Source organism: Fukomys damarensis, unplaced genomic scaffold (assembly GCF_012274545.1).
Source record: "Fukomys damarensis isolate Sample0158 unplaced genomic scaffold, DMR_v1.0_HiC HiC_scaffold_27, whole genome shotgun sequence".
Lineage (NCBI taxonomy): Eukaryota > Metazoa > Chordata > Mammalia > Rodentia > Bathyergidae > Fukomys > Fukomys damarensis.
In genome coordinates, this window is record NW_022900939.1 from 43,836,605 (window position 1) to 43,980,783 (window position 144,179).

Consider the following 144,179-nt stretch of genomic DNA (forward strand, 5'->3'; position numbering starts at 1 on the left):
AGTTAGGGCAGGAGCCAAAATAAAAAGGGAGATGAGGGACAATATGGTGAAGCAAGAGACTGAGTTGGAGAGAGAGGACAGAAAAAAGAAAGAAATTTTAGGGTGGAATGAGGAAAAGAAAAAAGAGAGAGAGAGAAAAAAAAGAATTGGAAGGGCCTCTTTCAGACTGTCTCTGTTCTCATATTATACCACATGTACAGCCATATGCAGAACTGAATCCCCTGGTCTCAGCTAGCCAATGGCAGTTACCCACGACTGAGACTGAACACAGTCTACAAGGCCTAACTTGCATTTCCCTACCCTCAGGGTTGAACTCCACTCAGTTCTATTACCAGTTTCCCCTGCCCTTTCTTTAAAGATGTTCAAAGTTGGGAGCTCAGAAAACTACCCTTCATGAGAATCTATGCCTCTGCAGAGTTGGTCTAAGGACTGGCCCAATCAGGAGGTTTGAGAATGGGGTGGGGGAGGTCGTGGGGGTGTTTCAAGGGCACCTGCGTGGCTACCTTCCTTACTGGGTATGTTGTCGCACAGTCTGGGAGGTCGCGCACCCGCCGGGTGACCTCAGGCAGGCAGGCAGCTGAAGAGCAGATCAAATTTCTTAACTGAAAGTAAGGAAGGACGGTTATGGTGGCATGCGCCTATAATCCCAGCTCTCTGGGTGGCTGAAGAAAGGAGATCGAGGGTTTGACCCCAGAGAAACAATGTAACAGCTTAACAAGATCTTTCTCTAATTTTATCATTTGTTTCCAAAGTGAGAAAGACAATAGTATCCATCTCTTGGAATTAATTGAGAAATATGAGTATCTGAAGAACACTGTCTAAAGCTTCATTTTAGGCTTAAAGAAAATATTTTGTTATTTTCTCATAATGAATGCAATGTGAGATTAAATCAACAACTTATGGTGAAGAGCATGTTGAGAATTTCTACATTCTTAAAAGTTAAGTATATAATATATGTAATTATACATATAATGTATAGGCATATAATGTAAAATAACATAATACACATATATAATTATATTAATATAATACATAATTATAGGCTACACATATCCTCATTCTCTATCACACCATTAGGTGTACTATTCATGATTATTTGTGATTCTGTTTTATAAACATATTTCACGGATGCACTCCCAGTGACTCTGAATAGGTGTAAAATAGTGTTCACTATTATCACTTGCCTCATTTGTTATAATGTCACCTCTTTTTCTTAAGTAAACATTGCATCTCTGGAGGTCAAAGGCTGTATCCACATTTTAGTATATTTTCCCTGATGTCTGAAATAGCACTTGCTATAGAACACACATGCAAAGGAACTTTTGCTTTAAATATTACAGTAGCGAGCTACAGACAGAAACTACTAAGGCTGAGGAACACAGAAGACCAAGTTCACACACAAAAATGTCAGCATGATAACAAACCTGGACACCTCACTCCATCAGAAACAAGTGTTGAGAAGAAAAGTGAAATTTCCAAGTTCCCTTATCATTCTGTAGTCGGTAAAGGCCTAACACCCAAGTGACCCTAATTTAACTGAATTATACAAAAGCAATGTGATACAGTAATAAATATCAGCTAAAGTAAAATTCAGAATATTCTGTTAGAATTCTGAAATGTACATATTTTCTATCATTTACCAGAAGCTATTTCACATTTGTTGTAATTTTTAAAGAATAAGGTAAAGGGGAAAAATAGAGAAAAAGCAAAAGTTGTAATGTAAAAACATTTAAATTTCTTAGTCTGAAATCTTACCAATGAATACAGTATTAAAATTCTTATAATTTTCATGAAACTATGCATTATACATCCATAGGAGTGAGTTCCCCAGTCTTCCTCTTTTAATTTGCAAGTGTTGTGCCTTTCCTTTCAAAGTATTCATTATACAGTAAAAAGTTTTTAATAGATAAGCTTTTTGACAAATTGATAATGACGTTTGTAAAATAATAAATTATTCGATGCAGTCACTCCAGTTCTAACAGAAAGATGGCACATGGTATACCCTAAATAAATACTTTCTAAGTGAATAAATGGACTTTATAATCAAGATCGTAATCAAGATCTTTACTTTTTAGTTTGTTTTTCCTTTTAAAGTGTGGTCACAAAGCTCACATGCAATGGATTCCCTTTAATCAAAATGAATTTCAGAATAATCTTAGAATTGTGTGGCTTTGTTAATATTCAGGGATTGAACTTAGGTTTAGAAATAAGTTTAAACTACTGTATTCTCTAAACATTTGGTATGTTTACAAAGACATAAGGAAACCTTTTAGGAAAACTGTATTAGAAGATGAGAGGTATGGGGATTCCTCTTTGCTCACAACAATTTTAACCACATTTTCTCGGCATGAGACAGAATGCATGTCTAGCCATGGCATTGCTTTAGAGCCAGTTGGAAACATAGGCAACTTGGCAAAATTTGAGGGGAAAATGACTCAGCCCACTGTGGAAAGTAGGAAAAAATCCTACAAAAAACTGTTGAGTGGCCAAAGGATTCTGTGTAAGGAAGAGGCAAAGCCTTCATTTTTCTGTAGGAAGGATGTAGGAGTTCCTACTGCTAGTTGCAAGTCTAATGCTGAATTGAGAATAACTGATTCATATGTTCATTATGATAGTTTTCAGATTCAATGGACAAATTTGAAAAAAATAGAAAAAGCAAAAATTATTGCACTCCTTGTGTACACAAAAAAAACCCGAAATCAATAAAAACATTAATGCCAGTTGTGGTAGCACTCACCTGTAATCCCAGCACTCGCGAGGCTGGGGCAGGAGAATTGCTGTGAGTTCAAGACCAGCCTGGGCTAAATTGTGAATTCCAGGTCAGTCTCAACTACATAGCGAGACCTTGTCTCAAAAAACCAAAAAATAAAAATAAATAAAAATAAATAAATAAATATAAACTAACGGAATTGGATATCATTTACAACACTGCAATTTTCTTGAGAAACAATAAATATAATACAAAACATAATAAAATTATACCTGGTCCTGTGGAGATAAAAAGAAAGAAAATAATCAGCCCTATCGCTGCACATGTTCCTGAGAAAATTGGTTCGATGCACTTTTTTTCTCTCATACCCAAGGTTTGGGCAGGATCAGTCAGCAACTAACAGTAGCAGCGGTGGAGGTCAGGCCTGTAATCCCAGCACTGAGGAAGTTGAGGCAGCAGGATCACCAAGAGTTCAAGGCCAGCCTGTGATACTGATGTAGTGATTCCCAAAAATGTTACTGTCAGAGTGTTGGTGTGAACCATAGAGGTTATCATTTAACCCTTGGGTATAGATGCCTGCAACGGAATTAATAACAAGACAAGAATCTCTTGTCTCAGTCTTGTTTAGCAGTGGTACAACTGAATTGACCACAGAGTCCCATTTATTTTATCTCGCTTGTTTATGGGAAAAGAGTTTCAGCTAGGAGGGACTCCTGCAAATGGCCTTGAACAGAATGAAAATTTGGGAGAAGAAAATCATTTTGTATTAGCAATTCTAAATTATTCTTTGTCAGCACATTCAAAAGAGAGACAGACCAATGACTAATCACCACACCTAAATATGTAGGACCCTTCATTGATGTTGACACACAGTCTTAAAGGCATCGCTTACATTGTCATCATGGATAAGAACCTGCACGGATTTTTTTTTTTCTTAAATCAGTTCAAGTTCTGTGACATCAAATATGGATTGGTTTAAAACAGATTATGCAATTGCATGTATATTATGCAGGTTTCATCTTTTATTGTACATTTGCTATGTTTGAATTATTATTTATAGTTATTTTAATTGATGATAATGAAATTAACATATTATCTTCATAATGGTTATGTTGAATATCAAGAATAGCTGATTATTTTAACTTTTTCCTCTTCCACATCATGACCAGGAAATGGATCATCTTATTAACTACAAAACAACTATGTGGTTTTGGTCATATCACATCTTCGAGGATATGCCATCCTGTGTTTATATGCATTTAGACTCAGGCCATGGAGTCCCATGTCTATAACACATGCCACATAAAAAGCCAAAGCAAACCCTCAGAAGGATGAGAATTACTAAAGTCTTGAAATTGCTTCCTGAGATTTACAGTCCTTCATACAGAATGCATCAGGAAATATAAACAATATTTATTTCTGGCTTGTTCAATTCAATAATATTTAGCTGTATTGTAAAGCGACAGTTTAAAAAGTGTCCTTTTCTTCTTGAAACTCTCTGTTCTTTGACTAGAGGGCCATCACTAATAGAAACATAATATAAGACAGTCCAGTGTGAATCTCATAATCTGCACAGCAGGCATCCCGGGTACTGGAATGTCTCTTTTGATTTTTACCCAAATCACCACAGTTAAAATATTTCTAAATTTCAGACTAAGTATCCCTTGAAGTATCTTTCAAACTTTGTTCATCTGTGCATTTTCTATTTTGTATCCTGTATACCTTCTAGAAAAACCTCATATTAAGATTAGAAGTTATGGTTTATTTATGCTTCTGATATCATGTGGCTAGTGTAATGACTAACATGTAACCCAGAATGGATTTGTGTTGGTGAAAAATAAATGAATTCATGTGGTTTGTTGTAAAAAGATTGATCTATCAATATCACCCAACAGTTTTGTTTCTTATCCCTCATCTTGTAATTTTCTTTGATTTTGCACAATGTCTATTCCCACTTCTCAAATATCCAATTAACCTAACCTTTGCTGTCTCAACACTTTTAATATATCTTATCCCTGGAAGATAAAAAAATCAATAAAGTTAATATTTTGGCTTTCTCCAACCTTACAGAAAATTCTGTTTAAACACAGTTAAAACAATATTTCTTTCTGTCCAACAATTTTCTTGCTTTATGTCTTTTCAGCCCTATGCACCACTGCTCTTAAGAAACTTTATCTCTAAGAAGCCTTTCTCTTGATCTCTTCTGTTGACCTCGGCACAGATTTCTATCTATAATTCTTACGGTAGCATTAGCATTTTATCTTAAAAGGTGCAATGGTATCCAAAAATAAGAAAAGGAAAGAAAAAGAATGATAAAATGTTTCTCAAAATGGATACTGTTGGCGAAGGTACTCACTCCATTGTGCACCTAGGCTTAAGCAAGCTCCTGGTAATGACTTTCATGCTATACACTTGTTACAGCAATAAAAACAGACCTATATAATTACTTTTTAAAATCTGATTATAACACACATGCTTTAGGAATATATGCCACTAAACAAGTTCACCGATCATGAATACCAATAAGAGTCCACACACATGACTGATTTGCAAGGATGGAATCATATATGTGCTTTTAAAGGCAGGAACCTGAACATAGCAAGACTTTCTTGTGATAGTGTGGTTAGTATCTGCTCAATCACTTAAAAAAGCAGGGTAGTGATCCAAAACTGTTTAAAAGAGAACACAATAGTGAGAAATATTGCAAATCACGACAGGGAGAAAGACATGAAGGATTTGAAGACACTTACTCGGCTGCAGCACTGCTGCGATGAGCGGTCCTTCCACACTGAGTGCTGGAGGGTGAGGGAATGATTAAACCGGACGAAGGAATCCGGTAGGCTGAAAGTAAAATTAACAGGTCAAGCTATAAGAAGCCAAATTTCAAGTGTCAGAAACTGAGACAAGTTGCCTTAAGAAGCAGTGAATTTCCAATCACTAAAGAAAAGGCAAGAAAGATATTAAGCAAAGTGTGTTAAAATCAGAATAATGCAGAGCTTAGAAAGTAGGGCTGGACATTCTCTAACATGTTTATATCTGGAGATTCAATAATTCTGTGAAATTGCAGCATTTGATAATTAAATCCCTTTCTTCTGAAATAAATCCAGAATAGAAGTTACTGCAAAAATCATTTTAAAATGTTATCTATAATAGAAGAAAACAAATAGCTCATGCAAAATCTCTTAATGAACTTGGAAAACATAGTCATGGTGAAGGCTATAAAATTAAAAAGAGTATTTTCTTTTACACAGCAACACTCATTTATACATGATGATGTTTAACATGCGCAGAAAGATAGACAAAGTAGTTGGTCGTAACAGTGTGGCCAGTCATGTATGAATTAAACTCCTTTTGATGTGGTGTTTTATTTTATATACATTAAGACAAAGTGGGAGAAAAAAACAAATCTCCTTTCATTCTTATCAAAGAAATAATATATAATTTTTTCCTAATAAGGAAAAGATTTGGGGTTTTATTTCCAGTCATAGAAGATTAGGTAAAGTGGAAGTCTAAGCAATATCCCACCGCGGCCAAGTAAGGAGCAAGGCACGCAAGCCTCTCTTCCCTTCACAACTTCTCTTAGTCATTAAGTAAAATATTAGGTGAATCATTCTTGGAACTGTAAAGACACCAAAATTATATACATTACAGTGAAGAAGAAATATCCTAAATGAATCTAATAACAAATATTAAGCTGCTTTATTTATACAATGCTTAATTTAGGGAATTCAAAACATACATTTTTTCCAAATTATAGTCATATTGAAAATGACATCTACATGTTTATATCCCTCTAATATTTCACATTTACCTCCACATAAAATTCTTCCTGTGGCTTCAAATAACTAAATCACTTTTTCTGAGCTGAAGTTAATCTCATCAATCATTTTATACCAATGCCTAATTATATTTTTGTATATTCAAAGTACGGTTGGACATTTTCTGCATGTAAGGCAATTATGAAAACATGGTCTAAATTTGTCATTTTTTCACAGTTTAAACCTAGCCTAGAAAGGATAAATTGGAACGTGTTATCAGTGCACCTACTTTGATCTCACATCAAAGGTTAGAATAAAAGCTTGTATCACAAAAGGTAACACACCTATTACAGAACTGAGCTTTGTACTATCTGTGTGGCTGGCAATTAACTTCTCCATGACTATGAAAATAATGCAGGACAGTACATCAAGATGAGAAAATAGTTTTGGTCCTTATGAAGTCTCTTTCATCAATTATAAGAAAATAAATTCACACTTTTCCAAACCACAGCGATAAAGGAGCACTCTGGTGACATAGCCTGTTTCCTTATCATATCTCAGCTTTATCAAAGTAAGTAAATTTTAGGTCTCTGAGATGCAACACACAACACCCACCACTTAGAGGAGGCGAGGTTTATTTAGCTCACACTTTGGAGAAGTTTCAGTTCACCAAGGCAGGGCAGCATGACACAATGGGAGGGCAGAGGAGGGTGCTTATGGCATGGTAGACAGGAAGTGGAGAAAGATCCAGGGAAGAGGAACAACAGACCCTTCCGGTTTCGCCCTCTGTCACCCACCACCTTCAAGCAGGCTTCACCTTCCTTCTCACATTTAGTCATCAACGCAGCAGTGGACTCCTTCATGGGTGAATATCACACACCCATGATCCATTCCCCTCCCCAAAGCCCCAGCTATGCATAGGTAAGGCTCGGTGGGTATCTATACAGTATATGTAAACCATAGCAATGACCCAGTGAAATTAGTGTATGACAGCCAAAGAAGGATGAAATAACACCTGTGGGTCTAAACTAAGCACAAAATTGTGTAGAAGATAACAAAAGTTGTGTTGTAATTTAAACTCATATTTCAGCCCAATTCATTATCCAGTTGATTTCCCAAAACATAAGCATTTGAAAAAGGCTTTTGCAATCAAATATTAAATTGGGTGTAATAGTGGTCATCATTAACTCGGGCACATTTCAAGATTAAAGTGTTAGCAGATTGAACTTTCGAGGACGGACATGTTAAACTCTATATAAGAATCACCAAGCTCTTGCCTATGGGACAATTCCCTTTATTGTTAATGCATATGTGCCAGAACAAAAGCATTTCCTGTGTTTATACATTGGGAAAGGCTTTTTTTTTTTTTCTTTTGTCTTTTTTCTCCCCCTTGAGCATTTTTGGTCCGAATTAGTGTCTATGTCCTCTAAACTGTGCATACACACATCACACAAAGGAAGGATATTTGATCAAGATACATTGTCATTTATTGAACAAGAAGTTCAGTTTTGTAGTTTTTTCAGGTAATAATATAACTTGAAAACATAGATTTAAATAAATCCTGCTAAAAGTGTACAATATAGGAGGTCTCTAATCATAAATACCATAGGGTTTTACAGTTTGTTTACCAGTAGGTTTTTCATTGAGACTTTAGAGATTTGACATGATTCTGTGACTTGTTCCCTTTTGTGCCCATCCTCCCATAAAGGAGACAATAACTTCTCTTCTACTGATAACTCTGTTTACAATAATGTCAGCTATATTTATATAAATTAAAGTACAAACATTGCCTACACAAGTCCAAACTGGGAATTCAGACTTAGCCTAAAAAAAAACCCCAAAAACGAAGCATACTGCAATGACTTCTCGAAAGATGATTAAAATGCAAGTACGGGCTGGGGATTTAGCTCAGTGGTTCCACTGCCTGCCTCGCAAGTGAAAGGATCAGATATCAATAAACAAACAAACTAACAAACAAATAAAAATACAAGTACATGAAAAATAAACATATATTTATAAACTTTTTCTGTCAAATATTAACAGGTGTGTGTTTATTTAAAACACAATTTTCCAGTTATCTGGAACATTTTAACATAAACTAGATATAAAGTTTTAAGAAGGTATTGAATAAAGACCAAAGAATCTAAAAAATCCTTCAACAAAAAATGTGAGAAATATTGCTCATTTGTGCGTGTGTGGTGTCCCATTTAAAATGAAGGATTGTCTAGGATCTTCTAGATACAGATTCAATTGTGAAAATAACTGTTTTGATCAACTGCCCTGGGAAAACAAAGAAACCCTTGGTAAAATAAAACATTAGGCAAGAATGCTAGGAGCAAATTCTTAATAATTGCAGTGGGAATGGATTGGCTCATAAATGCTTTACTTTATCATATTAATTACTTGCTATCTTCTAAGGAAAGTACAGATCTCATAATACTTTCTATTTAGTTACTTGAGTTAGTAAAGAACAAAACCTGTAAAACAAACCATGTTTTGGGAAAAATGAATGTGTCTGTACACTCGCTAAGAAAAATAACCAAAAAGAGGAAGAGGGAGGAAGGGATATATTCAGCACTACCACGCCTGCTAAATGATGAGATAGAGAGAAGAAAAAACATTGAGTTTTTAGAAATTTATTATAAAATCTTGAAAATGGATAAAGTTATAAAGGTCTCACCATTTTTTCTATGATAATACGAAATTACAAAAAGAAGCCATTTCAGAATATCCACCAGGTTCCTCCTTGTTAGGCTTGGAGTCTTTAAGTGTAAGCTGTCATTATAAGGAGCTCAGAAGCCAGGCTCACAGCATCCACACACATCTCCTGTTAACGATCTCATCCATTAGATATCCAGGAGTTCATTCCTGAACCAAATCAAAAGTCAGTTTTTTCAACTACACAGAGAGAAAGCAACCATCCTTGTGTCATAGTTTATTTTTACTAAGTGAAATACTTTTAAAGGCCATTGATGTATCAAAAAGAGGTCACAAAAACGTTCCTTCCTCTTAACATTTGTGGGCATCAATCATTTAAGGCACCATAAATTCTTAGGTGGATTCCCATTTTGGAAATACAAAAATACTAAATTGCAAATAATGTACTTCTTGGTGAACATAGAAAGGAGAAAGTGTCACAAAATGATTCAGAAAAAAACTCATGGTTCTAGTCAAGTAAATTAGTTTAGGATTTCATAAAACTTATTGCTATTAGAAAGCAGAGAATGAAGATATAATTCTTTTCTTGTTAAAATATTTTAATATATTTTCCATTTTATTTTTATTTTCCAAATTTTTGTATTAAAGTGTATAGAATATATGCCACATTGCCTGAAAATCTTTAATAATGAAATTAATATTTATATTTCTTAGATAGAAGAAAAAAGATCAAATTTACTCTCTCACGTATACATTGCCTAAACTCCCAGGCATTACCAGGAAATCTGAGTATGAAATCCATAACCTAGCAATCCTTGTGTTCTGCATACCTGTAAAATAAAAACACGATGGATTTTACCAACATGTGCCATCTGTTTGTGAGAAGTAGCTAGGGACTCTTTACGATGCGCAAAATAACCTCTGAGTTCCTGGATAAGTGAACTGGGGGAAACACTTCTCTGGGCAGCTGTGAGTGAGCAGAATACACTGGATCTCTCTTCTCAATGCAAACCTTTCAAAGAAATTTACTCTTTAACATCCTTAAGCACATGATAACAGGGGTATTGCCAATTTTTGAAATGCCTTCAAAACATTTCTCCTACTGTCCTAGCACAAAGTACCTGATATATTTTTTTATGGCACTGTTCTTTGTTATCAAGTATACTCTCCTTGACCTCAACTTTATGTTCTCCATTTCTGGAAAAACTGCAAAATGTTCACATCACTCAACTCCTGTTTTTTGCTCCTGATTTTCACTGTAGATATGGCTAAAAGCAGTAAGCAGTACTCTTGCCATAACCTGAACATTGGGCTCCACTGATTTTTTTCTTTGCTGAATTAGTCTTCCATCTTTAAATTCAATTTCATACAAAGTCTTATGCCATGGGCAGAATGAAGATAAGTTATTTGCTATAATGTAGCATTTGTAAGATCTAGTTACCTTTCCAAATGAGTCCTTCCTCTCAAATCTCAAAAGCTTGGCCTTTTAGGTCATTCCTGTGAGCATTCTGGTCTTCTGAGCTCCACACAGAAATGCCTATCAAGCTATGTCTACCCATTCTAAGGTTTTCTTTGGCACACATCTTCAAAGTTTTCCAAAGTATTCCCTCACATCAGTACAAAAGGCTTATGAACCACTTGGTTGGTTATGGTAACCATATAATCCCAATTCTTGATAGTAGTCACTTTCCCTTCACCTGCCATCCACAAAGTAGAGGAAGAGAAGTTCACTTTGGCTCATGCTTTGAGAAGATTCTGTCTAATGCTGGCTTGCTCACAGACAGAAAATCATGGCAAGGGGCCAGAGCTGAGGAAAAATGTTCATCTTGTGGTAGCCAGAAGCTGAAAGTAAGAGGCTGGGAGCTGTGTAAAAGAATGTACAGTGCCAGTCATGCCAGCAGTGAAACCCTCTGCTACCCAGGCCCCACGTTCCAAGAGCACATCCAGTTACAAATTGATACAGGCATCACTGATGGATATCTCACTCCTATGAGCCAGTTGCCTTCGCAAATCCCCATCTCTGAACATGTGAGACTTTTGAGGGTTACCGTAGAGGTAAACCATAACATTCCCTGGAAACTGGAGCAAGAAAAATTTCAATAAATTATTTTTATTTTTGGATTTAAAGTACCTACCAAAGGTCACCTGCTAGAGTTTTAGCTGGGTGCTGTTGAGCTTCTGGAAGCTGATTGACTTACAAAGGCTTTTGGGTTGAAATCTATTTGATCTGCAAAGAGGATAGCAACTCCTGCACTTTTTCAGGTTCCTGTCACATGACATTGTCCATGCTTTAACCTTCGGTCTATCAACTTCATCTATAGATTAATCCATCTATGGATTCGTAATTTGATAGCGCTACTGGTAGGTGATGGAATTGAGGAGATGGAGTCTAGTTGAAGGGAATGGGATTCAGGGCATGACCTTGGTTATATCTCTTGTCCCCGGCCCCTTCCTCTCTGTCTGTTTCTCTCTTCTCTTTCTCTCTTCTTTCTGTGTACCATGATATGAGGATCTTTGTTCTCCCACGCCCTTCTACCACAATGTCTGTCTTGCCACAGGCTAAGTAGCCATGGAGCTAGCCCACCAAGAAGGGAAACCTCACCAGCCCCAAAGTAAACTTTTCAAGTTGTTATTCTCAGGTGTTTGTCAAAGCAACAGCAAGTCAACAGAAGAGATTGGTTTCTCAGCCACGTCATATTACAATACGTACATAAATAAATAAATATCAAGATTAAGTCATCCCACATTTTTTCTCATTAAGTTTATTGGTACTTTTGAGGTATACAGTACAGTTACATTCATCATTGGGATCCTTCAACATTTTGATGAAGGTGCTTTCAAGTGTGATGAGAATCACTATAGAAACTGTGTCATAGTCATCTGTAGAAACCTGGAAGTCCTGTGGCTCAGTATTTTGTGTAATTACTGCTTCTGTATTTCTTTTCTTTTCTTTTGGGCAAAAGGAAAACTTTATTTTTTTAAAATATACACAGCTGAGTTTCTTCAGAACCAAACAGTGCATAACGCTCTATGTGGGTGCTTTAATGACTATTTCCCCAAGGTCATACATCTAAACCTATTTCCTTCTGGTCTCCCAGTGTGGACATGTTGAGTTCAGAGCATGTAAACATCATAGCATGCTTAATCCAGGATCAAGGCAGCCTTGATTATTCTTATGTAACCAAAGTTCTCACAACAACACAAGCATAGTGATAGCTCAGTGCACCCTGATAGCTCAGGGAGGGTAATTTTTTTTGGTTATGCTGCACCCCTTGTCATCCTCTTTAACTTATTTCAAAGGAGGCCAACTCAGGTAACAAGGAGTTTCTGCATCTTTAGTGTCCTCATCAAATCCAAGGCTCCAGTCTTACATGTTAACATGCCTAGGAGTTTTATCTTTAAATAATATTATCCTGGGGAGAACACTGCCATGGCACGATCACCCAACTTGAGAAAATATGCCTTGTGATAACAAGGCCAGCCTATCTTCCCCTCAGCTTTCGAAACTATAATTCTTTGTGTTTGGGAGCAATCAATGGTGTAAGCCAATTTTAGGCATACAAAATGTTTCAAGAAATTTAAGAAGCAGTCTGCCTCTTTCTGGAGTATCTTATATGTTTTTCCTCAATCTCCAAGACATAGACTGCTTAGCTACAGAGTCATTGTTTTTTAATTGATCCTCATTTTATGTTTTTTGTTGTGTTTTTGTTTTTGTTTTTTTGTTTTGTTTTGTTTTGTTTTTTTTGAGACAGGGTCTCACTATGTAGTTGAGACTGACCTGGAACTCACTATGTAGGCCAGGCTGGTCTCGAACTCACAGAAATCCTCCTGCCTCAGCCTCCAGAGTGCTGGGATTACAGGTGTGTGCCACCATGCCTGGCAATCCTCATTTTAATGTCATCTGTATCCAAATAATTTTGCTCATTCAGTCTAAATTGTAGAAACTAATATGTTGTCTATGTCCTTCTGTGATAATATTAAATGAATACTAGAAACTAGCTTATGAAAAACAAAAATTTATTTCTCACTTTTCTGGCACTTGGAAAATCTTAGGTCCAGATATAGCCAAATTCACTGTCTGGTGAGGACTTTCTATTTCAGATACAGATATTTTCTCTGTATCCACACATCCCGGGAGGTGCCAGGAGCTTCCCTTGGACTTTTTTTTTTTTCTTTTTAACAATAGCACTAATCCTTTCAGAGAGAGGTCCACATTTATGAACTGTTCACTATCCATTGGCCTCACTTCCTAATACCATTATTTTGTGGTTGGAACTTCAAGAAAGGACTTTGAGAGGAAGACAAATATTTAGACTTTCTTACATGTTTTCTGTCTTTTGATGAGTGATGATGCAAAAGGCCTAATGCCCAGGAAGACAGTAGACACTGCAACCTGGGTTAGACTTGGGTGAGTCATTTCACATTGGCTTTCAATGTCTGTGTGTATCAGAAGGGAGAGGTGACTCTGGGAGAGAATTATGTAAAAGTCTGCTCTGATTTAAGTGCACTTGTGCTATGAAACAAATAGCTGAAAGTTGATCTTAATCTGATGACTTTGTTAACATGCAGTTTCACCCATATCGGTTTCCCCAAACTGGTGTTCAGCGGTCTCTATAATGATGTCTGTCTTTCACAAAGCTTTGTATTGTGTATGGGTGCTGCTATAAATCTCATAGAAACATGTATTTAATAAATTACCGGAATATTTGCAGATCTTTGATGAAACTGCTACAGCACCAGTGAACATTGCCTTGTTGCTTCCAGATGATCACAAGAGACACAATCTTGTCCTTCATCTGTATTTTGCTACCTTCCGGATTTATCAATCTCCTCTTGTTCCTATGAACCTCATAGCACCCAGGACTTTCATCCTTGTAAATTGAATCCCCAGATGACATGGGTATAACATTTTTCATCTTGTTTTTCTGTTTTATTATACGTCTCAATGTCTCCAGTGGACACGGTTAGTAGTACATAATTTGTGAGCATAATTTAGCTGTAGAGTATTATTCCTCTAAAACTGACTTCAGCCATTTTTAATTGACTCTTTTCCATGCTCTTCTGTTTCCTACAGTTTCCCTTTTTACCAAAAGGGTTAAATTCAGATGAATTAAGTGTCAATACTTATTTTTGTCAATTTAAGTATTTTATATGTACATTTTATATGTGATATTTGGATTTATTGGTGTTTTTTGTTTAGACCATTGGTTGCTTCAATATTACATTTTAATTATGAAAGATCTTGGTGATTTTAGTTTGTATATTTTAAATTTTGAAGCTGGCTCCATTTTGGGAATCTAAATTTCCTAAAAGACTAGTCACTGAATTAGAGGTGCTTCACAAAAGTTTCAAGTATTAAAAAAAGTTTTGAGTACAATATAATCCATATTCCTTTTCTGATTTGAGTGTTCTTGTTTCTTTGGTTAAATTGACATCGGCAGTAAATTTAATCACTAGTCATTACGTTACATTCATCACCTAGTATTTTACTGAATTTCTTGAAAAGTGTCATAATTAGAACTATTTCATGTTTTTGGCTCATACTTCAGTGAATGAGATCTATTATTGCTCAAAAGAATATGGAACAGCAGTGTTACTCCATGAATAGAGGAGTAAGCTACAATTTTGTTCATCACAATTCATGTCTGAATACTTAAAAGTATGAAAGAAAGATAAGTGTAGTAAAGGAATTACTGTGACAGTGAAATATAAGATTTAAATATGAAAATATAAATTAGAAACAACTTGGAGACATGTTAAATATATCTAGACAGATGTGATTGGGTGATTTATTTCTTGTCCAGCATTTGAGTACTAATGTAATGCATAAAAGGGAGAGACATCATTTAAATAAATAAAGCAAGGACTCTAAGTTAATGAGGAACAAACTACTGTATGTATTTGCAAACTATAGATCCATAAGAATAAAAATCATTCATTTTAAGTAAATGGATTAAGTATTCAAAATTAACAATAAAATATCGTTTAAATATATATAATTCAGTGAGAACGTGGAGTCTGTGAGTGTGATGATTATTTGTGCCGTCAAAGAAAATGATACAGAAAGTTTCATGTGTGATAAGAAGCTTCCCTCCAATGTTAAAAGATTTAGTTATCTCATTTTTATTTGTTCTTCCCCAATAGGTTAAAATAATGCTGATCTATTGTTCTAATTATGGAGCAAAAACATCTAGAGAGGCATAGAAGAAATAGCAGGAACAGAGAAGTCCACCAATTCCAAAGGCAGTTTCCACTGCCAGAGACTACTGAAGAGAAAAATTGCTAGAAAAAGAAATAAACATTTAATAGCAATCTTAGTAGTTGTTAAATATATTACGCTCACTCACACAATTGGAGGTTCTCATTTTGTTTTTAATAAAAAGCACATTAGAGAGAGTCAATACAGTTTTCACCTTTTACCGGGAAATGTCAGTTTCCTGGTTCACTTGTGCAGAAATGTATTTTGTGTAGGAGAATTCAGCTGCAGCCTTATACAAAATCAAATGGACGAAAAATACACCTGACACTGTAAGTCGCAGTTATGTTTACTAAGCCAGAAATATTAGAAAATGGAGGCTTTTGAAGAAGAACATCCTACATGCTTTCTTATTTAAACCATCAGTAGGGGGAGAATGCAATTAAAAAATATATCACTCTGGTGGTGAACAGAAGATTCTATTTAGTCCAGGAGCTAGAATGGACAGCAAACAGTAAACAAATAAGGAAAAATGTGCATCATTCTACAGCAATGTGTGCTGTCTAGGGTCATAGCTATAGGACTTGTTATACAAGAAACAAATTTACTTTAACTTAATGAGATGAAAAGGTGAACAGTTAAACTGTACATACAAATGTAACAATATTTAAAGACTATTTGGTGTAATCAGTTATAGGCTGGGCAGTTGGCCACACATAAAAGTATTGAAGAAGAGAACAGGCTGGCTTGCCCTAAGGATGAAATCTGTCTAGCACTTCCAGGGTTGCGTCCAAATGCAGGGTGTGCTAAAGAGAAAGAGACGGCATTGCATGGAGGGTTTCAAGCTTGATTGCATCATTATTCTGAATATATTAATACCTAATTGGAGTTGATAGCCAGAGGAGACAGCATAAATGCAGGCCGTGTGGTGGGGATAACAGATAGCACGGTGAATTTCAGCAGAAATGGCAGCGTGTACTGTGCAATTTCTAGCAAAGAAACAGTCCGATTCCCTGCGTCTCGGGGAAAACTGAACACCACGTAGCGTGTATCTTGCAAAGCACTTGTGGGTGTGTGGCACAGAATTGAAGTCACTCATTAGGCTTTTATTAGGGCAATCTCGCTTTCTTGCCATGGGGTAGACAAGGGAATGTGGAAGTTTAAAAGGCACTATTTTTCTCGTACTAATAGACAAACACTTAATAGATTATGCACTTAACATACTATGATTTACACAAATTACCCCCGATTTGGTTCCCAGCAGACAAATCCTGGCATCTCAGAGAAACAGAGATTGGAACATCTGTGCTTTTGCTGAACAAATTCCTTCCTAGAAATTGTTCTGGAGCAATACCATATGGAGGAAATGTTTTCACATTTCTTTCATTCATTAGATATTACATGAATAGATTTGTATAATTACTAAGAAAAACAAAGGATGAGATGAAGCCACTTGTAAGGTATTTATTTATTTTCTTAACAAAAATATGAGTATTATGTTTTCATCATTTCTGCACTCATTATTTGCAAAAGAAAACTTAAACTTTGTATTAGGAAATATTTGCAGAATATAGAGTAAAAAGCTACAATGCCACAAATGATTCCTAGCACTTACACGTCTTACACCACGGACCAGGATTTCCTCCAACCACGCTGCAACTCATTTAACTAACACCCGTGCAGGTGCCACACGCTGACTACTGCAAAGCTGTGAAGTAGAGGCTGGAAGAAGCCAAGTAGCACAATCAGTGGCAGAAACAAACAGAGCCTATGTTCTTGAAACCACAATGCATTTATTTCAGCAAACAAAAGAAAGCCTCTAGGCAATAGAATGGAGTCAGTAGTTTGATTGAAATGAAATTGTCTTGCATTTAATACTGTGTTTATAGAATAAACATTAACATAGATTGCTGTATCACTGGATGCCCACCAGTCAGTCAAATCCAGATTTGTTTTAAGATAGATGCACAAACACATTTCCTAATATTATCAGACAATATAAACATTTCTTGGAGGAATGTATTAAGAAATTGCTTGTTAGTCCAACAGCAGATTCATAAAGTAGCTACATGTAGTACACATTTTCTGCTCACTTTGTCTCATTTTAAAATTATGCTCTCAAAATTCTTATACATAACTTAATGTGTTAGAAACATCAAAAAAGTCAGAAAATATAATGCTTGAAACATGTCTTCTTGTCGGTCTGTGAATTATATTTTCTGTTACTCCACCTCCATAATTGAAAAGATAATTTCAGTGTCAACTCTCGCACTCGATTTTTATGCATAGAAATACTTTGCCATAATCTGTTTCTAAACATGGTCCTAAGAAAGGCACAGGCTACCACAGTCTCTATTGATCAGCATTTCTATCCCGAGATTTTCCCAATTAAGAGATGATTTCTCAAGACTCTAAAGAATACAATTCTTAGATATCAGAAGGGTATGAACTAAACAGTGAAAACTAAAACTGTGCACTGTTTCTCATAATTCAGTAAAATCAAGAAACCATGATAATTATCTTTAAAAATGCACGTTAGCAGCCTTTAAGACACACCTTTGAACATGTAGAACCAGAGTATTCTAACATAACCACAGCATTGACTCTGATGCTTTCCACGTGTCAAGAACATGCCCCCCACGTGGTGTTCCTCGGTGTGTGTAATTATTCAGTTCCTGGTGTTAACGATGCTTATAAACAAAGTGAAGGCCATGGTAAGTGCCATATATTTTTCGTTAAAGTTAAGTCTGTAATGGAGTTTGTCACTCCTTCTTGATAGAATTTAGTGGGGTAGCACAGCCTGTGCTTCACCTCAGAATATACAAGTGTGAAAGAGCCTTGGACTCTCACAAAAACAATGACCCAAGCAAACAAATCTATTGTAACAACCATGCTAAGGGGCAAAGTCTTTATGTCTGACTTCTGAATTACTTTGAGTGTTGTAATCTGACAGCCAGGCATGGCAGCAGTGTGGAAAACCCGCAACCTTTGCCACTTTGGACCCCAAAGAACTCATAGGACAAATAAAATTCCTACTATAGTTAATATTTATTTTAAAGGCTCTGCTAGGTGACATTTTTGGATCATTGTCATTGTTGCTCCTGTTGTTACTATTTTATGTTCATAGGCTTCAGAATAAGAAAACTGACCATTTATTCTATAAAGAAGGATATAAATGAAATTCTAATTTATAGAAAGAGCCTGCAATTGATAAATCTCGATGTTGAGGCTTCTAAGGATCATCAACCAGTAGCCATCACACTGCCCATTAATGGGATATACAGGTTAGACATGTTGGAAATTAACTAAAGCAATTGAAAGACTGAAAGAAAAACACATATAGTGAGTTTTAATATATTCAGAATTTACATTCAGTAAGAGACCTTTTTTTAACTCAGAATTGCTCCAGATGTGTTGGAATTTTGAGAAGGAAACTATCAGATCCACATAGATTTAAAAAAAAACATAAAATTACAAATATTAAAATGCAGCAAAAGAACCTCTCTTATCTTTCTACTCATCATGAAAAGTTAAGCAGGTCAACAAAAGTTCAAAAGTTCTAACATAATTTCAGGATCTATCTCTTCAACTATCTATTCATCCATCTCTCCATGTTTGCTTTCTTGATCTATTATGGTTATTTTTTTCTCAGTTATGATCATCAAACGAGGCTTCATTTTGCTCCCGGATGTCATAAGAGATTTTCCCATTTGGGCAGGAGTTGTTCCGGTCTCTGTCCTTTCTCATACCAACCTTGTTTGGGTGAGTGACCCTTCCCCAGCCATGACCCCATGTCCCTTTGGATCTGGAGGAGTAGAGTGGAATAGAGTGTATCAGTTTAGTACACTTACACAATGGCCATGGCCTTCTGACTTCCTCTTCACCACTGCACCCTACACGTGACCAGAATAATAGTCTCTGCCTCCTTCTCTCTCTCTCTGCTCCAAATGTGTCACTGTCTCTGTCTTTGCTTTACAAGTAAATTATTAAAAGCGTTCTCTTATATAAATATATTGTGTATTTTGTCTAGCAAGATATTTATGGAATCAGATAGTTAAGTTTTCACTCACTGTACGTCCTGTCCCATTGTCACCCCCACCCTTACATTCAAGATTTTTAAGAAAATGGGCAGAAGATAAATTCTAGCTATCAGGCAGCCTTCTCACCCTGTGGCTACAGATTGTCTTGGGATAAAGCTATCTGTCACCACGTTGGTACCCTTTAGACGAGTGTTAGCCTGGTTTGTTCTAGCACATAGATTTCTTTCAATTAGATGAAACATTGAAGTTGAAACCCATCTGTCAGAGACCCACTTTAGAAAACGTGCATCCTCTGGAGAATACTTTATTTATGATGCCTTCCCTACAATCAGCACCTAGTGCCAACTTTGCTAGAATCGTACATTAATTTTTGTAGATGTGGAGAGAAATATCTTATACTCATTCTCACTGGAAATACCACAGACTCATTCACACGGAATTACAATTTTATGCCATTTTCAGGGAATCGGGGTTCAATTGTGAGTTCCACTTGACACTTAAACATATCACCATATATAGGACCAAATGGATTCTCATTCTGTCCCCAATCCAAAGACACATCAGACCCCTGTGTCTCCATCTATTATATTTAGAGAGTCCTAAACATTAAAAAGCCTGGATCATACTCTGAAAGTTTTTGTTTTCAACGATAGAACTGTGATCCTATTTTTCACTATGATTTGATTAATAGTTTTTAAAATAATCTTTCTAAGAATCTATTCAAGTTTGAAAGGCATGGCCCTGAAGTCACACAGCCACTTTGGGTCGGATTTGACATCTTTTCTCCTGATTAAGAGAACAGGTCTGTGGCCTCACACTTACCTCTTCTAACAGGCTGTCTGTATAAATGTTCCAACACTGGGAACATGATGATGCTTCAAGGCTCTGAAATTTGTCATTAACCTGCATCGTCTAAAAGGTAAAGAGAAATTCTCAGGTAGTTTACAAATCCTTTCTCACACATCCTTGCTTGCTTTCAGCCCCACCTTTCAGGTGTTTCCATGAACATTTTGTTCTAAGAAGAATCAGTTATTCGCTCTTTTCTAAGCACATTCTCACACCTGTTCCTTTGCTCTTTATCTGTTCTTGTGTCTGCTCCAAAAACCTCTCTCCACCTTTTATTTTTAGCTGCCTTACAAGCTCTGCAAGCACCAGCCTCTCCTGGGTTTCTGGAGGGTAATGAATCTTTCTCAGCATTGCTTTTCTCTTTCTTGCATCCCCTACAAGGAGATATGTGTGTGTGTGTGTGTATGTGTGTGTGTGTGTTCTCTCACTAGTGAAGGACACAAGTTCCCTGTTGTCAGCAGCCATTGAACGTAAATCTTCATGTACTCAAAACGAGCTCACTCTGTAGAGAAAAGTAATATATAGAAAAAAGTTATTAAGTCTTATTGAAAATATTTGATATAGTATATTTAAAGAAGGAAAAGGATACACTGTATATACTCTTTTGTGTCTGGAAACGTGCAACGTTCATGTTTTTTAAAATGAGATCTCATTTAAGCTATAAAATTCTGTTTTCAAAATAAATGCTTACAGTATGAAGCAAGGTGGAGGAAAACCCAAACTCAATTCATATTAATGTATTTTATGAACTCTATTCAAAATTCTAACACAATTTCAGTTCCCCAAATTTCTCCTTTTTTTTCTCATGTGTATCTATCTCTACTCTAGTGATCCATCCATATTTAGGGTTAATATATGATTGAACAAATGAGCAAATAATAAATTGCTGCTACCTCTGGGTTTAAATGGAAAAAAATTATTTTAAAAACTAAGCCCTTTAGCTCAAATGAAGGCTGTACATCGAAGAGTAAATATATTATAGACCACTGGAATAATTATTTGTCTTTGAATTCTCTTTCATTTTTCTTTTAAACTAATTTTGAGTTGTTTTTAATCACAGGTTTGTGGAAGCTTTAGGCCAGTGTTTTTCTTTTCTTTTTTCGTTACTTGCAGCTTTTACAATGTAAAATATATTTAACTTTCACTTTTTCTGCCCTCAAATGCTGCACTGACATTTGGAGGTACTTGTCACAACGTCACCAAGGACTGAGAGTTTTACGGTGAAAGTGCAGCAGTGCGGGAACCAGACAGTGGAGTCTCCGCCCCTTCCTTTAAATCAGACCGCCTCCCAGCCAGCCCTTACAGGGGCTCAGCCCCTCTAGCATGAGTCTCCCGCCTACTACTGCTCTTTGTTCCCTGGCGCCTCCTCCAGACTCTCCTTGCTGACCTTAGATCGGTGACTGCTCACTTTCTCCTGACTTTCTGCCTCCCTATGCCTACCTTGCTTTCCTACTACAGAGTTTGGATCTGCTCAAGCTTTATTTGCATTTTCCCTTTCTTCTGATGTTTTATCTATTTTGGGTTCACTTCTTCATCGCCGTTGTCAGTATCTGTACTCTTCCAAAGTCTAACTGCTGTCAATTCCTTAAGCTCATTCTTATTTCTAATACTGAGATCTGGTTATTTCTTAGCCCTGATATTGAACATATTTATTTCTATTAAGCCAAAAAAACCCATGGACAGTACTAGGACAACAATTACTAAACATTTATTTCAAAATCTGCCTTATGTTAAAATTAAAAAGAAATTCATGCAGCTTCATGGAAGAAACCAGCTGAATTTTTGACATTGAATGCAGGGTAGCACTTTGAGTTTGAAAAAACCCAGACTGGCAAATTCATAAATTGGATGGACCTAGATTAAATGCATTTAAGGGAAATGACTCATCAACCAGACATACAGCAGATAATGTAACTACCAGACTGTTGAATCAATTTATAATAAGAAATGTAACTAACAGTCAAACTACAAAGTTTTTGTCTTTGATCACCTCATTATTATTTTTTCCTCTTTCAGTTTATTGGTCCATTTCTGGTACACAGTTCAGTTACATTCATCATTGGGATCTGGTACCTTTACATGATGTATCTTGGTTCTTTTTTTCCCCCATTCCCCTGCTCTCCCTTCACCCACTTCACCCCTCCCTATCTACAAGGACTTTATTTCCATTTTCAAATATTTTTCCTTTTCCTTCCTTCCATTCCCCTACTCCTTCCCCTTCCTCTATCCCTTTAGCGCTTTTCTTCCTATTTCACATTGTTAATTATGCCTTTTGATTCTTATTTACACCAGAGAAACTATTCAGTATTTACACATGTGCATCCTATTTATTTCACTTGAGAGTATGGCCTTAATATGCATCCACTTAGCTATAAATGTCTCTAGCTTCTTACTCTTTATGGCTGAGTAGTACTCCATTTCACTAATAAAACCTCATTTTCTTTATTAATAAAACCTCCCATTGATAAACAACTAGAATTTCATCTTCTGCACTGCAAGAGAAACCACCAACAGAGCTAAGAGACAACCCACAATGTGGGAAAAATTTTGCCAGCTGCTCCTCAGACAAAGGACTATTATCAAGAATATACAACGAATTTTTAAAACTCAGAACCCTCAAATTTAAAGACCCAAATGAGAATCAAGACTTGTCATGTAGAGGTACAAGATCCCAACAATGAATGTAACCGTACTGTATCCCCAAAATGTACCAATAAACTCAACTAAGCTGGAAAAAAAAGGGCATTAAATGCCAAGACATTTCTCAGACAAAGAGCTAAAAGCAGCACACAAACATATGAAAAAAATGTTCAACATCACTGGTCATTTGAGAGATGCAGATGAAAACAACACTGAGATTCCGCCTAACCCCAGAAAGAATGGCTGCTATCAAGAAATCAACCAACAACAAGGAAATAGTGAAAAGAAAAAAGATATGAAAAAATGGAAACAAAGTCTTGTAAATAGGGAGGTGGAGTGGGTGAAGGGAGGGCAGGGGAATGGGGAAAAACAAGAACCAAGCTATATCAAGTAAAGGTACAAGATCCCATTGCTGAACGTAACTGTATTGTTTGCTTTAAATGTATCAATAAACAATGAAAAAAAAAGAAATCAACCAGTAACAAATGCTGGTGGGGTTGTGGGGAGAAAGGAACCCTTCTCCACTGTTGGTGGGAGTGCAGACTGGTGCAACCACTGTGGAAATCAATATGGAGATGCCTAAAAACATCTAGAACTAGAACCTGTCACGTGCCATTTGACCCAGCTATTCCTCCACTGGGGATCTTCCCAAAAGAATTAAAAGCATCGTACCATAGCATTATATGTGCACCCATGTTTATAGTGGCACAGTTTGTAATAGCTGAAGTTTGTTTATCTCATTACATCTTGATGGAAATGTCAAAAAATTTCAAGATCTTAATGTAGATTAAAAGCAAAGGAAACAAATTGGATAATCATTAGTTTGGCATTTTTAAGGTACAAAATGCTATATAGGAAATGTACAATTTAATGCACTTATCCTGACGAGTGTGAATATATGTAAATACCTTTGGTACCATTACCACACTGGGGTGCTAACCTCTTCATAGAAACTGCTCAAATCAATGCCATCCAGTGTGTCTATCTGTCGAATAGGAGTAAACGCACAAAATTTCCCATTAACTAAGAAGTTAAATCTCTGTCCTCCAAACAAATAACAAAGATTGATTGAGATACTCTAGATTGTACAAATAACCTATCTATAAACAAACTTTCCTCAGCTCATTGTAATAACATTGATGACATTTTACTATTTACATAAATGGTTTTATTTTTTTCCCTCAGAGACCACATATATCACCACGATTACATCTTTCTCGCCTCTACTGTTCTCAGACCAGTTCATAGAAATCAAATTACTGCTCTTTTCGAATCATCTGAATCGTTGAAATAGAAGGTGTTTAGTTTAGTAATGGAGGACATGAGTAAAAAGACCTGGAGCCTCTTTGATGAGAAATCATCGTGCTTTGGTTCTCAAACATATTTTCCTTAGTCATAATCTAATGCTTTTCCAACCTGCCTTTTAATTTTTATTGTTATAAAACTTCCACCAATATATTTGTATCATAAGAAAAAAAATTCCTAAACCATGTCACTACTGGTCTTTTTTCTCAATGGATACCTATTTACTACAAATTTTAATAATTGTTTTAATCCTCACAACTCTTATTCAAAAATATTTCACGTACTTTAGGTAATCCCTCTTTTCTTCCTTCTAGTCAGTCCTCCTATGAGACAACTGCATACTGATTTGTCTGATCTAGGTTAATTGTATAAATATATTAATGCCTCATATAAAATAAGTCATATTCTGTCCCTTGTTCTGTGTCTGAGTCGTTTTACTCAAAATAGCTAAAATATTTGTCCTTACCGTTGCATGCGTCAAAATTCGAAATTTTTTATCAGTAAGTGATATTGCATTGTACAAACATATCACAATATGTTTTTCCACAGATGCACTATTTGAATTGTTTTTAGCCCTTATCTGTTATAAATGAGGCATTCTGGAACAGTGCTGTGCAGAGACGGTGGAAACTGCTTCTATTTTCCCCAGGTAAACGCCTAACTTTGGAATTGTGGTGTGTAGAGCAAGTCTGCATCTAGATGCCAACACTTCCTGAAAGTGCTGGAACTACCATACCGTGCACTCCCACAGCACACTCTGAGAACCAATCCCATTCCAATCTCAGCTTCTCCGGCATGTGCTTCACCAATCGGTTGTGTTTCTGTTTTGGATAACTAAATAGAATTACAGCGCCAACCCAATCAGGGACAGAATGACACTTTGCTGAAGATTTTATTTGCATTTCCCTGAGGACTGATTATCTTGAGAATGTCTCTTTGATTTACTGGCTATTTTTCATGATGTAATTCCCGATTTGATATATGTACTTCGGATATTTGTTCAGTCTATTCATGCCTATTCATTTACACCATGATGTTTTAAAAGAAGGGAATGTTACATAATTATGCTGAGTTTAACTGACATTTTATCATTGGTTAATGACTGGTGTGTTTATTACAAAGGGATTTTTCTCTTAGGTAGAATTTATATGACTCTTATTCATTCTTAAGATCATTGATCTTTCCCTGTGATCTCTTTACTTTGCTCTTAAATCCATTTACTGTGTTCTTTGTCTCTGAAATTTAATTTTAAGAATTTTAACTTGGTTTCTTTTTCTAATAAACATCTCTCCACTGGACTTAATTTTCTTTTTCATGGACATTTCACACTTTTTTCACTTGTTCCTTTTATTCATTTTTCATAGTTTAAGATTCTTGGTTTTTTAGCTCTATTATATATTTTCTTGCTCTTTGAGTTTTTTTTTAATTATTAACTTGCTGTTGTTGAATGAATGGTGTAATGCTTCAGCCTTAACTGATGCTGAAGATCTGAACTGCCCAAGTCCACCCCTCAGGTTATGCACGACTGTAATCGTTTGTTAAAATTTGGTTGGTTTCCCTTAAATTCTTCTGTTGCCTTTTTCTTTTCTAGTCTCCACTCTGCCAGGGATGGAGAAGTCACAGGGCTCTTCTGTGCAAGGAAAGGCTTGTCATTTCCTGTATTCAGTTCATTTATATTTCCTTATAAACTTAGCTACCTGGTAATAAACAAATCAGGAAAGAATAAGTTTAACGTTGTTCTATCTTTTAGTGGGGGGGTGATGCTTTGTTAAAACTTCTAAATCCATATTACAAGCAAAAGGATATTTCCTTTTCGTACCTGAGCATTACATTCCAATGACTATAACAGATTTTTCAGGAATCTTTCAACATAATTAGAAAATACATGCATTTATATAGTTTACTCAGAAGAAACCTGTTGCTCTGACTCTGATAATAATGAAATGGATGCTTATAAACATGCTATTATTTATTAGAAGTTTTTCAAATTTTCAAAGCGAATTCATATGTATTATTGTAGCCAAAGAAGCCCTTAAGTCTAGGAACATTTTTAATTCTGCTCATGACATCATTTGTTTGTTTTACAGAAGAAAAAGGAAAGAGGCAAAAACATATTAGAGGCCCGTTTAGTGCAACATTTAGTTTTCCTAGAAATTTTACAAATAATATTTTATGAAATACAGATTCCTGAGTTAACCCAGGAGGTGTTAGAACAGGGACTCAAATGATCCAAACTAACTTCCCTGAGACAACCAAATGAGGAATGGATGAAAGCGAGCTACAGTGTTTAATAGCTTTAAACATAGCTTGTTAGTTCATGAAAATAAGCGAAGTCTTCCTGCTTGTGACTTGCATTTGGCAATCAATCAGTGAACTTGTTTGTTGGATTTAATACAAGAGAAGTAAGTCATTATCTAATATGTCAGGAAAAGAAAAGTGCCACATAGTACTTGATTTCTTTTTTTTTCAACATATGTTTTTGACTTTCACAATTAGAGCTACTTAATGTCTGCCTACAAATGAAAGCCCAGCTCCTCATAACAGAGAAAAAAATGAGCAAAACAGAATATCTCTCCAGGCTGTGCCTCTATTGTGAGAGTTTTGAGACATTTAAGTGTTTGGAGATTATGCCTAGAACAAAATGTTCTATTTTGAGCAAAAAAAAAAAAAAATTCTTACTTTAATTTATGTTCCTGGTGTTTTTATTTCTGTTATGTTAGAGACAGTGTATAGAACATTATTTTGTTCATGACTTCGTTTTTCAGAAAACAGTTTTCTCATTCCTGTCATTAACTGAAATATCCTAAAGACCAGGGATTGAAAGAAGTTGAAAAAGGCTCATCTCCTAGTAATATATTCAAATTACAAACAAGTGAATGTCACTTATTGATTATGTATTGTTTTCAGATAATATTTTCGGATGTATGTTCTTTAGGTGTACACCAGATTACCATGTAAGAGAGCTTATTTTATTTTTATCCCATCTTTATAGTTCACAGCTCTTAAAATAATAACTGATTTATTAAACCAATAAATAGAAAATTCAAAAGTTTTGTCTCATTTTTCTGATCTCAAAACTATATATTCTTGTTTCCCCAAATTTTACAATGAATAGTACTTTTTTTGTTGATTGCAATATTTATATGATCTAATTTATGTCCTTCACCTGGCTAAATAAACTGATACAGTGAAGGCGCTACCTGAAGGGCTATTGCAACACAGACCACGCTACACTAATAGCTTCTTTTTAAATATTTACATGTTTGGTCCATTTCGATTTTAGTTTAATGCATGGTGAGAGGTATGGGTGTAGAAACACTGTAGCTGCTGGAAGAGAGAATAGGAAGAATGCTTACAGAAATAGGGAAGGCAAAGACTTCACGAAGAAAACCCAGACGGCATGGGAGATAGGACAAAAAAATTCAACAACTGGGACCTCATCTTATTAAAAAGGCTTTACACAGCAAAAGAAATCATGAACAGAGTGAAAATATGAAAAAACAGAGTGGGAAAAAATTGTATCCAGTGGTCCCTGAGACAAAGGACTAATGCATAGAATATACAAAGAATTGAAAAAAATCAGACCCCTCCCAAATTTAAAGACCCAACCCAAAAAGGGCACCTGAAATGAACAGGTGCTTTTCAGATGAAGAAGTACAAACAGTAAATAAGCACATGAAAAATTGTTCAACATCACTGGTCATTAAGAGATGCAAATTAAAACAATGTTGACATTCCACTTCACCCCAGAAAGCTTATTTTATTTTTTTCATGAAATGAAGCTTATTTTATCATGAAATCAACCAATAACAAGTTCTGGTGGGGCTGTGGGGAGAAAGGAACCCTTCTCCACTGTTGGTGGGAGTGCAGACTAGTGCAACCACCGTGGAAATCAGTGGTTTAGAAGAAACTAGGATTAGAAGTCCCATTTCACCCAGCTATCCTCCTGCTCGATATCTTCCCAAAAGAATTAAAAGCACCATACTACAGTGATAAATGCTCACCCATGTTTATAGAGGCACAGTTTGTAAGAGCTAAAACTTGGAAGCAGCCCAAAGGCCATCAACTGGAGACTGCAAAAAGATGCATGTGTGTATTTTTAATAAAATGGAGTATTATTCAGCCATAAAGAATGATAAACTAGAGGCATGTATAGCTAAATGGATGCATATTGAGGCCGTACTCTCAAGTGAAATAAAGAGGAAAAAGGTGTAAATACCAAATTATCTCTCTGTTGTGAGAAACTACAACTATAAATGAGGACCAAAATGTGTAGTAGTGTGAAACAAGAAGAAAAGATTCCTAAGGGGAAGTAAGGAAGTGGGGAAAAGGAAGGAAGGGACATAAAAAACATGAGAAGAGAAGAAAGAAACAGAAACAAAACTTTTGTAAATAGGGAGGGGTGGAGGGGCAGTAGGGAGGGAAGGTCAATGGGGAAACAGATGTATTATGTACAGGTAAAAATTTCCAATGATAAATGTGATCATGATGTATGACTAAAAAGTATCAATGAAGTTAGTTAAAAACAGTATAGCTTTAAGGTGCATCCGTTTACATATAAATATGTCTAGTTTAGCCTTCTTTATAGCAGAATAGTACTCCATTGTATAGGAAAACCACATCTTCTTTATCCATTCAACGGTTGATACACATTAGGATTGTCTCCAAGATTTAGTTTTTACAAATTTTGCTGCTAAAAACATGCATGCACATATATCATGGTGGTATGATGGTTTGTTTTTAATTCTTTTGGCAAGATATCAAGAAGAATATCTTGGTCAAATGGGACTTCTAATCCTAGTTCTTTGAGGAAACCCCGATTCACACAGTGGTTGCACCAGTCTGCTCTCCTACCAACAATGGAGAAGGACTCCTTTCTCCCCACAGCCCCACCAGCACTTGTTATTGGTTGAGTTCATGGTAGCAGCCATTCTGTCTGGGTGAGGTGGAATCTCAGTGTTGTTTTCATCTGCATCTCTGGAATGACCAGTGATGTGGAACAGTTTGTCATGTGTTTATTTATTTAAATCTATACTTTTAAGAGAAATAAATCAGACACATACAAATATCGCATTGCCTCTCTGGTTGGAGAAACTGAAAGCGAAAATAGGGAACAACACGTATAATAGACAATATGAAATTTTTAAAATGTTCCAAAGGAAGGGGGACTAGCTCAAGGGGAGGGGAAGAGAAGAGAGGAAAGGAAACAAATGAACAAAAAGAGGAAAAATGAAAATCTGGCTTTTTTCAGTAGGGAGGAGAAGAGGGGTAAAGGGGAAGGAGGGGAACGTGAAAGAAAGAAGACTCCAGTTACAACACGTACAAGTGCAAGCTTCTTGGGATGGATGTGTTTATTATGTGTGTCGAAATTATACCAATAAAATTAAATTTTTACAAAGATAAATAAATAAGGAATTGCAAAAATAGCTTCTTATCCCGGATGTGGAAATTATTGGAGAATACGAATTTTACATCTATGATCTTTTACGCTGAGCTCCGTTTCGATTGTTGCCATCTCTACGCTCTGCAGACCTTCACACTGCTTAGCAGAGAGGGAAACTAAAATTTGGGATCAAAGCATCAAACTCATTTTTTTATTTGTTGCTTCTCTTCATTCTATACATAGTAGACTTCCTTCTTTCATGACTGATCCTGCCTGGAAAAGCATTTTCCTTCCAGGTGAGGCCAAATGGTAATTTTAATATTTTCTCACACAGAGACAGTATTTTCTAAAATGGAACGCACATATTGTTTCTCATTCTTTTGGAAGGACTTGACAATCATTTCACACTTTAGCTCTAAAAATATTTTCTTCTTTATGTCGTTATTTTTCTCCTGTGCTTTAAATATTTTGGACTGAGGTGTTACAGCTTAAGGCATAAAGAGAAAAAAAATGAAAATAAAGCACCTTTCCTCGGGAACTCTGCCGGTATGGACGAAGTCAGGTGATATTGGCACACGCAGTTCAGAAAGAAGGCCCGCTTTGGACAAACTCTTCCTTTGCAGGAAGGAGTTTGCGGCTGCCCTTCCCGAGAAGGATTTGGGGCTACCTGTCTCCAAGCAAGGGCTCCCCGGCCTGTCTGGGACGCTGCACTCACTGTGGTCCCCAGTCCTTCCCGGACCAATTGGGAAAGCGCAACATATTTTCTCATTAAATATGGCTCCATTTCTGAAATGTGGGTATTTTATGTCTATTTTTCAGGGAACAACCTGATTTGTGTTTACAAAAAGTTGTGCCTGCTTAAACCAACAAAGCTAAGCGCCCTCTGCAAAGTCCCTGAGGCCGAAGCCCACTGCCTTTCAGGCCCAAGGCCGCCCTTCTTCTGCAGCCCGGGCTGAAGACCGCAGTCCCGGCTACAAACCCGCTCCGTCCCTGCACGGCCGCGGGGCTCCCAGGCCTCCCAGCTCTGCGGCTCGGAACTACACGGTAGCTGCCTTCCCCGACTTCGTTCGCACGTCGGTTTCCCAACGTATTCGGTGCAGAATATTCAGCCAAGGTGGGAGAGCGCGCTGCGGAGAATGCTGGATCCCTCAGCCCGGGCAGCAGCCTCTGTGCAGGATGCTCGGTCCGTCCACCTCGCTCCCGGGGCGCACGCTGGCTTTCCCTGACCGGGAGAGGACTCAGGCCCTCCCTTACCACTCTCCCAGGCGCTTGAGAAACATTTGCAAGGGAAACATTGAATCAGCTTGTAACCCTCTGAGTAATCCCTGCTCTGCACAAAGGATGGAGGGGGAGGGGGAGGAACACATCCCTGGGGAGGCCCACGGATGCGGAGAACCAAGGGCTCCTTCAGAGTCACTCAGTCTGGAAAGGATCCCACCAGGCTGCCCCGGGAAGGGACCCCGACCAGGCTCAGACCCAACCCCAGAGGGCCTGGGAACCTGGCCGGGGACTGGGGGTAGGAGACGGGGACTTTACTGACGTTTACATAAATGCAATTTAGCGATATATCTCATACAGATATCCAGACCGAGCTAAGAGCGTCCACTGCCCACGTCAGGAGTGGGCCCTGAGACCTGTATCGATTCTGTATCGGTGGCTTTGCTCCGGGAACAGTACCTGTCTTTCTCTTAGAAGACAGTCTTTTGTGTCAATCTACCAGGGCGGTGAAAGGTAGAATTTCACTCTTGCTCCCCAAGGTCAAAGAGCCCAAGCAATCCTCTTCTCTGTTATTAGATCAACAACTTTTCCTATTGTTTTACGGATTTCAGAACTATCAAAGAACTCTCTCCGAGCTCACTCTAAGCACGATCCGACCCTAGAGAAAAGTCCGAGGATGATACCCGGGTTGCTCCAGAAACTCCCGGTTTTTCCTAACTCTAAAGAAAAGAAGCAATATTTTTTCAAGTTATAATTACTTCCCCTCAGAATCACAGACATCAGGTTATCAACTTTGCCTGTCTTATTCAATAGGTAATTCATAAATTTTTAAATACTAGATTTTTAATTAAAAGTCTTCCCTCCAAAAATGTTAGAAATTGACAAAAGTTTAAAAGTCTGATGTTTCTGCACTCAATAGAATGAATATTAAAAACAATGTCTGAAAGAAAATCAGTGGAACACTTAGAATGAAACCATATCTTGGGCCCCAATGTCCCTCCTCAGTCCCTTCCCAATGAGGCTTCCTTGATCCTCTGAGAACCAGGCAATGTCACTGTGCCTACCCACTCCGCAATGGATTTTATTAAAATATCTAATAGAGGATTTCACAAGTGTTCGATTTTAGCTGTGTATTAGATCAGCTTCTTGACTTTTTGCATCTCTTTTCTAAATTTTTTGACAAAAGAAACAGAAGGATTTAGCTGTTATAAACTTTGACACTATAAACACGGCTATATACGACCACGTAAATGTGTTCAACTCTTTGGGAAAGCTATGGAGAAGGAGAAAATCTTGATCAAACGGAACTTGTGGGTTTAGTTTTTTGAGTCGTCTCTACACCGACGTCCACAGTGGCTGGACCAATTTGAATGCCCAACAATAGTGTAAAAGGGCTCCTTTGTAGCTGCCGCCTTCAGTGTTCGCTATTATTTGATGTCTTGATATGACCATTTGGAGAAACTCAGTGTAAAAATGAAGAGAAAAATAGAAGCTAGATAATAGGAAGTAGGGAGATAGCTCATTCTCAAAGGGGAAGGGTTCAAGAGAGAGGGGACGTGTGGGGGGAGAGAAGAAAGAAAGGAATTAGGATGTGTTATATATGTGTTTCTTCCTGCAGGGAATGTAAACATCATGTAATGGAGATATGTACAAATAAGCTCTAATAATAATAATAATAATAATAATAATAATAAACCATATAATTGAAAAATTGCAGAAAGATTTGAACCTACTCTTTCTATAATAATGATTATATTTCCACCAAAGAAAAGATCAAGAAAGAAGGTAGACGGATTTTTCCCCTTTGCCAGGAGTTGCAATGCTTCATTCCATACGGTAAGGGATTAAGAATAATGTCCTGCTCAGGGTTTAAAGCTCCACTGAAAGAAAAGAGTAACTGTGATTGTACGTGTGTGGGATTAGATACCACATCATCATGAAGAAAGGCAATAAACTGAGGATAAAAACAGCGTGTTTTTTTTTTCCAAATCCATAGTGTTTAGTTTAATACTTAGGCCATGTGGATTTTTCTTACCATATATTTATCAAACGACGTGTATAAATTTTAGACCTCAACCTTATTACACATTATTATTAACCATGATATTTGACTCCTATAAAATTGGTGCTTCAAATTTTGGTTTCGTCCAATTGTGCAGTTATAGCCTTAAAACTCAGAGGTCAGTTACCTTGGAATTCAACTTCTACTTTACAATATTGTGAGACAGTGTAGAATAATTATATTTAAAAATTTTTAAAAAAAGATCTTAAGGCACCAAGAAGCATGAAAGTCTAGCAATGAGTTGGGTACCAAACTTTTTTTAAAGTGGCAAAGAATCGCAAATTGTCCATTTAAATAACTTTCATAAACCACGATTCAAAACCATTTTTATTAGCACAGGTTGCAGACCATGAATATGATTCATCTTAGGGAGTGGTTGTGTGTGCACAGCTTGATGCTTTATTCCCTTTCCTTCCCCACCTCCTTCCTCTGTCTCTAGGTCCTTTTTGCCCGTTTTCATTATTATTGTCATTATTACAATTTTTAGTTTATGTTTACAACAAATAATATTTACATGCATATTGTGTATGTGATATACACTTAGACATACATGACATTCTGTAGATCTTTTGGCTTTTCTTTCTCCTCCTATTTCTAAAATGAAATGAAAAGAATTAAGTATAAGACCTAAGAAAAGCTTAATTGGGAAAGATTTTTTTTAAAGTACCCTCAATCTAAAAAATTATTAATATTTTGCATTGCAAATTCATATATTAAATATTAATTCGGAACTATAATTTTGTAGATGAGTCAAGTAGACAATTATGACTAATTCCATATTGACTTTGCTTTCACAAAAATTATTTCTGTGTTCTATGACATTCTTCAAATTACTCATGAAGTAAATGAGAGAAAAATGACATTGGCTCTGTCAATTTCAGAGAATTATTATTATTCAAAATGCTGTAGGCTTAATTTATAGCTTTCAAATTACACCCTACAGTAAAAGATCACATTCATGTTTTCATTCTTAGTTATACTTGAGTTCTACATTCACGGCCTTGAAAATCAATCAAAATCCTCACTTTATTATTGGTGCCTTTTGTCAAGGAACATCTTATCAAGGTAAAACTATCACAGTTGCACATCTGAGTGTACACCTGTCACAGCTGAATGAGGCTCCATCACAGCTATTCACAGCCAACCCAATCACAGCTACAGACAAGTATGGGAGGCTGACACGGGGCCTACCTAGGAGCAGGTCAGTCAGGAGGGAAGCTATCTCTTTTCATAGGGAAGGAATCATTATTTGTAGGCAGTGGATCAGAAGGACTTCGTTTCATGGAATGTCACTAGCCGTCAGAGTAAAAAGGGGTAACAGCTCTCTGTTGGAGAGTATGACTGTTCAGAAACTAAGAAGGACAGGAGAAATAATGGGCTTGAAGGAGTTCATATGACTTTTTTTTTTTTTTTTTTTTTTTTTTTTTTTTACCAGCGATTGAACTCTGAACCCTGCACTTGTGAAGCAAGAGACAGAACCACTGAGCTAAATCCATGGCCCTGCTCATATGATTTCTGATACTTTCCTTAGACATAGAAATATTGGCTTAGGTCAGTGATTTTTAACATGTAATTCTTAGGATTAATTTACACTCTTAAAAATGGCTGAGGTTAACAAAGAGTTCGGTTTTTGTCATTACATTTGGCAGAATTTGTTAAAGGAAAAGTTAATGCTAAGAAAATTTCTTATGTTTATATGCTGCTTAAATTAAAATATAAACAGTGAGTCAAATAGGTGTTTTTACATAAATGTTATATTTTTACATACATCACAAATGTTTCAACCCTGAAAATCAAAGAGCAGAGTAACCCTGTATCATTTTTGCAAAATTTTAATGTCTGTCTTTAAAAACTGCTGAGTTCTTTTACCTGCTTCTGTATTCATTTTCCTGTGCTATAGTGAATGCTGAACTGTACTTGTGGAAGAATGGGAATAAAAATGAGAGATAAAATTTCAGTGTTAGCATTACATTATTTGTACACGTATGCCAATGCGAGCCTCCACAGCCACTCCACGGCCCCACTGTGAGAGCTCAGACGAGACCTGCACCCCTCCATTCCCCTGGGGAGCCCACGAGGTCTGTGGAAAACCCAGCCGGAAGGAGCTGCCGTGGGCTCAGGGCGTCGTCCTCGGAGGTAGTGTTACCAGATCTGCGGCCTGTAGTCTTCCAGAGGCCTCTCCAAGATCCTGTCCTGAGCAAAGAATGGCCAGGGAATAGAATGTGACGTGTTTCACGAGTATTAATGTGGTAAGAGTAGGATTAAAAGTAGGAAAAGAGGTCAAAGAAGAAGGGTGCCCACAGTGGAGGGCGGGCTGGAGAAAGACTCCCAGGGCCACAACTCAGCCACCAGGCTTCTACTCTCTTTCTGATGTCAGAGCCCCGCTGTCCTGTGCCTCTGCTGCTGGTCTGCCACTTGGCCTGACTGTGAATGACAGGTCTCTCTGATTGACAGGCCATGCCCAATTATCCAGTCTGTCTGCCATGCCTTAATCTCCTGCTTCATTCCTGGTGGAGTTGTTTTTATTTCTGTTTTGTTTTGCCTTGCTTTGATTTTTTGCAGAGAATTAGTAGTTCTGAGAGCTACAGAATGAGGCATTTCTTCACCTTAATGTTTTGTATCTTTGTGAATTTCAGTCACCTTCCATGTCCTTTTCAGGATTTCATTTGATGAGATTGTACAGATCTAAAATAACAAGTTAATTATTAAAAATTCACTGGTAAAAGATTTTCCAAGGACACCATTTTCTCCTTGAATAATTTTTTTAAAAAACTATAACTGAGACTTAAAAAAAAAGGATAGAGAAATGTAATTTGACAGTCAAATGAAGCCTAAATTTGCAGCATGCCCAGAAAAAAAGTCAGACCAAATTATCGTTCTTCCTTGTGATTTAAATTATAAAGTTACTTCTATGACAGAAAAAATGATGTATAGCTGATAAAGAAAATCAATTGGTTACTTACTCACAGCACAGGGAGAGGGGAAATAATATTAAGTCCATGAGTCTTTGCTGTCCATTAGAGCACATATTTCCAAAGCTGTATTCCAGTATAAGAGATAGCATGTCATTGGAATAATCAGATATAAACAAGGTACATCATAGACATGATTCTCAGTTTTGTAAATATACAATGATTAATTAAATTTCAAGATTTAAAAACATATTCATAAAAACAAAGCTATAGCTCTCTTGATTTCTGAATGTGAATTTTTTGTTATTTTTAAAACATACCATTCCTGATAATTATTTTCTACTTTGTATTCATATCCTCTCCCCTTTCAAAGCACTTTCATTGCCTCAGAACTCTTATCCTTCTCCAGGGCACTGGCTCAGAAAGTCTCCCCTGGAGATGACTTTTGCTTCAGGAGAAACTTGTTAGAGGAGGAGGTCAAGTCTGTAGCCCCTACAGCTGAGAAAGAGCTAATAAGCCATGTATGAAGGGGAGGATAAGGATGTTGGTAAAAAACCCTACCACGTACAGGAGAGCACTAGATAATTCTATAATTTTGGGACCCAAAATTCAATAATGCCCAGGTTGAGAAGCTTGAATGAGATCATATGCTGATTCTTGTCTCTTTAGATGTTCATTATGATATTTACAGACACTAAGTAATTGGATTCAATAATATATCTGTATACAATACAGCTCACTTCATTTGTAAATGAGTAGAATGAATAAGATGATTATTATCAATTCCTCATAGATTAAGAAAATACCAATGAGTTTTAAGGAAGACTGCCTATCTACAAGAACTGTTTACACAAGTACATGTCTTGTCAGATGATTTGAACTTTTGAGTTCTGTTTAACAGCACGTTTCTCCCTGTTTTATACTGCAACTGGGCACATTTATATTATGTACTGCTTTTATAATAGAGTTTCCATATCGTATCACTCATAATAGAATGCTGGAGATGTTTAATTTGCATACTCATAGGATACCCTCCTGCTCAAATCCTCCAGAAAGAAAACCTAAACAGTACCTCAGGTGTGATAAACAGCCAGTCACTGGTGGCAGGACACCTACAAGAGAATATTTTCCTCTGAAATCCTGTGCAAAGGTTCTGATTCCACTGTTTTCATCAAGTTTCTAAAAGACCAAACATCCAAAATTACCGTCTAGCCAGGCAAGTACTCCTGAGAGAGGAAGATGAACCCTATGTCCTTTTAAGGCTGTGGAGATAGTCATGGCCAAAATCCTGTGGCCGAGGAGATGCAGAGCTCCACTAAATAAGTTCACAGGGCTGTGAGACACAGTACACAGACACGTAGGAGGAGCCCTTCATCTAAGTCTACTCCTTTTTTTTCAAAAGCGAATTTTTCCCTTGAGAAAATAAATAACCACATTTCTTCAAAGGATTCAAAACAGTATGTGGAAACAGCTTGGTGGCACATGAGGATGCTTAGGAGGCTGAGGTAGGAAGGTTAAAGGTTAGAGGCCGGCCTGGGTTACTTCAGGAGACCCTACCTCAAAGTTATGTTTCCAAAAGGGCTGGGGATGTAGCTCTGTGATTACCTGGAATGCTTGGGGCCCTGGGTTCAATCTCCACTCTCTGCAGAGGACAGAAATAATAAAAATAGTTTATAAAGCATGGCTATTTGCTGTAGAGGGAAAAATCATAAAAATGAAAGCAGTTTAAATTATTTTTTTTGTTTTATTGAGACAAGGTTTCACTATGTAGTTGAGACTGACCTAGAACTCACTATGTAGCCCAGGCTGGTCTGGAACTCACAGCAATCCACCTGCCTCAGCCTCCTGAGTGCTGGGATTACAGGCGTGGACCACTATGCCCGGCTTAAATTAATTTTCCTAAATTATTTCAAATAAATGATAATTCACTGGGAGCTCTCATAATATATGTGGGGGTCTGATTTGCTGATTAGAAAAGTCAAAGTAAAAATTTGTTGATACTTGACAGATATTTAAATCCCTCCAAAGAAGTCATAAAAGTAGGGAAACATCAAAGATTGCAATATTTTTAAAACATTTTATTTTCTGTTCAAACACCCAGAAATGTTTTTTTCATGTAGGATCAAATCTTTCTTCTTTAATATGATTGAAGTTTTTACTTTCTGTTTTTATATGAATCATACTCAAAATTTTTTCACATGCTATTGTTAACTGAACCATCATAAAAGTAGGAATAAAAACTTTAAGACAGATAAGAAGCAAGTTATGTATGAAAGTTTTCTAGAGTTCCTTCTTTTTTGTGCTTGTTTTGTTTTGTTTTTAAAAGAATATCTCCATGTAGACTAGACTGGCCTTGAACAGAGTATGTAGTCCAAGCTGGCCTTCAAGTGATGCAATCCTCCTGCTTCAGCCTCCCAAGTGCTGGGATTATGCTGGGATTACAGGTGGGTTCTGCCATGGCTGACTCTCAGTGATTTTTCTGACCTGTTCTCTAATCCACACTTTGATTAGCCAATCATATGATTTATGTTAATGGACTTTTTATAGCATTCAATTCAGTTTTCATAGAAATATAGCTTTCTGATTTACAGCTTATGTTCTCACCAAATGATTATTTTTCATTATAGTAAAAAAACCCACAGATATCCTTGTATATATGCATAACCAATATTTGCAAAGAAAAAGTTCAACTGCTCATTTCACAGTTAATGTGTCTCATAGCATTCACCATCTCGGCCCCGGAGTCCCTGTGGAGATCACTTGTAACGAGTGCTCTTGAAGAGAGGAATCGCTCCCTCCAGAAGACAGGCTAAAGTGGTGTGTGTGCCACGCGTGAGACGGAGGGGCCCTCAGAGTGTCAGAGTGTCTGGTCCCTCAGTGTTCATGTCACAGCCTATAAAGGAAGAGGACAGAAGGGGAGGAGAGGGGAGGGAAGTAAAGGAAAGGGGAGGGAAGGGAAGAAATAATGAAAAGAAAAAGTAAAGGAGAAAAGGGAAACAAAAGAAAAGAAAGCAGGAAAAAAAGACTAGCATTCTAGAAAGCTACAAATAGATCCAGGAAAGGATACCAGGAGTACACTTCTTTCCGTAAAACTTAGTAAGATTTACGGAGACCTCGCTCTCCTCTTCCCCTTTACACTGCCGATTCCAGAGAAGCACCAAAAGGAGATGATTCCAACTGAAAGAATCCAACACAGGACTAGAGTTTGGTGATACTGAGCTGATCTAGATCGTTCATTACTGAAGTGTTTGAGAAGCTGTGTGAATTGTCTGTCTTGTTATATGGAGATTAGGGAAGGCGCTTTGATAGACAAAAGTTAAAGGCAATAATTGCTGGAAACAAAAAATCATTGAACAATTATTTTTCCATCTGAGTCGAGAGCACTTAGTAAATCGATTACTGATTCTAGAATTAAAAGAAGAGCTGTGTTTGAGTGGGGACACTTTCAGTCTTGCAGTTTAATGGTGAATACTTTTGCAATATGGTGACTTTAGTTCCTTAGCTCAACTCAGAACTATGTTGATTATGAACTCTCGGAAAATACAAATCATGTTAGAGCTGCTGTACTCTTTATGTTTCCCTTATTGAACCGAATTATAATTAAGATGACTATTTACATTTCCATTGCATAATTAGATTCATTTAAATCTTGTGAAAAAAAGAGCTGTTAAAATGAAGATATTTAGAGCATCTCAGTTGGTTCAAGTGGTGTTGAACTGATTATGGGAAATTAGGAAATGTGCTTGTGAGACTGAGTCAGTGGTCAGGGCAAACATGATTTCTCATGTCTTCTAATCATGGCCCAGTCTGGATGGACCCATGCTCACAGGTTTTTACGTGACACACTACACAAATGTGTTGGTAATATTTCCTTGGAAAACATTTGATCATTTTAAGCAGAATTTATATATAATAATTATCAACTGATTATTGAGAATGCACTATGCATGGCCCTATTTTAAAGAGAGGTTTCTTACAATAAATGTGTTCATTGTTGTGAATGCCAGCAAAACAATTATAAGGCAGAGTTTACCTAGTGGGTGCTATGAGAAAGATGCTTAGTGAGGAATGAGCCCAGGAAAATCTCAAACCCAGTTTTAAATGCCAGCCTTTGAGCAAGAAATGATGAATTAACTCAGTGACAAGAAAGGAAGGAGGTTAGCAGATAAACGATGTTCAGTACAGACCATCCTGAAGCATGCATGATGCTGATGTGGAAAGACTGGCGGGTCTGGGCCCTGATACGCTGGTTTGGATGCGTGGAGGAATCCTGCTGCTGGGGAAATTTGATGTGAGAAAGAAGCCAGCTCATAGGTATAGTCTGATATGAAAAGAGAATGCCCCATGGCCGAGGGCGAGGGCTAGGGTCATGGCTTCCTGCGCCTCTCCTCCTCCCACAGTGGAAGAAGCCACTGCTGGCCAAAGTAGGGCCCAGATTTTCCTTAGCACTTCATGGAAGGGCTTTCAGCATACGGACTGTTATGATCAGGGAGTCTTCTATTTCAGGCTTAACAGGTTGCACAGATCTTTCCTTTTGAAGAATTAAATGGCATAGAAAGGTAATAATCACCACGGCTACTTCCATAGCTCATGTTTTATCTCAGAATTTGGAAGGATTTGCTGTGGGTGAGATTCATCATGGCAAAGTATTTGGACGGCAGCCTGGCTCCCCAACTGTTTCTTGTGTAATGCTGCAATAAAAGAAATGTTCTTGTGAAAGCAGGTGTTCTATTGGTGTTGTTACTAACTTCGAGGGTTTTTGAAGAGCCTGTGACTTTTGTCATGTGTTAACTTTAAAATTCCCCCACTAGAAAGTGATGTTAGGTACATAACAGGTCTTTATGCATAAATGTAAAAAGGAAAAACAGTTCCATAAACTGTCATGAAAAATATACAGCTGCTTCACTTTTCCTTATGATACTGTAAGCCAAAGCAAAGAAACAAGAGTAACAAAAAATAAAAACTTCCAGTACTTAGAATTGTCAAATGTAAAAAAATTCAATAATGATAAACGTCATTATAAATTAGAGTTCAGTATATTAGGTTCAGTAAATTCAACCTCTGTTCACATGAAAATGGCAACCTTTTCCCATTGAAACATAGAAAAGAAATATTAACAAACCAAGACCTGTCACTTAAAGTAACAAGATCCCAATGATGAATGTAACTGGACTCACTTTTCCTTATGATACTGTAAGCCAAAGCAAAGAAACAAGAGCAACAAAAAATAAAAACTTCCAGTACTTAGAATTGTCAAATGTAAAAAAATTCAATAATGATAAACGTCATTATAAATTAGAGTTCAGTATATTAGGTTCAGTAAATTCAACCTCTGTTCACATGAAAATGGCAACCTTTTCCCATTGAAACATAGAAAAGAAATATTAACAAACCAAGACCTGTCACTTAAAGTAACAAGATCCCAATGATGAATGTAACTGGACTGTATACCTAAGATGTACCAATAAACTCAGAAGAAAAAAAAAAAAAAAGAAGTCTGTGGAGCTAACCAACATGGCTTTGCAGTATATCATGTCATTAGTAATTGTGAAATACAAATTGATTTTAAAAATGAATAGCATTGAAAATTTTCACAAAAATTTCAAATCTGACAATGAAGTTGAAAACTAAGAAGAGAGATAAGAACTCTGATATGAAGTTATATAATTAATATCTAATTTAATTTTTATAATTTTATCTAATTTATATGAATTTTGAGTAAAGGTTTACTGTTCATTTTTGAAGAGATGATCCTGTTGTTGATTAAGCACAGTAGACTCCAAACCATCTGTAAATATTCATTTATCTCTCCTTTGAATACCTGGGCCCAAACTGAATCTGGATGGCAAAATTTTCTTAAATGACTGACACTTATTGGAAGATGGCACTCACTCGTGCTACAAAACGGGCAGGATATACAAAGCAACACTCCAAGACCTCAGGCTGGCTCTATGCACATTGAAGAATAGTTTTAGCAAAGTTTAACTTACCTTAATATTAACTCTGATCCACATCCTAAGGTTTAAAATCATTACAAAGAATAAACAAACTTTGCTTATGAAATAAAACAGGAAAGTAATCTAATATTATATAACATGGAGTTTTTTTATTAGTCAAAGTTATTTAGAATCCATTTCTGTCCTTTAATATCATACACAAATATTCTTAATTGCCAACATTATTAATTCATTATGAATTCTGCAATTCTTTGTATTTTCCTTGAAAGAAATTTATTGCTTTGTATCAAATTTCCCTTAAAATTACAATCATAAAAATATTTAAACTATTGAAACATGAATGTGAATTTATAATGTTATGATGTTAAATAAATCAATCTGATACTTCCAGTATAATTATAGTATTATTTTCCTGATTTCTTTCATTTTACTGTTAAATTATGAGCCCTCTGTCTCAAGTGTCATGACAGCAGGTATATTGTTATTGCCTGTATAATTAGATATGTTCATGGCATATGAAACATTGGCTCTATTCTTACTACAGCTTTAATCATTTCTAAGGGAACTATTTTGATGTGAGTCTTTAACAGCTAGTCTCTCTTCAGATTAAGAATTTATGTGAAAATGGACAACACTGAAAATTATTTTATCACAAGAGTTGTAAATGGTTAAAATCATCTTTTAATTTGAACAATTAATCAATTCTTGCATATTAAATTTAGCATATTATGTAACTTATAGGATTGTTCATTTAATTAACAACAAATGAGCTTTAAACAAATATATAAGTAAATGGCATGCTATTTTTTGCAGTGAAATATATAAGGAAAAATTAAAGAACTCCCTATACAGTCTAAGAATATTTTTGTTTTTAGTCAAGTTTTTAGAAACAATATTTGACTTTTTCATCACTATGCAACTCAACTTGGAAAAGTATTGCAAAACTAGGTTAAAAAAGCAAAAACATAACATTTTAAAATAATTATTTCTATATGAATTATGCATACTGAATTTCTCTGTGCACTTTGAACGAGAAGAATGTGTGTTGTAAAACTGGCTGGAGGTATTCTGAGTACTGAGATGGAGCCTACTGCCCTCATCTGGCGGGCTTCTGGGTCTGATACACGTGGAGATGCAGGCACTTTTCCTGCGGTACAGAAAATGTCTCACCCAGAATAAAAATGTCTTATCTGTCCAGCGGTGAGAATAACACGAATGAAATACAGCAGTTGAGGTGAAGCTGAGCACTTTCATCACCTGCTGAATTAAAAAGAGAACACAGATACAACCAGTCAGGCTGTGGGGCTGAGGTTAGTGTGAAGCTCCGGACCGAGAAAGCCCCGTGATGGCTGAGGTGGCCTTCAGAAAGTGAGACTGGGAGGGGAGGTCTCTATCTTGTAACAGGTGTGTGTCCGCATGTCTGTGTGCACGCATCCTTGCCTCACGTATGCATGTGCATGAGTGTGTGAGTAGGTATACGTGTACACAGGACGCATGCATCTCACTGGCTTAGCTCAGCACGTCTGCTTCCAGCAGCCTGTCCACTCTTGTTAGACAGGCACCAGGCCCGCGGCTTTCAAGTGAATATTTATATCTAGAATGTTGTATGGGGGTGGGCTTTGGGATTGAATTTATAGAAATTGTGTGATCTAGAAGCAATAAAGTGAAAATCAAACAATTATAATATTTCCCTATCAATTCTTCTCCAGCCTCAAAAGAAAAGAAAAAAAGGATCAGATAGTTACCATAGCAACTGATGATCAGAAGATTACAAATATCAGGACCTGGGATTTAGCTAAGTGGTTCCGTTGCCTGCTTCACAAACATAAGGTCCAGAGTTCAATCCCGGTTACAAAAAAAAAAAAAAAAAAAAAATAAAAAAAAAAAAGTATTTACAAATATCACGTATATGAGAGATCTATATGTAAAATACATATGAGTATCAAAGTTATATATATATCATGATGAAAACGCATATGTACAGAAATATATAATATGTGAATTGAGTGTCATACAGTTAGTATAGTAATCCATTGTCAACTGTATATTTTGCAAATATTTCTTCTATTCTATAACTTGTCTCGTTATTCTGCTATTTACTCTACTGTTGAGAAGGTTTCAGTATGATGTAATAGCATTTGTCTATTTTGCCCATGTTTTCTATACTTTTGAGATCTTACCAAATATTCTTGTTCAGGCCAATGTCATGAAGCATATGCTGTAAGTTTTCTTCTAGTAGTTTCATGGTTGCAAGTTTTATAATAGATCTTTTATTCCTTTTGACTTGGTTTGTACATATGAGTCTAGATTCATTTTTCTGCATTAGGACATGCAGTTTTCCAATACCATTTATTTAAGTGATTGTCCTATTAATGTTGTGCATTCTTGGCATCTTTTACAGAAATCACTTCACTATAGATGGTCCATCACAAACAGTTCAGTAAATGTGATGCACCACATTAAAAGACTCAGGGTAAAAATATACCTAGGAATAGTTTAATAACTTCTCAACAAATTATGTACTGAGAATTATAACTAAAAACAGTAAAAAAAACAAACAAGAAAAACAACAACAGCAACAACAAAAACCACTTATGAACCCAATGCTAACATCATAATGAACAGGAAAAAGTTAAAACTTTTTTTTCTTTAAGATCTGGAAACAGCAAAGATTTTCAATTTCACCACATCTGTTCAACATAGTTCTTGAAATACTAGCCAGAGTGATTACACAAGAGAAAGAAATATAAGGAATAAAATATAAAAGAAGGACAAATTGTCCCTTTTTTGCAGACAATATGATCATCGTTGTAGAAAATTCCAGCAGTGCCGTATACAAAAAAAATCTGTTAGAATAAATGAGTTCAATAAGGTTGTAGGATATGAAGTCGACACACATCAGTCTCATTCTTATATCCCAAGAATAAACTATATGAATGAAAAATCAAAAAATGTCATCTCATTTATTGTAGATATAATAAAATTGGTTATGATTAAATCTTAAAAAGTGAAATGTGCTATAATTAATGATAAAGTAAATTAAAGATTATATACATAAATAGGAAAATACTACATGTTCATAAATTTTAAGATATACTCTTAAAATTTTTATATGATGTCAAGGGATTTACAGATTCATTTAAATCTTTTTTAATTATTTTTTTCTTTTATTGAATTTATTGGTACATTTTTGGGTATACAGCACAGTTACATTCATTATTGGGATCTTGTACCTTTATATGATAGGTGGTCTTGGGTCTCATTTTTCCTCCTTGTCCCTGCCCTCCCTTCACCCCCTCCTCCCCTCCCCATTTACAAACACTTTATTTCCATTTTTTCATTTTCTCATATTTTTCCCTTATTACCATTCTCCTACCCTTTCCACTTTCCCTACACCTTTAGCCCTTTCTTCCCATTTCTCACTGAAATCTTTAACAAAATACCAGTGACAGTTTTCACAGATATAGAAAAACTAGTATTAAAATATTTATGGTACCTCAAAGAATCTCAAGTAGCTAATAAATTATGAAGAAAAATAAAGTTTGGAAACATTACACTGCTTGTTAACTACAAAGTTATAGTCACAAAATCAACCATATGAACATAATTCAGTATGGCTTTTTCTATAATTTCATTTGAGTATTTAAAACCTTGAAAAAATATTCTAGGGGAACATGTAACTTTTACCTATTACAGTACAATTACAAAAAGATACATTGTTTATTTTACAGACCATCAATATGGATATCAGTTTTTATATTGCCATCCATAACATTCTATCAATTTTGTACTAAATTATATTTAATGAGATATTATTATATTATAACATATTATTATATTATAACATAATACTTATGTTTAATGAGATATTGAAAGATATTTATTTATATTTTTTTAGATAAGAGATTATAAATATTTAAAATTTAACCTCCTGTTTTCATTTAACCTTTCAATTCCAACCATACAGGTTTAAACTTTGCCTTCTCTTGCTATGAATAACAGAATTATTGTGAACTATTCCATCAGTTTGTATTTGTAGATATATAGCTTGATAATTTCTATACTTTTGAAAAAAAATCAGTGAATGTATCTTATCAATTATTTATCTTTCTGAAATAGTGAATGACTATTAGTCTTAATAATCTTATGGCTAGAACTGTTATGGACTATTGATAAAATTTTCTATAGAAATTATTAAACCAAAATTTTAAAAATCTTTAAAACATAATGATATTGTTTTATGCTACTAATTTATTCAAAGAAAAGAAGATATTTTACAAATTTTCTTTGAGTATTAATTTTGCTAAAATAATGAAAACATCCATTTGGACCTTGAATATATAATTTGTTACTCATCAAAATTAACAATTGTTGGGCAAGGTCCTGAATTGAATCCCCATTACCACAAAACGAAACAAAACAAACAATTGTTGATTTAATCACTCAGACTGATAACAGACTATCAAATAATTATAATTTGTATGGAATTCTTTTTACTTTTAACTAAATTTGAATGTTTACTATTGAATGATTTGCAAAAATTACATGCTACAATAACTTTTTGTTTAACATTGGTATAAATTTTACTAGTCCTTTTTCTATCTTTTTTGTGTCATTTAAACATTATATAACTTTTCAAGTGGATTTTACCCTTCTATCTCTGCACTTTTCTGTTGTGTAAAAATCAAGGCTTATTTATTGTTAAAAAAAGAAAAATATAAAGAAAACCTTTTTTTAAAATGTAGCTCAAGTCTTACAAAAGATTAGAAATTACAATGTAAATATTGGATTTTCTCAGAAACTAAATGTAAATATTGGTTTACATCACATGGTGAGTAAAAGGCAACTTTTGCACATCCTGGTTAGTAAAGGTCCCACAACTCTGAGTCTGTAGGTTTAAGAAAAAAATATTTCCAAAGACACAAACTTTTAAGAAAGGATGTGCATTTTCACAGATTGTAGTCCTGTGTCAAAGAGCTAACTATGTAGGATAGGCAACCAGTCACTTCAGGCTCTGCTATATTTTCCCAGCTAATCAAATTTAAAATGCATTTATAATTTTGTACTTGTAATCCTTTTTTCTTATAAATCTTGTGATAGTACCTGCATAGGAAGTTATATCAAGTATTTTAATTAAAAAGGAAATTGTACAGTGCTATTATCATTGTGAAGGTTAGTTTTAAATAAGCTTGAAATTCAAACATTCAAAGTTCATTTCAAAAGTTAATCTTTTAATATTATTTTTGAATTAAAAAGGTATTACAGCCCAAGAGAGTTGGGTCAACTCTTTGAGATCAGCTTGGATCTGGTTTACTATAATAATAACATCATATAAAGTTAGTATAATTTCTGAAATTATGTCCCAGGCTCATGGTTTTAGAAACTGAATCTTGTTCAACTTCAATGCACTTCTTATGTTTCCCACCTCCCCTCATCATGCACACATGACAGGAAGTAATTACTTTCCTAGAATTTAGCCCGAACCTGTGAGGCCCTACACCCAAACTTTATTTGTACTTACCAGAAAGAATATATGCAGCGTACACACTCTTGCAAATAATACAGTTGACCAAACTCCAGTGAATCAAAATTATGTTGTCATAGAAAATGCGGGAGCTTTGGAAAAAAAAAAAATGGGACTGTGATTTCTTTTCCAAATTTTAGAAGGAGCTACTTCATTAAAAGCAGATCTGTCACCTTGACCTCCTGGTTCATCTTTATCAGCAATAATGATGCACAATATTCCTGCCTTAAGGCTGACTCTTTTTTACAAGATTATTCTTAAAAACTTTCCTTACACATCTTAGCTTCTTGATATTTAGTGTCTTGTACAAGAACACTGTCTTGAATTTTAATTTCCATAGGGCTCTCTGGGCCACCTATGAAGCTCTCTATGATGCACTCTAGAAAATAATCTTTCTGGGACCCTTATGTAGTAGAACTTGCTCTAGTACTAAGCACTTGCCTGAGAGCCCCAAACAAATCATCTGTTCTCATGGACCTTATTAATGAGAAAAGTGGACCTGAAAATAACCAAAAAATAAATGCACAACATGATATTGTATAAGGAAAAGTTCTATGGAGTAAAAGAGTATGAGAAGAAGAAATACCAGATTTGGACATTAAAGATCCAAGACATCCCTCTACATTTAAATTTCAGGAAAAAAACATGACTGGCTTTGTAGTACAAGTAGATTTGATGTGAAACAAACCCAGTATAAAATATTTAGTGCCAACTTACACTAAAATGTTTATCATTTACTTGAACTTTGAAGTAAACTAAGTATCCTTTGGTTTATCTGTCAACCCTTGCAAAAATAAAAGAACAGCAGAAATCAATATTAGTATTAACAAGAAGAAGAGTCAGCAATTTCTAACATCTATTTACACATCTATCTCCCTTCTGAATTGTGAGTGCCAGAAGGGAAGGAGCACAGACTTTTTTTTTTTTAATCTAGTGTTTCCATTAGGTAACAAAAGCCCTAGAATTTTACATCAATTTGAGCAATGACAAATCCTATTTATATATCTCAAAAAAAAGAAAGAATACCAAGTCATTGTTGGTGGTTAACCTATTATGTGAATATATTTACTCCATAAATAACTCATACAACTGGAAGAGTTGGAAAGCAGTCAAATTGCAAATCCACTTTATAATAATTTCCTTACAAATAATTCATTTCATTTATATAAATTTATTGTAAAATATAATTAAATTAACACTTCTCATAAGAGATGAGTAAGGGGTATATTTATGGTGGAAATATTTATGTAATATATTTTCACTTATAAATGGAAATAGCTAAGTTTATTCCTATCCTTTACGATGTTTCTCTGCTAGAATGATTTATTCTCAGAAGGTTACCATAAGTAGATCTGGTCTAATATAAATGCAAGAAATATTTCTGTAGAAACTTATGGTTTTATTCAAAACATAAATGTCAAAATTTCTAAAGTTGAGATATATGTGCATCTCAAGAAGTTTACTTCATATATACCAACTTCGATTAATGTTCATCTAATTTTCCTCTATTTCAGAATTTAATATCTTCCAATTGCATTAATCTCCAAACATCATTACTTAACTTCCCTGAACATTCAATACGGTATGTGATTTTTCACATTTATGACCTCTAACAGCTGAAATATTAACTACATGTAGCTCTCCCCCAAGCCTTTGACATTTGATGACAGCTAAGACCATGAAGAGACACACAGCATGCAGGCCATCTCACTATTACAAATCTTTTTTTTTCTCTGTCTCTCTCTTTGAGTTTATTGGTACATTCTAGGTATACAGTACAGTTACATTCATCATTGGGATCTTGTACCTTTACATGACAGGTCTTGGTTCTCATTTTTTTCCCTTGTTCCTGCCCCCCCTTCCCTATATACAAATACTTTATTTCCATTTTTTCATTTTCTTATATTTTTCCCTTATTACCTTTCCCTTAGCCTACCCACTTCCCCTACACCTTTAGCCCTTTTCTTCCTATTTCACATTGTCAATTAGATCATTAGGATCTTATGTACCATTATAGTTTTCACACCAAGGAAACTATTCAGTATTTATACGTGTGTGACTTATTTATTTCACTTTGGAGAATATCCTCAATATGTATCCATTTTCCTATAAACTATTACAACTTTTGATGATAATTTTTCGTATGAAGTTTTTCCTCAATATAACATATGTGTCATTCATTGTTGATTTTGCCCACATACCTTCAGATCTTAAGACCTCTGGATATCAGATGCTGGAAATAGACAGATTAAACTCTTGGTTTTTGACTAATATTTTATATCTTCTATATGTATAAAAATTGAAATTAAGTAGTCCTAACTTCATATAATATTATAAAACTAGATATTTGATATGCTATATTCTCTATTTTTAGTAAATTCTTATTTTGAGATAATTAGGAAAACAAGACACACATTATTTTTGGTTTGTTAAAATAATGCCATAATTTTCACTTACAGAGTCCAATTTTAAAACTCTATCGAAAGGATGAACTCAAGTAAATTTTAGGTCTTCCTAATGATGATATTGATTAAAAATTAGAATTTCCCCTCCCCCACCTACTCCCCCCGCCACCAGCAGACCCTGTGAGGGCAAGAGCTGCATGAAGGCATGAAAGCAGTCCCTCACCAACACACACCTCTGGCCACCAGAGGACTGGTGAGGACAGCAGCTGCATGGGTGCTTGCAGCAACCCAAATACCCCCACCACCTCTACCTTCCTGGCTAACCCTGTTCTTCATCTACAATGCAGAGGTACAGGGGGTCTTAAAGGTCACTGTTCTGAACTAGAGCAGAATTGAATAATACTAAGAGAACCTTACTCCTGCTAAGTCCCCATCCTGAAGGGTAAAGTTACTATATTAATCAGTTTATTCATTATAAACATATTTTGGGCTAGTCTTTGATTTCATTTTATTTCATTTGGTTAAAGGTGATACACTAATAACTACCACAAACTGTCATTTTCTAACCTGTGTTTGACTATTGTTGTTGCTGATTTTATCACTTGGGCTGGTGTTTCGATTGACCTAATCTGCTATCTTTCCTGGTATAATGAAAATCAGATTGCCCCAGAGTTAATAGAGATTCAAATCCTAAGGACCAGTTATATCTGGAAGACACATCTGAGAAGCAATCATTCATTAAGGTTTTTAAATACAAGCAACAAATATACTTACAATAAGTAATATCTAAGTATCAAACCAGGAATAAAACCAAGGACTGTACCCTCAATAATAATAGAAATGAAAAGACATTTAAACAAGACCCAGTCTTTTCCAGCTTATCAAAGGCAAATTCTGGGGAAAACAAGATGGAAAAGTCTGATAATCCACCACCTGGACAATCTGAACTGATAGCACAGGAAGTTAAAAACACAGGTGAATGAGGCTCTAGAAATATTCAAAACAGAAATAATTTCCTAGATAAAAGACATGATTAGAGACTCCAGAAAAGAAACAGATAACAAAAATGAATGTGTTCAGGACCATGATAGAAACCATAAATGCTCAGCCTATAAAATAAATGGAAACAATGAAGGCACAAAATAAGAAAGAAATGGGATCCATGAAACATTCAAACTGATATCCAGGAAATTACAACCTCTATGAAAAGTATACATAGAAGAATAACCCAATCTGAAGAAAGAAAATCAGATATAGAAGATAGAATAGTGGCCAGTGGCCATGAGAAGAGAGATCTCTTAAAAATAGTAAGGGACCATGAGAAGTCAATCCAATAGCTCCTAGATGACGCAAAGAATAATATTAGATTAATAGTAGTCCTCAAAATAGCAGGAGAAAGCATAAATGACATAAAAACCTATTCACAGAATTAATGATAGAAAACTTCCCAAACTTAGCAAAAGAATTTGACATACAGATAAGTGAGGCACATAGTATTCCAACTAGCTATGAAAAAATAACATCAACATCTAGACATATAATTATCAAGATCCTGGAAACCCAACAGAAGTACAAAATACTACAAGCAATTAGAGAAAAGAAATAAATTACATGCAAAGGAAATCCCATGTGAGAATCACAATAGACTATAATACAAACACTCAAGTCAAGGAAAGCCTGAAGTAAGGTATTTCAAGATTTAAAAGAAAACAACCTCCAACCTAGGATGATGTAACCTGCAAAACTATCTTTCAAAATTGATGGAGAAATAAGATATTTTCATGACAAAGAATATCTAAGAAATTTCATGACTACAAAACCATCACTCCAAACAATTTTTTAAAATATCCTAGAAAAAGAAAATGAAGATCATAACTCCATGAGGCTCAATGAGCAAATCCAATAGACAAGAATTTGAAGGGAGAGGGAGAAAAGTAAAAAATAACCAATAACAGAAAAATAACAGGACAATGATATGTCAATACATATCAGTTATAGCCATCAATATCAATGGCCTCAATTCACCAATCCAAAGAAATAGACTGACAGAATTGATTAAAAAGCAAAATCCAGCAATATAGTGTATACAAGAAACACACCTACTTGAAAATGAAACTCATAGACTGAAAGTAAAAGGATGGAAAACAGTTCTCCCTGGGACAGGAACTGGGAAAAAAGCAGGGGTAGCTATTTCATATGCAGACCAAGTAAATTTCAAGCCAAAACTAACTAAGAAACACAAAGAAAGTCACTACATCCTTGTAGAGGGAACAATCCAACAGGAAAAGATAATAATCATAAATATATATGCCCCAAACACTAATGCCCCCCAAATATACAAAGCAAATATTAAGGGACATGAAACACCAAATAAGCACTAATACAATTGTAGGATAACCTGAATACCCCATTGTCACACATAGACAGATCATCTAGGCTAAAAATCAATAATGAAATACTGGAATTAAGCCAACCTTTTGAACAAATGAACTTAATAAATGTCTACAAAGTGTTCCACCCACAAAACCAGAATATACATTCTCTTTGGCTGCCCATGGGTCATTTTCCAAAACAGACCACTTGCTAGCTCATAGAACATGTTTAAGTAAATGGAAAAAAGAAATTGAAGTTTTTCCATGTGTATTATCAGACCATAGTGCAATTAAACTGGAGATCAATAGCAAATAAAACAATAAGAACTTCACAAACACACGGGAATTGAATAACACTCTCCTGAACAACCAGTGGGTTACAGAAGAAATTAGACATTTTTTACAATTTAATGACAATGTCAGTACAACATACAGGAATCTATGGGATACAATGAAAGCAGTTTTACATGGGAAATTCATAGCAGTGAATGCCTACACTAGGAAAACAGAGTGAGCTCAAATAAACCACCTGATGGTGAATTTTAAGCTCCTAGAAATAGAAGAGCAAGAGAAACCCAAAGCTCATACAAGAGATTAAATTATAAAAATTAGAACAGAAATCAATGCAATGGGGACTAAGAGAATGATACAAAAAAAATCAACAAATCAAAGAGTTGTTTTATTTTTTTTAAGAATAAATAAAATAGATAAACCCTTAGCCAACCTTTTCAAACTGAGGAAAGAAAAGGCTCAAATTCATGCAATTAGGAATGAAAATGGTGAAGTCACAACAGATTCAGCAGAAATCCAGAGGATCACTAACACTTATTTTGAGAACCTGTAATCTAATAAAATGGAGAACACAGAAGAAATGGACAGGTTTCTAGATACATGTGAATTACCAACGTTGAATGAAGAAGATATGACAATTCTAAATATTCTAATTACAATTATTGAAATTGAAAATGTAACTAAAAATTTACCAACAAATAAAAGCTAAGGTCCTCATGGCTTCACTGCTGAATTCTACAAAACATTTAGAGAAGATCTATAGCCATGGCTCTAAAGTTTTAAGTGAAATTGAAAGGGAAGCAATACTTCCAAATTCATTCCTGTAAGAAAGGCTTACTTTGATTCCAAAACCAGGGAAAGATTCAACCAAAAAACAGAACTACAGGCCAATCTCCCTAATGAACATAGATACAGAAATCCTCAATAAGATACTGGCAAAAAGAATAGAGAGTCCTCAAGAAGATCATACACTCTGACCAATTCAGATTTATCCCAGGGATGCAAGGATGGTTCAACATACAAAAATCAATAAATGTAATACATTATATTAACAGAGTCAAGGACAAAAACCATATGATCATCTCAATAGATATATAAAGAGCATTCAACAAAATTCTACAACCATTTATGATGAAAACCCTGCAGAAAATTAGAATACATAGTCTTTATCTCAACTTCATAAAGGCTATCTTTGAAAAGCCAACAGCCAACATCATACTAAATGGTCAAAACCTGAAAATTTTTACACTAAAATCAGGAACAAGACAAGGATGTCCACTATCACCACTCCTGTTCATAAGATAAATTATTATGTAGAACTATTGAAGATATCTGCATAGGAAAATACTTTGTGAACAAATCCTCAGTAAAATGGGAACTAGCACAAAGAATCAACAATCAAGATTTCATCTTTTTAAAGAGTATCTGCACTGCCAGAGAAATAACAAGCAGAACTAAGAGACAACCCGCAGTATGGGAAAAAAATTTACCAGCTGTTCCTCAGGCAAATGTCTACTATCTAGAATATACAAATAAATAAAAAAATCAGACCCTCAAAATGTAAAGAAGCAATTCAAAAATGGGCATCTGAAATGAATAGACACTTCTCAGAAAAGCAAGTACAAGCAGAAAAAAAATATATGAAAAAATGTTCAACATCACTGATCATTTGAGAGATGAAGATGAAAACAACACTGACATTACGTCTCACCCCACTAAGAATGGCTGCTATTAAGAAATCAACCAATCAAAAATGCTGGCGGATTTGTGGGGCGATAAGAGCCCTTCTTCATTGTTGGTGGGAGTGCAGACTGGTGCATCACTGTGGAAATCAGTATGGAAATACCTCAAAAAACTAGGAGTAGAGGTTCCATTTGACACGGTTATTCCTCTGCTGGGTATCTTCCCAAAAGAATTAGAAGAATAACACCACAGTGATATATTCTCACCCATGTTTATAGTGGCACAGTTTGTAATAGCTAAAACTTGGAAACAGCCCAATTGCCCACCAACTGGAGACTGGATAAAGAAGACATGTGTGTGTGTGTGTGTGTGTGTGTGTGTGTTTTAAAATGGAGTACTAGTCAGCCATAAATAATGAGAAACTAGAGACATTTATAGCTAAATGGATGCACACTGAGGTCATGTTCTTAAGTGAAATTAATAAGTCATACATGTATAAATACCTAATAGCTCATCTAGTATGAAAAACTAGAAGTGTAAATAAGTATCAAAATGTATAATTGATATCATATAATAGGAGCAAAAGGTATAAAGGAGTAGAAGAAGTGGGAATGGAGGGGAAAGGTAAAAAGGGAAAAGAAAAAACAGGTGAAAAGGAAAAAACATGGAAATAATATCTTTGTAAACAGGGAAGGGTGGAGGGGATGAAAGGAGGGCTGGGGAATGGGGAAAAATGAGAACCAAGATAAGTCATGTAAAGTTACAAGATCCCATTGATGAATGTAACTGTATACCTAAAATGTACAAATAAAGTTAATAGAGATAAAAAATTATGATTCATTTAAAATTTAAACTATGAAACTATTTCATGTAATGAACACTGTAAGTGTAGTTGCTCAAATTGACAGAATACATAATTTCTCTAATCTTTGCCGTATTGTTTCCATGTTTCAAAAGTTTTGTTCGCATGGCATTCGGTAAAAATCTCTCCTGACATTGCATCTCTGTTTCTAGCATTTTCTCCTAACCCAGATAACCGCTCACACTTCAACTTCTCTGGCCTGTGCCTGCATCTAGGTGTGCATGCAAAGCGGTAGGACAGAAATCATCTTCATGGAAGGATATTTTCCTGTGTCAGCATTCATTGAATCAAGCACCCTGGGTTTCCGTCCTCATATGGGGGTTGAACCCAGGACCTTCACACTGAGCTACACCCTAAGCCCTTTAGTATTTTTGTTTTGTTTTGTTTTGAATCAGAGTTTCACTAATTTTTAAGTTGCCCAGACAAGGTTGGAACTTGATAACTTTCTGCCTCAGCCTCCCAGAATTCTGAAATTATAGGCAGACATGACCATGTTTCCCTGAAAATGAAATCTAACCACAAAATGTGTAAGTTCTACACCAAAAAGAAGCCCCAGTTAAGATCCTAGGCCAGACAGGCCATTTAATAGGTCTGTTGCAACTCAGGGTGGGTGAATTGAATTTTAAAATCATATCTATATATAATTAAATACAAATAAATATTATTGACATTAATACTTTATATAAATGATAGCATAAATTATAATTATTTGTCAGTACCCAAGCAGGTGCAGCTGGACTACAGGAAAAGGTCTAGGGAAACAAAACTCAGACGTCCTGCAGCACAGACTCGACCCACGAATAAATGCAGATAAAAAAAGTGCACACTTGGTGCTTGTTTCTACTGTAAATCTCCACAATGCAGTGCGTGTGTCCTGTAAAGGACGGACTTGATGCATTTGTGTGAAATAGAGAAACGTTCCCTGACGTCTGGCGCCTGCAATTTGTCATGCTTTCATTTTTGTGGCCGCCCCTGTCTCCTAGGTCTTCAACGAACACCTGATTTAATGGAAACTTCGTGCAGCCCGCCTGCAAGAGGTCGTGACTCGAGTGAAGAAGGCGTGGGATAAAATCACGCGTGGCTGCGCTGGGAAGCACTAGGAGCAGGCTGAGGCACAGCAGCGCTCCTGGAAGGGAGCGCTACTGCTGGACCCTGGAGAACCGGGCAATGGTTCTACCGGAAATTCAGGGTGGATTTGGGGTTTGGAGACTTCTCGGTACTCAGAAAGGTAACACGACTTTACTGGAATAAATACAGATTGTTTTACAGGAAAAAAAAAAAAAAAAACATGGATCTCTAAAGCTATGTCCTATTGCGTTTCTGGAACAAAACTTAATATGAATTTGTCCGACTTTTGGAGCACTGGAGCACTATGTGAGCCTTGCCTAATGGGGTAAGGGGCCTTCAGGGAGAGGTCACAGAACAGATTGAAGCAGCTCTTTCTCTGTTCCAACTTGGTGACAAAAAAACTGGGAAATCGAAATTGGCCATCATGAGGAACTTTTCACCACAGAAATAAGATCATGGTGCAGAACCAGGCTTTCGGCTTCTCCCTGACGAACGCTCCTCATGCGCGTACCAGTGACAGAGGTTCTTATACCTCCGCACCTCATGGAAAAGTGCGCTCTCTTCCCCTCTTTCTTTTAAAATTCATTTTACCGGTGCTCTTTAGGTACACAATATGGTGACATTCGTCATCAGGAATTTGAGCCTTGACCATTCCCCAGTCCACCCTTCAAAGCCTCCCTTCCTCCTTATCTAAAAAGACTTTGTTCCCTTCCCCCCCCCTTTTTTTTTCATTTTCGCACATTAATTCCATTCTCACTCTTTCCAAGATGAAGACAATGTAAAATCTTGGTTCCTATCATGCTCCCCCCATGGCTTGGAAACATATATACTATGCAACCTACTTTTAATTCTATTATTTTATTATATCATTTTTCTGACTTTAGTCCTACAAATCATAGCTTATTCTATCCCAATGTTGAATTACACTTTCTCCAGTTCAAAACATTAGTATTTAAACTCATACTTATCTACGTGTATTTTTTTACTCATTTTTATATATGCTTGCTAAAAAGTTATAATTTCAAGATGATTTATTTCTCTTTCTTCTGCCCTTTCAAATGTGTTATTTGGATGAGTATTTTATGATAAACATTAAACAAATTATGTTCAATATTTTAATCAAGTTTAAATCTATAATGCAAAATGAAAATAAAATAAAAATAACATAAGAGACTGTGTATACATACACATAATAGAAGAAGCTGAGATTTAGTTATTTAAACAAATTGAATTTAAGTCAGTAATGTATCACATACTAATAGCAAGTGTTGCATATACTCGCTTCTAGTTTCTCTTTTGTGTCTAGGTCAAGAGTACTTCTACATGCCAGATAGGACAGCTGTAAAGAACAAATGGAGAAATATATCCAAATTTCCCACACTCCTAAAGACTACCTTGCAAGTAATCAGTTTAAAATTATTATTGTTGATTTCCCTTTCCCTGTAACAATCACCAGCACAGTACAACAACCTTTGAAATAATATGAAAGGTGCAATTTTTTAAATTCAGCATTTTGAGGACTTCTTTTGAGAAATTTATGCAAACATTTTCCAACCTACAACATTTTAAGTCTTTCACCATTGTGTAGTTGGTTATTTTACATGATGTCTTCTTGTTTTCAATCTTCACTATATTCATATTGCACAGACCTAAAATATATTACTTCTAGTAAACTAACTCAAAAGAGGGAGAAAGAGGAAGCAGCTTGTCATTATTATGAACCGAAACCTAGAAGTGATAATGAATAAATATCATAGCCCTTATGTACATGTATATCTCTAAAGACAAGTGCTAACAAGAACTCTCTTATAGACTGAATTGAATTCAACCTAATGTTCTGATCACTGAATAAACTTAGATTAGCATTGACAGCAACTCTTACTAATTTAGAGTATGCAATAAAACATCAGTTATTTTTACCAGCTTTTTGTGAAAAATCCAGCCATACTTCTTTTAAAGCATAATAATTTTGGAGATCAGATCTCCATGGTTGAAACTGGATGAGAATTGATACATCATTCTTCTCATTGTTATGCCTCAATATATACTTACGAATTCGGGTTCCAAGGATGAAATTAGTCTCTATTTTTTTTCCATGCAACCGGTTTTGATTTGTAAAAAGCATCCATTCACATCCTACCCAAACATACTGACATCAGTGGCTAATGAATATCCTCTGCATACCCTTGGCACAATGACAGTGTAATTTTAACAGGGACAAGTGAATACCCAAGCTTGCCATACAAACATCCAGGCTTCTCATTGTCTAGTTCTTTGGGGTTGGGAGACATTAGAGAAACAGCATTTTATCTTGCATACCAGATTCTGTCTCCCAGAGATACATGACAGCAGCGTTTCTGAAACTTAAAGGCAGACCGAAGTCCCCAGACACCATCCGGGCTCCTTACCACCTTCAGCAATGTTTCTCTTGAACTGTAGAATGTCACACTTTGAATCCAGATTCAGGTGGTTACACTGGAACACCGTCACCTGATGCAATATGGAGACTTGTCTTGGAGACACAGGGACAGGTGATTGACTTCAGAAGGTTTCCACCTGGGACACTGATATTTCCTGGAAGTCCATTCTCTGGCCCAAAGAAGCATGCATCTCCTTTGGCTTGTATGTTTATTTTGATAGCTAGAGATCACAATGCTTTAAACGATGCAGTTAAACAATAGTCTTTTTTAAGGAAGTAATTAGAATCAATTTTATAGATGTGTATTTGTTTGTTTTGTTGAGACATGGTCTTGCTATATAATTCTAGGTTGATTTAAACTTACTATGCAGCTTAGGCTAGCCTGGAACTCCTGGCAACCCTCCTGCCTCAGCCTCTCCAGTGCTCAGATTACAGGAAAATACCACCATGCCTGGCCCCAATTGTGGTATTCAAATACAACAGAGTAAAATTTTCAACCTGGAATATTCCTGGATCCCCTGAGTAATGTCAGGTTTCCATAATACTTCAAGTCCCAGGCTACTTGTAACTCAGGTGAATGTACTTCTCTCTGTACAAAAAGTTCTGGTAGCAGAATAAATTGTTTTTGAAATAAAAGTATCTGGGAAAATACTTCTGGGATGTAAATAATTGAAATAGTCTCCTTTATTAAAAATTATCTTTATGCATTTATTACATTCCCCTTCACTTAATCACTGAATCCAGTTTGTGTTAGAAGCAAACCCAGGGGTTCCTTTGTTCATGTTCTGCACAGAAGCAAAGATGTGCAACAACGTCATGTGCCCAAACCTGACCGGAAATGGATTTCTGATGACGATGTTTTGTATTAAGACATTATTAAGACATCATTTTCCAAACAGAAAACATTATAAGTATTATTTTATTTGAAGTTTTGAAACTTCAAGTTCTAGATTACAATTGTTGCTGCTATCGGGAAAACTGATAGACCTTGATGTACTTTCAGTTATTGGAAAGACAAACTACAGATTACAGGATAGAGACCAGGAACTCTTTTTTCTTCTACTTTTTACCTTAAAGCTGGGTCGGCCCCCTCTTCTACCCTGTGTGTGTGGATGTGACATGTACTTAGTGTATTTTGTGTGTGTGATTGCACTACATGTGCAAATTCACGGGATGCCAGCTACTAACAGGTCTTGATTCACCTGTCTGACTCACCCCTCTTCAAGACTGAGGATGTGAGAGAAGGGAAACAGAAGCCATTTTAGTGTTGACACCGATGCCCACAATCTTACAATGCCCAGTTCTAGATCTCCCAGTGTTTTGCTTAGCAATGACCTTGGCCCCCGGGAACAGAGCCTCCCAGAGCCCGTGAGACGAAGCCCCCGCCCCCAGGACGGGTTCTCCCTGAAGGTAAGCGAGGCCGAGGCCTAGGCCCCCAAGGGGCCTAGTCCCCAATGCAGGACTGCATTGCCACTGGAGTCACAGGGAAACCGGACCTAGGGAACCAGCCCCAAGCGCTGTCTAGGGCCCTGGCCCACGTGAGCAGCCCTTCAAAGCCGCCGTTGGTTAGGCCAGGTGGAGCCCTGAGCCAGAGTGTGCCCTCCAGTTACTCAAGTTGATGTCCTTCTCCTAGTTTCGCTTCCTTTTTACTTTTGCAAATCAATAATAAAAGAGAAACACGAACTTTGAACTCTAGTGAACTCTCTGTCTCTCCTTTCTCTCTCCCCCGCGTCCCTCTCCTCTCCTCCTTCCCTGACCGCGTCCCTCTTCCCAGCTAACGGTCAGTCAGGCAAAGTTTGGAAATATCTGCTGTGACTCTGAGTGTTAGTCTGTGAAGAGGTGCGGTTCATCTTGAGAGAAGCCTGGCATTGCTGCAGTTTGACTTTGTCCCTCCAGAGTTCATGGGCTGGAAATGGAACCTGCAGATGTGGGCGGGATACCTTTGAGAAGTGGAAGGGTTGGACAGCTCTGGAGGGTGGAACCCCCATTAGCGGCTTCATAGGATGGAGCGGAGCTGTTGACCGCGCGCGCGCGCGCAAACAAACACACACACACACACACACACACACACACACACACACACACATCTATGTCATGCTCTGGAAAAGCAAAATGCATGACCAAACTCTATTCCATACCTGTATCACCTTGGCCTCATAGAAGGTATCTGACGTGTTAAGAAATTTTCAAATTCAGAGTTCCAGATGAAATTTTCCCAAAATCTTCATTTTGCTTTTCAATCTTGAATGTTATCACTGATTAAAAATAACATGAAGTTGGCTGGGGATTTAGCTCAGCGGTTCGGTGGCCTGCCTTGTAAGCTCAAGGATCCGAGTTCAATCCCCGGTGCCAAAAAACAAAACAAAAACAAAACACATGAAGTTGTTTTTTAAAGTTTGAAAAATGCCCAAGAACTATAGCGTATATTTTAAAATATTGTGAAATAATATTCTGTATATTAATTAAACAAGTTCTGAAAAACAGTTATAATGTGAGCAGCTACCAAACTTTAATATTCCTTTGCATATTATAATTTTAGAAAATTTTCAGTTGATATTAGCAGTTGATGTGAAGTATTTGCATAGGTGTTAAAACAAAAATGTCCAAGATAGATACAAAATATTTGATACATTTGTCAGTTGATAAAATTTATTTATATTTTTAAAATCAAATTTTAAAATATCCCAAAACTTTACTTTTTCAAATGTATCTTGCTTCGTGGCCAAGCAGTATGTGTGTGTGTGTGTGTGTGTGTGTGTGTGTGTGTTTGACTGTGTGAAATGGGAAATTAACAAGTTGGTAAGAACTTAGAAAAATTTTCACTCATGAATTCTTGAGAAATTAAAAATGATAAAACTCTTTAAAGAAGGAAAGGTTAGCTATTCAAAACTCAAAACTGAGTTCTTAATTTGGTGCAATAATTTAATGAAAATAAATGTATTAGAAATATAGCATTGTTATAAATGTTTGATATTAACATTTTAGAATAATATTCAAACTTTGGAAAACTCAGAATAGAAAGACTGTTTATATTTGTACAAATATATGGAAAATAAAGCACTCTATCTTATCTAATCTCCTCCAAGAAATCTTCTGATGTGTCCATGCATCTTACATAATCAGCCTTGTGGTCTGTTTTATGTTTCCTTCTTTAAATATATTCTTCCTTCAACGCAATTTAGATTGTATGAGAAAATAATTTTTATTTTCACCCTGTGTCCCTAGAAATTATACAGAATTTGCTAGATGGTGGTCAAACAACAAATGATGTCATACTAATGAACACTTAGAAAGATATTAATGGGAGTAATAAATATTTCTTATTGTATAGATTCCTGAATTTTTTGTGACTTTTTTCTTCAAAATAATACCTCACAGTGTAACTACAAAATTGTGCATTTGAGAGAAGATACGAGATAATTGACAATAAAATTTAGAATTCTTGTATAATGATATAAGGCACATCTGGTATCTAATAGCATGGTTCAACATTCAAAGGAAATAGGTAAACTCATCTTATGTCTACACAGTTTTTGTCGGGCTTTTCTTATTTTTCATTTTGTATTTTACAGGAGGTACTTCCTGGCCCTAGGGACAAGCTTCACCGTGGCCCTGGCATGAGTCTCCTGAGTGCTATTTCTGGAATGGGAGTTTATCATTGATTTCTGAATCTGTACTAGTGCCTCATGATGACTGCTTTTTATTACATTTTACTCTATGATGCTTTTCCTTGCATTCTGTAAAATCCCAAATGGCAGTGAGGTCCATTCTGGTTTTCAAAAACTTGTCTTACAAAGAATGTGATGTCACATAAATTGACAAAGAAATCTTTCGTAATTGTTGGATTCACTGGGGAAGATTTTTTCGCTTCATGTGTGCAGTTGCAATTGCAGGTTCTCATTCATTACAGGTAACTGTCTTGAAGACGAATGTGAAGCTTCAGTTAGGTTTCTGACGGTCAGGGCCTAGGAATGATGCCCCTCCCCCACCACATGCGTGCCAGGCCACGGCCCTTATGACATTCAAGACTTATTCTGTTGCCTCCTTTTAAGCACGTGTCCCTCTGTGTTTCTAAAGGAATTTTAATTGTGCTGGGTATTGATCTTGAGGTAGAAGGTCAAAACCCTGTGCTAGAACTTGTCTATCTCGTAGCCTGTAGAACTTTCATGGTTACCAGCAGCATCTTAGTATCCTAGCTGCTTCAAAGAAGACATGAAAGGGGATGAAAAAATGCCTCTAGCTCTGGATGTCCTACAGAAAGGGGAAATCATTGTCAGTTTTAGTCAGTTGCCTTCCGGGCAGGTTTTTCACCCTGGGTCTTATTGGCAGTTTCTTCTAGATGTTTTTTGGTCGAGGGCCTTGTCCTGATGCACCCTAGGGTATGGGCAGCATCCCTGACTTGATTCTCCAGGAGATGCAGAGCCACCACCCACTGTGAGTCCATGACTGCCAAACCTTCCATGGTTGGCAGTGTCCTCTCTCACTCCCTTCAAGGATCAGAGACTTAGGCATTAAAAAGAGGTATTCATTAACTATGACCACAATAAAATATTTTATTTACAGGAATCCTAATATTAAATGAAAAATCACCTGTGAGAATCTATTCCCTTTCAAATGACAGAATTACTGAAACACTGGAACCAAGTAGAAGGTCTTGGGCCTTGGTATTTCAGGTATATATAAATCATCTGTGTATTAGTTTGAAAATACGGATGCTTAGACCTGGTTTCCAAGAAATTCTATATCAGTAGCTTCTCCATGGAGTGTACAAAGTGTGTCTGTGTTACCCAACCATGGGAGCTATTGAATCACAGGCAAAATGAGTGAGAACTCGGGTTAGGAGCTGTCAAACACTCAAGATACAATTAGTGTAGTCAAGAAAAGAAGACTATTGAATAGGATGGAAACCTCAGAGGTAAAAGTCCCTGCTTTAGAAGGTACAAAGAATTGAATTCTTTTCTTTCTATATACAAAGAGTTTTCAATAAATAGCTTTAGCCTATATTTCTCTGGAATTAAAAGCTACTTAAATCCCTGAGGTGTTTTAGAAACACAAGCAATGCACAAACAATGAACAAATCCTTTATGTGGAAAATTGTGGCTGTTACCGCAAGTGGTAGTTTTAAATAAGCTTCTCTCGATCACATTTAAAGAACCAGATGCAGAAGGGCCTTTACACAAAGCACTGGTTAGGAGCCATATCTAGTTGTCGCAATGGATTTTGATGTTGAAAAAATGTAACTGAGAATGCATTCGCCAAATCAATTGTTTTTCAGAGGCCATGTAAAAAAACCAATGTGGGCTCATACTGATTCTGCGGGGAGACTTACATTGGGCCTGGAAGTGTTCCGAGCTCCCTTTCAAACCTCTGCTGACACAATCTCATCCATTCTTTGCAAACAGTGATTACCAGACACAGACATTTCTGTCAGCTTAGTAAAGAGTTCTTTTGAAAGACATATCACCTGAGCTGTTCCCTCCCTGTTTCCCTTTCCAGCAAACGGTTAGACTGAAATTTCAGCGGACAAGCAAGGGTAAACTGAAGTGATTTTTCTTTCAGGTGTCGGGTGAGAAGTGCGGTCAATTTCCTTATTCTTCAGTTTGTGGTTTTCGATTCAGTAGGTTTGTTAAAAGGTGGACACCATGAAGGCTGGGCTGCTTTGGGTCCAACTTGCTCACTGCTCCCAGAATTTAAAGCAGCTCCTCACACCTGCAACGTGTTAAATAAATAGCTGTTCAATTAAGAAATAAGGAGGAGCTCCATGGGCTAGTGGCAAAATGAAAGAACAGTTGCAGTTTTTCCTTAATCACATCTAAGCAAACATCACTAAAAATAAATGAACGCATCTCATTTTTATTCAAGACCAATCCCTCCATTCGTGTCCCCAGCCTTTTTTCTGCTCAAACCACTCCTCTCCCGCATGTGTCAATATTGTTTTGTTATTTTTTTTCTGACAAAGTGGATCACAAAGCTAGCATATAGGCTTATTTTGCATCCTATTTTTTAAAAACTGTTATAATAAAGAGAAAATAAAAGCTCTATTTTGACCCAACTCAAATTAGACTTCTAATTCTCTTTACAAAATGAGTGATCGACACGTTCAGTCTTAATTCCAGCTGCCTATTTTTCTCTGTGACCCCTCTCACGCAGCATTTGTCTCTATGAGTCCATGAAAGATCCTCGTGCTAAGGTTAATAAACTTGCATTTGTTATTAAATCCAAAGTTCAATTCTAGATCCTTATCTTCATCGTGCACCTGAAACATTTGGCAAATTGACGTCTTCCTCACTTTCAGGTGCTGCACATTTGTCCGGAGTGTGCAGAACCACAGGAGCGCACACTGGGCAGTTTCTCTGCAGCCGTCTTTGCTGGGCTCTTCTCCTCTCTTCACACTTTTAGATCACTGCCCTCCAGAGCCCATCTCTGGGACATTTGCATCCAATGGGACGTTCTCGCATCCATTCTTTGAAAGCCTCAACGCTTGTCCTGGCCTTTCCTCCCCGATGTCACCCTCTTCGTGTATGCAGCGGACATCTCCATCTGTCCTGCCGAAGTTCAGCTGAAAGTTTATTTCAAGCTCATGAGACCGAGTAGGGCTCAGTTGGTGTTGGCCAGCAGGTACTTACGGCATTCACCTCCCTCATGAGTCCCTGAAAAGCCTCCAGGCCTGCTCAGCCCTGGGAGTCCTGCTAGAATCAGGGCAGCACTTCACCCATCCCGGGGAGGAGAAAAGAGAGTTTCTTCCAGGAGAGCACAGGATCCACTCCTTTGTCACAAAACACAGATGACAGAGATAGTCTTTTCTGACTTTTAATGTTTGCAATACACAATGTTTACATTCATTGCTTTGTGTTCAAGCATATTTTCCAAAGCCCTCTACTGAGACAGTTATAGAAAGGAAGGAAGGAAGGAAGGAAGGAAGGAAGGAAGGAAGGAAGGAAGGAAGGAAACAATTTAAGCTCCTGGATTTCACTACAATGAAGGCTGCATCTGCTAGGGTGCCCCAAAGAGGCAAAGCTTGAAGATATTTCTAGAGTTTAAGATCTGTATTCATCAGAGGATGATCTTCCTAGGGATTTGTCACTATCTGCACCATGTAATGTTTTTGTAGCAGCCTCCAGAGAGTCACCCTTAGAACATGTGCGTTCTCCCAGTTACCATGGGTGTGGCTTGCTCCTCATCTCTTCCTGGAAGATTCCAGCTGGGCAGAAATAAGTTTGAGACTAGTCTGTGATGCTGACTGTGGACTCACTTCGGTACCTTTCTCTGTTTCAGGGACTTTCTGGAGTTCATTTTTTATTACTATAGCTTGGATTTCAACTGACTCGTTCATCAGTAGATTGTCACTTTATCATTTATCTCTCGCCTGGGTTTTTGCAAACTCCTGTTAACTTCTCTCTCGCTCCAGCCCTTCACTTCCTCTGTGAGCTGTGGACAGGGCAGTCACAGAGACTCCTGGAAAGTGGAGTCCGATCATCTCATTGTCCTTCCCGCCTTATCAGGAGCTTCTCACAGTGGCCAGAGTAGAGTTCAAGTCTGTGAAACGAGTCTCACTTACCTTCTTGACTTCTTAACCTCCTCCCTCTGCCTCCCCCTCATCCATGTTGTACCATGACATGTGTTTCCCTGCCTGCCTGGGATGTGCCGGATGCGATCTTTCCTCCGCACATTTACACTGCTGTGTGAATTTCCGGCCAGAGAGCCTCCGGTTGTCCTACGGCCTGCTCCTTTCCTTCCTGCAGGTCTTTGATCCTCATTTTTTCCATTTCAATTCTTCACCTATCTCTGTCTTCCCTCGGTGCTTCTTTCTCCTCCTTAGCACGTTTCTGATTGACTCCTTCATTCGTCTTGCTTGCTTCCTATATTTCTGCATGAGATTGTACAACCCTGAGGGTGGACACTTCTGTCCGTTTTATTCTTATATTTTTAGTGCCTAGAACCCAGACTCGGGTCCATGCATCTTTCTATTTCTTGAATTGATTTGTTGAACCTGAAACCATGCATACAGGTATTTATGTTGCGAGTAAAAAGCAGTCATAGTCCAAGCAGCTTTAAATGCCAGATTTGTTAAAAATTACTTTGTTGTTTTTGATTTTTATGAATATTGCTTATAGAAAATGTAGCATATTCGGTGCTTTAATACAGAAATATGAAAGTAGCACTAATTGTTTTCATGATGAATTACACATTGTGGTTTTTTATGACTATTTTGTGATTTTTCAGGTGTGAGAAACAAAGCAAACTTTGGGAAAAAAGAATTATTTGATCACATTGAAGTTTGATTGTTATGAGTTTCTAATACAGACAAACAGGCTACTGTCAGTGAAGTGTGCAGGATTTTAATGTGTGTAAATGCAGTTTCACATGTGGCCACAATTATGAGAATAATTTTTTTTTATCCTTAGAAGGCCTGGGGAAAACTAAATAGAAAGAGAAAGGAAACTAAGTAAGCAAGTTAGAAATTTAGCAATAAAGAGGATTGAAATCCAAGAACTATGAGCAGTTGTTGGAGAAGAGCAGCCAAGCACTCTTCTAGGATGGAGAGCTCCGTAACCTGTCCTCAGGCACATTGCTGGCGGTGTGGTGTCCATTGTTGAAAGAAGAATCATATCAAGAGATGGATGGAAGCCTCCATGCTGGCATGATCTGTAAGGTAGATCTGAGGGGTCAGGTAGGGAGTCCTGGCTCCCAATCTCAAAGGAGGATTCCTTCTCAGACCAGACTGCAAGTGATGTACATATGCCCCTTCCGAGGAACTGTAACATATTACAAACATGGCCTTCACTGTTTTCTAGAGATCTCCACGAGCTACTGCTGCCAGACAGCACCGTGCATCTTCAGTGCAGCTGAAAGCTGGCTCCGGGGTCTGGAGTGTATCACTCCGGTGACAGGGAAGCCTGACTCAGCGGCCATGTGTGTAGCACTACCTGACTGAGCAGGTCGCTTGGTATTGGTTGTTGTGATCTGGCTACAGAGCTCCCCAGCAGTGGAGCTCTCCAGGAGTCACAGCAAATCGGACAGATTCATAGCTGCTGTCGTGTGCTGTAGCCACAACCTCTGTTACAGTTATGGATTGCTTCTCAGCACTGCTCCTTGGTAACCATGTAAACAATAGCATGGATGCTCTCATTAATGCCTCAATGGGACCGAGATCCTACCGGACAGGAGTTTCTGCATGGGAACCATGCCATTACCTACTGGGATGTGGCATCATTTGATTGGCAGTAATTGCTCCCATATGCGTCTGATTCTCTAATTAGCAATCACTACCACATATGCTATCCATTATATTAACAAAGAAATAAAACCTCACGCTGAAAACTGTCACTGAATCTTGGAGTATCATGTGATGGCTGCTCATAAAAATGTGCTTTGAATTGCCAGCTGTAAAGGTCCTCTGGTATTTTCATAAAATGAAGATAAAGATAGTTAACATGATTTTTAGCGAACATAAAATTTTGGATAACAAAGTTTGAAAAGTTAGAGGCAAAATGAAATGCAAGAATAAACTTAAAATCAATCTCAAATTTCAGTTAACTGTAGAACTTACCTTTCACTACTATTAACTGTGTAAAAGTAATTAAGGGGTTATTAGGATTACATTTTTCTTCTTTAATTCATTTTTGTCTTGAAAAAACATGGATCGAAGACTATTGCTTCTGTTAGATATAAAGACCTTAACAGAAGGACCAATTTTAACTACAATATATATGACACCGACATACACAATCATATCGCAGTCATGGGGCAACTCCTTGAAAGAAATCATCGTGGACAAAGAGCCTCTTCTAAGCAAACTCTCCTCAGGGTCCCCTAAATTCTCTTGCCAGTTAAATCCTGACCTGGGCCTTCTCCAGCCAGTCCGCACTGTTTGACCTCAGTAATGCTCAGGGTACCTCGGTTCGCCTCCATCCCTGGCGTCTCTCCTGCTCCACCTTTGATTGGAATCCTCCTCACCCTCCATTCCCAGAAATCCCTGCTCACACCGCCTTGCTTTTATTGGGAATCCTGTTACATCTGTTTAGGGAGAATCCACCAAGCCCCAAGGCTGCTGTGGTTATTGTCCACCCCCTGTCTCTCATTCTTTCTGACTATAGAGTGCTTATTCTTTCTGCCTTCAGAGTTGATCCATTTTTTTGCTCTTATGACAAAAATCCATTGTTAGAGCCTTTTGCATATCTATTGTGACAATTCTCACTAAGTAAAACGCTTATTACATTTATTCACACGTGATATGAATGTTCTTTTCTTGCACAGTATTAAGCCCTACAGGCATTACAGATCAGTTTCCGCTTTATGGGGACATATATAACTAAATTGATGGAGTAAAATTTCAATTTGTTCTTGAAAATTAAGGTCTCCTGTGGTGGGCCTAGAGATGGTTTAAGAGGTGATATTTGGGTGGCAGTGAGTCACCTATCCAGCCTGACATCTCAAATTGCCATTCAAACCATACAACTTTGACAATCTGCAAATAAAGTGCTGAATATTATAAGTCTCTCTTCTCTTATTTTCTATTGTGTCTTGGGGAAAATACCAGAAAGACACAACATTCCAAAGCACTGTCCAGCACAATGTGTAATGTAATCCCAAAGATCATCAGAAATCTCTCAAAACAGTGACAGATGACTTCTCCTTCTGTTTTTAAGTGTTCTGCTGTCAATGTCATCCATTTATGCAAAAGTTAAACATTCAGTTGCAATATTCTTATGTCATTTTAAAGTTCATATAAGTATTGAGTTAAAATTATATCAGTCTATCATAAATTTGCTCTGTACCAGAATTTCCTCATCCTAATTCTTATTTCATACAACTTTCTGGTTACTGGCTTTGAAAAGTACGCACTTTCAATTTAAAATGATGGTGCATGCACGTCCGTGGGTGTGGCGGCTCCTTTGCCACACGCAGGGAGAACTGCATCTCTTGGGAACCACACCTTGTGCACTACAGTGCTGTTCAACGGCGACTTCATGCTGAGTCATGATACAGAAGTGTCAAAGCGCTCAACAAATTTCCATGAAGAACTTCACCAATAAATGAACAAATTATTCACACATACACCTCACAAGAGGGAAAGTACCAATGGCCAATTAGTGTAGGAAAAAATGCTCCGATATTTAGTCCCCAAAACTGCTTGAAGAATTCATGTCAGTGCAATTACAATGTCTGTTCACAGAGCAAAAATAATCCAGTGAGAAAAGGTAAATATTTATATAGTGTTAGTGAAAGTGTAAATTAAAGCAGCCGCAATGGAAAATAGTTTGAAGTTTCCTCCATAAGCTAAGCCAGAACTACACTACCAATCGATCGGGCTCCCTCACATGTACTTGTGTGAAGGAAATAAAGTCATTGTACCCTGTTCACTGCAACACCGTCGGCAATGGCCAAGACATGGAATCAAGCTAGGCAACTGTCCACAGATACATGAATGGATAAAATATCATTCACCCACTCTCACACATAATAGAGTATTATTCAGCTCTGAAGGGAAGAGGAATGACATCCTGACATTGCAGGAAAACAAGCGGAACTGGAAGACATATTAAGTGAAATAAGCTAGCTGGATATAGAAAGACAGATCTGTCTCACATGAAAATGAGAGAGAGAGAGACAGTGAGGGAGGAAAATCAAGGAGGAGGAGAAGGTGGAGGAAGAGGTACAAGAAGAGGGAGAGGAAAGAGGAGAATAAGAAAGGGAAGACAAAAGACAGAAGATGTGGGGGAGAAGGGTGACCTCGTGTAGGAGAGGGGCCATTACCACTCGGGTGGGAAGTGTGTCAAGGTGGGGCATGGGGTAGAGGAGGATGAGGGAGGGATAAACAAATGCAGAAATCCCAAAGTGAAAGCAGTTCATCTGTGTACCTTAATAATTATTTAAAGATAAAATGTGACAAAATACATGTTGAAGAAAATACCTCGTAGATCGAGATAATTTACTATCCGCTCTAATCCATTCTACTTATCTGTAGGATGATTATTTTCTTAATGATCTCCACAAATCAATATAAGGGTAAAACAATAAGTAGGCAAACTGCATTCAACCCAGCTATCATGGAATCCATTCTTTCTCATGCATCAATTTTCTACCTACTCTTCAAAAGCTAGGCCAGATATAGTCTCTGTCTCATAACGATCCTCACAGATTAATAAAGCCAATCTAGGGTCATTCGACTTTTAGACTTTAATACACAGACATGTCATCCTGTCTGTATTCCTTAGAATAATACAGTGTCAGGGTTAGTTGGTGGTTTAAAAATATCAGCGCATCTACCTCAGCTAAAGATGAAGCTAGCAATACTGAAGGTCTAATGTAAATAACAAAGATACTGTCGAATCACCATCACTTTCACCGAATCGACTTAGGTTCTCATGACTGACAATGACCAATCTGAGCGGCAACAGAGACTCCTAAGACATTACCAGTGGCTTCCTGAGCAGCCAGACCACGAAGGTGACTACCAGATTCCGAAAGAACCCGTGACAAAGGAACGGGAGAAATTTAAAAGAAACACTTTATTGGATGACAATGAAGTTGAAGTTTTCAGATGATCAGGGAAAACAGCAAGGACCAGAATCTTCCGGTCTCCCATGTTAGCCATCAATTCGCTGGTACGTGGCGCGGTGGGTTTAGGGTCAATAGACTGGCTGGGGCTGTGAGTGTGGAACCCTCCTGGAGAAACGGGGGGCAGCGCCAACCAGGAGCGTCTCCTCTCCAGACCCGGCTACACTGGATCCCTTCTCCAGAGCTATGAGAAAACTGATTTCTCTTGTGTGATTTCCCAGTCTCTGCTAAGCTGCTCTGATGGTCCTAGCAGGTTGATAACCATCAGTCCAGTATGAGAGGGAACAGAGCCATAATTTCAAAAGGCTGCATGTTGCCAATGTAACATCATTAACCCGAAAACAGAGAACACATATTAGACAAAAAGAAATTATCCCTGCCTCCGAAAGGAAAAACACCAGCACCGAACGAAATAAGGAGTGAGGTTGTCCAACTGGCTGTTAGGGAAAATAAACACAGCTTCAAATATAAGGAAAAACGTGTAGAAAATCGTAGAGCAAAAAAAAAACATAAAGCATTTTAAACAACAAACAAAACATGAAAATGGCTATACAAAAAATAGAATGAACATTTGAAACTTTTAGCTGATGAATATTCTACAAAAATTATTGGAATGGACATAATTGAATTTTCACTTTTTATTATTATTCTTTTTTAATTTAGGATATGAACCTCTTTATCAATAGTTTTGTTCAAGTTACAATGTATTCATGTTGTAATTTAGATTTTGTTACTGGAAAACTTGTACTGAGACACATTGTATTATTTTATTTCCTCAGCAGTAATATATTAATATTTGAAGTTTATATTTGCTTTGAATAAAAGCAAATGGTTTTCAAAGAGTGTGTAACATTGAAAGCCACAAAATATGTAAGGGGTGTTCTGTTAATTATTCTAAGACTGTTTCCAATAGTTTAGTTGTCTTTGGAAGTAAGCAATTCTACACAATGACAAAGAAGTTATCCTGCTTTTGCCAGAAAGAACAACCTATAGTAGAAATCCTGTGAAAAATGCTAAAGATATAGCACAAAATAATAAATTAGGTCCTAAATTGCTATATCCTGTTTGCTCTGTTTTCTGACATTTTACCTTGCATTTGAAAGAACCTAAAATAGGTACAACCTTGCAATCAGCACCACTCTTCAGGGTAGAAATAAGTCACCTCTGGTTGGAAAGGGATTCAAAAAAGCACCTAGCTACAAATCATGCAAATTGTTAAGCCAGACAATTCTAGGGAGTAGTTAATATGCTTTCTATGTGGGCACAAACATAAATTAACTGCATGGGTTAAAAAATCTATAATATGTTTCTCATACTTAATAAGTTTCTTTCTCATGTGGAAAGAACCAAAGTATGATCCTTTTGGTGTGTTTTTCTGCAGCACCTTTCATTTCTGTGATCATGGTTACCTAGATTTTTCCCTTTTATGCATTATGTCTGATGCTAGGAAGGTATGTTCACAGGTTGGTATCAAAATGAAAAAAAGTAGGATGATCATGACTCAGAATAATTGAATTTGAACAAAGTGTACTTACTGAAAAATGGCTCATTCCTAACTTACGCCAAGCTGCAGAGAAAAAGAGGGAGGGCAAGAATGCTTGTGCTGTAGCTAACGCATTATACACCCTGAAACTCGAAGTTAATTCTTGTCTTGCCGAGTCTGAAAACAACATTGGAACATAATGAAGAAGAAATAAGGTTTAATTTTGTTTTGATTTTAGTGTATGTTACATGTGCAGAGCGCACGAAGTCTGCGTGCCTTTATCCTCGCCCTCCCCCCTCCCCGCTCCACACAGCCCTTGATCCTCCTTTTCTTCACACGTTTCAGGCGCACAGTGTTCGCTTTCCTTCTGTGGACTTGGCACGCGTGCTCAACACTTCCCAGTTACTTTTTTCAGCAATCATTCCTTCGCCCTCTCCATCTTATGATGCTGTTCTCCAGAGCGAAAGATCTATCTGCCTAGTTCCTATTGTCTATCTTTCATTTTGCTTTGTATTTTTATTCTGGGCTTCTCATACGAGAGAACCCAGGTGATATTTAAGAATGTGCGTCTGATTTATTTCACTTAACATTATGGTCTCAAGATTCATCTATTCCTAATAAGGAAAATATTCTTGAATGATCTTATAAACAAAAAAAGAAGCAAATGATTAGCCTATTTCTGTAAAAGTATCTTTCTTTTTCTTTAATTCATGCCTTCTTCCTCATGCAGGGAAAGTTTAGCTAGTAGCTTGTAATCAACAAGAGAACTTCAGGATATTTTTAGTCCAGAGGCACTCAAAGATAGTTGTTGGCATTTTTTTAGCTCTGAAGTGATTTTTTCTTTTGATTTAACACTTCACAGTGATTATTGATTCTATTAATTTAAGAATCATGAAAAATCAAGAAGTTTGTAACAGTGTTTGGTAAATAGAGCTACTTTTCACCATATTACTACTTTGATTAAATCCTGGAGGACATATTTATGTAAAATTGTCAAAACAATATTAACAAGAGGACTTTTGTTGTAACAGCAAGATAACCAATTTTATAAACATATTTTTGTAAATATTTAATGTAATCATCTTTATCAATAAACTCTGTAAACCAAAAATATATGAGGCAAACGTCTGAGCCAAAATTATCAAAATTTATTATATTATATGCAATCTAATTGGGAGGCAGTGTGAGTAGTTTTAGTGTGAATCGACATGTGTCTGTGTGTGTGCTTTAAAGGAACTGGAAGGAAAGAGGAGAAACATGTAGAAGCAGACTAATGGATGAATTTTTCGAGTTCAAATTTCAAATGGTTTCACTTCTTACATAAAAACAGATGAAAATAGTTGAAGAGACTGGTTTAATGTCACAGAGGTGGTTTACTAGTGCTTCACTCAACCTGCATTGCTTAATGGTCTGCAGGGATTACAGAATTCTCCCAAAGTAAATATAGAGACAGCTTACTGACAGGCTGTCTTGAACAAAAGGAGGCACTTTGCTCGCGTTTGTCTCTCTGATGTGTGCCGAACTTTGGACTGTGAATTCCATTTACCGAGCAAAGAAGGGTACAGGGTGGAGAATCAAAGTTGCAATGTAATATGGCTAGTTTTGTTTTCTGCATTAGCCTAAACTTCCAGTGAAGCTACTTTCCATTTAGTTAATGTACAGTAGCATTATTCAAACTAGCTAAATATGCAAGACACTTCAAGGAGTAAGAACAGGATGCTAAGAAGCACTTAGAGAATTACACATAGCCAAGGAGCTCAAGCAGTTATCAGGAAATGGCCATATTCATGGCCTTTCCCTAGCCACCTGATTCCTTGGCCAGGGGATTTTGCTGTGAGTGTGTGTACAGGGGATGTGAAATTTAAAATTTTGTCTTGGGGTGTTAAATTGCCACGTTAAATAGCATGTCACTTGATGTCTTGCTGAAAATATATTCTGGTAAGTTAACATTTTCTTGATCAGTGATTTTCTTGCTAAAAAATGCTTTTTCCATTTGTCTGAGGCTGGGCCTGAATGGAGAAACTGTCTTCCCTTATACTATTTCTTTATTTTTTTAATTAGTTTATGATTGGTTATTAATTTAAATATTTCAAAATCCACTCTTGGTATAGCTATATAGGTTGGCAAAAGCAGAGTTAAATGTAGATTTGATAGAATGTTTTACAACATTAGAACCTTCTCTGTGCCTTCTTAGTGTTGTTAATCACTGCCCCTGTTCCTACTCTTGTGCAATTACTGATCTACTCTTGATCTCTATAGTTTTTCTGTCTCCAAAATGCCAGCCAAAGAAGCATTATGTGATGTGTACCCTATCATGCTGGACTCCTCACACATGGCAGAGTCCATTCCTGTTGTCCCTGAGAGCCATTTTCTATATTTTGTTGCTCATGAATACAGCTATAGTAAACATTTAGGTACAGTTAGGTGTGTGTGTGTGTGTGTGTGTGTGTGTGTGTGTGTGACTGTAAGTTTTCATTTTTTTTTTCAGTTACGTACTGTGGAGTAAGTTCTTCCCTTGTGTGGTAAAGTATGTTGTATTTTGTAGGAAGCAAGAAAATGTTTTCCTAAAACACTGCATAACTTTTGCCTTCCCACCAACAAAATAGGAGAGTACCAGTCACTCTTCAACCTTTGAAATATTTCGTACACTTGGTTTTATTTTTTGCTTTGGTAATTTTAATAGCTACATATTGGTGTCTGGTGGTTATTTCTCATTTTTCCTAAGAGTCACACTATTTGTGACTGTTCTAAGAGTTGACTGACACTACTGCCCTCTCTCTGAGCTCTGAATACATGCCAGAATTCTCCACATGCTGCTTTTAAATTCAGGCTTTTTGCAAAAATGATAATAAATTTATCTAAAGGGAGGTTAAGTGATTAAAACATCCTGAAGTACTTAAATGAATGTTGATAAAAAGTGAAAGTGATTATAGAGTCAACAACTAAAAAGAGATATTTTGTCCATTTTTTCATGATAGAATTTACTTTGACATACTCAGCCTTAAATTACACTGGTTTGTGTGAAGAATTATTTCCCCAGCTGTTGCAGAAGAATACATTCACTCTGGCAAGGAAGCCGCATATCACAACATAAAATATCACTTCAGTCAAAACTCTGTTCTCAGTAATCTTTGTCCTTTCCTTTTTGGTAGTTCAACTCTGGAAATATTTCCCCCTCATTCTAATTTTCATCTTTAAGTCACAGTTGTAGAATGTTCCTGCATATGAAATAGAAGCCATTGTCTTCATTGAGTTGTTTATGAAATCTGATTGTATTTTTAAAATTGAGCCTGCAACTATATTTTCAGTTTCCTCCTTGCAATTTATTATCCAGTTCTCCAGGAAGGCAGGGGTATTGGATGGAGAAATAACTAGTACAATTTTCTTTCTTAGGCTTTGGGGTCAAACTGTGTCTTAAATCTCATTTACATACTATAAGCTTTCTTTTTAAAATATCTGTTTCTAACTCAAATATTCTCTTCCATTAATATGCATTCATTTTCATTTATATCACAAATTCCTTTTTAAGATTATGCTTCTTCCAGTGTGGCAATTTTGGAAAAGGAGAAACCCTGCCTCTGAATTCTTCTCCTGAATGCCTCAGTGTCTGAATTCCTCTTCTTAAATGTATTGCTTATTTTTCTTTGGCTTGCTTCTTTCTCTTCATCTCCTTGACTACATTATCATCTCATTGATGATGGTGATATTATACTTATTTCCATTTCCCTCGTTACTGGATAAAAATAGATAAGTGGCATAGGATGAAATCTAACGTCTTCCTGCTAAGACAACCTATGTCCTGAATGGAATACTGAAACATACAAATAATATTATCTTCAGTTATTTTATTTCAGTATTACCATTCCCACCATTTCAAGAAGAAATTAGATGTGGGTGGTTCATGAATTTCTCATTTTTTCTCTCTTGTTGAGTTAGAGGAGTGGACGCTGCTTCACGTGTGTGCAGACGCTGGTTCTCCTTGAACCGGTGTGTTGGGTAAAGTTAATGGGAGAAGGGGTCGTTTATAGAGTTTCATGGGGAAGCCAGCACGGTTCTGCTTCAGTTTCCCTATGATCTTGGCAAAAGACCAGATGTCTGCAGATCAAAACTCTTGTTTCTACAGCACTACTTCTAAAGTAGATCACAGAACACCTGTGAACTTCTGCACAGGAGCATATCAGGAATTAATTGTGACTGCCCTGAACCCCAGGACCCATCACTGTCAAAGGTCAAGGCCAGGTGACTGGGATTGAAGTCCGCACTGAAGTCACATAGCTCTGACACAAGGTGATTACCTATCTGAATGGATGTGCCGTGAAGAAAAACAATATTAGGAACAAGGAAGAGGATATAAAAAAAAAATACTACAATAGATTTGCTAAGAAAAAGATCTTAAACAAGCTCACATAAGTAACTGAGAAGTGATAAGTATGCTAAAGGCCTTGATTGTGATAACCATTTCACAATGCACATGCATAGCAGAGCATCAAGTTTTGTACTTTAAATGTATGCAAGTTTTGCTAATTATCCCCCAGTACAGCTGAAAGTAATATCCCCAGTGGCTCTGCATTTTCAGTAGTTTTACCATTTCAGGTAGGGGAGTCACCTGCCATTCTACCCACAGACTGTTGATTCTGTGTTCACCGCGTCCTCTTCTGTGCCGGCTGATTTGTCTTGCTTGGCATTGGAGAAGCTCTCTCTGAAGCTCCGTGTCCCCTGCTCCCTGGTAACTTGTCCTGTGGAAGTCCAGCGGGAGAAGAGAGGAAGGGAGAAGGCAGGGTTTCTCCTTTTCCATCTTCGCTCTCCAAATCCATCTCATTTCTTCTGAGGATCCGGCTCCCACGAGCAAGCCCCCCGCCCGCCGCCTGCCCGAGTTTCCAGCTCTGCTGACATAGCCCAGACCCTCGGTTTCTTCAGCCTAAAATGACAGTGACTGTGTGGGTGATAACCTCAGGGGGAACAAAAAATAACCCCGAACCAACAGCAGTGGCGCAGGCTGGCAAGCCCAACACAGAGGGGCACTGAGGCAGAAGGGTGTGACGTTTGGGGCCAGTCTGCCAGCCCGACCGTTGTATACAGAGGGCTGGGGGTTAGCGGAGATGTGGGAACCTATGAAAACAAGACAGTGGGGAGCACAAGGGCGGGCTAGACGTGGAAGAGCGCGCTCAACGAGGCGGTGTCTCCAAACGTCGCACCTGTGGTCAGGCAGGGCAAACCAAAGAATGGAGACTGCTCCAGTCACATGCATGAGTAGGTTTGCCGGGCTCAGTTTGTCTCCTTAAGGTGTAAACCAATATGGAATATCTGGAGACAATATGGAATAGCCTCACAACTTACTGACCAGTTGTTTTTAATGACCTTCTGAGAAAATGGCAATTTCAATAATTCAGCAAAAGCAAAAGACCTAGAAATACAGTTAATATACAGAGTTAAATAAAGTAGACATGACTTAGAGCTCTTATAACTCATAAAAATATTCATGAATTAAAAAACAAGGCAAACTGGAGGAATACAAAATACAAAACTTCCCTTCACAGTTCTTTTTTCACCTTAGCCTTCCCAGAGCATGCCTTGACTTGCTATTGGGTTTAGGGATAAGAATAATGCAATAAGAATCATTTTTCAAACAGGTGTCCTTTATGACTGGATTTAGTTTATTACATGGTTCTTTATTATGGTCAGTGACCTTGGATTTAAAGAAAGAAAGAAAGGAGAAAATGTCATTTTGCTGTGACGTGGCTGTATTAAAAATTCATGTAAGGAATTAAAATCAATGAAATGCATTGGCAGAAAGAATGCAGTGATGAAGATTTTCCAGGCACTGTGTGAACTAAGAATGACATGGGCAACACGAAGGGCACCCATGTGCGCAGAGAGCCACAGCCACATGGCCACAAAGAAACAGACACCCGTGTTAAGATATACGCTGGTGGAGATGAGGCGTCCTTTGCCCAGAGTCAACAGTAATATATCAAGATTTAATAATGGCAAGAAGAAGGTTGTTCAAGGAAGAAAACCAGAGAAGAGAATGAATTTTGATCCTACTTTTTTCAGAAAGTTAATTCACCTTCCTCAGCCTTCAGATTTCTCCCTATTCCATTTAAACATTGATCACAACTTCTAGTTTTACCAACAAATTTCAGACTGTCTGCAGGGCAAAACCTCTGAATTTGATTTACTCAAGACTATTTCAAGACAAACTCATGGAGCTGGATCTCAAATTTCCCTTCCATTACATTCGGATGATGAGGTTTATTCAGAACTCCAAGAACAGAATACCATGAAATTAGATCCTGTGCTCTGAAAACGCTGAACGTTTTATTGCCAGGTTAAAATTGGAAAGAGTTGGTGTTGAGTACCAGTAAGAAAGTGAATCTCCACGGATCTTAACGCAATTTGTTTAGTCAATTTCTTCACACTGATTGTCACACAGCTTTAAAACCCTTCATGCCCATAAAATTGTCTTGAACCCAAGCTCTGTCCTGGGATTCAGTGGTACTTACTATGAGTATGGCGTTTAGAATGTACCCTTAATTTTGACTCTACCAGTTATTTCTCATTATTGTTTTATGGATAAAAAAGTAATTGTAAGTAGATTTTAATCCATCATTTATATATTTTTATTTCTTTTTATCTGGTAAAGCGTGTAGATTTTTTTACCCTAGTTTTTGATATACAAATAGGAACTTATCTACTATTGCAATGCAAGTCAGTTTTATTTGTCCAATTTTATGTAAATCACACATCAGTTGTCTCAATTTTTAACTTTTTCATAATCCGATTGATTAAATAATATATTCAAGCATAAAAAGCCTTGGTAAATTCTTTGTTAAAACCACTGAACCATCAAGTTTGATATAATATAAAGAATTAAAAATATATCTATGTTTTAATGATACATGTTAAGTATTTCATTACCTATTCTTATAATTATCCAGCTCATCTAGCATCATAGTTTTGTTTTTTTACTTTTTTTGTGACTCAGAGGAGTTCTAGCATCATAGTTTTGTTTTTTTACTTTTTTTGTGACTCAGAGGAGTTTCTTTTTCTTTTCGTTTTTATCCTCAATTGAGAAATTAATTAAAAGGTTACACATGGAAGTACAGGAGAGAAATGGGAATATAATAATGTTTTCTTAAACTAATGAAGGAAATATATATTATTTTTCTGAAATAATGCAAGTAGACAACAAAAAATCCTTTACAAATTTGGCAATGTTAGTGAAAAACTAACTTGAACAGTCTTCATACCCTATGTCAATACAGGATTGATTTAAAGTCACAACTTTGTGAAAAGAATTGATAGTGCAGGTGATATAGATAATCTGCAGTCAGAGTAAGTTTTTTGCCAACTTGCAGGATGAGGAGAGAATATTTCCTTAGTTAGTAGGAAATGTGAAAACGTATTTTACCTCAATATCCTTTCATTATTAAATAGTTATGTCTATACGATATGCTTCCCACAGAGAAATTATTTTGTCACTAGTCTTTTCGTGCGAAGTTAGACTTGTGTGTAAATATACATGTCATAAGTTGTGATGCATATGTAAATGTAGTCATGACTGTGTATTTTATGTATTGGGTTTTTTAACTTTGGAAAAATCATTTCCAAATAGTCAGTATACATATCTGTTTATGTCTTCATTATTTTTTCTGGAAATAACTGCTTTTCTTAAGATATGACCCTGAAGCAAATCCACACAACTTTCCCAGTGGACAACATACCCAAACATCTACCCTGTAACTGTGATCCTTCTAGGGTTCACAGAATGGAACATTGCTGCCTTGTGGGGCTTTTGGAGCAAGCTCATACTTGTATTTAGTTTCTCCTATTCGACAATAGATCATATGAACAGCAGGGGCCCCGACTGGTTTAAGCTCCAGCTCTCCTAATATGGAAAGTAAGTGAAAAAAATTGTGTTGCATCAAGATATCATCATAACCAGGGACAACTATAAGGTTTTTCCACAAAGACTGCTTTACTACAGTCGAAGAGCTGGAGGGACCTGCCCAGCTTTCTACATTATGTGTAAACTCACTGCATCACCCACATGGCTATTCCTACATCAAAATGACTCACAAGCTGGAAGACAAATGTATACCATAGACTCGTTATTCTTTTCTACCTTTGAAGTGCTACTTGAATGTGAAATGTTATGGGAAAAATATTGTAATCACCTTCAAAATTATATGAAAGGGTCTGTTGTATGAGAGACTGAAATAAAATATGGTATCTGTTCACTGATTACCAGCTTGTTTTCTCAACTTAGCAATGATTAACTAAATAATATTGAATTTTCCTCATAATTTGAGAGTATACACATGACACAATAGAAACCAAATCATTGAAAAATAAATTTCAGAGCAAAAATGTTTCTGAAGATTTTTCTCTGTTAGAAGGTTGACATGTTGAAAATTTCACACCTTTTTATAATCTCGCACTGAAAAGTCGGAGCCCTTGAGATTTTCATTTCAAAGGAGTCATTACTAAAATCCACATACTGTGTAACCTGAAAATATATCCACAAAAGTAAACTAATTAAGACTGAAATTTATTGGTCGTGAGTTCATTTTGGATGATGAGCCATAATTATATATTTCCTCTTTGATTTTTGTATTCCAGACAATATACTTCTTTGCACAACGTAGGCTGGAGTGATATAGTCATCACTTGAGAGGAGAAAAATTTACTCCTGAAGGTAGGTGATAATTTATCTCAGTGATCCATGTCACTTTTGTTAATTATGTCATTTCGGTGCTGCAGACAGTTTATGGAGAGTCCTGTTCGTAAGAGCATAGTTCTACTTTTGTCTCTGCCATTGATAAAATGGTACACTTTGTTCAAAATTTCTTCTTCATTACTGACTTTCCCCACTATTAAATGGAAATGCCACTTCTATTAAATATTTTGTAAATAAAATGTTTTGCATATATTTACACATTTATTTTCATACCTATGCACTTACTTATACATTTATATAATGAATTTAAAATGCCAGACCCCAAATAGGATTTTAGCAAATAGCAATATGTTATACAGATAGATAGGCAGATAGCACACTATATAATGTGTGTATCTTATTTATTATACAGTCCCTGACACAAACTATCAGACAGCCACATCCTCGAGGAGGAGAGGTTTATTTTGACTCAGACTTTCTGTCCAAGATGGAAGGGCTCTGAGGCAGAAAGAGGGTGGCAGGTGGCAGGCCCAGGAAAGCTGTTAGCAAGGAGATTGGACAGCACAGAGCAGAGGGAGGGCCGCAGCAGGACCTGCAGTCTCCCAGTCAGGTCCACGTGGTGCACTTTCCACAGGGCGCCACCTCCCCAAAATACAGGGAGCTGAGAAATCCCCAAGGGTTGATCGCTGAGGAATGAGGCTCCTCCATGGCCAATCGCCCTGCAAACACCGGAGAATTGGGGGATACATTTTAGATCAGACCTAAAAGAACATTTATAAATTACATTTGCCATTTTTCGGTTTCTAGCATCTGTATAAGTTTAATTGCCTCATTAGCTTACTGAAAAATAATGAAAAATATATGTAGTAAACATACTCGAAAGTTCCCGGAAGCCCTGGGGAAAGTCGTTTGTTACTCACAAGCTTCAAGCAAATGATGGAGACAGAGACAGAGATGGAAAGTGATACTGTCGTGGGGAAACGACCAGGGACGAACATCGGTATTGCGACACAGGCAGTGACTTCTGCAGCGCACAACCGACTGAGAAAGTCTGTACTTCTACCATTTTATGAATGGACTTTACGTTTACAGCATATTTCTGGGCCTGAATGTAAAAACAGCCCATGTGGGAGGAAGCCAATCGGTAAGATATAAAATCGCAGGTTTATTTTTTCAGATAGTTATCAAAAATACTTCCAACAAGAAAAATTATATTGCCAGTTTAAGAACTCTGCTGCATCAGGGCCGGGGATTTAGCTCAGTGGTGCTGCTGCCTGCCTCACAAGTGCAATGTCCCTAGTTCGATCCGCAGTACCTAGAAAAAAAAAGCAACACAAATACAAACAAACAAACAAGTCACCAGTCACAGAAAATGATGCTTGAAAATATACATTGACTATTTCTCAAGAATCTATCCTTCTGATGCTCAAACACTGGATGGTAGGACCAGTATCCTTTTCATTTTAAGCAGGCGATAAAAAGGTTTACATCCAGCAGTCACGAACAAGTTATGGGTCGCAATTTTTCTCTCACAGAGAAATATTCTAAATTGGAGTTAGATATTTCCTTTCTCTAATGTCCATCATTCAGTCTCCTTAGATGCAGAGTAACAACCCCTCACACAATCCTCTGCCCCTCTCATTTCTAGTAATCTGGCATAAGAGTGCAGTAGCAGGGGCCTGCACAGATCATTGTGTCCACATAGTTTGCTTCTCAATTTGATTGCTTACAATTGCCATGAAAATGTGATGACATTTATCATCGAATACTAAATTGGTGTTCATCAAGTATGACTTTTAAGAGCTGGGCACTTAGCTCAGTGGTGCTGGCACCTGCCTGGCAAGTGCAATCCTGAGTTTGATCCCAGGAAAAAGGAGAAGGAGGAGGAGGAGGAGGAGGAGGACAGGAAGAGAAAGAGGAAGAAGAGTATAACTTTGATAAGCACAGTATTATCAAAATAAATGCTTTAAAATATTCACTAGTCCTTATAAAAATATTGTAATGTCTTCCTTTGCTGTAAAACTGCTTATTCTGTCTTTCATTCATTGTAACAGTGAAAAAAATGAACCCATATTTTTGTTTTGTTTTTTCTACTTTTTATTATTGATTTTATTGGTGCTTTGTTTCTTGAGACAGGGTCTCACTATGTAGTTGAAACTGACCTGGAATTCACTATGTAGCCCAGGATGGTCTCAAACTTACAGTGATCCTCCTTCCTCAGCCTCCTGAGTGCTGAGATTATAGGCATGCACAACCATGCCCAGTCGAACCCATATTTTTTGTGGGAAAAACTATGACTAGCAGTTATACGGAGTGTAGGTATCTGTTCACATATACCCATGTATGTTCCAAAATAAAACTTTTCACATTTAAAACTAGGTATCATCATAAAACCTCAGCTAAAATCACACCATAACATAAAGAACTCCCATAAAGAAATCGTGAATAATACAGTCTGTCCAATTTACCTAGAAAAATGATTTTCATTCTTTTTCTCCAGCCATGGAGTATGCCAGCAGAGACATTATTATTGTTTTTCTCCAGTCATCTAATGCAGTGGCCTGGAGGTAAAGTATAATAAGGAGGAATACAGGGCTATGGTTTTATTGTTTTTCTCCAGTCATCTAATGCAGTGGCCTGGAGGTAAAGTATAATAAGGAGGAATACTTTTTGGATTCGTGAATGCTGTTCTGGAATTTCAGTTTTATAAAACTAAAACTGAATGGTTAATGACATATAAAATATAATAAAATAGTGTTGTTTGTATTTATACATTAATTTAGAGTAAACGATACATGCAAATTTAAAAGAGTTATCATTATAGAATTGAATCCCTAACAAAATGAATTTTAAGTGCAGCTTGAACAGTGTTATCTACATGTGTTCCCAGAAATAAGGGATACGCAAGCGAAGAGGAGAACTTTGGGCGGACATTTGTTTCGCTTTGTTTTGTTTGGTTTGGTTTGGTGAACTAAAATACTTACTCTTCCTTGGACAGTGATCTATTTTGCAAAAAGAAGTTTAACTGTAAGAAAATAATAAATTAATATTATCTTTGCTGATGTTTGAAAAGTGGATAGTGACAGGAAGCATCGCAATGTCAACCGCTGAGGAGAAAAAGGCCAATATAAAGGAATGACCTGTGATCCACCTAAATGAATAGTAAAGATTCTGTCTGCCTCCTTTACATATGCTGTTATTCTATTCTTCAAAACTAGAGACTGTATAGGACGATGAAGACTGTCCATGGCATTAACTGATTGATGGTTTCCTCAAATTTCAGCAAATAGAACATTTTGCAGACATGGGCCTCTTTATGGCAACATTCCATTAATTAAACTATATTCTGAGAAGTTTTTACAGTCTTTTTAGACTTGAAAAAAATGAGTTTCTTGGAATAAAGTCTAGCCTCAGAATATCTTGCTATAAGCATCTTCAAATTATGACTTCTCAAGCAGTTGTGAACACATGAGACCTAGCAGACAAAAAATAATAATAACTGGGATGATCTCAGAATTTGATTCCTCCTCTGAACTTACAGAGTGTGTGCAGGAGATGAAGCAGTTATTACTCTATTTTAGTTATTAATCTACAATATGAATTAACTACATGACTCAATGGCTTACTGCCAGAAGCAAAAAGATTTTCCTAGGATCATATTTCATATGCATTTGACTTAGCTTTTAATTCCATGAAAGAAACTGCCTGTCTTGGGTGATGCTTCCAAATATGTTAATTTTATAAATTTAGGAAGAGCACAAGTTTATTTTGTTTGTAATACGTTTTCAGTTTTTTCAAAATGTTTGAATCAGTAATTCTAAAATCTGATTTAGTGTAGAATTTTATGGAGATGTTAAAGGTCACATTTTTTTATTGTAGAATCTATAACCTACTTCCTGCTGTTTGTTTTTCAAAGGCCTGAAGTGAGCTTGTCATTTGACAGCCGCCTTAGTTGTACTCTGTTGGCAGGTGGTCTGCAGTGAACTCACCTCCCCACTGATGGAGCAGAAACACAGATTTTAGCTCCCACGTGCTCTGTTCTATCTGTCATTTATTCCTGTGTTTCATGTCTTCTGGTGTGCTAAAGAAAACTTTTAAGAAATCCAATTTACCTCAGTGTAACTGTGGAAACATTTTAAATTGTCTTATAAATATGCTACTAGTTTAGATGGCTACCTATGAAATTATTTCTAAGTCACAATTATTTATGAACTGTATTATTTTTCCTTTGGATGACAGGTTCTCTAGAAATGCATTTGGCTGGACATTTGAGTATATAATTATTTAGCATTTATATCATTGATGTGAAAAACTGTATTAGCTCACCAAAGCACTTTTAGTAATGATGTATATAAACCACTCAATAATTTTATTAATATATGTGTACGTTAAATGGGTACTTCTAAGAATTTTAAATGTCCAACATTTTCCAAACTTTGGTTCTTATTTGAAAATTCCAGAATAAGTCCCCTGTTTTTCTGTATATGTCATATAATGTAATTCACAAGGCTGGGCAAGACTTAATTATGGTGGAACCTTCAGCACTTTAGGTGTTATAATTCTCTAAGTCCACACGGTAATCTCATAATTAGGAGCTGTTGATATACTATTGCTTATAAGCATATTATGCTCTAATTACATAATTTAGCATGATTAATTTATAAAACATACATGGGAATCAACTAAAATTACATTTTTTCAGACATGAAGCTGTGTTCTAAATTGAGGAAAGAAACACAGCATTAAATGTATTCTAACATATTGGAAGCTAACTCACTGATTTAGTTTTCAAAAAGTGGGCAAATTAGGCTTTTATCTTCTCTAATATTTGCCAGTTAATGCTCTGTATGGTAACAGCCCTGGGGCTGGGTTCTTGTCTCACTCAGGTGAGAACAGGAGTGGAGCCCGGCTGGGTTCAGCCCGCAGATCCCTCCACGCAGGAGGAGGGACTCAGGACAGCACTGCGAGGCGGAGGTTTACTTATACTACTGGGAAGGCTGGGAAGGAGCTGTCCAGCAACGCGTCTGCTGGGCAGGGAGATCAGGAAAGTGAGCTCCAGGGATGGTGTCCTTGCTCTGCCCACTTTTATAGGGTTTTAAGCAAGCCAGGAGCTCAGCCTTCATTGCTGAATGAGCTAAAGCTCACAGAGTTCCAGGGATCCCTAAGAATAGCCGCTCCGCACCTGCAAAGGTTTCACAAAGGGCACTTCCCAGAACCAGGTGGTCACTTCTACAGCCGCCTGTCAGGTCAGCCACACAAGGACGGCCATGGCCCACCTCTCTGCCTTCTCTCCTTCCCACAGCCCTTACACTACCCCTCGATCATCCATAGGGTGGGGACAGGCAGGGGTCTTGTCTTTACCCGCCTGGGGGTGGACACTTGCTTGACTGGATATCAGGCTTGTTTCTGTGGTCTGGTCTGGTGGGCTGATAAGGGATGCACTCAGGTGAGGACACCTGTGCCAGGAGGGCAGTGTCACCTGCAGACAGGTGTCAGACTGCAGCTGTTGCCCCTAAACCACAAAGCCACCTGGAAACTGCTCCGTGCTCATGGCCACACATAGCCTGCATTCTCTGCCCTCTAAAGAGGGCTGTGGTCATTCACCCTCCTGGGGGCCCTTCTGACCCTACACCATTTTTCAAACTCTTGTTTTGTGAAGACATGTTCAACTGTTTGATTCCATTAACTTGACATTAGTGTGTCATCTTAGAGACACTGATGATCCAAAGTAAGTGATAAATAACAACAGCACTGGTCCTACTTGCATAGTCTTTTTTCCTTTTTTGAAATAGGAATCCAGCAATAACAGGAACTAAAACTTTCTATATAAATCCTACAAGGTATCTGCTATTATGCTTTTGAAGGCTATGGGAGACTTTTTGAAATAGTATGAATTTTTAAAATTATGTTGTGTGCAAAATCAAGTGTATCATTCTTACATGCAATTTATAGAGAATATTCACAATGAAGATTATTGATTCCATTAAAATATTATTCACTTTTCTTGAACAAGTTATGAAAGACTACAGTATCTAAATTTTATAAATGTGTGGTTTCCAAATCACAATTACTATTTTTAAGGTTAATTGAGTCTAATAGGTTTAAATCTGTATCCAAATCTTCCCTCACTGTCACCCTCATCGATTTCTTAACAAAACATGAAAAAGTCATTTGCCGAGTCCGAGCATGTGCAACCTTCTTCTGAGTGCTCTGCTACCCTTAACCCAGTGATGGGGGGATCTCACCTTTGGTGTTTATTGTTGTTGTTTTTGTTTGTTTGTTTGTTTGAGTACTGGGGATGGAAATCAGGACTTTGCACTTGCGAGGCAGGAGTCAGCACCACTGAACAACATCCCGACCCTGGAGGAATGTCATCCTTCCCCCTACAACTCTGCTGTTCTTTAAGAACACTTTAGTCTTCACCAAAGAACTCTACAGTAATGCTGTGCATCTTGATGAACACTCAGTAAGTCCTTTTAATATCACCATATACTTATCTGGTTGATTTGTTCCAATATCTCAATTTTCATTTTTATTAGTACATGTTTGCATTACCTAATGATTTGTTTGAATTTTTGAATGTCATTCACTTTCCAAAATATCCATATTATATTTTCTTTAAATGTTGAATACTAGTTCCATTATTTTAGGTAGCCACAGTGAATAAAACTGGATCATTTAGTCTCTGCTTCAATAAATACTTGATTCCGAAAAAAATATATGTATTCACATAATTACCTGAATATAGGACAAGATTATTTAGAAATAGAACAACCTTTAAGAATGATTATGAAAATCATTCACAAAATAGTTTGTATTTTAGCTCATAAAGGACTCATTTCCTGTGTTTAATCAATGAATTTGGTCCATATCTTATCAATGAACTTGGTAAACATCTATAAGCAAGAAATCATTTCACGCAAAGTTTGGAAAAGTGTCATAGTAAATCCACATGATCTTTTAATAATCTTAAGTTGCTTGCTGTTTCTACTTTAAGTTCTATTCTATCTGAAGAAAGTATGTTTTGAGAAGATCTGCTCCTGAAGGCAAATTAACGTATGTGATGGTTTCTGGTAAGCAATTTTATTTAAATAAATAAATTGAAAGACCAACTGTCAGGCCATGAACCCACAGTAACAACATAAAGGAAAATTTAAGCACCTCAGGATTTCAAAGGGAAAGTTAGTGAAGAGTGAGCTCTCAGATGAAATATTATTTTCTGTTTTTAAATGTAATCTTGACAATTTTTGAAGTGCATGTTCTCTTGACCTTTTAACGGTTTAACAGTTTTAGATTATGAATAATACAATGAGTTTAAAAATGTTTGTCATTCACTTTAATGATGTCAATTATTTTGACAGATTGTATCACATCAACAACTGATAAAGAATGGGCCTTTAGAAATCATGTTTCCTTTAACAACAGGATAGAAATCGACAGAAAAAGCTAAATAAATGTTGTTTACTCTCATGAACCGACGTGTTCCTTGGTTACTTCTGTGATTTAGACACATTGTAGTCTAGAATATTTGCAGTTAAGATTTTACAATTTTTCAAAATTTTATAACACTAAATAAATTTCAGAGAAGGTACATATTAAGGAAAGTTTGATGATATATCCATGTGGTTTAGAATTTCAAAGGGATTTTCTGATGTGTAGAAATGGGATTGAGACCTACTCTTCAGGAGAGTGGAACGGATACGTAGTCATAGTCCCTATTTCTTTTTCTGATAACCGAGTCGCCTGAACAATATGCATAAAACAAACCCATGGCTAAAACTTTAAAAGTCCAGTGCTTTTTATTTGTTTTGATTTTTATTTATATTTTGCCTTTTTGCTTTTCCTCACGTTGGAGTTGTAGAATTCATAACTTACAAATAACAGGCCTTGTCCTGATATTGACCATAGAAGATCATCATCCGCTGAAACAAAAGGATCGGGAAGGGAGAGCTAAGCAAGGTGCAACATCGTGCCGTGGGGACCGCCTCACACTCTCTAAGCACAGTGGCGGAACTCTTAGCTCCCCAAACACACCAGCATCGGCCCCAGGGCCCGGGTACTAAGGCTCCCTCATCTTCACTGCTGCTGCGTCCACGCAGCCCAAGTAGAAAGCTCTCTGCTCGCGAGGAGCTAGCTCTCAGCCTGCGGTGAACTTGAAAAGGCGCCAGGAGCCTGAACTCCCACCAACAACCCTCAGTGCTGTGGCTTTCAGTCCTTGCCCAAGGGCTCAGGGTGCTCGCTGAGCGTTACGACTTTCACCACCGCCTGGCCTTGACAGGTCAACCCCTCAGGGAAGTCACAGAAGAGCAAGGGAGGATGCAGACCGTAGACTCCACACCCAAGGACCGGCAGAGCCTGGGTGAGGGACCGCGGCTCCACTCCACCCGGCAGTGTGATTTCCTCTCCACCCACATTCTGGGCGCAGATGTCAGCGAAAGTCAGCAAAAGTTTTCTTAAAATCCTTCCTTCAGCTCCAGATTCTCAGAAAAGAACATACAAAACTCTGTGATTCCATTGAAAATTATTTGTATCGAGAACAAGAATATTCTTAAAATGAATTCGGAAGAGAGCCAACAGATGCTGGACCAGTGTGACAGAGAAGTTAGAACTCTCTGCCGAATATTTTACAGTAGTTGTGATAAATCATTGTTCAACATCTAATTGTGGAAACACTGGGGGAAAAGCTTACGCAGAGAAATGGGAAGACCAAGGAGGGAAATGAAGGACTTGAAGAGTTATGTGGCAATTTTAGAACCAAAACTGCAAAACATAAAATGTTTGGCTCAGTGGCAAAATATAGGAGATGGTAAAAGCGTAAGAAAATTGAAAAAGTGAGCAATATACCTTATATAATCAGAATGACAAAGAAAAATAATAGACGAATACAGAGTGAAGACAGAATCAGAACCTATGGTGTCATAGCAAAAGACACGAAATATGGATCACTCAAGCAGAGAACAAGGAGCAGAGAAAAAAGAAGATGGGGGAAAACACCTCAAAGGGCAGGGGATTTGGCTCAGCGCTTCTACCACCTGCATCGCAACTGCAAGGTCCTGAGTTCAATCCCCGGTACAAAACAAAATAAATAACTAAATATCCCTCAAATTAATAGTGAATAAAACAATCCATATTTAGCTATGTATGTCAAAAGATGACCGGGTCCCACGCACAAAATATTTCAAAGCAGGACATGTCTTAATTGAGTGTTGGGAAAGTAAAGTCACACACAAATCTAGGGAAAAAAAAAAAAGGAAAAATTATGGCAGTGTACAAAGGTGAAACAATTCAAATGCAGTGGGGCCTCTCATGACAAACTATGAATGGCGTAGAAACGCAATTCAAGTACTTCATGGAAAGAAATATTAATGCAAAAATTGGAATAGCTACAATCATATCATTTGTTCTCTAAGTATAATTTAAACAAAATAATAATTAATAACAAAGATATAGAGATTTCTTCAAATGTTTCATAAGTACCAAAGCAACTTTAAATAACCCACTGGTTGGTTAATGGGAAATTGTTAAATGCAATTATTACACACACAGTAGTTGGCAATATTGCTATTATTAGCAATATGTATGTTATATGCACAAATATCTTGAGTGGAAATGAAAATAAACACCTCAAAGTTTCTGGGACATAAAGCAGAAATGCACAAATACTGTATTGAGAAGCACAGGAAGGCTGGAATTAATAAATTAAGGTTTCCTTCATAGTGGCAATACTCTGTGAATATTTCATAGCTTTTGAAGCTACTGTAAAAGGCAAATTTTTCTAAATCTCAATTTCTGGTTATTCGTTGTTAACATGTAAAAGTCTAATTAATGTTTTCATAACTCGCAGATTAGTTTTACTAGCATTTTTGCACAATTCTTCAGATGGTCTGGACAGGAAATCATGCTATAGGTAAACAAAGAGTGCCTTACTTTTGCCTTCCAAAAGAATCTGGAAAGGGAAGAATAAATAAACTCTAAGCAAATAACCAGAAAGAATATTAAACAGCAGCAGAAATATTTTACAGTAGTGGTGATAAATCATGTTTCAACAGATAATTGGGAAAGCACTGGGACAAAAGCTTAAACAAGCAATGCGAAGACTAAGGGGGTCTCCGTCGGTGCTGGCCCTGTTCCTCTTCCTTCTCGTCCTTCTGTGCCTGTAATGACTCAAGATAACATTCTCCTGTGATGATCCTACAGGCATGGAGTTTGACTTTGTAAACGATCCAGGCTATGACGTATTATATTAATCCTATGCAGTTATGTGTTTTTAAAGGATCAATTTTTTATTAGTCCGTGTTTGTTGGGTGTGAAACTTGCATTCATCCTGGCGAGTGTGTGTGTGTGCATATGCAGTGAGTTCTTTTTATTTTTCACCCTCTGTCCTCTTCCAGCCTTCCTCCTCTCCTTCCTGCTAATCCCCTTTCCACACTTTGGTTCCTGTTGATCTTATGTCCATGATATACAACGTTTACACCCATTAGCTCTCTCCTGTACAGGGCTGACCTTTGTCTGCTCTCTTTCGCTTGCCCTCCCCTCTCTTCTGGCCCTGGTCTCCTGAACCCTTTGAACTTGAAGAGATCTATCTCCTTGTGTATAGTGCTCCGTTCCTTTGCCTTATTCAACTGTGGCAACATTTTAAAAAGTTTTAACAGCAAAGATTGCTTGATCCTTAGGCAAAGATAGACCAGAATAACAGAAAAAGATCCTCAAATTTTTGTTTACAAAATATGATTTCTTTGTCTTTTTCTTTTTGCTGTTGTTATTGTTTCGGTTTTGTGAGTCTGCATCTCACCGGAGTCCAGGTTGAACCTGTGCTCCTTATGAAGTCCAAGCTGGCCTCCAATTCACAAAGAACATCCTGCCTCAGCCTCCAGAGTCCAGGGATCACAAGCATGGGCCATCAGATCTGCTCCTAAGTAACTTTATTATCTTAGAAAATTATTGAAGATTTCAGGGAGATTTTTGTTTATTTTTATAACTGCCAATGTTTTAAAAGTTAAATAAAATTAAATCCGTAACATTATTATAAGAAATATTTTAATAAAAATGTTTTCTAAAATCCAGAACAATACTGCAAGTTTTGCAAATTAGCTCAATATCTGCTTTAATAGAAGTCACCTGAATCATTGTGTCTCCTACTACTGGCAATCATTTGCTTTTATTTTTTGTGAGATATAATGAGCAATAAAGAAGGTCACTTTAATGCTTTTTGAGGTAATTCTGAATAATCCCTTTGGCTGCCTTAGCTGAGCGTGAAGGGTGGCGGCAGTGCACCACCACGCTGCTGCCCGTCCTCACTCATAAACCCGCCCTGGCGGTCATCCGTTCCCACTGACTTAAAGAGCAGCTCGGAGTCCGAGTTCCCATGGCAAATGGAGGGCAAGGACACAAACAGCTCTTCTGAGGAGTGTTCTTCCCCGACGGAGGCGTTCTGGCGAGCTAGGGAAAGACCATGCGGGACAGAAGGCTCCATGCAGGCTGAGCAGAAAGAAGCAGAGGACGGGAGGGGAGCCCGCCGAGGGGGAGCGGAGCTCGCAGTGCAAGGAGGTGAAACACGGAACAGACAGAGGGGCTCTTCCACGGGTGGAGGCTGGGTGAGACCTAAAAATGCCCAAAGTAGCGGAGAGAGTAACAGATGGGCTCGAATGCACTTATGAATCTCAGAAATCTCTGCGTACATAGTCACTGTTATATTCTGACTCCCTGAAGTCAGCTTGTTTCTAAACATTCCTCTGAAAAAAATCAATGAAATAAAATTTTAATAATGCGTGCTCCTCCAAAATTCATAAAACTAAATCGAATCTACCTAAATCACTTTCTACTGGAGCCAGAAAATAAACTGTAAATGCAGGAGGGCCTTCCTTCTCAGAAGGAAAATGTGGCAAAATCCAGACTGGAAGCAGAGATTTATAAAACTACACCAGCTATTCTGTGTGATTTTCAAGTATTCATTACTGTGAAATAAAACGAAATTACTATCATGGCAATTTACAGGCAGCTCTCCGGTACTGATGGACAGATATACCTTGAAAAAGAAACAAATATATGGTTAATAAGTATTTATCTGGTATCACAAATGATTCTCAATTTAGAATGCTAAATAAAGGGAAAGAACAGTTGAGCGTACTTCTCTGTTTAAAGTCCTTCTTCATCATTATTGAGCATAATATAATTATTTTAATAAATGTGATGCATGTTGGTGAATGATTACTTTCCTCTATCCAGAAACAGGATCTCCACTTTACTGTTTGTAAAGATACTGCCACAGGCATTTAAAACTTCTTAATATGCTTACACATACCACAACTGCACACGGGCATCTAAATTTTTGCTCTAATTTTTTGCAATATATACATAAACTCAGAAAAACACACATGAAATTGTAACAAATATTTTTTCCTGGGTTCATTTTATAAATTGTGAGCCTGAGACTAATAAAACTATATAAAATTTTGTCCTCATGAGTATTGTATAGCACTTGTTTTTATTAATGAATTTATAAAGTTCTAATATAACATTTTAAACCTGAAAAGCATATTAGTATACTATCTGAGAAATATGGTATCTGTGCATAGAGATGTATAATGTACATATGTATATATAGGTGTATGATAAATATGTACATATGTAGATGTATAATATATATGTATATATAAAATGTGAATATATAGTGACATGTATGTAATATTCATGTATGTACATATTACATATGCATATAGTAATATATATAGTAGCAAATATGGCCTCAGTTCAAGAGTCTGTTAATTAGTCATTCTAGAAATAGAAATATTACTTTTACTCTATACACAAAGGTAGGACAGGGCTGGAATGGAGTTGGGAAGTACATGAAAGATGGAAACAATTTCACATGTAAGCATATAATATATATATTTTTTCCTAGTTCATCAGGTAAGCACAATGATTACTATTCCTACATCTTTTTCTCTGTGGGAAATATTTCCCTTGTAACTTATATATCAGAGACTTCAGCTGGTTTTCCTAGGTGACCAACCCAATAAGCATTGTCCTTCCATTGGGCCTAAAGTTTGCATACCCTTCTGCCCTATACTAACACTTGCCTGTCTCCCTGCCTGTGATTTGGAAACACAGTGAAGCTCCTTATACTTATTATTCCTGAAAGATTTAATATCTAGTTTCCTTTGAGAATTTTCCCACAGTATTCTTTTCACATATCAATATCTATTTTTAAAATGCCATCCCATGTGTAGAAAATAATATTACCCACTCTGAAAGTGACTTGAGTTGATTTATTATTATTATTATTGTTATTGTTATTATTATTATTATTATTATTATTATTAGAGTTGATATATGGTGCTAGAAGTCAGAACTCAAGTCTAAGAAAGACAGTTCTTGGAAGCTACGAAAGGTATTCTGGAGAAACGTGTCAGGAATTGTTTTCATAGCCTTGTAGAGGAAGGATGTAGTGATTCTATTGTATTGCTTCAATGAAAAGCTCAGTAGGAATCATCAGAGACTATAAAACGTGTGTCATTTTCTCAAGTTGCATTTACAGATGCCACTGAAGTGAAGGTATGAGTTCACGCTGGCATGGCCACTCCCAGGGATTTAGAAGGCAGGTAACCACAGTTCCATCATTATCTGTTTTAAAACCTCAATGGTCTTACTATTAAATTCATCCTTGATATTGGAAAGGATTGGCATTTTAGGGAGACATGGGTAAGGATAATTTGTATTGGGGGTACACAGTCTGATTTGGGTGCAATAATTGTATTTATTTCAATGTCACATCAAAGCCTAATCACTGCTAGGTATCTAGGACTTGGGATGGCTTCCCGAAGACCCTGTTACTGAGCTGTCTCACTGGTATCGTAAGGTAGAGGCCAAGAGATAGAGTCAGGAGACTGGCACATCCTAAAGTCCTTATTATGAGTCAGAGGGTGGGGTCTAGAGCCCAGTTTGGGGAAACCTTCTCCAATCTTCAAACACAGAGTTGTGAGCAGAAAATTAGATTCTTATCAGGATCTTGTCAAGTTCTCTCCTGTTAGACAAGTGCCGGTGATGTGCTGTACAGAGGCATAAATGTAGTGCATGCTTTTCTTTGGTCAGAGGAATTTCCTAAAATAAAATTGATGGATTTCAGTGGCAGGTTCATATGGGACAATGTCTTTTATGGCAAACACATTGGTGTAAAGTGCCAGGATGATTTTGCAGAGTATCTGACATGTATTTCCCTGTTTAAGAAGCACCATTAAAGAAGCCATAGCCAGCCACTCAAACTGAGACAGCACACTGACCCAAAGAATAAACTTCTCAAGTAGTTCTATACGTATTTGCTAGGCATTCGATGTGCAAAATGTATCTAATCACAGCGAGACTCTTAAGACCATTTGGTTTAAATTTGAAAGTCATTGTAATAATTTTATGTAATTAATATGAGAATAATTTAATGCCTTTTGTTCAAAATTATTCTCACAATTCAAATGTGACCAAAAGGAAACTTCCTAATACAAGAAAAAAAAAATAACTTAAAGGACATGCTTCTGTTTCTTACCTGTGAAATCTTATTTGTGTGTATGTGTGTGTGTGTGTGTGTGTGTGTGTGAAAAAAAAACTTAGATGTTTCAGAAGTACACTGGTTTAATATGTGCAATTTTAAATCTTTGTATTCTAAAAGAGCTGCAACAAATTAGAAAAGTTCAACAAAAACCTCAATCTGGCCTTGATTATTATTACATATGTTTCAGGCCTGGTATTAATATGAAAATTATGTATTTTAAAAAACTTAACTCCCACATTAACCTATTAGGATAGTAGCTAGAAAGTAGGTAAATACTAGATAAAAAGGCTAGTATAATCCCAGTGATTAAGATATATTGAGGAATTTAACTACAAATTCTTAAATAAATTTTGTTTCATACATCTGGTTGTAAAATTCCTAAATGATTAATTTTAATATCACAGAAAAACAAACATACAACTAAAATAAATGTAAAAATACATAATTACTTCTGTTTAATTCAGTAGAATTACATATGGATCGTTAACTTGACATTAATTTGGCAAAATAACATTAAATGCTTCCTTAAAGGTACTTCAGAAAATATGCAATTTAAAAGTAAAAGAAGATCCCAATAATTTATGTAACTGTACTGTGTACCGAAAATGTACCAATGAGCTCAATAAAAATAAATAAATAAAAAGGGTAACAATACCAAGCTTCATCCTAACATTTAACTAAAAATAAATTAATAAATAAAAGTAAAAGAAATGTGATATGTTTTCAATAGGCAGAATATAAATAAAATACTTGCATGATAAAATGTGAATAGTTTTTGATTTTTTAAATAAATTGAATTTTTATTTTATGATTAAATACAAAATATTACTAATGCAATGTTTTCATAAAATATTTTCTATAACCTTCATTAATGTTGAATATTTCCTAATTTTTATTTATTTATTTATTTTGGGGTGGTACCAGGGATTTAACTCAGGTCCTTGTGCTTGCAAGGCAGGCCACTGAACCGCTGAGCTAAATCCCCAGCTCTTACTAATTTTTAAACCTCTTTATTTTCTGTGAATTATGGAAAGAAGCAGTATTTGATTTAAAAAATTTGTTTGAATTAGAAATGATGTCTAATATTTTCAGAATTAAGAAGGAATACAACTCAAAACAAAGTCTATGCCTTTTCCTTACCACTCATGTCCATGCAGTATTATGTGGACCTACTTATATGAAACGCTAGAAGGAAGAGCTGCAAAAGAAATCTTCCCAGCTCAAAAGAAATGCTGCATCTAAAAATACAATTAAGTTCAAGAAGGCTATATTAGAGAAACTGTAAGGCATAATTTGAAATACGGAAATAGGTCAAGAACAGAATTTTAATGAAAGATAAGTTAATTATTCTTTTCTTTCAGATGTGATGTCCCTGACAGTTTCAAAGTGACACACTGACCAACCTGAACAGTTTTTCAGAAATGAAACACACTGAATACACATTCTTTTAAAATATGCCTTTACTTGAAGAAAATAATCCAGACATTTAGTAATTTTGTGCTCAGTTCTAAATTACATTATTTTCACATCCTCATTTATTTAATAATCTATGCCTACTTCTCTATGTCAATTATGATCTTTCTACTGTACATTTAAATAGCACTAAATTTTATCATCTGCTATAATGTCTAAATTTGAGTGACTTACATAACAGAAGGCAATATATTTGTGATGCTTATTAGGGAAGGTCAAATGATGATTTTTAGAAACTCATTAAAGGTGTAGTTCAGCGATCCTGAGCCCCAGATCTTGGAATGACAAAGAGAAATATTCCTTGACCCGGCCAGGTTCCCTCTTTTCACAAATAAAAACAAAAGTGCTATTTTAAAACACAGGTGATAACTGATAGTCCTTTACAAGCATCATTCAGGACATTTTATAAAACATTAAAACACCAGTAAGTTAAGCAAACTTTGAATTTGGTCCACATCCTCTTGCATGGTGCCGTCAACTACCCAGACGGTGGACTCCACAGTTTTCACAAGCAGGAAATGGAGTCACTGCTCTTGCGTCCACGGGCCACTTCTCAGACATTCCCAGGTTGGCATGCACTGTTTCTGCTAACGTACCTGAGCTCGAGGGACCCTTAGGAGAAGATATTTTAAGCTCCTCCAGAAATTTTGCCAACATCAAGGGCAGGAGCCTGGAAAACCACTCCCACTGTGAGGTCAGTCACTCTCTGGTCAGTAGGTAGTGAAAGTCCTCTGGCCCCGGCCATGGGGATGGAGCCTAGGGCAGCGTCCGTGACCCAGGACTCCTCTGCAGTGCAGGTGACCATTCACCGGGACGAGTGGCGCTGTCACTCTGCTGCCTCCCGATGTTCCACCTTCCTGGGAACACTTATTTAAAGTCAAGTGCACATCAGACCTTCTTTTGCTCCCAAACAAATCAAGTGAAATCATTGTACTGTCTGTTCATTTATTTGTCTGTTCCATGTATGTGTGCCTGATAGACTGACCTTGCCATACCAATGGAATAGGAAACCACTCAGGACCTTGGAAACTCATGAGTTATTATAATCAGAACTTTCTTAAACAGGTTTACCTGACTGGGTTGCTTTAATTTAATCTGTTTCATTAGCACATTTTTTTGTTTATTTTCTTCATTTGAGTGGTCCTCACGGTCGATGTTTGCTTCTTACAAAGTGTTGACAAAGCTGGGAGAATATGAATAGGGCTGTATTTCACCTAACTAAAACGTAACCTCAGTACTTCTTTCAAAGTAAACACAATGTAGGTATACACAGATTAAAATAGTAGCTGTACTCTATGAGACTGTAGCTTTTAGCAAGGGAGAGCAGCCAGCACTGGGGTGAAACAGCTATGGTACTAAAGAAATGGACCAAGACAGAGTATATTCATGCCATGTGGTGCCTGATGAAACGTAAAATGAGTAATAAAGACATTTAATGTTCATGTATTTTCTACCTGCACAGTTTCTCTTAGACCAATGCTCAACAATTTAACTCTCTATCACCTGCACTCCTAAAAACATTTGAATCTTTAATGCTGCTAATTTTTGTTTGCAGATGACCAAATTTCAGCAATACAATGTTAGGTTATTTTTGATAATACCAGCTGTTGTAGCAAGAACTGGTTTAAAACATATTGTTTTAAGGGAGATCTGTATATAATATATATATATATATACTTAGACTAAGGGTTACATGAAGAGAAGGTACTTGTGCTATTAGAAGTTTGGGGTACATTTTAATAGATGTTGAATAGCCAGCTCAGCAGAAGAGTTCCAAAGAATCCAAAATATCTTCCAATGAGGGCCAGTCACACAGAGGAGACAAAATTGCCCAATACATCCAAAATGTCTATGTTCCATAACACATGAAAGAGGAAACTTAGTTTATAAATCTTTAATAGTAAAACATTAAATATGCACTATTATTTGTTCATTCAGATAATTTGTTCCATCTACTGCTTCCTAGGCATAAGCAGGAAAACAAACGCAGCTCAGTTTCCTAACACGGGCTTCTTTCTTATGTAAAAAGATTGTTTGTACCATCCTGGTTTCAAGAATACATAGTAGAATCCTACTTTCCTGGTGTCTTAGCTACTTTTCTCATTGCTGACACAAAGCACCTAACACCCAGGGTAGAAGGGGGAGAGGTTTGTTGTGACTCACAGTTTTTAGAGGTTTCAGTTCATAGTCGGCTTGCTCCAAGGCCAGGTGTCATAGCAGAGAAGAAACAGTTCATGGCAAGCAGAAGGCAGGAAGGTGAAAAGTGACAAAGCAGTGAAGTGGCAGTGGCCAATGAGTGGCCCTCTTTCTGTCCCTTATGCTCTATCTAGGCTACCTGCCCTAAGGGTGGTAGCACTCGCACACAGCTGGGTCTTCCCTTTATCTGCACCCAGAACTGCGCCAAGCCAGTCAGTTGTCTCATAATAGTCACACACGCTCTATCCACATCACAGGATCTGACATCACACATTCTAGGTCCAGCTTCCACCTCTGACCACATGAGGCTTGGGGAGCCATGGCACCCCATGAAACTTATTTCCTTCGACACAGCTGTGGTCTCTGACAGTAGCCTCCCGGTTGCCCTAATACACTTCCTAAGCAAACTCAGATTCTGCCGGAAAAGCAGCAATGCCAGCCTTCACATCCTTCCCTGCTTTCCAGCAAAATCTATTGACAACAACTGTAGAGTTTCAAATCCAGAAGCTTTATCTTGCATTTACTTCAAATACTGCATCTGATGCTGCAGCTCATCTGCCCAGCTTGTGTTTTCCCACAGATGTGTAAACTGAAGTATACGAATCATAAGTGGGCATCTTAAAGTATCTTAGCAGTTAGAGGAGGCAGTAATAAAACAAATAAAATTTCACACCTTCACTGAGGTGTAATTGACAAAAGGTGCACCTATTTCTGCTGTGCAACTTGATATATGTGTACATTGTGAAATAATCACAAAATCAATCTAAGTAAAAATGAAACAAAACATTATATTGCACAGTTTACAATGGATGAACTGTACTGTATGTGACTAGCACTGAACTTTTTGTACCTCCATAAAGTTTTAACGAAAGCAAAACAAATTTGCATTTGGCAAAAATTCACCATGAGTCAGATGTCGTGAGGTTCATTTGTCCACATTTCATCTCCAGTTTGACTCCAGTGGAATACCGTACCAATGAGGCCCAGAGAGGCCAAACAACTTGTTTCTGGTTGCACAGCTAGTCAACAGGACAGCAGACACTCTGTGGCCTCTTTCCAGATGTGTGAAACGTCTATTTCTAGTCCATTACTAATTCACCCTTCATGAACTCCACTGCTGATTTCTACTATTCTTCCCAGAAACTTTCTCATAAGTTACCATAAATGAACACAAGATTTCAACGAGGTGAAGTGTTTAAAGTCTTTGTGATGCTCAAAATGCCTTCTTGAAAGTTACAGGTTTTTTAAATGATGCCTGTAATTTTCATATTCTTTTTACCGTACCTCTAATTCCTCTACAAGTACAAGATTACATCTTTTAAAAGATTTCAGGTCATAAAGTATTTATACATTAAGATTTTATATGAGTCATAGGCCTGCATACCCAGAATATCATCATGGCACAAGTCTTATCTACATTTTATTATGAGGAAACAGAATAATATATAACTGGCCTAGGATTGGATAATAAAGAGTTACAATTCTAACTATAATTCTTTTTCTGATATCTACTATTTCAACTTGTCAACAACCAAACCATACATAGTGAAATGAATTCAAGCATTTCAATAAACTTTGAAAATCACATTTGAATTTGCATTACATATTTATATATTAATATGCGTTCAGCATTATGTATCAGTATATTAGAGTATACATACAGAATATAGCATATAATTAATTATACAAATATTTACTAAGGTGAGACTGAGGTTATGGTCCACCATAGGAAAGAATTTCTTCTCTAAATATAGACCTGTTTCTAAAGTATGATAATTCAACTTGTATAAATGGACTCTTCTATTCCAAAACAAAAACATCAGGAAGAAAAAAAGACAGTAGATTTCAGGGAAATCTTAGCACCAGAAGACAAATTCCATTTGCTCTCCGGGGCTGAGAGCAGCTCTGTGACTGGTGCTCCGTTCTCCTGGTGCCCAGGATTCCCCATTGCCTAGGACCTTGGAAGCCATGTTTTCCTCTCAGAATCCTTCTTCCTTGGTTTCATTCCTTCTCCAACCCTGCAGTCTTAGCCAGGAATATTTTTGCTGACATAAAACTCTCAACAGCCTTACAGGGAAGTTGTACTTTGCCTCTGAAGTGTCCACCAAGACTCCTGTGTTGACATCTTGGGCCCCCATGCAGCAAGGTTCAGCAGTGAGGCTTGGGAAAGGAGAGTAGCACGTGAGGTCTCTGCTACCTCATGGATTAACACGTCAACTACGTCACACTTCAGTGGCGTTACAGAGAAGGGAGAGAAACAGGTGGCGGGGCCTCGTTGAAGGGACTGGGCCATGACCGTGGAGTCTGTGTCTTGTCTGGCCCCCGACTCTCCTTCTCTCTTTCCTCTCCACCTCTCTGCTATCTGGCTGCTATAAGTCAAGTACCTTTCCTCTGCCTTGACCTTCTTCCATGATGTCCCTGCCTTGCCATACGCCAAAAAGGAATGGAGTCAGCAGGACATGGACTGAAACCTCTGATTCCATGAGACAAAAAAAAGTCTCCATAATTTAAATTATCTAAAAACTTTTGTCACACTGGTGGGAATCTGGGTAACATAGAGTCTATCATACCATTTTGGGGGGTTCTGTATTCTCACACAAGTGGGTCACCCACAGATTTGTCAACTTTTCTGTTCAAGGTTCCAGCTAAGATAGTTGAACTATTCTAAGAATCACAGATGGTATCTTTAAGCCATGATTGTCCAGCCACATTTTTGTCCTGTTTTCCAGAAGGTATCTTGATAGGTTGATGTTTTTTCCAATCATCAGGTCCATACCTTTTTCTGTTTACAAATTTCATGCCTTCATTAATAATTCCTCTTAAGCTTACTAGGAAGCAACGTCTCAGTCTTTTTTCTGATGCTCTAAATGAATACCACAGACTTGGTAATTTAGAAACAATAGATGTTCATTCAGTGGGAATACTAGATTGGACTTTCCAATCTAGAGTCCAGAGTCAGGAAGCCACCTCTGACATGAACTTCCTAATTGCATAATAACGTGGCAGAAAGGCAAAAAGCACTTTAGATGCAAGGAGGAATACTGAGCTGAACTCATCCTTTTATGAGAAGGCTGCTCCCTTTATACTTAATCCACCTCTGGAGTAAAGGTCTTCATCTGATCACTGCAGGTATCGCTTATGTTCCCATATTTATGTGGCTACAAGGCAGTTACCTCCCATCATGATTTTTAGAGGGGGCTATTCCATCCAGCAAGAAGCATGGAGACACCAAGGTGAACTTTCCAAGCTCTGCTTAGAAGTTTCCTTGGGCAATTTGTTCGTAATAAAATATGCATTATTTAAGATGATTAGTGTTTTTTTTTCCCTAATTCTCTCCTCTCTTCTTCCTGATTCTTCACCAGAATTATTTTTAGCATCCGTGTCTACCAATGGTCTCTTGAAGCTGTATTGTAGCACAGGTTAGATTTCAATAATGATGGGAAACACCATTACAGGGAAATAAAAAGTAGAACTCTCTGTTACTCACAAATGAGATGACAGAATGACCCAAAAAAGCCACACGAGGAGTTTCATCTAGGGGAAGAAAAACAATAAGCAGGAACTGTAAGAGGAGGCTATGTGTGACTAACAGAATGGGGTTAGCTAAGATGAATGGGTTTCTTGTAGACTGGGCAGTTTGATGTTCCCACAGGCTCAAAGAAGAGGCTGTTCATAAATGTTTCGGATTAGATTCTCTGGTAGCTGGGAGCATGTGTTTCAATCCAGTAAGGGTAAGCAAGGTAAGGGGAATAGTTGAGTAATAGGCTTAGTCACTTGTTCACAAAAGAGAACTGAGGGCTTTTTAGTCATAATCTCAGCACAACATCAACATAGAACAAGTGAAATGTCATGAGGCTAACTAGAATTCTCCTATCCAATGCCTTAAATTTCTCATAATGTGTATCCATTATTCAGTTCCAAAGCCACTTAACATTTCAGGCACTTGTCACTGCAGTGTACTAGTCAGCTGTTACACTGCAGGTTCACAATGCCTGATACCCACAACTGAACGGAGATGTTTAATTTAGCTGAAGACTTCAGGGTATCCAGTTCGAAGTCAGCTGACTCCAAGGCAGGGACCCCATGGTGGAAAGGGGGTGGAGATGGGGTGGGGAAAGCTGCTTCCTTAATGGCGCATGGGATCAAGAGCAGGGCAGTGGCACTGAAAAGGGGTGGGAGGGGTCATACCTATTACTCAGTGTCTTCCTCCAAGGCCAACTCAGCTACACCCAGGTCATGCTTTACTATCCTGTTAGGCATTTCTTAATTGACAATAACATACCAGCATTAATGGTTGCAATCAATAACGTACTTTCTGCTACTAAAATATTAATTTCCTGAGGGTTCTATAACAAAGTGCAACAAGTTGGGTAGCTTAAAACAACAAAATGTTTTTTTAATATCTCTGAAGACCAGAAGTTCAAGCAGAGGCTCTGGCAGGATCTGGATCTTGGTGTCTCTGGAAGATGTGGGGAATAATTGGTCTCATTACTTAATCTCTGCTTTTGGTGTTAGCAGGCACTTATTGGAATTTCCTCACTTGAGTCTGGGTAACTTCAGTCTCTGCCTACATCTTCATACTGTGTTCTTGCTGTTTCTCTTTTTTCAAATGTCTGATCTTCGTATATGAGCATCAGTTAGATGAGATAAAGACACCCAAATTATCTTGTCTTAACCTGAGCTCATCTGTTTTACCCTATTTCCAGACAAGACCATATTTTCAAGTTTATGGCAGGACATAGTTTCTGAGGACAACATCCAACCGAGTTTAAAGCTGATAGTTCTCCATAGAAACACAGGTTTGCTTATAAGGAGATTGTAAATAAATGATCTAAGGGAAGTACCTCGTTCCATGATGAGGTAAATCATCTACATGCAATAGGTTTGATCTACAAGTTCATAAATATGCATTTATATGCATGAAGAACACATATAAAACAACAGATGTCTTTGAGTACGCATTCGAAAATTAAAATGCAAAGAACACTATTTTAATGATTTAATTAAATGATTCCTATAACTAAGACTATATCATTATAAGTGGAAATGAAACAATCACCCAATAATTTGTGGTCTTTTAAAAAATGTATTTGAGCTTGGAGTTTAAAAATTCAAGCTGGATACTACACAAACTGCTTTTTGACTACATTGTTCACTTTCTACAGATGATATAATCTTAGGCATGTTATAGTTCTAAATTAGTTGCATCATTATTGGAAGCAAAATTTACCAAATTTCTGATACATTAATGTTTCATGCCTAAAAGAATATGTATTAAATACATTTTATTTTCTCCTTGTCACACATGTAATAATTTTAGACAGTTTTTTAGGAAGAAGTATCAGTGGTTATTCTTAATTCACTTAGCATTTTATTCTTTCTTACTTATGTGCTCATTAAGGTACTATTTATTTACTTCATTCCTGCAGTGGGATTATCAGTGATCACAATTGTAGTATCATGAAATATTCCAGTGGGCTACATATTGATCATCATAATGTGCAAATGTTTATGTTTAAACTTGAGGCTAAATAAAAATAAACAAAATTAACTATCAGAGCATTTATGTCTCTAGATATCATTGGAAGCCAGTGTCTGTACTGAACCAACTGAAAAACTGATGTAATGTCACAGTATGCAAAACACCCAGAAACGGAGGGTGGAACCAGGACCATGTGCACTAAAACTGCACACAGGGCTGAGCCCTCCTAGGTGAACAGATGAAATTTAGCATTTTCTTCCCTAGTCTTTTTTGTTTTCTTTTGGTCCACTCTCAATGCAGTCTAAAAAGCTCCACATCAAATATCCAGAAGGGATCTAGTGAACCCAGCAGAGATGTTTATATTTCTCCAGGAGGATATGAGGAATCACTGTTCAGAGAGCATGAATGAAGGGTTTTCCCTGAAGAGCATCTACAGAGCTCGCAGCGAGGCAGACTGAAGTCTCAGTGGAAGCTTCTCAGCAGCAGAGTGTGAGTGCCACCTGTGCTGTGTCCTGTGCTCTGGGAAACAAAACTCTGCTACGAAAAAGAACTTGGACCACAGTTGGCAGTGATCGTCAGGTCAACATTTTATATAGATTTTAACAAAGACAGAGATAGATATCACTAGAGGACAGGAATAAATACACTGAAGTTTTGTGAGGTGTAGGAGAGAAATGTCAATTTCCTGATCAACAAGAGCATAAGAGGAAGCACTAGAGATAAGCCAGGGGTACAGGAAGACGCAAGAAAACAAAATCTCCCCTTGGCCTGGATGTAGCTCAGAGTCTATGTTGAAATTTCCGAAATAAAGATAATGTTGTTCATAACACTGTTTACTAGCCAGCTTTGGATTGCTACAGCAAGCAGCAAACACCTACACACAGGAAAGGTTGATCTGAGTTATGGTTTCAGAAGCTTCAGGCCACAGTCAGTGGTTCCCTGTTGTTGTCTGTCTGTTTGCTCTCCCGCAGTTACTCTGGTTCTGAAGCTCAGATGGGGAGGGTGAGGCTCAGAATCACCAGGCACACTCCGGGGAGGTTTCCGGAACAGTTGCATTTAAATAGGCAGAGCGATCACTTATATAATCAAGGAGCAGGGGAGGGACACTGTATGCTGGGTTTAACATGATTGGTTGATGCTCTCATATTTCTATATAAGACGATCTTTTGGGGGAGCGATGGAGGCATTGAATAGGAGGAATGGGACGTCCTTCAGCCTCCTCTAAGCCAGTCTCGAGGCACTAGAGTGAACATGCTGAAACTCCTGAGTGTCCCCTAGCCTGCTAGGAGATGTGCATCGGGTGCGCTTGGCTCAGCCGTGCTTAAATTTCTCTCAGTCCCCAGGCTGAAAGTCGTGGCGGAAGAGTTCGGAGGGATGAGCTACTCAGCTCTTACCAGGACTGAAAACCCAGGGGAGGAGGCTGCCAGGGATCAGACACAGACCAGGAGCAGCTAGACTCAGAAGTGCACCTTACGGATCTCTTCAACGCTTCTCAACCTATCAAGTTGCCAATAAAGACCAATCATATCGCGCTTAAGTACATATGTGGAGATGTACATCGCGTCCTTAGAGTCAGAATGATGGTGTGTCTGAGTAGGAGCTTCAAGCCTTCCTCTTTATGTTAAATTTGATTTTAGAATGATATGCAGACTAACATATCTTCACGAGAAGTCCAGAATCCAGTTAATAATTTGCTGTGTCACAGAAAAAAATACAAAGCCAAGCACACAGCAGCGAATCAGGAAAAAAAAAAAATTTTTGCCAGTTCTGCCCCTCTGTAAAGTTAACACAGCTCCGAGCCAGGAGATCACTGTAACTTATGAATTTTGCCTTGGGGTAAGGAAATCGCGGGGCACAAACCCAGCATCCCCACTCGGTGGACACTGTCCATGGTGGATCCTTGTCTTGCCTCGTCAGAACACTGATGGACTTGGGAGTTTGGATATCTGGGACAACGAAGAATACACAAAGGGGAGTGTAATTTGGAAGCAACGCAACTATGAAAAAATAGGAGAAAAATGCACAACTTCTCTCCGAGAAGGCAGAGAGGTGGAATGTTACTTAAGAAGAAAATACAATAAAACATACTTTAAAATTACTTGATTCAGTTAATAAACATAATGCAGAAAAGAACAAATAATGCAGAAAATAACAGATGAAACAATTAGAAAATACCTGATGAGGTAAAATGTTTTAATGCCACTAAACCTTTAGTTATATTAACTTAAATGAAGTAAGTATATTTTGCTAAAAACACAGATTGTCACTGTGGATGTTCAGAAATTTTCAAAAAGCTCTGACATTAAAACAAAACAGACTTTAAAGGCACAGTAGACAGAACTGGGAATTCAGTTCAGTGGTTCCTCCACCTGCCTCACAAACACAAGGTCCCTAGTTCGAGCCGCAGTACCAAAAAAAAAGGAACAGTATACATATAATAAAATATGGAAAAACATGAATCATTCAAAGCTAATTTTAAAAAGTTGAGACAGTTACATAAATATAAAGCAAAATGTTCCATAAGGTAAGAAATATTAAGATAAAAAGTTAAGGCAAAGTGTCACAGGATTTTTAAAAAACAGAGTCCATACACATATTTACAGATTTGCATTGCTATTCCTACCAAGCAGATCAATACCAAATAAACATATTTGTAGATATCCTATAAAATAATCAACAGAAATGTCCAATAGAGCACTATGAAATTTGCATTTTAGTGGTACATATAGAATAGCATCATGACTATACCATGGATGGAAGGTAAATTCCAACAACTGCCAAATTGAAATTATGCAGAATTCATGAGTCAATTAGAGTGACATTAACTAGAAAGCATACACAAAAATGGATATGCCTGAACGCTTGAAAATGTAGTAACACATTTCTATGTAACCCAGTGATCTTTATGTATAGATACTGCATTTTCTTTATTTGTCTATTAATGGGCCTACTGGCCGTTTCCAGGGTTTAGCAATTATGAATTGTGCAGCTATAAAGACTGGTATGTGTGTATTTCTGTAATATGATGTCTTTAGCTCTTCGGGGAAGATTCTCAGAAGGAGAAGAGCTGGATCAAATGGAATTTCTGATCTCAATTCTCGGAGGTGTCTCCATACTAATTTCCATCATGGACTATTTGGTCTTCCCTCCGAAGATGTAGAGGGTTCTTTTTTTTATTGGCAGCCATGCGAGCATGTTATTCTTTCACTCTGTGATAATAGTTATCCCCGAAATTACAGCAGGACATGAACACCAGTGTTCACAGCACCACGATTCAGAGTAGCCAAGCATTTGAAACAGCCGGTATTCCCATCCCAAATGAATGGATAAAGAAAATGTGGTATCTATTCCTAATGTCCAATGAGTCACATAAGAATGTATCACCAAGTTCCCAAGCCTGCGGGCATATCCATTTTTGTATTTGATTTCCCATTAATTTCACTTTGTTACCTCATGTATTCTGCACTATTTTGATCTTTTGGTATTTGTTAATATTTCTTTTCCATCTGTTATTTGCGAGGTGTCCCATATGTATTTCAAAAACATATTTCGTACTGTTCTATAGGACTATTACTTGTCTCTAAAGAAGGGAAAATGGGAGACTTGTAGAATGTAGATACACCTGAAAAACATAATGTTGAGTGAAATAAATTAGACAAACAAGCTTAAATACTACATAGTATTTCTCACTTGAGTAAGGCAAAGTACCACAAAGAGGAAAATAAAGCTGGAAGCAAAAATGGAGATAGACCTTTTGCAAATATGAAGTGGTCCAGGAGACCAAGGAAGAGGGCAGGAAGGGGAAGGAGAGGTAAGAAGACTTGAGAAGTGTGCTCTACAGTTACTAATGCCCTCAGAGAATGCAAATGCGGTGCCTCATAAACAGGAGCTGAGGATAATAATAACAATTAGTGTGAAAGTGGACAGAGGGGATTTAAAGACCGAGGGAAGGAAGGAAGTGGGTGAGAAAAGGGAAGGAGATTTAAAAAGAATCAAACTGTGCTTTATTCCTTGACTACTCTTAAAATGAAGGTACACTTCATGAACTTCAAACGTGTCTAATAAAATACAATGCAATAAACTTAAACAAAATAACCCATTGGTCAAAGAAAACGAAGTCAAAATTATGCAGTATTATGCACTGGGTAATAGAAGAACGGTGATGTAGCTGCTCTTGTGGAATGCTCCTAATGTAATGCAATGAGAAATTAAATTGCATCTAATAGCATTAATGCATTAAACTGCATTGCATTAAATACTATACTTTATATAAAAGAATGAAACTTTCAGGTTTTTTTGAGAATAGATACAAAAGTAACAGCAAATTAAATTTAAGGAAAACAGAAATAAGAACTGAAGTTCAGAGTAGACATGAAGCAAAGGGAAAACTGTTTCCAGATAGAGAAAGGTGATGAAGTACAATTTCCTCTGTCATAAATGCGGACACACACCTCCTAAAGAAGAGATTATTAAATCACATCTAGAAATATATTAAAACATCACACATGGGGCCAAACTAGGACTGTTTCCAGAATTGAAGGGTGGTTTTAAATTTTAAAAGTCAGTCAATGCAATTCACTACATTATTGAAATAAATAAACAAGGCCACATAATCAACTCAATTGTTGGGGTACATAAAAAGCCATCAGTTGTGTTTAGATAACCGTTCTTGACAAATTCTCTCAGCAAAAACAAAACAAAAACAAAACAAAAAAAAAATTGAAGAATTTCTCAACTCACTCAATAAAATGAAAAAATTTCCTAATAACATTGCATTGAATTGTAAAACATTGAATTGTTTCTTCCAGTACTTGAGGATTTCAATGCAGACTTGCCAAAAAATTATGAATATATATAATTTTTTAAGAAAATTGCTCGGTTTACTATGACAATGAGAGAAATTTAAAACATTTAAATAAATATAGATATGTGACACTGGCAAATTGAAATATTCAATTGTGTTTGGATGGCCATAGCTCCCAGATTGATGTAACACTGTACTATAACATTGAAATTACATGACTGGTATTGGTGTGCATGCAATCAAAAGGCCAGTGCAGAGACAAGGGAGTCCAGAAAGTAATTCCTTTCTCCCTGGCCACTACAGTGGTCTGACTGTCCTGCATGATTAATGTGCTGGCACTCAGTCCCCATGGTGTGAGCTTTAAGAAGTACACCTCAAGGGGTAGATAGGTATGGGAGCAGACTCCCCTGCATGGGACCAAGGTCCTGATATGAGCGTTTAAGACCTTGAGGAAATGGGTTATTATTCTTTTACTGGTGTCCAACCTATGAGGATACCAGACACTGAATGTTTCACTGCTTTGATCTTGGACATCCCAGAGTCCAGACTGGTCTTATAAACCTATCTCAAATATTTTATTATAACAGTACTTACAGACTAAGACAGTCACTTATGTAAATCAACAGTTCCTCTCATATTTAGTGGATTTAAGTGGCAGTTTTAATAAATATAGTTAGTGTAATTCTATCCATTTAAAATTTTCCTGTAGTTTTATATTTAGAGATTTGATATAAGGATGCAATACACAATGACAAAATTAGGGTATTTAGCATTTTCATCTTCTTAAATATTTAAAAGATGCTTAACAGCATGTAATAATTGCATATATTTATGGGTTACAATGTGATATTTTAACACTGTGTAAAGTGGAGGCAGGCCAGATAAGGTAATCAATATTTCTACCACCTCGTTATTACTATGGATTTAGTCTTTCATCTTTTCTCAAGTAATCCAATACATATATATGACTATACCATAGACTACACTGTAGAACACTAGAATTTAAGACTTCTCTATGTGTTTTGATATCTGCTGCCCAGCTTCCCTGAATTTACCCCAACTCTTACCTTTCCCAGTGTATTTTAATCACCATTTTATATTCAGAGCGACTTTTCATTAGCTTTCACATATGAGAAGAACATATCATGTTGAGATTTATGTGTCTGAATTATTACTTAATGTCCTCTTGTCTATCCACTTTGCTGCAAATGAAGGTATATTATTCTAAGTCTGAATAATTTGTAATGAAGCCACAAAAATGTTTATATTTAATGAGAACTTCAGAAAAGTCTTGATAAAATAGTCCTCGCTAAGATTTTTGGTTTTTGTTCATTCAGAGACAACATTAAGAAATTGAAAAGGCAAATCCAAAATTAGGAGATGGCATTCTCAATATGTAGGTACAAAAAAGATATAGATTTTAAAGATATGTACAAACAAATATGCAAAAACATAAATGTCTTTTTAAAAAAATAAACAACTTTAAGTCATTTCAAAACAGGCACTGTTCAACAACTGTTGTTCTATGGCATTACCAGAAAAATGCAAATTAAAATTTCAATGTGTTATTCTACATACCTGCCAATACAGTAAAAATAAAATAATATAAATACAATAATTAAAATGACAAGTTTTGTCTAGGATAGCATTAGAAAATGTCTTTCACTGTTGATGGATATTTGAATGATTATAACTATTTTGAAGTTGTCTGTGGTATCTTTTGCAACTAATGTGCACCTGTCCAATGATAAAACGTTCTCTTTCCGGAGAAATTGGCAGATAAATTTGATGGAAATCATGTTCACAGAAACTTTATTGACAAGTCTAGGACTCAACAATTCAAATGCTTATCTGCAGTGATATCAAAAAACTGTTCTCTTGATACGATGATGCTACAAAGCAACACAGTTTACTACTAATGCTACGTGCATGAACAGGAAACAGAGTTGATAATTAATTAAATGTGCCAGACTTAAAATCATGTATTGTGTAGCATTCTATTCATAAGATATTTAGGAGCCAATGAACTGATCATCCTGAAAGTCAGAAAAATGATCTCATGTTGTCTCATGCCTGTGTATTATATATCATGTCTACATTATGTGGGTAAATATAGACGTAAAACACATTGAAGTGCACACTTTCATATAGTTGTATTTCAGTAATAAGGTAAACATTAATTGCACATTAGCTGGCATGTTTACATACATTTTTGTAGTAACTACACACTATTTCACTATTTTATTTATTAGTACATATTTGCAGTACATAACATTCGTATTCCTTGTGTGGAATTGGTACAAGAACATTACATGTCTTAATTCTTTTTTTTTTTTTTGGTACCTGGAATCGAACTCCAGCCCTTGTGTTTGAGAGGCAGGCGCTGGAAGCACTGGCTATATCCCCGGCCCTCTGAATTCCTTTTTCAATTTCCTTTCCGTCTCCTCCTACCTCCCACCTCCCCAACTCTTTTTCCCCTTCTTCTTCAGAAAGATCTATCTGCATACTTCACGTTATCTGTCTTTAATTTGCTCTTCATTTATACTTTTGGTTCCTCACAAGAAAAACCATGTGATATTTATGCTTGTGTGTCAGGTTTATTTCACTGAACCATAGTAAGAATGAAGTTGTATAATACCTGAACTCTCCAGGGAGAGAACGGGCATGGTGACAATCCCTGAAGAAATCTGTTACTCTTACCTTTTTTTTTTTAAATCATCTTTTGCCTATTTAAGCACCGAAATATATACCATTGTTCTGCTTTGTACTTTAATTTTTGCTTTTGCCTAGTTATGCTCTTTGGAAGGTAGAAACTTCTTAGCACTTAGAAAAAAAATGCTTATAAATAATTAATATTATCAAGGTACAACTAAAAAGAAAATGAAAGAGCTATCAGATGTAATTTTGCCTAATCATAATAGATTTTATATAAGTGCCTGTAGAATGTAGAGCTGCATATTTAATTTTATAGCAATTAAGCCATATTGTAATTTGAGATTATTTCTATACAAACTGGAATATACAGGAAAATGTAAGTACACTTGAGACATTTATTATTTAGCCATTCATTTACTGAACCATCTTTTGAATTACCATAGTTAATACAAATATTCTTTATTGCATATTTTTGAAATGCCAGTCATTTTTAAAGAGTGCAATGAGTGAAAAGAATATACATTCTTTATCTGCTCAGTAGTCACAAATGTGGTTACATCAAGTTCAGTATTCAGGCTGTTGAATTCTACTCCATCTTTATTTCTCAATTCTGTGCCCTTCTTACACCTTATTGAGTAACTATATTAAAATTGTCCACTCTAACAATGAATTTTATTTCAGTTTTCTCCCAGAATATTACCAATTTGAGGCTGCTGTGTTTGGAGGCTATATGACTTGCATATAATGTAGATGCTTCATATATTTCATAATTTTTTAATCTGTAGTAATTATTACTTATTTGAAATCTGACTTTTCGGTATCACACTACAACCACTGCATTTTATGGTGTATATCTTGTCTATCCTTTCATTTATATATTCTAAGAACACATGGCTGAGATTGCTGTTCCTATTTTCCTATTTTTTCCATGGATATAAATGATTCATTGAAGGTGAGGATATTATGGTTAGAAACAATGTTAAATAAAATAAGATTTATAATACATGAAGGTATTCGACGATACATTAGAAAGATCATTTATTTATTTATCTATGCTGCCACTCTATTCTTAAGTTGGGAATTTGTTGCAGCTAAATTTGGCTGCTTTAATCTTATAGTATTTGAAATTCCCTCCACTGCAGACCTACCCACCCTTTAGTTCCCTTCATGTGTTAATTATTAATAAACCAGAACTGTTATCTAGTATCTCTGTTTCTGAGGAGAAAGATTTTAGAAAGTGAAGTGGTTTTCTGTTTCTGTTTTCCTTTGACTCTTATTGAATACTTCAGAATAAGACAAAAAAGTATATCCATAGCAAATAAAAAATATGAAATATACTGTGTTTCAGACTGTGTCAAAGCTTTTTAAACAGGTTTTGCCCTGAGTGACTTGTCATGGTATAATAAGTCAGTAGTATAACACATAATTTTGCATGAAAAAATATAAGAGCATATTTAGAATCAATATTTCTTATTATTCTTCTATTGGTGCCCATCTTTCCACTGAATAATTCATTTCGTTAGTCTCATGAACAATGTTTGGAAAACTTTGATTCAATCTATGTGTGTGTGAGATTTTTGCTTGAGTGACTGGCTGATGAACAGACTGACTCCGGAGATTCGCTCTTTAAATTGCCTTTCCAATGCACTGCTCACTTTATAATACTGAAGAATGAATGCTACAAACATTCACACATAATCAAATGTTATTTTCATCTATAAAAATTTGCTTTCTTGCAAGACTATTTCTTACAAACAATAAAGCCCGTGTTCTACCTTATTAATCATTCCAGAAGTAATTTTGACACTAGAAGAATGGCTATATTCCAGGGAAAACCTGAAAAAAAAAGTCGACAACTTTAGAAGTCCTAGAGTGAATGTTTTAAAATCCAGGATGGAGAAGACAGTACACAGCCCACTGAATACCCCACTCAGCCCCCTGTAGCAAACCAGTGTCTCTTTCACATTTTTTGGATTACCTAATGAATTATGACCTGAGCCCAGATGTCCTTCCAGGGAAAAGTCATGTAAAAACTAGGGAATGTTCACATTTTGTATAACTTCGATTTCAGTTCTGACCTACCGAAGAAAGAGTTATTCCATTGTTTTGTTCAGGACAGCAGTGCCTAATTGATATCATTGTTTTTGGATCCATTTTGTAATTTGTAATCTATGTGTCTACCATCCATGATAAAAAAAATTTAAAATGTTTTATTGTAATTTTCCAATTATCACATTTTCTTCAGCATTCTTGACTTTGGTTTCAGCTTTAGTAGTACATTACAGTTAAGCATAAAATAGCATTTCTTATAGAACCTACATTCCTGTGAATTGTTTTTATTGAGTAAGATGGAACCATTTTAACATCGTTGCAAAGCATATTGAATTGGCAGAAAAATATTTCTGTAATAATTTAATATTTACTGCCTCCACTTATTCATTATAACTGTCCAACAGAAGATTATTTGTTGAAAAACTGAAGTGCACCTTGCATATATGCACATAAATACACATACAAGTGCTTCTTGATTTAAAACTTATGTCCCATTAAACCAATCACTAATTAATGACACTATGTGTCATGAAATGAATTTTGTAACTAAAATACTGATGATTTAGGAACTCACTGTACTACAGAAATCGAGGGAGGCATGTCTCAGAGGAACTTTCTTAAACTGCCTATCATAAGATAGTTTTGTAGAACAAACTGCTACCCTAATAAAAGTACAAAATTTGAAGTACTACCTATTCAATGTTTGTTACTTTTTTATTAAAAAAATATGAATTAGAGAATGAACCATCATAATTTAGGAATACATGTATGTACAGTATAATCATTAAGCACATGGAATTAGTTTCTATTCCTGCTGTATGAAATCACCACAAATTTCATAGCTTCAAGTACCTGTGCAATCCTACAGTCCTTTAAATTAGACATCCAGGGAGCTCTTGCCTTGTTGCTACTCTTTTTTTGTTTCCCTGCTAAAATCAGATGCCAGCAGGCTGTGTTTCTTCCCGGAGGATCTGAACATAAATTTACTTGATTCATCCAGGCTGCTGACATCATTCAGTTCCACTGTGACTGTAGGACTTCAGTCCCTTCCTCTTTTTAGTCACTGGCAGAGTCATTCTCGGCCTCGAGAGCATGTGTATCCCACTGTTCATGAGACCCCTCTTCTGTTTTCTAAGGCATCAGTCAACTCCTTCTTGTATTGAATGTCTCTAATTTCCTCTTCTGCTTCATCTTGCTTCTACTTTATTATCTTTTTGCAGCTCTATGACTTTCTCTGCTGTTGTGTGTTCCTATGACTACTTAATCACACGTATGTTATATAGTACAGTCTCTCTAAATCTATGATCAGCTGATTAGTCATCAAAAAGACAACTGCAAAGAATTTTCTTTGCAGAACCTATAGTAATATTGGAATGAAAAAATTGGGAGATGACAATCTTGGAATGGGGAAAGACACCTACACCATTCATGTGCTCATGGCTGATGCAAAATATCCAATACCAAAAACGTAACAAGGTTTATTTTGACTCAGGTTTCTCAAATGATTCAGTCAATTGTTGGTCGACCCCACCTGCAGAAAAGTGAAGGCAGAAAGTCATGAGAGAAGAAAGATACTCTGTGGAATCTAAGAAGAGCCAAGGGAAGGGGGAAGCTGAGCACAAGAAGACACCCTTCTAAGTTACACCCCACTGACCCTCCTGTAACCAGTCTCCACCTCCTACTAAGTGCACAATTAACTTATCAGCCTGCTAATTATATGATGAATATAACACACACATGTGTCCAATCACCTTCCAAAAGCCTGCCTCTGAACACAGAAGACTTTCGGGGAACAATTTAATTTCAAACCATAACATTCTGCCCTGGACCTCAAAAGGCTTATGTCCTTCTCATTGTACAAAACGTATTTCATTCCTCTCTAAAAGTAACTAAAGTCTTAACAGTTCCAGCATTGCTGAAAAGTCCAAGTCCAAAATCTCTGAGACTCTAGGCAAGCTCTTAAAAGTGAGCACTTTTGAAAATCTATAAGAAATTTGAATATTTATTCGAAATATACAATAGCATTGGACATGTATTTTCATTTAAGAGGAAGAAATAGAGGGATAGAAATAAATCACACAATAGCAAGGCCAAACTAAACAGAAGGAACATTAAATTTTATAGTTTCATGTTCAGAAAAGAGATGTGAGTCCCAAAGCACTTTGGAACACCTATGACTATGTCCTTACTGCTTGTATCCCAAGTGTCATTCTCTTGAGCTGGTTCTGCTTCATGTTTGGTGTAACCCTTCACAGAAATTGCATGTTTTTGTCATTTCCATCTTCCTAAGATTTCCAATGCAACTTCACCTTGGGGTCAGGTTTGTCACAGTGCTCTCTCAGGGGTTCATTGCCTGGACTCCCAGACCTGCTTCAGAAATGTGAGCGGAAGCTTCTGCATTGTGGGTGCTTCCTTCTTCTGAAACTTCAGACTTTCAAAATCATTTGCTTTTGAGTTCTGCTTTTGATATATACTCTAGATCTGGCCAAGAGCAGCCAGCAGTAGCCATGTCACAGCCTGAATATTGAGATACTTTGAAATTTTCTCCCCCAGATCAGTCAGTCCACTGGACTCAGTCTCAGTCTTCCAGGAAATCTCAGCACATGGGTAATAGGTCACACTTTTTTTTTTCTAGACTGTAACACACATGACCTCTAGTCCAACTGCAAGAGGAACTCTTGTTTCCAAATGAAACCTCCTGAGCCTTTACTGTCTGCATTCTTAGTATCAGTCTCATCGTCTGTGCTCCAAGCAGACCCATCCATCAGGCTCTGCTTGCTGTATGCTAGGCTTTCTCTAACCTGCATCTCCAAGGTTCTCCAAACTTTTCCACAACTAGTTGCAAAGGCTTCAAAACCTTTAGTCAGGTGCAGTCACACCCACAACCTCCCTTCTCTGGTGACATTTTCTGATTTTTTTTCTTCTTTTCCATTATTGGGATAAAATATCCCACACTAATGACTGGAGAAAACAAGGAGAGGTTTATATTAACTCATATTTTTCAGAGTATTTTACACATGTTTTGTTGGCTCCAAGGCAGGAATGCTTGTAGTTCAGCGTAGCAAGGAACGCTTCTCAGCCCAAAGCACCTAGGAAGCAATGGGAGAAGGGAGGGGTCAAAGCCAAGGGAAATAGCCTTCCATACCCTCCCACAGTGACCCAGCTTTAAACAATCCTCACCTCCTAATAGCAAGTCATCCATGAACTTATCCATGTCAAATCCATTAATGAGTATAATGTCCCCATGAGTCAATCTCCTTTTAAAATTCCATGTCTCAATACAGGAGACTTTGGGGACTTCTTAGATCTAAGCTCTAAGAATGTCAAGAATGCTGAGTAGGTCAAATGGAATATTTTAAAATTTATATTAAAATATCAATACCCAAAATAGAATATTTTCATTATAAATAGAAAGGAAATGGATGGGTTGGCTAAGCCATTAAAATAATTTGTTTGATTTTTAAGTGAATTAAACAAATAGCAATGGCTGAAAAGAGACAGAATTTGCAGTAGAATTCACATTTCAGTTTTTATCAAATATAATTGTCCATATTATGATTATGTTCCCACAGTAAAAGTGCCATTATTGGGGATCTTGATATTTTAGACTATGGCACTATTTTCTAACCTTGTTCAATAGATCTGAGGATTTAATTTTTTTTGTTTATTTGTTTGTTTCAGGGATTGAACTTGGGACGTTGCACTTGCCAGGCAGGTGGCAGAATCACTGAGCTAAATCCCTGGCCCTTAGGATTTAATTAGTACTCACAATTTAATTATGAAACCCACCCTTCATTTATCTCATTTTCTCAGAATAAATACGGTCCTGAAGGATTAATTACATTTATCAAACTCATACATTGAGTGAATGAAGAAAAATAAAGATCAGATATTTCTGCTCCCTTCTCCCTACTCCTCATGGTACCCTACATTACTTCATTTTACAGTTATTATATCCTTTCATTAATTGTGCTATCAAGTACTCTGCAAATCTAAACAACAGAAGAGGTAATTTTCAAAATTCATGTTTAGTTTTAACCAGTGAATTCACAAAGTTAATGTGAACTGAAAGAATTTTTAATTTATTTTTATTATCCATTCGTTTAGAAGATAAAGTTGTAAAATCGAATAGGCCTCACAGAGCTTTAAAGAGATTAGAAAATTTGTCAAAGAGCTATTAAAAGTAGCAATTTATAAGTATGAGGAAATAAAATTCACTTTTTTCACCAAAGTATCATTTGGGAAATAAAATATAGTATTCTAATAGTCATTTAGAAAACAATTCAAGATATTAATAAGGTAAAATATACAGAAAGATATCTACGTTGCCCACAAAACATTTTTAAATAACTTTATTGCCACCAATCTTAACAGAAATAGGAGATGTTCATTGTTTACCTGGTTTTGTATAACACTATTTTGATCCTACAGATAGATTTTACAACTTTGGCTTTGATAGTATAAAAATCAGAATATAGATGAAGATAGAAAATATATAAATAAATTGATTCAAAAATATGTTGATGTAGCTTAGGACCAATGAAGAATTAAATATGGTGATTTGGGGGAGTTGTTGTCGTTCAGGATTCTTTTGTAGCCGTTATTCTCAAAGTGCTGTCCATAAACTATCAAAATCTTCATGAAATTGTTAGATCAAAAGTCAGACTTCCCCTGATTCTTGGAAAAGAATCAGGACCTCTAGAGGGAGAACAAATCATCTATGTTTTCACAAAACCTCAAGGTCAATCTGAGATTTCTCATATTTGAGAAAACTACTGGCCTAAGGGATATGAGGAATCTATACTACAAAGCCACTGTGATAAAAACAGGATGGTACTGGCAAAGAAACCGACCAGTCTGTGGGGTCAGTGGAACAGATTAGAAGATGCAGAAAAAGCTCCAGACACACTCAGCTACCTCATCTTTGACAAAAGAGCCAACCATCCTCAGTGGAGGAAAGAGAGCCTCTTCAATAAATGGTGTTGGAAAAACTGGATTTCGACTCTCCAAAGATAAAAACTGGAACCATATCTTTCACTATGCACTAAACTAAAATCCAAGTGGATTAAAAATATAAATATTAAAACAGAAACACTAAACTTACAGGAAGATGAGTTAAGCCCAACTCCTGAAGACACTGGCATAGGTAAAGACTTTATGAACAAATCCTCAATAGCACAGGAACCAGCAAAAAGAATCAACAATTGGGATCTTATTAAAAAGCTCTGCACTGCAAGAGAAACGACCAACAGAACTAAGAGACAACCTGCTATGTGGGAAAAAAAATTTACCAGCTGCTCCTCAGACAAAGGTCTACTGTCTAGAATATATAAAGAACTCAAAGAAAAATCAAACCCCTCAAATATAAAGATCCAATTCAAAAATGGGATCTGAAATGAACAGACATTTCTCAGACAAATAAGTAAAAGCAGCAAATAAATATATGAAAAAAATGTTCAGTATCACTGGTAATTCGAGAGAAGCAGATGAAAACAACACTGAGATTCCACCTCACCCCAGTAAGAATGGCTGCTATCAATAAATCAACCAGTAACAAATGCTGGCAGGGTTGTGGGGAGAAAGGAACCCTTCTCTATTGGTGGGAGTGCAGGCTGGTGCAACCACTGGAAATCAATACAGAGATACCTCAAAGAGCTAGTATTAGAGGTCCCATTTAACCCACTTATTCCTTTGCTGAGTATCTTCCCAAATAAATTAAAAGAACCACACCACAGTGATATAGTCTCACCCATGTTTATGGTGTCACAGTTTGTAATAGCTAAAACTTGGAAATAGCAATTGCCCATGAACTGGAGACTGGATGAAAAAGATGTGTGTTTGTTGTCTTTGTCGTTGTTGTTGTTGTTAATTTTATAAAATGGAGTACTATTCAGCTATAAAGAATGAGAAACTAGAGTCATTTATAGCTAAGTGACACACATTGGGGTCATATTCAAGTGAAATAAATAGGACACATGGGTGTAAGTATCAAATAGTTTCTCTGGTGTGAAAACTAGAAGTGTAAATAAGGATCAAAATGCATAATTGATATTGTGAAATTGGAAGAAAGTGTCTAAAGAAGTAGGGGAATTGGGAGGAGTAGAGGAAAGGAAAGAAGGGAAAAGAAAAAAAATATGAGAAAAGGAAAAACATGGAAAGAAAGAATATATATATATATATATATATATTCTTCTTTGTTGTTATGGGAATGACAACCACTTATACAGTGATTTGCAAAATGCAAAATATCGTAACCTAATATGGGCTTTTTCAGTACCACAGATTGAGCCCAGAGCTGTGTTCACGGTGGGTAAGCACCGTACCACTGACCTCCATTCCCAGATTGAGGTTACTATATTTAAGAAAGAATTTTTTTTTAATCTAAAACATTTAAAGGATCATCTTAATTTTCACCTTATTTGATTTTGAATATTTTTCTTTTATTGAGTTTATTGGTACGTTTTAGGTGTACAGTATAATTACATTCATTATTGGGATCTTGCACCTTTACATGACAGAACTTGGTTCTCATTATTTTCCCCTTGTCCATGCAATATTTTTCTTTTATAAAGATTCTGAAAGTGCTTTAATCCTGAGCTACAAAAAACACAAATAAACTGTCTAAATCACTGCAGTAATTAGGGAAAAAAATGAAAAATTTAACATAAGATCAATGTATTTTCAAAGTCCTCCAAATTATAAATTCATAATAAAATATTAAAATTATTGTTTGCATTGATCAGCTATGGAGCTGTTGTGTCAGTTTTTATCAACAATTTACTTTAGCTCTTGTGTAGTATATAGGAGTTACACAGTCATACCATGATGGACATCTTAATATTCAAACAAAACAGTACAAATTTAGGCAATTGAACACAGTATTTAAATGCAGATTTCCTCAAGGAAATTTTTAAAAAGTGGACTTCCTGAAGAATTTTTGGCAGCCTGATTTAATATTCTTTGACTTTTTGAGGGGTGGAGGGAATCCTAAAGGATAGAAACAGAGATTATATGGATAGAAGATTTTTTTTCCTAGTCTTTTATAGTCATAAGATTTCACTGCTAGTATTTGCTTTCCTGTTTACAGAAAAGCTGGCACAAAAATGCTAGCAAAAAAATGATTTGAAGTGTATTTAATTTGTAAAAAGCAGCTGTGCCAAGTTCAATAGAACTTTAAAGGACAATGCTTTAAAAATCTCTTCCTGTTTATTCAGACAAATATGAAATACTGCATATATCTGAACATGCAAACAGTCGCTAGTACCAATTATCAATTATTAAGTGTTAATGTAGCCAAAGAGTTTGTAAACAGTCTGTGCTGTCAGGACATAATATCTAATATTTATTGATATTTATTTATAATATTTATTGATATCTAATATGTATGTATGTATATATATATGGTGTGACTGATGCCACTAGTAGTTGTAAATTTTCAATATATTACTGTATTAGATTTTTGTAATAATTCTAGTAGGTAAACCCGTTTGTCATCCCAATTATGGTTAGGAAATAAAAGGCACAGAAAAGGTCAGGTGATTTTTTTGGCTAAAGTCACACATCTAAATGGTCACAGGGACATGCCAATGTGTTCCAAAAGAGGAGGAGCCTTGTCAGAGGATACTCAGAGAAACTTGCCTGAACAAACAGGGACTCTGAAGTGGGGAAGGGACTTAGAACACATTGTAACAAATCCTGGCTTGGCTGTGGTGAAAATGGAACCTTCTACATTATTAGTGGGATTGTAAACTAGCTCACACATCTAAATGGTCACAGGGACATGCCAATGTGTTCCAAAAGAGGAGGAGCCTTGTCAGAGGATACTCAGAGAAACTTGCCTGAACAAACAGGGACTCTGAAGTGGGGAAGGGACTTAGAACACATTGTAACAAATCCTGGCTTGGCTGTGGTGAAAATGGAACCTTCTACATTATTAGTGGGATTGTAAACTAGCGCAAATGTCTTCCCAAGAGACGTAAAGGCACCATATTACAATGATGCAGACACTCTAATGTGGACAGCAGCACAATTCATGATGGTTAAATCTTGGAAGCAGCGTATATGTCCACCAACAGAAGAATGGATAAGGAAAATATGGTGTCTATACATAATGAAATACTAGTGAGCTATAAAGAAGGATAAACTGAAGCCATTTGTAGCAAAATGGATATACCTCAGATGCATAGTGTTAACTGAAATATATCAGACAAATTTAAGCACCTTCTGGTTTCTCTCATTTGATCAGTTCAAACTACGCATAAAGAGCAAAATAAAAGATTGATAAAAGGAAAGAGTAATAATGGAAATGGGGAAAACTGATCTATCCATGGAGTAATTAAGATGAATGCGGAGGATAAGTATCATAAAAATTAAAATATTTGCACATGTATCTACTCTCTAAAATGCATGTAAACATCATGTATTGCAAACGTCTACTAATACATTTTTTAAAAGTTGGGGGCAAAATTTGAAGCTAGGAAATATTTAGCTTGTGTTCGTAGTTTTAACTCCGGTGCCTGTGTGCACAGTTGGGCTGCCGATCCGCGTGTTCCATAGCCACAGATTCGACCAACCGTGATCGGAAATACATTTATTTAAATCTCGTGTCTGGATTAAGCATGTGCACATACTTTTCTAGTCGTGATTTCCTAAAAATACAGGACAGCGACTGCCTACTTAGCATTTACAGGGTCTTAGGCATTGTAGGTTGTCCGGAGATGTTTCAGCATATGAGAGGATGTGTGTAAGTTTCGTATGTGAGTAATTTGCCACTTTCTGGAAGGGACTCCATCATACAATGATTTTCGCATCTCAGTCAAGTCCATGTGGATGAAAAGGGCTGACCAGGGCTGAGTCTGCTTGGTCCATCCCTGATAGTAAATTTACTCTCCATCCAGAAGCTTCTGTCAACTGTATGAATAACAAATGGAGATTTTTTTCTCACAAACTTTCATCAATTACAATGATTTATTTCAGAATAAAATGGAAGATCACAAATGAGAGCAGAAATAGCTTTCCTATTCAGACTTTTTTTCAACATGTGACCATTCAATAAATGGAATTTAAGAATCCAGTGACTGTTTACTTTTTTGTATTGGAAAATCTGGAACAAATGAAAGTTAAATATCAAAGGAGATTGTTTTCCTTGAACATAGAGATAATATGAATCATCATGTGCTCCATTTCATTTTTTACTAGATATGTAAACACCAAAATTTCATTCTGTGTTATGATTTCTTTGAAAAACTTGCCATTTATGTAAATATTTCATTCTATGTTCTTAATCAGAAAATCAACAGTTCTTCATATAAACTGATACGAACATGTATATTTGAGGTACACTTATGTGTAATATTAAATAAGCTATATGTACACTAGTATAAGATAGCCTCAATTTGTGATCATCATTGTATCAAATGAATCTTAAAATATCAATTTAAAAAATTCATATAACTCTTCAGAATTATGTTGATTAAAAAGGAACATAAAAGAAATAATTAAATTTTAATTTCCAAAAAGAAATACCCTCATTCAAAATCATTTGCAACAGAATAATTTTCGGATAGTCTCAATTTAAGAAATCTTTTTAAATAACTGAATACTCACTGAATGTAATTCATAATATTTATCTAAAAACAGAATAAAATCCTTATTCATAAGTTAATGAGAAATTGAATAATACATTGATTTATTTTGCAGAAAGAAACAAGTTCTACACTGGTACTAACCAAATGAAAGCCATGTGTAAAAATATTGTATAAAAACAGTACAATAAAATAGTAAATATTAATTGGTTTAAAACCAACTTGATCTAAATTCTCAAGTTTGGCAATAAATATAGGACCTCACAGAAGCATGTTAATATAATATTTTACAAAAGCGAAACACAAATATTTCACATTAATTTTGCAGGCGCATGAAGGATTTTTTTCAGAAATGTACCCATTTTGAGGAAGTAACTACTACTTGAATGGAGCATGGTATGTATACAAGAATGTTAATAAAAACGTTCAAAGATGTTTTTCTTAAATCGATTACTTTTTTTGGGGGGGAGGGGTTTGAGACAGGGTCTCACTATGTAGTTGAGACTGGAGCTGTAGTTGAGACTGTACTGTAGTTGAGACCTGGAACTCACTATGTAGCCCAGTCTGGTCTCAAACTCACAGCAATCCTCCTGCCTCAGCCTCCCAAGTGCTGGGATTACAGGCAGGCACCACCATGCCTGGCTTTAAATCAATTACTTTCTACTGTTTATCTCAAACTATATAAAGCAAACACCGAAGACACTTTTTAGTGAGGAATTGTCATAGCTGCTCCATTCATTAGACATTTTCAATAACATCAGAATCTAAATTTCTTTAAACACTGATAATCATTTAAAAATATCTTATAGTTAAGTATAATAATGAGATTTAATACCAGGTTTTTTGTACCTAAAGGATACACTAGGAGACAGAATAATTTAGTTTTAATTAAGCTGCCTGTTATTGCTTTGCTTTTGCAAGGACATTGAAGTCAGTTTGGACATGTTTCTATCTATTGAAAACAGTCAGTTAGAAGACGGAGATGGGCATGTGACTTTGACAGGAGTTTCTGAATAAGTGATCCATGCTGGCCAGTGGGAATGTTTGGTTCTGTCTCTCCTAAAGCTGTTGATTCTTTGGAAGGATAACTTGGCATTACAATGATTCGTGCTGCCTCAGTTAAAATGCTGTGGCCCTCAAGGCTCTTCAGAAAACCAGTTGAAGAACACAGTTTAAACTGACGCTGCTGCTTCCATTAGAGTTTTACCATTTATATTATTGATCTAAGGTTTATGAAATAAACCTAATAACTTAGAATTATATAGTCTAATGATTTATGCCTTTAGTATTGAAATAGTGTAGAGAGGCTCTGTTAATTATATCCTTCATAATTTACTTTGCTATTTTTCATGTCTTCGAAATTCCCAAAAGGATGAGTATTGTAAAATACCTTCTGAGCTGAAATACATGAATGTGTCTGTATCTCACAGAGATATATTGAAGGAAGAGATAGGAGTAAATTCATTTTTGTGCAGCAGCCTGCAGTCTGAGGACCTTGTGTGTATTGTTGTGTTTTCCTTTGATGACACCGGTTTGGATAGGGCAGCTCCATGTTATCTTTCCAATTTCATGTGCAGGGCAGCTGCTTGCTGTAGCATAATGGAGACCTTCGGAGGTTTCTGTTTTAGCTTTGTTTCCTAAGAGAAATAAATAAGAAGGTGTTTCCATCATACTCTCTCCTTTCTAATTGAAAGGGAATGCTGGTGTCTGGACTTGATGCAGCCCCGATTCGGACCAGGAAGCAGTTTACATGAGGAAAAGAAAATCAAAATTGTTTGGCACAGTGTCGGTGAGTTGTTCAATCAGCAGCAGACATTTGCTGATTTTATTGTTCTGTTTTAAACAACAGCAACAACAAAAAGCACCCTGATTTTCTAGGAGACAAGAGGTTCTGTGTCTTTTTCAGCTGTATCCAAACTGATATTTTTGAAATTGATATTTAATATATATTCAATAGGTCTGCAGGCCTGTAATATCTATTTTTTCAGCTGTTGAGCTCATGTGACCTACACAGCTTCCTGGCTTGGAGACAGTAGGAGAACAAGTGTGGATGTGGTGACCCTGATCACGCACTGCTCTGCCCCAGCCTCCTCCTGCTGCTGTTGTCCATTCTGGCCATGGGGAAGCATCTCAGCTGGCCCTTACAGCTTGATTCCCTTACAGGATGGATCCGTAGTCTATGATAGCATGAACTGCTGATGAAGGGAGGCTCATGGAGAGAGGCAACCTGCAGACAGACGAGGCCTTCCATCTGCCTCACCAGCAGACAGCTGTGAGTCCTTTGAGGCTTTCCACGGGAACCACCAACACCAGTGTGCTGGCCAGGAGCTACACCAGTCCTGCAGCTCTCTGAATTCTCGTAGGGATTTCCTTTCCAAGCTTGCCCGCCTCACTGCATTATCTCCACACTTCTTTCTGTGTGTGTAACGTGCCTCTGGATTTATTATCCACTAATTGGGCTAAGGAAGCTAAGTGGATTAGGATTTTTAATTCAATAAGTTGTGACGTTCTCAGATTTGTATTTACTGTAGAAGTGAATCCTCCCTCATACCTGGCAGTAATGGCTTTTTATTTATACAAAGATTTTGTGTCATTTCTAAACAACGAGCCCATCAGTCTGTGGATCCTGACCCTCCCCACTGCTGCCAATGCTGGTTCTCAAGTCTTTATTTGATTTGAAGCTTATAAAAATCTTGATTGAAATATGATCAGGTAAATGATTTTTTTTTACATTTTAAAGTGCTCTGAATGTGAAAACCAATAATTAAAACTTTAAAGTAAATGAATACACTCATTTCATTAAATAATAATGGTGTCTTGATTACTTTTCTTATCACTAAAACACAATACCCAACACCCGCAAGTTAAGGGAGGAAATGTTTCATTTAGCTCACAGTTTTTAGAGGTTCCAGTCTGTAGTCAGCTGGCTTCAAGGCAGGGCAGCATGGCAGAGAGGCATTGCAGAGGAGAAACAGTTCATGGTGTGGGAGGTAGCAGGCAGTGTGTAGCAGCAGCAGCAGCAGCAGCAAGCAGCAGCAGCAAGCCTGGCTTCCCTCTCTCCCTTTATATTTCATCCAGCTGTACACCTATTAATTGGTGTCACCCATATTTAGGGTAAGTTTTCCTTAATCCACAGCAAGAACTGTGCTAATTCCAATCAATGGGCTAATTTAGTACCACACATCTTTAATCCCATTATCACATATCCTAGATTCAGCCAGCTCCAAAAAGCCCCACCCATGGGCTCATGAGGCCTTGAGGGGACATCTATATACAACCATAACATGCTGGTTATACTTAAATAGCTACATATTACAACATTTATATAAAGAATTCATGCATATACTTACACATTTTTAAATTAAGAATATAAATACCATCATTTATTTAAAAAGCATTTCATTTGAGTCATGAAAATTCTTGATCTAATAAACACAAAATAGTACACTAATAATCATCAAGCTACTTCATACAAAAATCTCATAAAAATATAATCTCCTTTCTAGGCAGTGCCAATAATTACAAGGCAATCAGGAATAAAAAATAAATTTCTTTAAACAGGTATCAAGCAGAATAATTCGAAGAAGGTTAAGCTTTGTCAAATATTGTAGGAGTTTTTGAATAGAGATCTTTTCATGGAGCACACTTAACTCTAATTTGAATTTAAATCTTGACTCTTTATTGACCCCTTCTTCTAAGACAGATGAACTAAAGACATAATGGATTTTTTAAAAAAAGTTAATTACACTCCCATAGAAACTGTACACCCAATCTCTGAAGAAAACCTTTTATAGGTATAATGATGAATTATGAATAAATATTTTATAACATACTAGGACTATCTTAAATATAGTGAATAAGTGGAATAGGTTATTTTTCTTGCTGTCACCCCAAATGTCAAGTTAAGAGATTCTATTACCCAAAATAAAATCATTTTTGAATGACGGACTTTGAACAATAATACACTGAGAAACAATATCTATAAACAACAATCCAAGATTCACAAGGACTCTTAAAATTTATGAAGCCTAAAAGTCATCTGGTGCACAAATTTGTGGAGCTTATTTCTGAGATAACTTCACATGAAGACCTTGAGCAACAAACAAATCTTGCTTTGAAGCTGCTCTCTGTTGTTGGGCTTTAGCTAAATCATGCTGTTCCAACATTGTGCCTTTTGATGATATAATTTTTCCAATTCAGATAGAACATTTATTTCCCATTCTACATAACAGCCCTGTCACACATTTGAAAATTGCTGCTCATAATAGTAGCTAACATAGAATACTAAATGTCAGGTACACCTCTAAGGGATTTAATTGAGCTAGTTCAAGTATGTCTACTTTAAGAGGTAGATATTCCTTTCAGAAGAGGAAAAAGAACACACAAAGAAACAAAGACATCAAAGGTTTTATGACTAAGTGCTGTTTGAATTGACTGTCTGAGATTTTCGTTAATTTTTAATTTTTATTTTAATGTGCTATAAGTAGATATTAATAAAAATTATTACATGAAAAATAATTTTCATAACAAAAATAATTAGAGAATATCTGTTGTGAATACAGGTTTATCATGAACTTAAAAGAATATATTTACATTTGCTCTTCTATCTCTCAAATCAAAAAAGGTGTGTTATTTTTAATATAACGGAGTACTATTCATCCATAAAGGTGAATAAACATAACACTTTTCTAGGTAAATGGCTTCAACTTGAAACCATATTCTAAAGTAAAATAAATCTCTTCAATTTCACCCATCCTTGCAGATGAGAACTAGTATTTTATTTTTGATTTTCATTTTTCTGATGACTAACAATGTCAAACCTCCTCAATAAAAATATTGACTTGTATGACTTCCTTGTCAAAATATTTACTCAGATAATCTGTCCATTCCTATTCTCTATTTTTTTTTTCAATTTTCATTTTTATTACTATGTGTTTGTCATGCATATTGGCTATGTAATTTGTGAGGAGCTGATACAAGTACATAACACTTCATAATTCTCTCCTTACACTTTTTACCATCTCTTGATCTCCTTCGCTTTTACAAAAGATCTCCCTCCCTATTTTCTTTTATTTTTCCCTTTACATTTTGAGTTTCTCATAAAATAGAAACCATGTGACATTTAAGCTTGTGAGTCAGATTTATTTCACTTAACATCATGGTCTCTGAGTGCATCCATTTTCTCAGAAATAGCTATGGGCTTGTTACATTATTACTGATTTATGTATGTTTTTCAGTAGTGTGGATACATGTCCCTTATCAGATTCATGATTTGCAAATGCAATGTTTTCTGCCATTTTGTGATTATGTATTTTTTGATGGGGTCCTTTAAAGCGCAAAGTTTGTTTCTTAATTTTGATGACGTTAAATTGATTAATTATTTGTTATTAATTTTAGTTGAAATTGAAGTCAATTCTTTGGGGATGTTTGAACAGTCTGTGTTCTGGAGCCTCTTTCTTCACTTAGGGAAACTGTAAGGCGGGGCTCTGATGCTGAGCTTCCAACCAGTCCCTGAGCTCAGGCCAGTGCGAAGCCCAGGCTGAGCCTAAGGTCCCATCCTTGGCCTGCCCCGGAAGGGGGCCACCCCCTCCCTCAGGAAGCTAGATAGAAAAGGGAGGGGACAGTTGTAGGTGAAAATCACACACCCTTGTCTTTGTTATAATGTTTCCATTAATTCTCTTGAATAAATCCATCATTTGCTGTTTATTTTATAGATCGTTTCCAAAAGGTTTAACTAATTGCTCTTTTTTACAAAAGTAATTTTCACTGATTTCATTGCTGAGCATGTCAAGGGAGCCTCATGTCGGAAGTTAAACACTCAAATCAACCTCCATTTCCCAAATGGAGTTTTATTTTCATAAAAAGAGTCTGGGTTTTCTTCTCATTTAGCAATAAATTTTGAAAACCAAAGCCAAATTCCTGTCTGTGGCTCATGTGTAGAGGGGAGGCCTACAGGCATGAAAACAAAATGTGTATTCTAGTCCCTTTGATCAGAGACTGGCTAAACCACAAAAGGATTATAGCCAGAATTCTCATAGCAAATGTTCAATAAGGACATGGGAAGAAAGTCTGTGTCCTACAAGAGGAATAGATGAGCGATGAGTTTATATTTGAAAGTTAAAAAGTAAGCTATATGACAGGTGTCGCTTAATACAAGGCAATCACCCCTGTAACAAAGGTCAGTGTAACTTCCCTGAATGATCGGAAAAGTAAGTGGTACAATATTTATTTTTTCATTATGTGGAATCATTTTGCCATTTCACACAAGCAATACATAGACTCTATTGGTTTTTAAAACTGGAATCTCACAGCTGATTCAGATTTCCAAATTTACTTTACTGTTCTGCCTTCTCATTAAGGTCTTGGTTCTTTTTCACACATTTGTGTAACAATATTTTAGGTCAGCCTAGTACTAAGCCCAGTTTCTCTTTTCTCTTCAGTAGCTTCATAAAGGAGGGGGCTTAGTTTCATCTCATAATTAAATTTTTCATGACTTTTTGATTTATAACTGATTTAAAGTCTGAAAGTAAATATTTCCACTATAGGTCAACACAAGTTAATGCAAAGTTTAGGAAATAGAGTTTTTTTTTATTTTATTAGAAGAATATTGAGAAAGTCTGTGTCAAAAAGATTTACTACACATATATATGTTAGAGGTTATTGAAGCTTCAATATATTAGAAAATATTTCAAGAAAATGCCTGTTATTTTAAGAAATGTTAAAACTAATAACAATATCACTATCTGTACATATGCCATGCGTTTTTACATTGATTTGAATTGTATTATTTAATTTGATCTTAACTTGACAGCTACTCTTTCTTTTTTTTTTGCCATACTGAAGATGTAGCAAAGGACCTTGTATTACTCTTTCTTGAGTAATTTTCAAAGAGAGATGAGGATATTTGAAAAGTAGTATATACATGTATGTATATATATATATATATACATATATATATATATATACATACATGTATATATAATTTTGATTAGTGGAAACATCAGCCACATTTTCCACATTCTTACTAACTTACCTAGCAGGTGCATGTTATATGATCTTAGTTAAGGTTCTCCAAAATGTCCTCATTTAGCAAAAAAATTTTGTTTTCATTGAGTTGTTATAGAATAGAAAGATGTGATATGCCTGAAAAACTGTAAAGGTATTTACAGCATTTTATTGGTTCTGTATTTCATATTTTTCTATTTTATTAGTAGTCATAATTTAAGACTTTAAAAATAATATGAATTAAAAATTAGTTTCACACCATCTATGACATAAATTTAAAATACAAAATGCTATGGCACAATTATTAAATCCTGTAAAAATAAGACCAATTTAAAAATCATGATTCTTTCAGGAAAAAACTCAATTTAACAAGATTTTATATTGTACCATTGTTATAGAAAACAAGCTCTTTACTGAAAAGGGGAAAACACAATGGCTCATTTACCTGCCAGCGTCACTGTCTGCACTCTGCTACATGCTAGCATTTGGATTCTCCCAGCGGTCCCCAAGCCCTAACCCCATGAGGACAGTACTCAGAGGTGGGGAAATTTTGACTTGGGAAGGTAACAAGCGCAGAGCCCTGGTAATGTGTTCAGCGCCTGCAGAAAAGAGGTTGTAGTCATCTTGTTTGCCACTGCCATAAAGTTAGTGTATAAGGAAACGAAGGCCATCCACTCACAGAGGATCCTCGCGAGGGGGCAGGGAATCTGCTGGCAACTTCATCCTGAATTACAATCTCCAGAACTCTGACAGTAGGGTTTGTTGTTTATAAACTATCCAGTCTATGGTATGCAGTTCTATTGTCCCAAAGGCACTAATACACAAACCGTCACTATGACTATCCATACCAAAGAATTTAAAATCGGAGATATCAATCCAAACGAAATCATTTCTTCTTTAGTATAAAGGATTAATTCAGTTTTATTTAAAGGATCACTGGAATAACTCCAGAAGATTTGAGTATTCTTTCTTTCAGGCAACAGTTTAAACGATCTCAGTTTTAAAATCTCATTGAGGATCAGAAGTGAGTGTAATGTACTTCAGTCATGACATTACTTTTGATTCCCATCCATCATAAAGCCACTGTTTGCATGACAGCACAGTTGGTACTAGCATAATGGTATTAGTCTCTGCACAGAGACTCCGGGTTGACAACCTCCCCCTGCAGCTTGTCCAGTTGCTTTGCTTGGCAAAACTCCAGATTTGTACTTTTTTTTTCAAAAAGTTTAAATTATTCTCATAGAATGAAGTTCATGGTAGAATGAGCAATTCATTGTCAATCCTTAAGGTATCTTATGACAGGGTTAAGAAGTCCACTTTTCGGTTGTATTGTCAGGTATATGTAAATATTCTTTCTCTAAATGTTTTCTTCTGTATGCAACCAGAAGTGTGGGACTCCAGGCAGTATGGCCTAGAACCGGTGAACAGATGCCAGTTCATTTCTATTAGGAAATTATGTCATGCACTGCTCCACCTGAAATTATGAATCTATACTTTTAAATAATGCCACTTTGTGTTTATAGTGCCTGATGCAAAGTCTGAAAATTAATTTTTCAATTCTTCATTGCAATGAGGTTGCTAAGTGTCTAGAGTTACATGCACAGAAATCATGCTGAGAGCACAGCACAACACAAAAATATTGGAGCAAATGCAGCTTTCACAGTGTCAGATAGCATGGCATAGAAGAAGTTTCCCTAACAAGCAAGCTTTACTGGCTTTCATCTTCTTAAACTGCATAATCAGTGATGAGCATGTTAGGCTGAGTGCTTTGCCAGAGCAAAATATTAAATGGCTTCTTTGAATAAATAAGGACATGTTTTAGTTTTTCCATCAACACATCAATGATAACATCATGTTTAAATCTATAGCAATGTATTTTTCTCAATCATCAACAGAAATATACATTAATCAACTCAACCTACACACCAACAACATGCATACAAAATACATTGGTATTTTTATTTTGGGGGCAATTTTTATTTTATGTAGATTAGTTTCAAAATATGTGTATTGTGTGTCTTCACCACTGCCTGATTTATTAATATTACTTTTGTCCCAAGAGCAGGTAGGTTTGTGAAACAGCATTTGATCTTGCCTCAGCCACTTTCTAAATGCCATTGTGTATGTGTAAGCCACAGAGATACATTTTATTTTTAGGTGTTTACTACCTGCTATTCTATAATTTAAAAAAACTCTGTAGTGTGTCAACACGATACATACAACAATCTCAAAAGGCAAATAATAAGTTAGAAATCAGCAAAAAATCAAATCTTGAAAACTACACAAATCAGATAAGGTTACTTAACCTTGATTTTTTGAACATGAAAATTGAAACAACAATGAAATAGCAACCAACCACTTTTTCCATGATGTCCCAAACACGATGATGCCAGATTTTCATGGCGACCCAAGGATATGGAAAGCTCATCTCTGCTGGTGGCAATGCTGCCTCATATGACATTCAGAAGAGCAGTCTGGCAATAATCCTTCCTGGATGTGCACTATTAAAAATTTCCCCAGCTGTCCATGGTGAGAACAGGATATGGACTTTTAGTGGAGCATTATTTGTAGTAACTATTCATCTGAAGCAATCACAGGAAGATGGCAAGAGCACAGTGTGTACATAGAACCCTAGTATACAAAATAGAGCAGAAAGAAATGCACTGGCTCTTCCATATATAATAACCTAAAATTGCTGAGGAAATCTATAAAAGATATATAACACAATAGCATTTATATGAATGAAGATGGCACGAAAAGAAATTTTCTAGCTGTGGCCAAAAATCACGTACCAAAAATGTTATGCAAATGAAAAAGGGTTTTATACAGGAAGACTATGTGGTAGGAAACTGTGGTTACACATGAACGAACACAACAAGAAAGAGGTTCAATGTAGAATGGAAACAATGGTGAGTTTCACACTGAACTTGCATGTTTATTTCACTCCTTTCCCCTTTTCAGTGAGAGGCGGATATAATTGAAACAATGAAAAATTGTGACTGGATTTTAATTTTGTAAACTTGTGGATGACAAGAGTGTTTGGATTAGGAAGCACCACGCATGATTAGGGTGATTAAGAAGAAACTTGTGTACGAGTTTAGTGGTAAAAGTGCAGACCATAAAGAAAACAAGGATCTCAAAAACAAAACAATGTTTTTAACATATCAATAAGACTAACAATAGGCTGTTAACCACAGGGTAGTGGAACGATATTTTCATTGCGATGACAGAAAAGAACTCCACGCCAGAATTTTACAGTCATCTCAGTAATTCCTCACTGCCACCTTCAATTTCCTTTTGATTTGTAATCATCCATTGTCCCTTCCACACACAAAGTAGTTCAAAGTAGTTTTTATCTTTTCTGCCAAAAAGCATCAGTCAAAAACTTATTTTTAAATAGAAAATCCTAGAAGAATTTATCTCAAATAAATATGCTATGAGGATTTAGTTATTTAAACCACAGAAAGCCAGGAGTGGGAATGGTAGTGCACTCCTATAATCCCAGGACTCTAGAGGCTGAGGCAGGCAGATTGCCTGGAGTTCGAGGCCAGCCTACACTACATGGAAAGACCCTTTCTCTAGAAGAAAAGCAAAAACAACAGACAAACAAAATGCAATGGAAGACCAAAGAGCAGGAAGCAAAATGGGACAGTGTGGTGAAGGATACCTTAGCAAGGAGTGGAAGCCTCTGCCGTCCTCCCCCAAGGCTGGCGGGTCAGTCTTGAAGGGGCGGATACCTGAGCTTGTGTCCTGCATCACTGAATGAACCGGAAGCTCAGTCCTTTCCTGAGTGCAGGTTGGCCAGGTAAGGCCAGGGCTCCGGACAGCACTTGCTACTATTAATTGCCAGTATAAAGCCAATAAAAAATCCAGCATACTTTTAAATAATTATTTTTAGTGTCTTATCCATAATAAATGTTATTTGCACTAATGAATATTTATCAATATCAATTATAGAAACATTTGCAAAGTGCATATGGATCCCTAGTCATTCCTGGTTTATAATTTTCAAAATTGGTTTAAATACAATGTTCAAATGTGCCTTTGCTTTTCGAAATTACACAGCTTGTAGGACCACATAGAAATATTTTCACAAAGGTCAGATAATGAATACTGTTGGAAATCTGGGAGATGAAATGTCTTCTGCATGTGCTCACCCCAGCTTTTGTAAGATGAAGCAGCAGAAACGATATGGAAACAAAAGGTCAAATGAAAAGATGAGAATAAAGTGTTTGTAGATGGGGAGGGGAGGAGGAGGTGAAGGGAGGGCAGGGACAAGGGGAAAAATGAGAACCAAGACCTGTCATGTAGAGGTACAAGATCCCAACAATGAATGTAACTGTACTGTATCCCTAAAATGTACCAATAAACTCAATTAAAGCTGAAAAAAAAATTTCTACATTTCCTACAGAGTTCTCTGGACTGTTGTTTGTCAACACCACTGAAAAGCAGAGCTTCACTGTAATGATAGATTTGCTTGTTGACCAATAATATGAAAATAAATTTAGTCTGATCAGAAAGATATGAAATTTTAAAGATAAATAATTTCTTTTGAAAGAATGGAATGTCTGAAATAACAGGAGGCCTATCGTCTCTGACTGTCTCCCTCGACATTTCCCAAAATCCCAGATAATATGGATAGTTTCAAAAGCTTACCATTAATTTATAACTGTTTAGAAATGGAAAATATTAGCCAGAACTATAAATTACTATTGTAATATATATCTATTATAAAAAATTGTTGATTTGGAATGAAAACATGTGTTTCCTTTGCCTTCAAAATAATCTTAAAAGGCTATACTGTCAGAGATCATTTCTATAATAGGTTACAAAATAGTCTTAAAATTTGCAAATTAGCTGAGTGCAAGAAACAAGGAAGGATGAAAGAAGGAGGAACAGAAAGAGAACAAAAGGAGAGAAAGACAGAGAGACAGAGAATACGTAGACTAACAAGTTAGTAAATTTTAAAATCTGAATGACTTTAAAGGAGACAAATAGAAAGAATGATACGTTGATCAGTAAGAAAAATAAATACTACGGACAGTTGCATTCATATTTGCGTTTCAGTTAAACTCAGTTAGGTTATGGGAAGGCACTGAGGAGATGGGTGTGGGAATCTATCATCAGCACGTGTGGAAATGACACAATGAAACCCAAAGCAAGTGCACTGATAAACCATTTTTAAAAATTACTTAATTCCCATCACGATTTCAACAGAGTGCTTCACATAAGTTTACATTATAAATTTAAAGTCTATGAAAACGAAGGAAGGTCTAGGGAATTACACCACTTTTATAGAGGAGCAAGACGGAGCGGGTCCGGTGGCCTGCCTTGCAAGCACAAGGACCCGAGTTCAATCCCCGGCAGTAAACAACAGCAACAACAACACCATCTAAAGGAGAGAGGATTGTTTTCAGAGGTTTCAGTCCATCCTCAGCTGGCTGACACAGAAAAATGAGGGTGGAGGGGAGGGGAGGAGGACAAACTGCCCCGCTCCTGGCATCTGGGAAGCAGAGCCCAAGAGGAAGGGAGCAGGGACCAAATGCAGTCCCGAGGTCAGAAGCTCCTCACCACAGAGTGGCTGCCTGGTCTCCTGGGCGTCCCCTAAGCCCATCGAGTTGACAGTGAGGAGTCACCATTGTAGTATGATGAAGAATAACGTGGCATTAGAAAAAGACAAGAGCGAGGTCAGTGAAAGAGAACTAAGTGCTGCGCTCTGCGGAAAGCACAAATCACAGTTGACCTCATTTGAAACTTGTAGACGAACCACCAACAGACGGACCGCGGCTACAGGTGCAAAAATCGGTCTGTCACACCAAAGACAAGCACATGGGCATACATCATATATATACACATTTTTAAAGTGCTTAAATACACAATCATCTCAAAAAATTAAATCCAAGTGGATAAAAGAGCGATTTCTGGCAGCTCTGTTAGGAAGAATGAAGAACAAAAGGCCCACTTCGAGACTCTCGCCCTTGTGAATGCTGGCGCACTCGCTTTGGGGATATGATTGACAATGCGGAAGACGGCAGAAAACAAAGCAGCACGTATTACATCACCGTAAAGGTTTCTATTTTGAAGAATGACTGATACCTGCAAAAGACGCTCGTGAAACTTGGTCACTATAGCAAAGATATAGGGAATAGTTCCAAAAGTCACTTGATGAGGAGATAAAAACTTATTTGATTCAGTGGAATACTGTCCAGAATGGAAGATGACCTAAATGTTTACTGTGTTTATCGACCCCGGGCACTGGCAGAGCGTAATGAGTACCTGAACCAATGCATAAACAGGAGGAATGCTGAGCACGGAACAATCTTTGCACAAAATCGACGTGGTGGAGAGTAATCCTTTCCACCTCGATGGTGTAAAATTTCTACAGAGGTGAGCGAAGAGTGATGATCCGGGTAGCATGACCACCAATGCTGATTAGCAAATTCTTCGTTACGATTTAACATATGTCCACTTTAATAGCTCCACGTTGTATTTCTCTCATTTATTGCTGCTTAATCCACCTGGTGCAAGCCCGCTCTCTGCTCTCAGAACTCACTCTAAGCTTTCTGCACTTCGCTTTGCGTATCTGCTCCCTTTCATAGTCCGTGGCGGTGGCACCATCCGCTCCCAGGGCGCCAACCGTCAGCCGTGTGACAGAATCCTTCAAATCTGTATCTCCAGTCAAACTCCCCCTCACTAATCCCACATTCCTAGTTTCCTGCTGGGCACCAACTGGGCGTCCTACGGGCAGCTGGAAGAGTAGGGATTAAATTGCATGAGGGTCAAGCAAGATTTATGTAATGCTCCCGGAGCATCACCGCAGTTAGCAAAACAACACAGAAATCTTTCTGTGTACACTGTTTTTTTGTAGCTGTAGTGATTTTAAGAAGTTTGTGATCCTTACAGATGTGCTATCAATTATTGTACTTGTAAATACTTGACTTCAAAAGGGTAGGGAGGATCTCTGAAGAGGAAAATTTGAATTTGAATTTTAAGTGGGATAAAACAGAGTCAGCATCACGTTCCAAGTCGTCTGAAACAATTCCAAGTTTATTAAGTGTGTGTGCTGGTTTGAAAAAATATAAAGGGTAACTTATTCCTTCGAAGCCTGGTAACCGGATTTGGTGTCCCAAACTAGGGCTTTCTGATGCAAGAGCTGAAGACTAGATTCATGAACTATGATAAGTTTCGAGTAGGAAAAGATCTAACATACGTGTGCTCTGACCTAGTGATAGACTTTGCCAGGGTCTCTTCTTTTTACTTTCACCTTTCTTAGAACGATGGCAGAGGACTGGCCCTTGGGTGCTGTCCAAACTTAAGTGGATGAAGGGGAGTTTTGTTCTCCTTCTGTGCTGCCCACACCCATGAGACCTCTCTCCCAGTAGGAAAAGCTTCTTATGCTTGCAGCACAGGCAGCTGAGAAGAACCGTGAGAGCAGTCGCACAGATACCTCCTTAGAGAGGAAGACAAATTGCTGATCTCCTGACCTTTGGCACCCTTTCTCTCTACCAGGAACAGTAATTTATTCACAATGGAACTAGGGCCAGGCCCAAAAGACTACTTGTTTTAGATTAGTTTTGTCTTCTGGCTTTGCTTAGAAACATTCCAATTGTCTTAGTCCCTTGGCTTTAAATTAAAAATAGACCTGTCATTTTCTTTTTCTTTTCTGGGAGTTCCAGATAGTCCAATTAATGTTGTCACAGTAGAAAATAAATCTCTGTGATTCTAGGCTTACTTATTAAAATACCTAGATGTCAGAGAGATTAGACAGTGAGGCGCCCACCCACGTTGAAGCAGTCACAGAAATGTGGGCTACATCAACTTTAACCAAGGACCTCACCTGGGAAGCAACAGCTCAAGAAAACCTCGCAGCTGATTTGAGACCGTCCAAACCATCAGTAGTGAGGTGGCCTTTGGGTGCAGAGTGAGTGACAGGTGATAATTAACTCAGATCGTAATCCTGTCACCACTTAGGCTTAGCGAATCTTATGTTGCACAGGACTTGAAGTGATACCTAAGGTATTTGGAAAATATGGCCTGTGCCGTCTGACCTCAGCACTCACCCAGGGCTTAAAATGGTAATTTACAAAAATCACTCCATCGTCACTAAATGGTCTGCAAAAGAATAAGATCCTTTATTGATCAATACCCTGATAAATATGGATTCATTAAAATGATTTTTATTTATGCATGGTAGCATTATCTGATTAATCACCTAATGAAAATATGTAGTCACAACAATTTGAAATAACCTTGACTTGGTTTGGCATGAAGTTCGTGAGATAATCTAGCTAATGAGAGAATCCTCAGAGAATGAAAAGACGATATAAATACTCACATTTTTAATACTGTCTGAAAAGAAAGACTAGATACACAGAGGGTAGATAGGTTTAGATCTAAAACCAGCTTCTAATGTCTTGCATTTAAAAGGCGATTGAATTGTAAGCGCAATTCTCTCATCAGTGGATTTTTTCTGTTGGTGCATGGAGAAGAAAATGTGCTGTCAGGCCTGGGTGGAGGTGGGTCGCTGGAGTGCACGCAGTAAAAGCCTGCATCCTTGTCCCAGTTCCTCCAGCTCTCCCTGATTCCTAGCTGTCATGCAGTAAACTACATTCCCCTGCCCTTCTGCCTTGCCATTCCTGCCTCGGAGGAGGCAACCATGGACTGAATCCACTAGCATCATGAGCCTCTCCTCTTTCCATAAGGGAGGGAAACTTGTGGCCGTGCTGGGAAAATGGCTAAACAAAGACTCGGTGTCAGCAGGTAGGCTGCAACCCCTCCCCAGGTGCACTGTGGGGCAGAGGAGCCTGGAGCCAGCCCAGCCAGACGGAGGCAAAAGCAGTCGTGTGAGAGCTTCACGGCAGTGTGAGTCGTGTGAAAGTGTGGGGAAATGAGTAGAGTCACTTTCTGCTTGTGTACATAGGTACCAAATCAAGTGCGCCATTGCTCCCATAGTGCTTGCACGGCAGTTTTGATTGCTTCCGTCAACCTTTATTCTGCAGTCCTGGAGACATCCACAGGGAGTGGCCTGTAGGACCCCTCTGCCTGCTTTGTTCAGATCTTCTGAAGGAGAAGTGGCCTCCTTTGCGTAAGGTTTGCATGCATTTCTGAGGGGACAGGTGTGGCATGAAAAGGTACAGTTACTGTCTTCTAAAGAACTGTGTTTTCTCCTCCTTTTTTTTTTTTTTTTTTTTTTTTTTGGTATCAGGGGTCCAACTCAGGTCCTTGCACTTGTGAGGCAGGCAGTGGAACCACTGAGCTAAATCCCCAGCCCTCCCACCTTTGAATAAACCAGGACCCCAAGAAATCCATAAGGCTTTTATTTTGCTAAGCATTTGCTCAATGTAGATGCCTGGATTCCCAGTCCCGCTTGAAAACTTGGTTAGTTACAAGGTTACAAGGTTCAGAGGGAAGGGGAACAGAATTACATGGAGAATCTGGAGTCCAGGAGCAGAGGTAAGATTCTGAATTTCAGAGTTCAGGGGCCCCTCATCCTACTTCTAGAACTAATTTGTTCAAACTGGAGTGTGAGACCATTGAAAATAAATAAATTAAAAACCATGCGCTCATATTCAGCAAGATATTCACAGTTTACAAAAAACAGACTAAAAATCTGTTGCCTATAAAATGCCTTTGTAGGAAATAAGGCACAGATGTTAAATACTGTAATTCAAGTGCTACGCTGTTATCTATAATATGAAAAATTTTCAAAGTTTAAAGTTAGCTTCAGTTCAGAAAAATATTTTGAAATATGGGCTTTTAAATTATTCTTATCATATTGCATGATTGTTTCAATAATACACTTTAAATGTTTCCAACATGCTAAGAATATGCAGTAGAGTAAGCTGAGCTTTTGTGCAAGTTTCAGTAATTCTTAGTAATCGCTATGCTTTTGGTAATCTTATCCATTGTACACGTTCCCTGTAAGTTGATCATTCTACCTAGAGGCGAGATTCAGTTAATTTTCAGCTGGGTATTATTTTGTACTTGTAAAGAATTTATCTCGGATCATATAGCCTCAGTTCACCCCATCCTTAGATTAATCAGTGCCTTCCTTGGCTTTTTGTTCAATCTACCTATTATAAATTTCTCTATTTTCTACCTAAATTTTTGTTATCAACATTAAAGACTTTTTTTTTACCTGTATGTATTATTAATTTGGAGAAGGCCGAATGGTAATATTTGAACTTCACAAACTTTCCGTGTTTATTACAAACAATTATTTTATAAAGTGGAAATTTCCCTCACTAGCACATGTTGGGATTAAATTTTATGTACTGGAAATCGTAGGTGAATAATTGGTTCTCCTCCCTTTTAAAGTGATTTTTAGATTGCGGATATAGTGCTCAAACAGCAGAAAATGAGATGACTGAAATATTAAAAAGTTTTGCATCATCATTATAACCTTAGTAGAACCTTAGTAGTGCTCTTTCCAGAACTCACTGACTAGAAAAACTCACATATTCACTCCTGCAATACCCAATTTTTCTTTGATTATAACTATGATTTCCCATCGGATCTATTAGAAGATAGGGTCCTCATCTGCTTATGAGAATATCCTGTAGAACCCATAAAAGAAACTTGGGCATGAACATAACAAATTTTCTTCCAGTGAATCACAAATCCATTCTAACTCATGGGTTAGAGGCATTTTTCTGGGAGGTCATAATTCACATCACCAGTTAGAACATTTTCATCTGCACTAGAGACAGGGATATCTATTAGTAGCTTAAAAGATTGTAGAGACAATGAGTATCCCTTGGAGCAATTAACATATTTGAAGCTAAAGAATAGTAATGTGACTAACAGGAGAGAGGTACTAAAAATGAGTACCTTCCATCTCACAGGAGATCGAATGGCATCCTATGCAGGTAGAGCAAGTTGTAATGACCTGATACAGAATGAAATATAAAAGCAATTTAAATGTTCTTTTCCTAAAAGCATCCTCTTGAAATTAGTCAACTGTGGAGCATTAGACTCTGTGTATTCTTTTCTTCTAATGATTGAGAATATATATGCTATGTATGACTCATACATATGATTATGCTTGAAGTTATACTAATAAGTATTTATTTTAGTATCTTATAATTTACCAAAAAAGAATAATTATCATCTGAAGCAACTTAAAGTCAGAGTTTGGTTACAATGTACAGAAGTCAGGACCATGAGCCACAGTTTCACCTGCCCTGAGTGCAAAATGTTTTCTTCCTTGGAGAGCACAAGTGCTCACCTTGAGTGTTCTGCTCTCAGGACTTTCTGTGCATTATCATGCTGTGAGGTTTGTTTGAAGTGCAGATTCACCCTCTGTCCTGCTCCACAGTGATCAGCACTTTCTTTGGTCTGTACTTTGGCACAGCACTCAGCAGCACTTCCGGCTTCCTTGGGGGACGTGAGAGGGACAGAGAGGCCAACGCCATTGCCAGAAAGCTACTCCAAAAACAAACATTGCAGCTAAATTTTTTTTTTTTTTTGCTGCATTGCATATTTTGACACAGAGTTGTTGTGGCAAAAATAGTGAGAATATAAAAATATATCTGAACAAAATATGACTTGATTAGGTGCTTGTATTGTTTTTTTAATTACACACATGATTATGCACTTGTGTTATTTCTACAGCTGGTAAGGGGCAAAATGATGCTACACAAATATGACTTTGGTGCCTACTCCCAGGTTACTTTGAAGAGACTAAGAAATGCCCTCTTTAACTTGGTACTAGACATGCCTGGAAACATTATCAGTGCTAAAATGTGTGTTAGTAATATTGAAATTCCTTACTTGCTGTTCTTGTCTCTAATGAAATTCCTAATTATTTGACACTAAGATTTGCTGTTCTTATTTTTATAGCTTCAGGTGTGGGTGATCCAGCCCAGCCCATTGAACGTTAGTTTCACAGGCCTTATTATTTGGTAGATTCACACAGACATTGATCGGGAGAACTTCTTCAGGAAAGTTTAACCACCACACAATTTTTAAAAAGCACTGTTTCATCAGATATACACAGACGGTAAGAATGTTTGTGTTTTACATCTATACAAAACTTTATCGACTAGAGTATCTGTCTACTAACCAGTTAGGAAATACTGTAAGTATATCCCTGTCATTTTCTCTTCAACTGTGAATACAAATCCAGAATGCACAGAGAAGTTTGTGTGAAATACATGCATTCACATTTTAAACTTGTAGGTATAAATTGTTTTATGGGAAACCAGCTAACGTTGACCTACTAAAAGCCACTTATAAGGATGTTGTCCACTTTTATGAACATTCTACACATCCTGGCTAGCACATACTTCAGAGGAATCAATCTAGTAATACTGTAAGAGTCACTTTAGTGCATACTTTTGTATTAAATCAATGGCATGTTCTGCCATGAGAACAAATGCATGGCTATGACATTTTCCATGTTTTTGGCTTTGAATTCTAAACTAGTTTCAAGTGTATATAGTGAGTGAGATGTAATGACTCACACTCACAGATCATCAAGACACACACATGCACTCAAGTGTAGACTCATAGCTATCTCACACTCTGTTATATATTTATCTGCCAAATTGACCCTGTTCTTGTCTCTGATTCCCTGCACAACTGATCCACCGTCTAATATATTAAACCTTGATTTTGTTTATATCAAAAGTGATTTCAACTTATCTTTGAGAAATTTTTAAATTGACATATTAATTTTCTTTAATGTTGTACCACAGTGCCAAGAATGTGAATGATTTGGTCATTGTTTTTTTCCATAATTGAAAAATGACAAATGATTTTGTCTAAGGACTAAGCATGTAATCTATAATCAATCTACTTCATTGTTCAGGAATGGCAAACAATAGATTTTACTTTATCACCCCATCTATTTTATTAACATATCTTGAAATTAATATTGAGTAATATTTGTATAATACAGTTAAGTGCTATGATTTATTACTTCCTCATTTATGTGGGCAATTTAATATATTGCACAATATATTATGTATGTGTAAATTAATCAACAATGTTTATATTGCTGCACAGTTTATTCATTGATCAAAAGTGAAATCAATAGTTTACATTATAAAAACAATTTAATAAAATTTTTCAGTACAAAATTCTTATTCCACTTAGGTGAGCAATTATTAGAAATAATAAAACAGAATGATTTTTTTCTGATTTTTTAAACTATCATCTTCAAGTGGAGAAATCACCTAATAGAGCCTTATTCTTAATGATAATTAAATAATTCAAATACAGAACATTGATCTGGGGTAGAATGTGAAATCCTTAGTTCATTTATTCTTAGGCTAGGTCTGTCAAAATGGGTGGCTGACTGAAAATTATTTCTGACCAATCTTTAAGTCCTCCCAAGTTCACTGAGACACA